Source organism: Cygnus olor, chromosome 3 (genome assembly GCF_009769625.2).
Source record: "Cygnus olor isolate bCygOlo1 chromosome 3, bCygOlo1.pri.v2, whole genome shotgun sequence".
In the NCBI taxonomy this organism is placed as follows: domain Eukaryota; kingdom Metazoa; phylum Chordata; class Aves; order Anseriformes; family Anatidae; genus Cygnus; species Cygnus olor.
This window is the reverse complement of record NC_049171.1, coordinates 61822468-61966646: the sequence shown is the minus strand read 5'-3', so window position 1 is coordinate 61966646 and position 144179 is coordinate 61822468. Positions and strand designations below refer to the sequence as shown.

The 144179-nt window shown below is 43.4% G+C and overlaps 2 protein-coding genes across 3 annotated transcripts; both read left to right on the top strand.

Annotated features, from left to right (window-relative positions):
* Positions 1-91766: 91766 nt before the first annotated feature.
* IFNGR1 (interferon gamma receptor 1) lies at positions 91767-114784 on the top strand. 2 transcript variants are annotated; one of them, XM_040550981.1, is made up of 7 exons: positions 91767-91935; positions 100315-100429; positions 100839-101011; positions 102535-102692; positions 103436-103613; positions 104697-104812; positions 110621-114784. In XM_040550981.1, exons 1-7 carry the CDS (start codon positions 91857-91859, stop codon positions 111113-111115), a joined length of 1314 nt encoding a protein of 437 aa, XP_040406915.1. In that variant the 5' UTR covers positions 91767-91856; the 3' UTR covers positions 111116-114784. The 2 variants fall into 2 exon arrangements, with proteins under 2 accessions (XP_040406915.1, XP_040406916.1); XM_040550982.1 differs by lacking the exon at positions 91767-91935 and adding an exon at positions 93815-93835.
* A 7444-nt stretch (positions 114785-122228) lies between these two features.
* On the top strand, positions 122229-127790 carry IL22RA2 (interleukin 22 receptor subunit alpha 2). The gene is made up of 6 exons (XM_040550980.1): positions 122229-122745; positions 123597-123747; positions 124410-124588; positions 125640-125809; positions 126274-126452; positions 127527-127790. The coding sequence occupies exons 1-5, from the start codon at positions 122649-122651 to the stop codon at positions 126427-126429; spliced, it is 753 nt and encodes a 250-aa protein (XP_040406914.1). The 5' UTR covers positions 122229-122648; the 3' UTR covers positions 126430-126452; positions 127527-127790.
* The last annotated feature ends 16389 nt before the right edge of the window (positions 127791-144179 follow it).

Sequence of the window (144179 nt, the reverse complement as noted above, 5' to 3'; positions counted from 1 at the left end):
GTTAAAACAGCAGCCTCTTGCACCCTAACTTGACGCTTTTGGACAGCATTAGAAAGCAACGATGGTTTGTTGCCTACCCATCCTGAAAATCCCTGAAGTTTGAGACTTTACAGCATGTATGGCCATGCCATAGAAGCATACATGTTTCAGTATTTACAACTTTGCTGGCTTGGGATGTTCTTGTTTCATTTACCAAATCAGCCAACAAAAGTTTTAGTCAGATACTTAAGCACAGAGCTCAAAACAAACCCATACTAAAGCCAGATAGCGATACGCAGCTTCAGTAGCCCAAGGTGTCACTTGATGTGATGATGGGTTAGGAGGTTGTAAGGAGGCGGTGTCATGCATTTGTATGGCATTGACAAAAAAGGATTATGACCTATGATTCAGGTTCCTCGGTGCTACTCTAAAATTACTACTATTGTGAATTGATGATGGAAAGGTGATTCTTGTGATAGTATTAATTCTTCAGGAAACTAAAAGTCTTGAATCAGATGTATGCACACAATAGGTCACAGTTAAGGGAATGAAACATCCATTTTCTTAAACTAAATCTCCTTACATTTCAAACTTCATTGCCTATCAATGTAAGAACATGTATCTCCTTTCCCTCTGTGAATATACTTTTTCTTTCTTCCTTCTTGGTGCCCAGTCTCCTTGAACATCCCTGCCCAGTCACTTTGCCTTAATTGGCTGTAGTTTTTCAGCTGACTGGTAGAATTTAGAGTGAAAATACACTTTCTTATACTCACCACCACTTTTAATTAATGCTCTGTCTATGCAGAATGACTCATTAGATTGGTATTAATTTTTATGTCAATGCCAGTGCGGGTAAGTCTTGGTACTTAATGGCATCACAGAACAGAAGTTAATGCGTATGGGGAAATTCTAACGTACAGTGGAAATAGTTGCTTCCTCAATTTATTGGTGTTGATGCTGGGAACTGGTTAGATTAAATATTAATTGAAAGGATAACTATGACCCCTTCACTACATCATTTCTTCACTTTCTGCCTAAGGGCCCATTTATTTACTCAGCTAAGTACTTGCTTATGTCATTGCAGTTCAGGACACTACTGACATCTGCACTTAACTTCAAGTACGTACTGAAGTATTCTTCCAAATATAGATGCTTTCTCAAACTGGGTCTTTAATTTATATATCATGCCATTTTTTTCTTCAGTTATTGCTCAACAGTTGTTTTACTTATTTAAAGATCCGTAGAAATGGGAATATTAAAAAAAAAAAAAATGTGAGCCTTTTTTCTTCCCAAATAATAATAAAAAAAATCTCGTTTTATTAACACCAAAAGCCAGATGTTCTTTGCTAGTTTTAAGTACCCTGAGTTGTATCTGCTCACTGAAGTTTAATGCTAGGAAGAGCAATCAAGTATTTCACAAGGTTTGATCTTGGTGTTAATTTTTTTGCATTAACCATAAAACAGTTTGTTCTCTTGAAAATAACAATTTGTGTGGTGGTTAGACTCAATAAAGTGAAAGACATTTTGCAAACCATTTAGAGGAATTTTTCACCTATAAACTACTCTCACAGAGGCATCTGGGGATTCCTAAAATAAACTTCTTTGAATTATACTATTAAATGAAACTCAATTAAATATAGTGGCACATTGCTTTTCAAATCTATGCTATTGTACAAATATTCATATTGCAATCTGCCATTTAAAATAGTTTTTTTCAAATGCAAATGCCAGTACAATGAGCCTTGGGAGTTCTGGGCAGCACAACTACAGCAGCAATGTTTGTCTACCTGTATTTTGTTTGACAGGGTTTACCACAGGGGCAGGGGCCAGATCAGGGGTTGCAAAATCCTTTTCCATACATTGCAGTGAGAAAACCAGATCCAAAGAAGAGTTCCACTGACTGTTCAATCACCAAACTTTTTTGCTCTTGCTGTGTACACAATATTAGTAACACAGAAAAATGAATCTGGGGAGAATAGACTTGCTGAAATAAGTACAAGCTGCATACCACACTTTTTTTAAAAATAGAGGTATGGGACATTGCAATTATGCTGGAAAATAGTAAAAGTCAAACTCTCCCACACTGGAACACAAAAACCTTGTGGTGGGTAAGACAGGGTTTGTATGCTGATCAGGTGCAAAAGTTGATTTTTGTTCAGGTAAAACTTGTCACAGAAAGGTTGTGATAGCTTTATTTTCATCAAAAGAGTGACCAGTAGTAATACAGCGAATAACAAGTTCTAACAGAAGCCAGCCACAACAAAATCTCAAATTCAGAAAGTTTATTTCTTTGCTGGAAATATTTTCTACCACACACTAATACACAAGTCTGTAGATGTGTGTAGTCAGGCATGTGCATGGGAATGCGCTCCGCTTCCACACAGATGGGCATCAAATTTTGTGAAACAACCCATCCGTTGAAGATGAGGCAATGCTTCTTCATCCCTAGCCATGGCGTGGTCCCCATCCAGGGCTATCGCCAGGGATTTGCCAGTAGTGCCTCAAGCTGAAGCACAAAAGAGACTGAGATGGATCTTTTTGGTCCATGTCTTTTAGGGTGAAACTTTCAACCCTTTGAAAAGGGCTGTATTCTCTGAACAGCACAATAGCCAGGACCTCGTGGACTTCACAGTCTTTGAATATCTGCTCTCCTTTTTCTCACTTAAATGACATTGGGTACAGGTCCTCCTGGCTAAAGCTCCTTCCCCTCTGTTACAAGCCCTCTGCCATGCTGCTGTGTGCTTTGGACACTTGTGTTTCCTCCTGTTAAAACCAGAGACCTGCAGAAGAACGTAGAGGTCACGTTGCAGGCAGCCTGGAGGAGCAGCAAGCAGCGTGCCAGTGCAGGACACATGTCACATCTTGCTGGAGTTGGCTGGCTGCAGCTGGAAAGCTTCTGAGATAAATATATATATATATATATATATATATATATATATATATATTGCAAGGTTGCCCAGGAAGAATAGCAAGCAAGAGCTACCTCCTCCTCTTTTCCTTTAACCGTACCAGCCCTCTGCCCCAGGGATGTGGTGCAGTTTTTGTTGGTCATGAAGCATCTTCCCCAGCAAAGATTTTGGGGAGTGGCACGTATGTGGGCAGAGCGTGCCGTGGGAGATTACGGCAGGCTGATATGAGAGATGATATCAGAGATTAGTTAACCGTATGGGCTGAGTCCCAGGGGAGGTGTGTGAAATGAATCAGATTAAACAAAATTGATAATGTGAATACTTAATCAAACAGACAAAGGTAGTCTGCACAGCTAATTAGGGGCAAATAGAGCGTCCCTCTTGTACCTCATTTAACTGACAAATTGTGCAGACAGTTTTAATGGGAGTCTGTTTAGCAAAGAGAAGGCTGTACAGTTGACAGCTTGGCAAAATGTGGTTTCTGTAACACCACATGATGCTTATGGAAATTAGCCTGGTGCAGCTGAGCTCTGAGTAGGTGAGAGCTGCCCAAACTCTAGTAAAATGGTAAAATGGACCTTTTGCAGGCCTCTGCTTCTGGCTTCTTAAAGGGGCCAAACCGCCTTTCTGCAAGTTGAAAGGAACGCTTGGAGAAATGTAAAGGGTTGTTGTGATAACAGAAAGGATCACTCTTGCAGCTAAGGCAGATAAAAAATTCAAACTTATTCAAGCTTATTACAATTTTCTGTTGTATTCTTTGTAAAAACAAAGCTATTTTCACAGCTTCATGGGAGGCAGGTAAACATGAGTTATTGTCAGTGTTTTACATGTGAAGAAAACCCCAGTGCAAAATGATCCAATGATCAGCTGAGTCCTACACTAGGAGCCAATGCTGGGGCCTGGTTCAGGACCGAGGAGTTGGCCAAACCTGGGGCCTCAGCCCATCTTCTGCTCCGGGAGGGTCTTCACTGTGCTATGGAAGAACTCGTCAAATACAGTAGGCGTCCAGTTTCCTAAGCCCTGAATAACATAAATGTCAAGGTTTTCTACATTTTCTGGAAAACCCTTCCTCTGTTTCTGCCCCCTGTCCTTCTCCAAAATAACTGTATCCCTTCATCCCCTTGCCTTGTGTGTCCTCAAGGCCCAAACGCCTAGCAAGTTTGGCTATGTTGCTGAGTCTGACAAGAGGCTTTATAAACATGAGTTGGAGAGTGGGCCCTTCAGAGAAGTGGCCAACCCTGACAAGCACTCGGTGGACTTCACCAGAACCTACATTAGAAGTTGTTGTTGCACTGACATAGGAAAGTAAAGTGCCAATAAGACAAGGGCCTTGCTGGTAAGGGGAGCACAGCTAAACATGTCTTAAATTTGTAAGATTGTATTTAGGCTTCTTCTCTAGTTTTGAATCTGCATCTGTTCGTAGGGTGTCATTTCTAGCATGGAAAATGAGACTTGCAAGAGGTTTAACAAGCAAAGCTCTTTGTGTTGGTTCTGCTCAAAAGGCTGCTCTGCTTTGCTCTGAATATGCCACCAGTAGCAACAGGAGGAGACCTGCTATCCTGATCAGACCAGATAAGGATGGACTAGGTTTTGCTGGGAGTCATTGTCAGGGACATGGCATTCCCTGTGACAAGACTGCAAGCTCTGCTACAGGCAAAAATGTGTTTTTGGTATGAAATGTTCTAAGAAATAGAAAGCCACTAGGCAGCACTGATGCAGCACTTCGACTCACCAAAAGCTGTGAAGCCTCTCTTTTAATTTCACTAACAGCTATCATCACAAGGATCTGATGATTGTGTGTGAGCATATCCGTGGGTGTGCACAAATGTGCTGCATTCACTCAGACAAGCTGTAAATTTTGATCATAAAATCAGTGTATTGTAATGCTTAGCAAGTGAGGAGTCTGAGGCAGTGATCTAAACACTGACTTTCCACAGGATGTTGGTCAGTTCACCTAACACTTCTATGCCTCAGTTTCTAAATCTACAAAACAGGATCATCATTGCTACCTCAGAGCATTATTATGAAAGAAATGCCATCCACAGCACAAACCCTGGTAGTGAAGCACAGGATCTGGTGTGGGTGAAATTCCTAGCTAATGAAAACTGGATAGCACAGTCAAAATTGTGTGTTGAAAGTGTCATGGAAGAAACAGAAAAGTTCAGAGAATTTGTTGCTTCTGCTTTTGTGATTATTTGGAAATCAGATTAACTTCCTTCCTTCCTGCTCAGTGGAGCTTATCACCTCAACACTACAAGGACGTCAGCAGAAAGAAAAATTGAGTGCCATCATCTTCACAGTAGCATGGAGTGTTGTCACATTTGACATCTGACTTATGCTTAAACATCATCCCCTGTTAAAGGGCATAAGTTTATGATGGAGCATAAAGATGGTTAACACATGCCCTGAACTGAGCATTTCAGGAGTCAAGTGCATTATAGATGTCATAAAGCTGCAAAGACAATGCACCACCTGAAGCTGCTGCTTTGGCTGAATTCACTCGTGGAGCTCTCCATATAGAGCTCTGTCCTTACAAGGAAATCCACAATATCAAATTTATAGAGAAACTAATTAAAAGGTGGGAAAGAATGGAAATCATTTAATCAAATCAATAGTACATGCCAGTTACAAAACACAAAATTGGATCCTTTTGTAGATGCAGATTATTTTGGCCTTCTTGTGCTATTTTTTTCTTTCACATATTCTCAAGGAACCTTCATAATATGTGAATCTATCTGATCCATTCATTTAATAGTTTCATGGTTTGCCGCTGGAGTCTGTGCAAACCTGTACCTGACAGCAATTCCTATCCTGTCTCCTTAGTGAGTTACTCTTTTTACCCTACCTTCACTAATGTGAAATGGGGAAATTTCCGACAGTCATGCAAGTGTTTGAGTGGGGGAGTTACCATCTGTAGAACAAAAGAAAGGAGAGGATGAACAAGAGAATGAAGGAATGAGCAAACAAAGGAACAGAAGAGAAAGAAATAAAAATTCTATGGGGAAGGTGAAGGCCCCGGATCCCCCTCCAATACCTCTGAGGAGCAGCCATTCTTTCAGGTGGACACAATCCGGTTTTCATGGTAGCTGGTATAGGACTGAAAAGGCCTTTGGGAAGCTGGAGGGTTCCTTTTTTTAACTTCTCCAGCTTGTTAAAGCCCGGGTAAATCCCACCAGCTCCCTCACGAAACGCTTGCCTGAGCAAAAGTTTTTCCAGAACATTTCATGAGTCTCACATAATTGAAATAGGAGGGGTTTTGGGCCTGCTTCAATAGAGCGGTTTGAGTTAATTGATAAACCTTCTCTTTTTATTATCAGTGTTACCCTTCTGTCTGAAAGACTGGGAGATTTCCTTATGGGATTTGAGCAAATATTGGATATTGCGGTGGCAAATTAGCAGGGGCCACAAACCAGAAGTGACAGCTCAAGGCGGCTGGTGGAGGCAGTGTAGCAATCCCTTCCCAGTAGCAAATGGCCAGACTTATCATATGGACTAATCACAACAGAGCCGGTGAAATAATGGGCACCAGATGTTAGCGCTTTGTAGACGTCGGCTCTCCGGAGAGTTGCTCTGCTCCATGAGATCCCCGGGAGCAGGAGCGTGGCTCGCTCAGCTATTAGCAGGACAGGGGGCTGCTGGACAGGACCCTTTCCACGTGTCTAATTGGTGACACAGTCCCTTTCCCCAGCTTAAGGAATATTTTTATTCGTGAGGAGCATTTCCATGGCTTGTAAGCCTCAGATTCATGGTACTTTTTTTTTTTTTTTTTAGGAGAGATCCTCATGAGTGAGTGAATGAGAAGTAGTCATGCAATAGATCAAATCACCAGTGTTTGCCTCTGCAGAGGTCTTTAATAGGGATGCTTCTTCACAAAGTGCTGAATACACCCCTGCAGGCCTCAGCAGTGCAGCAGCAAAGACTTTTCTGGCATGGTGGGTAGGAGGGAATGGGCTGGGAACGTGTTTTACCCCAGGAGCTTGCAGAGAGTCCAGGAGCTGCAAATCCAGATAGGGAGTGAAGTAGACTCCTCTCTTGCTCTTACATGCTGTGCTCCCACACTGGGTCTGGCCACCATCTAGCCTTCTAGGATTAGCGTACGCCTCTGATTATTTGCACTAAGCTTGCTCGACAAGACAGAGATTTGCAGCTAAGCCTCTGCTAAAAGTGCTGCCACCAGCACCGCGGGCAGCTGCAGCTCATCATGCCGTGCATGGCACAGAGGGACTGCATGGGCTGTGTGCAGGGGATAAACCCTGGCTAGGTGGCCAGGAGGGTCTTGATACAGCTATTTACAAACCCAGCTCTGCTTTTTCTTTCTTCGTTTCCCGTTTCCCCTGAGGAGGGCTGATGCTGACTGGCCATGGCTTTGGTCTGATGGAGGGGAACTGTATTTCCTATGTGGTCTGTCCATCTCCCAAGACCAGCTTTTCCAGGCTTTTCTGTGGGCAAAGACACATCTCTGCAGAGAGACAATAATGCAGATGGCCCTTCAGGATCCTGAGCAAACAATGGAAGATCTTTCCTGCAGTTTTGCAATCTCCTTTTCTGCCAAATCCACTGGCAGGTCCTGACCATTGTGTCAGGAAGCAGAAGCGCAGGCAGTCCTGTCTCTGCTTCTCAATGTCCTCCTTGGCTGAGAAGAAAGGTCCTCTGATGAGGAAGACCTATGATCATAACTTATAAAGAATATAGTAATCACAGAACTATAGGAACAACCTTAGCCTTAACAGAAAAGCATGCTCTGTAATCCAGCAGAAAGCTTATTGACACGTTTGTCATTTGGTTAGAACCAAATGGATTTGGATACCTAGCTCACTGTTCCTGGATAATGTCCTTACTTTTTACCATCACGGTCTACAAGAAGCTGCATTAACTTCCCTTCTTTTTCTGCATTAAGATTTCAGTGGTGGTATTTATTTATAAAAATATGAGATTTCCAGAGAAAGTTTTTTAGCAATTTGTGTGTGTGTGTGAGCATAGAAAAGCTGACGTGGTGGAGGCAGAACTGGCAGTTCCCATTTAAATGCCAAACGTCTCTTCTTAACTTTAATCTGCATCTAAAACAACAACAACAACAAAATCCCTGCAAGACACGGACATTCCTTGCAGTCATTAGAACCATTTCTGTGGTTCCCCAAGAGTTGTAGTTTTTTCTTTTGACATCTGAGATCAGACGATCAATCATCAATCACGTCCCCCTGTATCTAGATTAGCAATCAATTGCCACTCTCAGGCATATGCCAGGGACATCTTCCCCTCCCCTCTACAGGATGCATTTCAACTTGGAACAGCAGCATGGCCTTTGCAACAGAAACCACCAGCCTGAGGATGGCTGGCGGGTGTTTGCACGAATGCCTCCACCAGAGCGGCAAGAAGGGAAGAAGCCAGAGGGTTCGTGTCAGCTCCTGACAGTGGCAGGTCCCCCCTTTTCTTACATTTCCCGAAAAGCTGCTTTTCAAGCCCTGGCAGAGCCATTACCAATTCTATGGCTGCTTCTCCCCGTATTTGGGGCCATCTGTCTTTACTTCTTCCTTTCTGAAGTCAGAAAAGAAAATTATTTTCACATTAGCAACTCATTAAATGGCCCCAAATTTGTAGCAATATCACTGCTGGAGCCAAACCCATTGTTTTTACACTTCCAAATACCTACTTGGAGGCATTGTTAGGGGAGTGGGGGCTGGCTTGCAGGACCTTCTGTCATGCACATGGGCAAGTGGGTGGGGTGGAGCCCTGTCACCCCCATCCATCATTCTCCATCAATGTCACCACCACCTGCAGAGGCATTACCCCCAGTCAGTCACTCACTTGGCCATTTATTTCTGTCCATCATTGTGAGCAGAAGGAGAGGGTATGGGCACTCAGGATCAGAGCCGGTAAGATATTTAAGGGTTATTTACAGCAGCTGAGATATTGAAGAGCACCTTGATGACTTAGGGAAGTTGCACTTTGAGTTTGGTTTCCCAGCACAAAACCCCCTCGGGAGTTCAGGTACAGTGTGGATGCTCACTGTGCAAATGCCCAAGGCTGTTGCTGATTAATCTGTGCAAAAATGCAGTGCCTTTGGCTGTGGAAAGGCAGAAAAGCTGTTTCAACAGAATCTCATCACCCACTTTTGCATTTCTTTAGCTGTTTCTGAGCACAGAAACACGCAGGTTTCTGTTGGAGTTCTGTCTCAAACTCATCTCAAGCTCTCCTTCAGTAATCCCCAAAGGTTCCCCTCAAACACCTCGCTGGCAGGATCAGGTGGTGGATGAGGTTCCCTCTCTCTATGACTTTTCTTGTCCTGACGTGGTCCTTGGGAAATGAATCTGCATTTCAGGGGCTGAGCAAAACATTTCCTGTGCTGCATATGAAAAGCCTTCTGGAATTAGAAGATATTAATCAATTCTAAATGTATCATTCCTTACCCTTAAAAATCAGAGGTCCTTGCACATTTTCAAAGCTTCCCCGAGCCCTTCTGTTCCTGGAGTCAATCACTGTGAAATGAGGCCATGTCGCAGCATAGCTTATTAGGGGAACTGGTGTGTTTCCATTTGTTTGGATTTGTACTGAAAAGGGTTTATCATGGGGACTGCACGTTGACAGTCTTGTCCTCCCTGGGCTGGTTAGCATTTAGCAAGGAGTGTCTGACAAAGCTCCTGGGCCACGGAGATCCACAAGGTGCTTGCAGCTGGCACAGATACCTCATTAGAAATTCATTTTTTCCTGTCATAATAACAAAGTGCAGAGCAGCACTGGCAACATACTTTTGTGTGGGAAAGCACACAAAAGGGGACAGCTGAAAGAAGCTGTGCTTTTCTCCTGTATTTCCAGCCTGACAGAATCATCTTCAAAGGGAGCAGCCTTGCTTGTCCACGTGCCCTCCTTGCCTGCATTGCCTGAGTGGCACCCGATGCACCCACGGCCCACAGGGACGAGCTGGCCACCGGGAGAACCACTCTGGTGGCAGCACTCCCTCACTCACCTGTTTGTGCTTCAGAAGAAGTAGGTAAATAAAAACAGCACCCCTGGCCCATGAGCTCACCCACAAGCATTCCTGAGACCTCATTTCCAGGCCAGCAGAGCCCCGTCTCTTTATTTTGGCAGAAGGTGGGAAGGCGCTGAAAGCAGAGAGAAATTCCAGCCCAGGTCCCATCTCTAGTTGCTTGCACAGAGAAAGTGAAGTAGATTTGCAAGGGCAGAAGCCGGAGCAGAGCAGCTTTGCACCTGTATCTACTGCAACTGTACCTACACAAATACTGCATTGATGAATGCTTGCAAAGAGCCTAAATAGTCACTGTGGCGATGGACAGTGATGCTGAGTGAGCCTTGTTGTGTAACCAGGGGACATGCAAGCACCTTCGTCCACATTGCCAAAGCTAATGCAAAGCAAAAAAATAAAAAATAAAAAAAATAAAAAAATGCAAAGAACAGATTTCAAAATCTTGGGCTTATTTTTCTCCCCACTTTTTTCTTGCCAATCATCCTCCCATTTGTTTTTTCTGCTTGTATCACCATGTGGATTAGGAAAAGGAGGAGGATGGAGGGGAGAGAGAGACAGAAGGTAAACAAGCAATACGGGAATAGGAAAGGCCTGAGAGCCAAGAACTGGAAATACTCAAACTACGTGCTTATGTCTTGGAAGCTTCTGTCTCATATACAGACCAAAACTTTATGCGCTAATTTCCACTTTCAGATAAGTCTTTTGTTTGTTTGTTTGATTGATTAAAAAAGAAAAAAAAAAAGACAAAAAGTCATCCTGGTACAAAAATTTGGTCCAATCCTTGTCACGTATTAAAAACTGGCACTTCGTAGTCGTGTCATTCCTCAGTAACATGGCATCAAAACCTTTGGCAGAAGCACAGCAGATGAACTCATTTTAATCACTCAGCCTGGAAGGGGAGCTGCCAGAGAAGAGCGCCAGGCAGATGATCGCTGCAAACGCAGTGCTCGCAGTTTTCTGTCGGGAGGTCTGAATCCCCACTTTCCTGTATGTGCACCCAGCCATGCCAACACCAGAAGTCCTGGGTGGTAGGTGCATGAAGGGGACTGCAGACCATAAGACAAAGACCACCAGGGAAAGCTAACACGTTCCAGCAATACTGTCATCCATGCAAGGATAATCTATAAATGTCTTTTCTGTTGAAGAAACCAACTGCCAGATTAGACCAGGGGCCATTTTTGCTACAGACATTGACAATAAATTTATGTTCAGTAAATGCCGATTCACTGTAGCTTGGACAAATGTTCAGAAGCGCCCAAATACTAAGCCTAATTTTAGGCACTCTGAGAACCATTATTTAGCCCCCCAGAAAGCTCTGGCTTTCTCCTCTACCTATACCGATGGGCTATCTTAACTTCAGGCTACCACAAACTTAATTAGCCTCTTGTGGTGGTGAAACTCAAAAAGAGACACAGAGCAAAGGCCTCCTGCTTAAGAGACACGCACCTCACAACAAAGTGGAGCAGAAGAGGGTGCCTACCAGGCTGAAGAGGACACACATCAAAGGAGAGATGCTGACCGTAGCTAACTTGAGCCGTGCAGGCATTTTGGTTGTGCTCTAAGCTCATCACCACAGCCCCATTCAGTCTTTGTCTGTCCAGAGGGTCCTTCCTCTGTCAGGGTGGGCAGGTCTCAGGGCGGGGATGAATGGCTACCTGGGGAGTATCCTTATTTCCTACCATCTGCAGCAAGAAGGTACACCAGACACGAGGAAACAAGGCCAATCTGGTAAACTCTAGGCGGAATAATTTATCTGAGGCATTGAACATCTGGGTAATTTCTATGACTCCCCAGATCGAAACTGAATTCTTTTTTTTTTTTTTTTTTTTTTTTTTTTTAACATGCAGCAGACCTGGAATATATGAGGATTGCAGGTGACATCTGTACTATATAAAATAGACCATCACTGTGTTTTCTGGCTCCAGATTTAAGCCCATATGATTGAACTCTCTTCTCCTAAACCCACATGATCCAGTTCATACCACCTTCCAGGGACACTCCCTGCTTCATACTCTCCCCCAAACCAAGGTATTGCCTAAGAAAGCACTACCTGAATCAAACAAAGCCTTGAGACACCTATCACACAAATATATAACAATAAAGTGTACCTACATAGGGGCATGAATGGATAATGTCATATAGATGACCAAGAGAAGTCTTTCTCCAAGTAAAGAAATGTGTTGGATCCATAGATGAACCTGCTGCATTCAAGAAGACTCCTTTCAGAGACTGCTGGGCCAATACACCAACCATTAAGAGATGGCAAAAGATTCACATAAACAACACAAAGGTGAGCTCAGGATTAATATTGGGATCTGTAGCGTTAGCACGTGACAAACTTGTCATTAAGGGGTTACAGTGACCATGAAAATTCCTCTGTCAGACCGTCAGAAGTGGAGTTAGGGCATAATCCAGGCATGAGACCGCTTGGCTGCAATGGGCAATGCCTACTCAGAGCAGGGATTTAAGCCCCCGTTGGTCTTGGCAGGACGCTGCTCAGTGAGGGGCTGAATGCTTGAGAGGAGTGCTCACTTTTTCCAGGCAAGATCCAGAAGTATGCCTCCTGACCACAGCTGTGCTCCTGTACCTTGTCTCACCATTTAGGTGGATCAAGTGGTTCCAGGTGGGTTCAGAGACTCTCGTTCTGTGATGTCCAATAAGAGGCAATATAATCTCACTTGTCAGAAGGGTTAAATGGTTTGTCCTGCTCTCTGTCCTAGATGGCTCTATTTACATGGTTTGGTAGCTGCTAATATTCCTTTCTGCTGATTCTTTACTGCGCTGCATTAGGCTTGGGTGAGGAAAAGAGAAAAAACAGAGGTAAGAATTGTCACAGGCATCAGCAAACAATTTTTGCTGTGATCCGCCCTTACTCTTCCCTTGCAGCAAGCTGAGTTATGCAGCATGACAGGGGACAGGACACATAAGTTTTGGTAGCAGTCAAGAGCTTTACGCCTCATACAGCTAGAGATGTTGGAGTCAGGGAGGTGCTCCTCCTGCCCTCAGGCCAGAGGGATGAGTACTCAGCTCAGTTCCTTGGCATCTCCAGCAAATTTTGCAAAGGTAAACTTGTTCATGGATAAGGAGACCTACAGATGGAGGTCACTGGCCTGTGTAGCACACCCAAAGCAGAACACAAGGATTATAAAATACAGCCCCAAGGTAAAAATACATCTGTAACTTCACGGTCAATAAGTGCAAATCAGACATGCTGGCTAAAGCCTGCTGCACTCTCACATTGTTTTCCTCCCTCTCCCCCACTTCCCTCCTCGATGAAAACACCTGAGAGCAGAGGCAGCCCATTGCCTGGCACCCGATTTGTGGGGCATCCTTTGGGGAGGTGCTGTTTGCACAAAGTCCTACTCCGTGCTCCATTTCTGGCAGCCTGTGCACAAATAAAAGAACATCCAAAAGCAAGCTGGATTCTTGCCTAGCTGAAGTCTGGATTGGCTTGTCTCAGGAAGAAGGAGAGGCTCACAGAAATGCTCAAAGCTTTCTGAAGACTGCAGCAGACTCCAGCCCTGCTTCACAGTGTGGAGGCGGTGGGCTGGGAGATGAAATTTGCGGCCCGGTCTCCATGGTGTGTTTGTCCCCCCAACACATAAGGTGTATGGGTTTTGTCCCTAACTGACTCCTGGCCTGTTTAGTTTGTGGTCACGTCAAATGCAAAATTCCCCTTTAGAAAAAAAAAAAAAGAACAGGATCAGGCCCAGAAGGAGGCAGGAATCTGCTGCCTGAATTGCAGCACAGCCCCCCTCTGGGTCCGTTTCGGTGATGCTTTGGAAGTGATGCTTCCTGTCCTGCTGCTGTCAGCTGGGGGCGGGGGGTTGTCTGTTTGGTTCGGTATTTTATTTTTTGCGCGTTATTATTAATTAATTTTTTTGTGGCCTTGATTGTAACTGTTTTGAAAGTAGGAGGCCCCAGAATTCATTAAATGTGTGAAATGATGGGAGAAAAAGTGTGAAATTGTAACAGTCTGTTTGGGGTTGATTAATAGAAATTTCTCCTAACAATCCCTGGACCCTTCTGGGGGTCATTGGAACGGAGCAGCTGTAAAGACAGCAGGAGCAATTTAGAAGCTGCCCGATGGGGGCCAGGCAGATTTCGGAACAAGTGGGGAGAGTCCCATGCCCTTGTTCGGGCCAGTGGGAGATGATTGGCCACCACAGTGTCAAGTTAACATGCAGATGAGCCCGCGAGGAGTTCCCGCCTGGCCTGGAAAGGGTTACTTTGCTGTAAGGGGGGGTTATTGTCCGTGTCAGTGTTTCCAACCCTTGAGCAATGTCACCTTTGGAGCTGCATTGCCACGTCTTGCTAGCGGTGCTTCTACTAAACAGCGAAGTGCTATCAAGGAAAAAACACTGCTGTGGGAATAATATGTGGTTGAAGCAAGGCCGGGGGGAGATTTCTTTCCTTTCTTTCTTCCTTGATGACCAAAGAGTCACCAGCAAGGGCCTGCGCTGGGGCTGGAAGCTGGTGGAGCTGGCCAGCACCGAGGAGCAGGGCATTGGGACGGCTGCATCGGCGAGGAGGAATGTTTCCCTGGCTCCCACCAGGCACCCCAACCTGAACCGCTGACTTTTTTTTTTTTTTTTTTGAAGCAGCTCTACATAGCCAAATGCTTTCGCCCTAAGACAGATACAAAAGAAAACATCAAAGAAAATGTCCCCACACTGACATAAGGCTAGAATAATGGTGACCTAGTAGCTAAAGACTGGGACGAATACTGAAAGTAATTCACTCCCGTCCATAACAATGGGGCATGTGTGACAATGATATATACCAGGAGGCGAGGAGAGCCACTTTTGTTGGGCAGCGATACCCCACAAACCCAATTGTAGGGAGATCAATACTGTCATAGGACAATTATCAAAGACCATCAGCTCATCATATTTTCATACCATAAACAGCTCAAGGCGCCGGGGCTGCCTCTCCTGCCGAAAGCCCTGTGCGGAAATTTGAAGGGTGTGAAATCGACATGATTAATAATTATAGTTATTAGCACATGTACCAGCTGCTCATGTATGGCTTAGCCCATGATTTATGGGGCCATAAATGCCCATATCTGCTTCTGACACGGAAAGGAGAGGGCACGCAGTCATGGGCAGAAAGCATCGTCCCTGGTGCCAGGAGCTTCCCCCCACCCCGACAAAATTAAAACAACAGCAACGAAAATGGGCCAAAAAGTCACCCCTGCTCCACGGAAATGGAGGGAGCCCTTTTGTTTGCATGTCTGCCTTAACGGCTGCTGAAACCTGTCTGCTCAATGTCCCCAAAGCCTTTGAAGTTGGGATCCCAGCTAACAAGGGCTGTGGTTTTCCCTCCCCCCCACAACTTCATGCTGTTGCCAGGCTGCAAACAATCGCCATACATATTACAGATGAAACCACGAGGACCAACAACAGAAGAAGCAAAAACTAATTGTCTAGGTGCCAGAAGTTAAAGCTTTTGTTTCCAAATGTAATCCGATTCCCCTCTCTCCCACCTCCCCCCATCCACTTACAACGTGGCGCATCATGGAAAATGATTTTGCTTTGACACAATCTGAAAACATGGTTTGAAATGACCACACGTACAATATCACCCCCCTCCCTGTAAGAACGGCAGGGCACTAACTCCTTTGAGGTTACTGTTGACTTCTTTGGCTTTTTGTTTATTTTTTGACTTTTTTCACGATGGTTGACTGTTGTTGACTTTCTTCTGGCAGAACAAGAAAGCTGGGTTAGCGCTGCGGGGAAGCACCACGACCTGCCACTACACGTGGATGTGCAGAAGAGCTGCAGACCTATTTTTCCATCATGTCCCTAATGATGGACTAACCCCTTCTCTCTCACAAATGAAAGCTGAAGTCCGTGCCCCGGTGAGTTGGAGTCAGCGGACACAGTGTACCCCACTTCTTGGCGAGCCCCCACGCTGTATGGATGGCAAACAGATTGAATGCTTTTAAGGGGATTGCAATATACTTTTCCCACTCAGGGTGGAGAAAAACTTGTGCTAATAAAATAACTTTGCCTAAATAATTTATTAAGTAAATCTCATAGAACTGGTTTCTGTTTCTTTTCCTTTGGTGAACTGAGTATAATAGGCCAATAAAGCTAGCCTGTGTTCATGTAAAAGATTTTGATAAAAACCTGATATATTCTAGAGAAAGAAAACACTTTTCATAAAAAAGCATGTTTACTCAAAACCAATAGTTTTCCATTGAAAAGCTGTTTTAGTAGCAGTAACAATTGACTAGTCTTTAAATGATGTCAGTTGACATGTTCGTAGAGTGCTCACCTATTATATCACTTTCAGTACTGAAGTATGCCCTTCAAAGACCTTGTAGGCATTTTCCTTTATGCATTTCTGGCCATCATGCATGCTCAGAAAGGCCTGGTTTTGAAGTGCAAGGTATCTGTGGTAATTTAGATGTCTGGTGTTTCTCATTTGCCCGTGTCTTGCTGAATCTGTATCTTAATCAAGATTTTTGTCTCTGAAATTTTGAGCAGCTGTCCATGACATTGGCTGACAACCAAGCCAAACACGAGCTGTGCTCAGCTCAGACACCATCATTTGAATGAATGCAAGAATGACTGGGTGAAACATAGGGGCCAGGGGCGGGGGTCTCACTAAACTATCTAATGCTGCTTTTTCTGTATCACATTTCACAAACCTAGTGAGACCACAGATGTGGGTGGTGCACTGTGCGGAGATGCCAGGCTGGATTTGAACGGAGCACCTCCTGTGCCCTCAGTGGGCTGCCTTTCTTTGCCAAGCTCCCCAGTGAAACCAGTGTGTGTGCCTTAGGGGAGAAGCTGCATTTCCTCCGTGGGACCAAAATGCCCTCAGTCAGTTCTGATCTGATGGGATTTGTTGACAGTACTTTTTTACTAACCCTAGTCTCCTAAAATCTAGTCTCCTAAAACAACCCTAAAAGAACCATAGCCACAAAGTTGTTTTCTGTGTGTGTAAAACAGAAAGCTATGAAGACATGAGGCATATTCTCAACTGCTTCATGCAAACCATCTCACCAGGTCTTGGCAAAGAAATCAGCACCAGAGATTCCTTATGCTGTCCCTTTGGGCATCCATGGTAGATGGGAGTCGCAGCTTCTTCAATTACCATATTACATGAGTATGCAACATGAAACAATCAGGTTTTTTTTTTCCAAATATGTGTATATCTTCCCACAGATATGGGCTTATCTATATGTACCTTTAGAAATACTGTACATATAAACAAATATTAATTATCAATTTATAGTGGAATATTCCTTCCCATCATCCACAAGATAACAAAAGTCATCAGCAAGTTTGCTATCTTTTTTATGGAGAAGTCTATGGTAGAAGCCTATAAATAAATGTGTTTGAACATCTCTAGGCATCCACTTCTGCATTGTATGTGCATATATACAACATAAAATTTCTCCACCGAAAACGTGGGAGAAGAAGTAAATGTAGTGACAAAGAGATATCCTATTCAAGGATAGTAAGGTAAGCTAGACTACTTATTGACGCAGAAACTGTGAGCTGCAGGTGTTTTTGTTGTTCTATTCAAGATGTAACACAAAGGGAGTTGTTCAGAAATGGTTAGCTGTTGGTTATATTCAATCACTTACCTAGAATGATGCTTACAAATTTTTTAAGTGTTATAGTCATTCACATATAGCCTGTTTAGATTCAATTCTCAAGCAATATAATAATAGGTATTATTTCAGCTAAGTTATACTAATTTCCATAGCTGAGATTTGGACAGGTTGATTTTTTTTTCTTTTGCAAAGTAAGTGATTTTACAACGTGCTGGTAATATCTGTTACAGGGTCAAGAGAAGGGAATGTGCACGTGGACAGCACAGCTCAGAAGGCTCATCTCCTGCTACATAGCCTTCTCTTCCTCTCTAAGCATTTGCCTCTGTGCACATCTTTATTCCCAGCAACTCCAGTGACACCATTGCTGAAGCGCATTGGTAGCTGGAACTTGGAGAGAGGAGCACATAAAAAAGTGTCATCTGTAGTCCTCTCCACTGACGTTCCCTGAAATTCAGGTGGCATGAGCAGGTTTGGGGAGCAGTGACTGTTTGCCAGAGGGGAAAAAAAGCCAAACCCAGTCGTACAGGGACGAGAAGGAAGTCAGTGCTGACCTGGCAGTCGTGCTTCAGTATCTTTTTTTTTCTTTTTTTCTAAAAAGGTAAAAGAGTCAACTCTACCTAGACTGCAATGAGGTCCGGTGGCCTGTGGGGCTGAGACTAAGCTTGCTTAGACAAACCCTATCAAGAGATGGGAAGGCTTCTCTTCCTGAGATCAGCCACAGCAGTGATACTTGGATAGATTGACAGGTAGGTAGACAAACAGACAGGTATGATGTGTATATGTAAATAAAAAAATAATGTATATGTATAAAGGACATATATACATATGTCTTAAAGCCACTTCTAGACCTGTCATCGTCATTGCGTGTGTTTCACACATTGCACCGCAGAGTGGCTGGGAACCAAAAGGCTGAGCCAGAAAGCTGGGTTCAGGATGACTGATGGTGTGCAAGGATGAACCCTGAGGATTTCCTCTGGAGATTAGACTTTTTTGGAGACCTTGCTGTCCAAATCATGAAAGCAGGGACAAACAGGTGGGGACCTCATTGCAGGGAGGAAGAACAAAATTTCTTTCATTTAAAAAACAAAAACAAATTAAGCAAAATGGCATCCTCCCATCCTACAAGAAATGCAAATGAAAAAGGTACGTTCTTTTAGGGGAAATCAAGAGTAGAAGTCCTTTTCCAGGAGGCTGTTGAGATTGTTCAGCCTAGAGAAGAGAAGGCTCAAGAGTATGTATAGAATATATAGAGAGTAATGTATAGAAATACTTAGAGTGCAAAGAGGATGGAGCCAGGCTCTTTTCAGTGGTGCCCAGTGCCAGGACACAAGGCAATGGGCAGACACTAGAACACAGGAGGTTCCTTCTGAACACCAGGCAGCACTTCTTTACTGTGTGGGTGACTGAGCAGTGGCACAGGTTGCCCAGAGAGGCTGTGGAGCCTCCCTCCTGGAAGAGCTTCAAAAGCCTCATGGATGTGCTCCGGGGACAACAGCCGTAGGCAACCCTGCTTGAGCAGGGGGTTGGACCAGGTGACCTCCAGAGGTCCCTTCCATCTCCATTCTGTGATTTTGTGATACACAGCCAAAATGTATTATTTTGCCACAGCAGCATAGATGAGCAGAGAAAAAATGGTTTGGTACGCTTACTTCAGCATTAATATTCTGATTAGACACTATTGGAGACACTTTCCTATAGACAACTTCACTTTTCATAGAAATAATATAATGTAGTGTGCCCATAATAACAAGATTTCACAATAGGTCTGGTACCTTACTCATGGCAGGTGATGGAGCCACTGATGTAACAGGATAATGCATGGCAGTCTATGAAAACTTTGGCTTCTGGTTATTTCACCTGATTTTATAACTGTTGAATCAGACAAACTGGAAGATATAACATGATTACACATTTTGTGGGGGTATACTTTTTTGTAGTTTTTAGGGGAAAAAGAAAAGAAAAGAAAAAAAAGAGGAAGTATGTGACTACCTTAGGAATCCCAAATAAAAGGAAGAGGCAATGAGAAGACAGAATGGCCAAGGAAGCTCACAAGGTGATTGCCTAGTAGAAACACCACTGTGTTTATACATAAATATGTATGTGCTCTAGCACGTGGGTGTCTATGTACCTGTGTAAGCAAATTTTGGTATATGCTGATCCGTGTGAGTGTACATTAATGACCGGTCCTCATTGGTAATCTCTTAGGTTATATTTAAGATAAATGGATGATATGAGTCATCCGTACACGACTTTTTTTTTTTTTTCCTCCTTGAGGATCTTATCTTGAGCTTTTGCTCTTATACATCTGATGGCTGCATTGTGGAAGCAGTCCCATCATATCCCTCACTCCTACTGATCAGAGTTCTCAAATACTTGTGTTTTTGTTGCTGTTGCTTTTTGGTTGGTTCATTGTTTTTTTTTCTTCTGGATTCATTTGGAGTCCAAGAGAAGATCAGAAAATGAAGCACTTGGTTTAAGGGAGGTCATACTGGTTTCAGAATTTTAGTGGATGGGAGGTTTAATAACAGATTTTAAAGAAGTTTTTTATTATTAGAAGATAAATTTCAATACAAGTTTAAAAAAAAATGATTGCCAATGGTAACCTAGCAGCCTATGTGAAGGGATATTACAGAAAATTATTGGATTAAAGAAAGTGGGAGAGCCATTTCTTTCAGAGAAAGAGCTGGAGAGTTAAAGGTGCTGGCCTGATAGGAGGACATATTTAGAGGTAGCTGTAGGCAGAAAAAGGCTAGTTGTCACCTGGAAAACAGAACTCTACAAGGAGCATTTACAGCAATTCAATACCGATCATAACTATTTAACTAGTTCAGTAATGTGTTACCCAGCTAGTCTGCAATTTTCCTAAAGAACAGTTATACAGAAATGGGCATCTGCTCAGATCACCCAATTCAAAACAAACCATTTGCATAATAAATATTTGCAGAGGAGCAAGTGGGTGGGGTTTAGGCGAGTGCACAGATGAACATAAAAATCAAATATGGCTAGAAAGAAACTAGACTTAATTACCGGAGGCAAATAGGACAAAACTAAACAAAACAAAGCCCCCGTATTTCTTCAACTACTTAAAAAAATCATTGCAAATATCTCTAATATGTCAATTTGCCTCTTTCTATGGCCGTTTTCTTTCTGTTCCTCACTGAGTAACAAAAAGAAACTTGTGGGTATATTCCAGTGCCCTGCACTATCGCACTATTTGCAAGTGAATAGCATGAGAGCATGTATGTGTGCTTCTGTGGGTCTGTGGGGAGCTGAGGATGGATAGCCAGCAATGGAGAGCAAAATGCCAGGATCTGCAGCACTGTTCCCAAATAAAGTTTGCTTCCCAATGCTTAGGTTAAAAAATAGCTACGGCTTTTTTAATAGCAGAATTTTACCCAGATACTGCTCTTGCACTGAGTTTCAGCACAAGCCATGGGAAATTCAGCGGCACTTTTAACCTCCCATGGTCTCCTTCCAGCTGTAATTTGTCCATCACTAATGCGACCAGCAATGCATTATGTTTGATCCTCCAAAGGAAGTATCAGTTTCTACCCTGTTTCCATAGGGTTAGTGGTTGGGTGGCAATGGATACAAACGAGTTAAAAATGGTTTGACTAGGCTCACTTCTTGATTGTGGGCAGCTCAGAAAAGCCTGTGAAAGGGAACAAAATGAAAAAATGATAAAATGAGCAGAGATAGGGCTAGAAAAGGGAAAGAGCAAAATAAATAAATAAATAAACGCAAACAGACAACAACAACAAACAACAGCAATAACAACAAACCACCTTTCTTGGATCTCAGGACAAAGCAATTAAGTTGGAAGGATTCAAGCAAGAAAGGAGGACTGATGGCAGGACGGCATAGCCAGGAGGAATCAGCATAGCAAGATCTTTGGCATGTTACCAGCAAGAGAAAACTTGATGAACATTTAATCCAAGCACATTCTTTGTGGGGCCTCAGCCTCTCTTAGCAGCACAGAAGCTCATCCGTGGTGAGCAGGATATAAGGGCAAGGTCTCTCTGTGTGACCTCTGCATAGCAATATGTAATGGTGACATATTAAATATGACTAATATTTTCTTCAGAACTGAGTTTATAAAAATACATGATCATCTGTGGTCAGCAAACAAGACCATAATGTGGTGTCTATCACAGCACAAACAGAGTATTAATGGAGCCATTAATCACCATCAAAACTGTATTAGGAGTGAAGATAGCCAAAGAGAGCTTAACTGACAGCAAGTGGCCATAAACCTGTCCAAAAACTAATTTGATTACCATCATACCAGCATCTGTGCCACTTATGAGGGTTCATTTTTTTGATGAAATTAAGTAGACAAGTCATTCATGCGTATAATAGACATCTAAATCATGGTAAACATGTTGCTGGCAAGAGAAGTAGTTAAAGAAAGTGGGAGATTGCTTTGCAGGTGAAATTTCAGGCAAAACGCACTGCCGGTGTCAGAACAGTTGGTTAGAAAACCACTGTCAATCTTGTCTTGCCAAGCAGTGAGTGAGAAATGTTTTGGATCCACATTCAATGGAATAAACACTGCTGAAAGTCAGGGGATGTTGGGAGCCTCTAGCTATTTACAAGAAGGACGGCTTTTGCCAATATAAACTCTTGCTCTTTATCGGCAATAAATATTCCCTACAAACAATCTGTTTTATTCATAGACAGTTGGACCCATTATGTTTTGGTCTTGACAGACGGGACAGTAGGATGCTGCATTTAAATGACACAGACTGTATAGGAATGTATTTCCAGATGATAACTGAGCCTGGAGCTTCCGCATAAATCAGCAGAGGGAAATTATTCTGTAAGAAATATGCTCAGATTTCAGCCTCATAAATACAGAGAGAAACCAAATTTTCAGGGCTTCTTAACTTTTATGTGAGCAATTTAATAACAATTTTAGGCATTTACCAAGAAATTCACGCTTGCTGTTAGCAATGTTACACACAGGAGAAGTCTCTCAGGAGAATACAAGATAAAGCTCTCCTGCCTACATGTAACTAAGAGGCTCAGATCTGAAAAGGTCTCTGCTTTGGAGGTCAGGGATAATTGGATTTTGCTGGCAGAGCAAAACTGTCCAACTGCTGAAGCGAGCATAGGCTTAAAACCATAGTTTTCCCACGTGCTCCACCACAACAATGATATAGGTAGAGGTGGATGTACAGCAGTGCACAGAGCCACCACCTGAAGGAAGGTACAGGAGCTCACAGCTCAAACAAGAACATATTTGAGAGCCAGGAGGATGCATGAAAATGTGCCTGCTTTAACCTGCAACCTTTAAACAGACCTAGCAGGGCTGGCGATCTTAGGTCACTTCAGATGTGCCCCATGTAGGTGCTGTACATATGCTGCGTGCACATTATAATTGAATATGGAACAAGCAGGGGAGCGGTCCCCAGAGGGGGAGGTTGTTTCTTCACACTAGACGTTAATGATGGAGTGAGTGACATTTATCTCCGGTCCTTTTATGAATCACTGAGATGCAAACAGTGAACACCTTGCCTTTGCTGTGAGCTATGCCCCAAGCCATGGGAAGCTGCCTGCCATTCACAAGCCAGTGCCTTGTAGGCAGCTCCATCTTACCTGAGTTCGCAGATGGGCCATTCCCCAGGTGGGTCTGGCAAAACACGTCTCATTAATCATTGCTTAAAGCCCTCTCAGTGGGAAGACCTCAGGTTAGACATCATTTGGAAACAAATTGGGTGAAAAATAGCTCTGACAATAAGGAGCCCACACAGAATTCCCCTGTGAGAGCTTCAGCGGTGTGAAAACAGACTCTTCCAGGACACTAAATGATCTGTCAGTTAGCAAATGACATTATAATCCAGTTTTATGCCACAGACAGATCAAAGCCTTTGCTGCACTTCCTCATTTTTCCCTCTGTTTTTCCCCCTTTACCTCTTTTAAAGTGACTCAATAATAGTGGTGGGAAGAAAAAAAGGGACCTGAAACAGAATTTACAGAACGTACCTTTTTTTTTTTTTTTCAGTAGGGTGAAATATGATCAGACATAAGATATTAAGTGATTTCACCACATAGCAAGAAGCAAAATATCTCAGAAAGGAGGCAGAGTGGTTTTTAATGTGGTTCAGGAAACAGAGACTGAGACTTCTGTTTCTGATTTGCTCCCAGTCCCCTTTGACTATCCCTTTCACATCTGCAGGCAGAGATTCTGCACATACCTAACTTTTTGGAGGCGAGGGACTTAGTGGCACACTTAATAAAAGTTGTGCTCATATACCTGTTTGGACGAGGGCTGCAATAGCAATGATGCACTTGCTCATCTCATAGACAACAAAGTAGGATTCCTACCTGTATGGCACTGTGGAGACCTGAAGAACTATATGTGGTGAGACTAATCTTAGAGAAAAATTAAGGTGGAAGTTAAACAGTTAAAAGCAGTCACTTCACATTGTCTAGAACAACTTGCAAATATTCAGCAGGCATAATTGTCCTGAAAGAGGAATAACTGCACCCCAAAACCAGACCTACTTCCCAGACAGATAAACGAGGGGCAAACACTTCCAAGGGACAAAACTAAGTCTAGCAGTGTTGCCTTGTTGTCTCTCTTCCCATCCTGACATCATTAACACCATAAGCCCCCACACAGTACACCATGAAGTGTCACATCATGTATGACCAGCTGCTGCTTGAGCTCTCCAACTATTTCTGGCAGTGGCCAGAGGACCTGGTTGTTCCTGGCCCTTCCTGGCAGCAGGGTTCCCTCTTCTGCTCTGGCTTAAGTGCATTCACTGTCCTGTCAGAGCAACTTTTAAAATGAAGCTTTAAAATGAAGAATGGTTTCAAGAGTTTTTCTAAATGGAGGCCACAGTAATTACTTCGAAGAAAAATCCTTATACACTTAAACTCTGGTCCTGGGCAGCCTAGTTATTCCCTGTTGAATGACAGTATTCATTTTCAAGTGCTGACACTTCATATCAGTGGTAGTTTTGGGACCCCAGAGGCTTTAAGTGTTGACCTGCTCAAGTAGGCTTAAATACTACATTTCTTCTCTGACTCCTGCGTTGCTTCTCTTCTCAAGTATACCCAAAGGTTAAGTTGACCCAGGATAAAGACAACAAAAAAAGGGGAGATGGCAAGTGTGAAGCATAATTCACCCAATTTGAATAGAGGAGCCAACTAGATTGGGCAAGTCAGACATTCTTCAATGAAAGATATGGAGTATAGCCAACTACAACACATAAGCATGGACATTCTGACAAAAGGGGATGAAATATACACAGAAATTGTTAATACTCAGGCTTTGCTTCTTGATGGTGTCTATACCGGCCTATCTACATGAACATCAGCCTACATACTACACTAGAAATGGTTAAAGGTCTATTTTTTAATGGATTCCAGCTACAACACCCAGTGTCCTTGCATGATGTGAGAAGGTTTTTCTGAAGTCTCCCCATTGACAGCCATAACATAACAGGTCTTGGAATTTGGATAACAGGAGTAACCAGTCTGAATCCAGGCAGGCCATTATCAACTGAGAATCATCACCACATGGCAGACGTACCAAACACTGTAAGTCCCAAGGGCTGCGCAACAACCTGTTGAGGTTTGATCCCTTGCTTTTGCCTTCCTGCTGAAATGTCCCTAAGATATGTAAGACGCCTTGCTCTCATGCTTTCCCCCAGAGCCCATTCTGTCAGTTTTTTGCCTGGAGTTAATCAGTGGCATCTGCCATAGGTCTACGGATACCTACCATCCCTATAGGCTGCCTCAGCTTTCTCATCCAGGAGTTCAATGCAGAACTCAAAGGGTGGTTGGCCCCAAATACTGGGTTAATTTTTCTTTCAGTGTGGTTCATACAGAGCATGGTCCATGCAGTGAGAGCTATCTATCAGTACTCTCTGTCCAGAGCATACCAGAGTGTTCCCCAGCATGAACGTTTGGTAAAAAGTATGAACAATGTCAATTATTTAGCAAACACAGAGCCCAGCTGCACCATTACTTCCTTCCCTAGGCACCACCTTGCACCGTGAACAGCCTCGCTGAAATCAAGCTTAAAATTGACAGTGTTTCCATGGCATATTGCTGTCAGATTTCCAAGAATGGCCTCAAGGTGTTGAGGAAGGGAGACTGATCCAGCACTCGTCCCAACTCAATATGTTTGCACCTCTCTGCTGGCCTCTGGAAATGACGGGGTTGCAGCCAGCTTCACTCATCACACAGAATTAGCGAGCATGTGAGTGTCTTCGCATGGCAGCCCTGCACAGCAGTCAGCAAGTAAGAAGATTTATTGCTTTATTTGACACTCTGTTATTCACTAACTGAGCATGACACATCTGGGACTAGGAACCATCTATTTGACACCAACGAGCCTTTTTTGCATTAATTGAGTTTATCCAGTTCATGCCCAGAATGCAACCTGGGCAAGGAAAGACTCCCAGAATGGGCTGGGTTGGAAGCCACTGTTGGTTTTGTTGTTGTTGTTGATGTTGTTGTTATTGTTGTTGTTTGTTTTTTTGTTGTTGTTGTTTTGCTTTGTTTTGTTTTGTTTTCAGAAATTAATGTGATGCACAAATGACATCATATGTTACAGAGCAAGGAGACATGAAGTCCATCACTTCAACACCATCCTTCTTGCCACAGGGCACAAAACCCATTTATTTAATGCTGACAGACCAGTGTGGAAGCATGGATCAAAATCCCAGAAATAATAACAGCAATGTCTGGGATCTGAGTGAAATTAAATGACCTTGCTTGGCCGATAGATGAGACCGCACAAACTGTGTTCCTTGTTGCACTGCCCAGGACACGAGCTTCCATTTGTGCTCTGCAGAGCTGGGAACAACCATTGCCCATGGTTGCTTCCAACCTTTCCCTCTCCTGGTGGGACAGGCTGACCCACGTGCATGAGACCCAAACTTGCTATGAACTAGAGATATAATATGGAAAATCAGAGAAATGTTACATGGAGCTTATATGTAGCTTTAAGTGCATTTCAGTTGCTTATGCAGTTCAGGCTGTCACTGGAATAATGAAATAACTGACCATATATGTGACAATGAAACACTAACAGATGAACCCCTCACTGTCTGGGCATTAAATCAGAACCATTCCTAAACACTTTGAAGATGACGATGAACCCCAAGGGGAGAGCTCAAGCTTCCTAAACGGAACATTTTTTTTTTTCTTATTTGTAATTGCTCCCAAGTCTGTAATTACACTGCCCCCTATGCTGATGAGTTCCAAGACCTTTTTGTTGCTGTTATTTTGCAGATTATAAAGGGAATTTGCTCAGCAGGTGAATTTAACCCGGAGTTTTAGCTCTTTTTAGTCACCCAGTCATGAAGAAGAACATTTCCCTTCTTTTGTTTGTAGATGTTGATACGACAGTGCATAACCAGATGATTCTGCAGAGAAATTATAGTCAGGAAAGGGAGAGAGAGAAGCAAGCAGTTGACAGTAAAATACGTCAGTAAACAATCTCCCATTTTAATTCTAACAGTGCTTTTTTTCATTTTGGAGAGCCCTTAGCACTCATCATCAGGGCTACCAGGCTGGCAGCACAGAGTGGGCCTGTGACCATGCTTCAGGGACCACGGCAGCCAAAACATGTGGGATGGGGAGCAGAGCAGCAGCAGTGCCCAGCCAGTCCCAGGGACCCCTGTACAGGCAACAACTTGGCATCCAAAGAAGTCATCAATCTCTTTCTTTTGGTATGCTTTCCATTGGTAGCCATCCTCACCTCTTTGATATTTTTCCTCTAATATATACAATATTATTTTTTTTAATAAACTTTTTGAATACTGTCACCAAAGTTCTTTTGCCAATGTGCACTGTGTTGTCTTGCATGGGTCTTTAGTTTGGAATTATCAACAAAGGAAAAATATAGAAGAATTATCACTGGATTTATCTGAAATATTTTATCCACCCAAATGTGACCAATTATAAGGCATAATACAGCACAATATAGGATTTGAAGACAAATCTCTGTTTTTTGAAGGAAATTTAGTCAAGTGGAAGATGGATATTTTATTTCCCAATCATTCAAATGAAACTTTGCCAGAACTTTTCTTTTTCCAGATTTTTTCCAAATTGAATTGATCAGATTTTGTGAGACATTTTAGTTTGTGGGGAGCTATTTAGTCCCAGCATCGGTATTTCTCCAGCTAGCTTTACAACATGAAACATAATGTGTAACCTCGTGAGAGACCATCATTAGCTTGTGTCACAATGACAAAATGCCATTTGTTCTTTGTTTCCTGCCTCTCAGCAATATTTTTCATTCCTAATTCTCCAATTCTTTCATAACATTTTATGCGAGGCCATATGGAAAGTCTGACTATATTAGGTCAAGGAGCTCTCCATTACATTTTATGGTGTTGACACATTCAAATGATGATATGTGCTGGACCATTTTTGTAGTTGTGAATTGCCACTGCATAAAACCTGAAATTGTCTGTGAGTAGGTTTCAACAAAGTTCTTCCATAAGCAGTTAGGTTTCCGATGAGGCTTCTCACACTTACTACTTTGTGTCGTAGTAGATTTCATTCCAGTGGAACACATTGCCCTTTAGGCACGTTGAATATCTGTGCACTCCCAGTCTGGGGACCCCTAGTCCTTACACTTTGGGAAAGCCCCATTTTTTTTCTGTATCATCCCTAAAGACAATAGAAAAATTCTTATAAGCATGCAATCACCTTTATAAATATCAAAATCCTCTATATGGTTTCCATCAGTTTATCAGAAGCAAGTAAGGCAGATTACATATGTTTCCTTGGTCCAACATTTGCTGTTCTCTAGCTTTTGGATCAGTGACTTTATAGGTTCCTGGGCACAGCTCATTGCTTTACTTATTGACTGACCCATCTTCTAGAAAGAATTGCAGTAGCTGTGAAATCTATAACACCAAGTCAACATGCCACAGAAATTGGGAATCCCCCTGTTTATCAACCAAGTCTGGTCATTTATACTTGTTTTTTAATGGTGAGCTGTCTCCATTACTTATATCAAACTCACAGTCTCTGAGATTACTCATTTTTCTCACTAGAAAACAGCATACCCAGGAAAGACCTTGCTGTGTTAACTTTGTTGGAAAGACAGCTTTCCCACCAGTTTGGGTACTCACGGCAGTCAGTAAGGGCTGTACTCTTTCTGCATTGAGGTTATTTCCAGAACTTCAAGAAGCATCATAAACTAAATTCTAAATCACCTCAAAAAGAAAGCAGCAGAGTGTCTCTGAAGAGAAATGAGTTGCAGCCTGGAAAGACACAGATATTCCATGGTAGGGAGCCTGGACACCACAGGAGGTATGGGTAGCATGTGGAGGCTGTTTACAGATACATGAGCCTGAGCAAGACAGGCTCTGAGATTCCTGGGGAGCACAATGAGCTCTCACTGAAGCATTCAAAGTGATGAGAAAAACGTACTCGTAGTCCAGGGAGAAACGACTCCTTTGTGTTGAGAGAAACATGGTTTCTGGAGGTAATTTAAATGCTAGCAAACTGGTACGTATAAGCACATACAAAGTCACACATACAACAACTTATCCCCAATGCTTTTTTTTTTTTTTTTTTAAGCACAAAAGCAAAACAAGAAAGATCTATAGGGAGAAGAGAAACAGATCAGGAGATCAGGTGACCCTTCCCCATTTCCTAGTTAAACATGACTATTTACCCCTAATGTTTTTTTTTGGTTGCACTTGTGATGACAGAGGTTCTGTTTTGCTTTCATTAAGTGTGGAAAAGGTTGTTTTTTAAGGAATTATGGAAGAACTGTCACCTCTTTCATAGCTCACATCCAAATTCCAGTCACAAATGATACTCCCGTTGGTCTTCACTTCTGTAGCACTCTTTGTGGCCAGCAGAGCAAAAACTAAAGCAAGACTGGCACAGCCCTGGCACTGAGAAGAGGCACTCAGAGAGACAGCAGAAAAAACATAGCTTTGTGACCTCTGCTGCTTTCATGCTTCTGATTGCTGGTCGAGAAGACCAGTAAGACTGGAGCCTGGTACATCACCACAGAAATAAAGACCAGAGAGGATGGGTGTCTCAGGGAGATTATTTTTACACAGTACATTTTGCTGTAGTCAGTAGAAAGACAGGGCTCCCATGGGCTCTGGAGCAGGCATCAGGTTAGCAGAAGCTGTAAATCAGCAAAATCAGTGAAATACTGTGTTTGGAGTAAGTTGTTGTCCTACAGCACAGATCAAAAGGTGTTACATATACACCTATAGCCAAATAGTGATTTTATGATACTCCCAGTTAATCTTCAGTGCTTCAGGTTCAACTACAAGGCTCCCACCCTACAGAGCATTCCTACTAGTTGATTCTTAAGGAAAGAAAACAGCATTGCTAAGAACAAATACAACGGTTACCACCTCTTACAAATACAACGGTCACCACCTCTTACAAATCATATGAAGTTATTTATCTAGTTTCCCTTTTCCTAAGTGAACTTCCCTTTAACGAACTTGAGAAAAGCAATGCATTAAAAACTCATTTTTGCCCATGCAAACAAAAATAAAGAACTGAATAAATAAAAATACAATCTTTGCTGTCATTCAGCTTATTGCTTGAAGCAGGATAGAGTAAACTTGTTTGGAAAATTTGGTGAACATCCCTAGTCCTCTCCTACCTGTCACTTAGGACACTGGGGAAATTATTTCAATACAAGACTCATTTGATTGCTTAGTAAATTTCCTTAATTCAGTGGTTCCTTTTAGAAAGATTGTTAAAAAATGTTACAATCAAATTGCTAACCCCCCCAACTTTTAACGTACTTTTGTACTGGATGATGAAAGTAAGGCTCATAAAGAAACATTGTGTGTTCTTGACATCTAGTACAAATCGATACGGAGACTCCATGTCATCTCTGTGCAGGACCCCAATGCAAATCAGATAAAACATATTTCATGGAGCAGAACATACCCTTGGAACTTAAGGAAAGCCTGGTACAGACTAATGAAATACTAACAAAACTGCATCGCAAGTGTCTCAGTCCCACATGAGGAGATGCAGAAAGGGCTGTTGCCAGGAGTCAGAGTGTGTGAGTGCCACACAAAAAGTGTATTTATTTTTTTGAGGAGAATGCATCCATCTCTCTATAAATGTCTGAGCATTTGAGCCTTCTGTATTCACGCCTGAGACCTCTCTCTCTTACGGTACTCACTCAAATCGTACCATCAATCTGTCACAACAAAGCTAAGTAATCCATTTTTGAGTTCGGGGAGGGATTAAATCAAATTGTAGTTCACACTGATCAAAACCCTGGAGCTGCACTGCTGCTGTCGTTAGGGTGATCCTGGGGTATGTGTGGCCAGATAGACACACTCGTGTGCTAAGGGATTATAAATAGGAAGTCCACAAACACAACTTTATTTGGTAGAAGAGTCTTTCATAAAATCTCAGGAGAGTTTTTTTTTTCTCTTTGAGAAAAATCATATCTGTTAAAATAGTGATTTCTGTTGCCCTCTACATCTCTCTTTTCTTCTTGGACGTGGAAACAGCTTTCAGAATGTTTGTGAATAAGTTGCAGTCACCAGGAGTGGGGCCACCAGTCCTATATTAGTTACTGAGCAAAACCATTTTGGGTTATGACTTGTGTGAAGCAAGGCTCACAAAACTGCCAGTGGGAGACAAAAGACTCACAGCTGTCCGAGAAACAGATCCTTAAGGTTCCTGTGCTTTATGTACTCTCCTTTAATTCCCTTTAATTTGCATGTATTTATGCTAAAAGTCATCTACAGACTGTTTTCACCAAGGCAAATGTCTCTGACTCTGGACGTGCTACAAACAGACTAGAAGGGAGAGCTCATACTGTTAACACTCTTAGGAATTAACCTCTTTTTTTTTTTTTCCATGATGTTATGTGATTAAAACATCAAATTAACTTCAATGCCAGAAATGTTTTAACTGTGGCTTTGTGCCTTCAGCTGTGCTGAGCCCAAATGCAATATGTAGGGTGTTAAGCTGTAAGCTGTACTCTGAAAATAAAGGTTAAGGTATTTTTAAGGTGTTTTTTCTTTCTTTTTTTCTTTTTCTTTTTTTTCTTTTTTTCTTTCTTACAGCAGTGTGGAGAGCAAAAGGCAGCAAACAGGCAGAAGGGTTAACTGGCGGTGCTGCTGGGCAGGGAAGGGTGGAAGTATTTGCATAGAATAGCATCTGGAATCTATATGTCCTCACATACTTTGAGGGGGGAAGCAGTTTTCCACATTCATTACAGCCTGGTAAGGAAGAGGAGAAAAGAAACAAGGGGGGATAGAAAAGGAACAGGGGACTCCTTTTGTATCTGTGTCCAATATGGTTTCTTTTGATTTTTCATTCTCCATAGTCAAGAGCTCCCCATGGGTTCTCATCTGTTACCCAGGCTTTGCCATACCTGCCTGCCTGTGTGAAAATGGCTCAGCTGCCGGCGCTGGATGAGGCTAACAGATCACATCTATCTCTCTGGCGTCTACTGAGCATGCAGGGCTCCAAGGATCAAGCCCTGGACAAGAGCACAAAAGCAGGTCTGTATAGAAGCAGCCAACCTTCTGCATCGTCCGCGGCTCATTGTGTGGACACCAGAGGTCAAAACTCGCCTGCATTCCTGCTTTCCCAACACGGTTGTGTCTCTGTGTGTATGCCTGTGTGAGTGTGAGCAGGAAGCACTGCAAAGTTACACCACAGTATTGTTCTGTGGCATCACTCTGGGCAGTAATTAGTAGGATGAAAGGCATTTCAAACGAGATAGATAGATAGAGATAGAGATAGAGATAGAGATAGAGATAGAGGTAGAAATAATAGAAATAGTCTGGACAGCAGTTCTTTCTGAACTTGCATTCAGAAAGGTAAGGGGAAGAATGAAATAAAAAAAAATGTAAATAGAAATGTCTTCTGGGAGAACATAGGTCTGCTGTCAGGAAAGGGGACGGAATGAAATAACTATGAGAAGCTGGAGAAGATATTCAAAGCAAGAACAGAATCAAGATTATTAATGACAAGGATCAGGGAATGTGTATTTGAAAGGGGAAGGGAAAACTTTCGGTTCTGTGGAATAGTACTTGAAGGAGGGAAAACCTAGAGGATAACATGAGAATATCTATTTTGATGGTTCCCCCTTTTACATGAGTTTAAATGAATTCAGTAAAATAACGAGTTCCCAATTAAGAGTCTTTAATGCCACTGAGAATTCACAGGTCATTCATTTGCATTTTGGTCCAAGAATCTCACAATATTTTCCAAAAGTCAGCAAATCAGGTAATCTGGAAAAATCAGAGAGAATCTGCCTGGCATTTCAGAGGTTGAATTTGTACCTGTCAGTTTTTGTGCTACCGCACAGACACCAGGATTTCCCTCTTTGCTCTGGACAGCTCCTGCATTCATCCCGGGGATGTTCTGTGTTTCCTTTTCCATTTGCGTTCCTGACCAGAGGCTTCTCCTGAGTCTCTGTTTCTGCAAGAGATATCTCTCAAGTCAGCAGTGAGATTACCAGTAGTCCAAGGAGTTTGATTTCTCAGCCCAGTACATTTTTTAAAACTGTCTTTGATAATATTGTGTTAACAAAGACTTTCAGTGCTTGTGTTTTTTTCTTCCTTCCTCTTTCCATCCCACCTTCCTTCTCTTTCTCCCTCCCTCCCTCCCTCCCTCCCTTCCCTTCTCTTCTCTTCCCTTCTCTTCCTTTTTTCCTCTGTCTCTTTCTTTTTGTTGTTTCTTTCTTTCTTCCTCCCTCTATGCAACCCCTCCTTTTCCCTTCTTTTCCCACTGTCTCTATAGAGCTTTTCAGTCTCTGTAAACGAGCAACCGAAGAAAGATTTGCTGTCCCATTCGTTCCGCACTGCCCCCATAAAAAGCAAATATTTTCAGGTTGACTGAAAGTTTAACTTTGTTATTTTTTTTATTTTTAAAGAAAATCCAGCGTGACATGGCACGTGTTGGTGCCCTTGCCACTTAACAAATTACTTGTTTTTTTGACCTAAGTTAAATGCTGTGCAAATTTCCCTTGTCCGTGTTTTCATTGTGTGCAGACTTCACTGATAAAGAATAAAGAGCTAACTTGTTGGGACGTTTTAGTCGGAGCTTCCTTCATTCACAACAGATTTTTTTCTACTGTGTCTTTAACAACACAAAAGCCTGGATCCTCAGCTGATATAAATTGCCCATTGCAGGGTTGCCCACAGTGAAGCTGTGCTGTGTTACACCAGTTGTCGGTGGCCTGGGACTTTCGGGCAGTGCTGGGATGTGCAGTGGTGTCCTGCCTGGCACTGCTGACCCCACTGGGCTCCATCGTTTTGGAAGTCAGGGGAGAAATGTGTTTTACCAAGGGAAGTCACCACCAAGGGCTTCCTCTCAACCCACCAAAATGCCAGTATTGATGAAAATCTCAAGCCTTTCATCATCCTCACAAATAAAACCAGCTTCCTCTCCAGATCAGCATCTTACACCAAGGAGACCCAAGGGCTGGTCCCATGCAGACAGCAGGCAGCTGAGCCCAGTGAAGTTGCCCAGGGCTGCCAGCCCTGCCCGTGCTCCTCTGCGGGCACCGTACGGACAGGAGGCTCCCCAAGCCCCAGCGCACTGCTATGTAGCTGACTCTGGCTTTGGGACAGGAGCTGCACCGGAGCCCCGCCACAGCCCAGCGTGCCCTTCATGGTGCCGTGCTTCCCCTCCAGCACAATAACTCAATTGACGGACTGAAGTCATTCGTCCACTCCGTCCCGAAGCCTGAACTGGTCATGCATGGGCTCACCCCCTTCCGTGAACCCTCTTTTATTTTCTCTAACACGCCATTTAATTTTCAAAAGAGAGAGGTATTGTACAGTTATAAATCTCAGCCCTTTCTCCGCCGGCCCTCTCGCCCTCCGTGCGGCTCTCCCTTGGCCAGTGATTTAGGGCGGGGGTCAGCCCGCCCCACTGCCCCCGGCGGGAGGTGCAGCACGGGGAGCCAAGCTGGGCAGCCCAAGGTGAGCCAGCGTGCCCCTCCACCACGTAGCTCGGGCGTTGCCTTGCCGGCCCCTCGGGGGCTCGTATGACAGCCCTCCTGCATGACGGATTGCTGGCCCAACAATGAACCCTCTGTGCCCTCCCATTACTCCTTAAATCTCGTCTTCCACCAAGATCGCACCCTCCACACAATTTCCCTTCCCTGTGAGAAAGTAAAAAGTAAAATAAGCAAGCATTTCTCATTTATGTTATGAACCGTTTTCCTTCAAAAAGAAGAGTCTGAGGCTTTATTGAGATTTTTTTGTGCTGCTTACTACTGGAGGTGCATCACAGGAATGTGCCTGGGAAGATGTTTTGGAATATATAAATCATCTTGCTTCGCCTTTTTTTTCCCATCCTCATTTGACTTTCTGTCCAGAGACACAAAAAGTAGTTTTTGTTGTGCTTTTTTTTTTCCTTTTTTCGGAAAACAGTTCTCAAGGTTTGATGTCAGAACATGAGCAGGTGAAATGGTGTCTCATTTAGCAGCAGATCACTGCTTGTATTTGCCAAAAGAGACAAGGATTTTCTAAGGGACATAGTGTAATGGGAGTGATACAGCCTGGGAATAGAGGCAGTGATATTAGCCATATAACAAGATCTCTCACTGTTTAAATCAAAGACATTAAAAAGAATTCAAAGAATTTTAAAAGAAACTTTAAAAGAATTTAAAGAATTAAAATTGTTTTTGTAGATGTTGGGGAAGAAATTACATTTATAACATTTAATTTCTACAACCGCTAATAAGAGTTTAGGGCACCTTGTTTGTAAATAGTAGAGTGGCACAGACAGAGGAATTATATTTTTTAAATTTGTAGGCGTCTTTTACTTTCCTTCCAAATTCTCTTTTCCTATATGAGATTCAAACTGACAGCCCTTAGTCCTGCATTTTCTCCTAGTGAAGGACCAGCACTGCCACTCAGACAAGGTGCTATCACTGGCCACAGTTTGCAACACAGGGGGAATATTGGCGATGGCCAATGGTTTGTGATAGATTTGTGGAAGAGAAAAAAAGTCATTTAAGAATTTGACCTTAACACATGTTCACATAAATCATGACCTGCTCAAGAACATTTCTTAAAATTGCTAAAAAAAAAATTATACATTGAGGGGTATTTTGTTGGTATTGATCAATCATGATGACTGAAATCCTCAAGCATTTACTTCTGGGAATTACAGAATTAAACTTCCCTAATAACCAGCAGAGAAGAAGGAGGATGAGGAAGGAGTTTATAACATCCGATCCAAAAATATCTGGGCAGGGCACTGCAAGCAATGGTTAGGGCTGGATGGCAATTGAACCCCTGGGTAGGGAGGATGAAAAAAAATCTTGTGAATGGTTTTGCAAGTTTTTCACCCCTCTTCCTACCAACAGTAGTTGCTCTGGGCTCTGTTGTATGAAGACAGAGGCACTTTATTATCCCAAGTAATTGGATTATCACTTGGGGTAATAACCAGTGCTCTCTTTTCTGCACCAGTTAATGAGGTTCAAAGGGATGGGAAGTGGAGTTAACAAAGGACAAGACAGCAGACGGAGCACATCTGTGCCCTGGCTACTGAAGAGGCAACACAAGGAAGCTTGGTTTGCTCCTGCTTGTCTTTTTTCCTCTGGTTGGTGCTGCCTTTCTCTGTATGTTAGTCCACACTCCCTCTTATTGTGCTGCAGGAGAAAAGAAAGAGGAGCCTCAGGGAGCTGTGTGCACTCCCCTCTCTCTCTTTGGCTTACCCCTGCCTGATTTTTTGCTCATACAGGGAAGATCTGGCTCATATGTTGGGAGACGAGGGTGCTTCTCCCACTGGCTACAAGGATGTGCCTGTGCCAGCTCCTGCCCCATCCCCTCAGGCTCAGGCCAGCACTGTCAGTTTCAGATGACAACTGGGTTTTAGCACTGTCATCACTGGCTTTATGTTCATCTTTAATGGCCAAGGTACCAAACAGGTGCCTTCCCCTCTTCTCAGAAATGGCTTTTAGGTTCTGCCATATAAGCAGAATTACAGGGTGGGAGTGGAGCTACCAGTGAATAAATGAATGGCCATACCAGGGTGTCCTCAGCAGTATTTCAGGAGCTCTGCTATGAAATTACCTGCACCTGTGATATCCTTATGTGTGTACTTAGTTTCCCAGCGTTGCAAAAATAGCACATCCTCTCCCTGACCAGCCTTTACGTTTCATTATGATTCTGTAAGGTATGTTGATGAACAGCTCTGGAGACTTTTCTGACCTGTAACTTTTCAGAATAATCCATCTAATTTAAAGTAAATACTTACTTTATTCAGGTGATTGCTTTTATCCTAAAAGGTATTAAAACCCTTTTAAAATCTGTAATGACATTCAGTCTCTAGTTAGCTTTTATTGCTAGTAAGCACAGGAGATAAAGCATTAATATAGATAAACAAGGTAGGAAGTACCTTAATTGTGCTTGCTCAAGTCCTCTTACCTGTTGCTTTGTGAAATCCTTTATGGAATGACCACTGACCACCAGCCATGCCCAGGATCCAAATTTTTTGTCTTGTCCCAAAAGTGTCACACATGTTGACAGAATCTTTACGTGTGGAAAGGGTAGGCACACACCTAATTTCAGGAGAAGAGTGACAGTGACCAAGTCAGTCAGATCACAAATAGTAAAAAATATTAGATTTTCTCCCTGGAGGGGATATGCTGTACATTAGCAGAAGGAAAATCATGTGCAATGGTAAAAGCATGAAGGTGTCTGGGAAAGTTAGAGACTCCACAAGACACACTTCCTAGCCAGGCAGCATTTTGATACAATGTGCAGGGTGGTATTTCTGTAATACTTCAAGGAACATTAATAGCGGTACTTGATATTCTGTTTCCTTCAAATCCAAGGACAATGAAATAAAACACTTAAAACCAAAACAACAATGAACACACCAAGAAAAACAACCCTGGTGCCTGGCCTCTCCAGCACCTCATGCTCTGGAAGGTGGTGCATGAGGCCTTCGGCTGTGTTGTTCCCTTCCCTTTCCTGGGGCACACACATCTGCCCATTCACTGAAGCTCCTTGTTTGCGCTCACTGTCTTAGGGCTCTTCCAAAATGCTGCAGCCTGGCAAAGAGCAGGTTGTCACTTCTGAGAAAATATCCCTCCCTGATCAAATAGCTCAAGAGTTCGCCTCCGTGCCACAGCACCGCTGGCAGCTCGGCACTGCCACGCCAGCAGCCTGCCTCCGGAGCATGCCCCAAAAGATGGGGAATCCTTTGTTGGCCCCATCAGTTTCGTACTCTGCCCCACTCTTCTTAATCAAACCCACTTCAAAGACCCAAAACAGATTGATTCACATGTGAACACTACCCAAACTGTCTTCTGAGGGGGCAAATACTTGTCTTACGTTCCTTTGAACCCACTGTTGCCCGTTTACTTGTATTTACTTTGCGTGGCCTATGGCTGAACCATGGAAATTAGAAAACAAACTCCTATTCAGCCAGTCATGTCAAAGGTGACCGCTGTGCCGGAGAGTCGACTGTGGGACAAACACTTGGCAGATCGGCGGCCTCTTCTGCGGCGTTGCTGTCTCCACAGTTACATACCTGTCTGCAGAAGCCTTTAGTTTATCTTGTCTTTGCTGGAAGTCCTAGATGGTGCCATCAATCTGGGAGATGAGAGGGATGCTCGGTTGACACTCGCACAAAGGCTGCGGTGCAAGAGAAAGGGAGGCAGCTCCCTGCAGGCCGAGCCCCGTGGGGCGGCACGGGGCCGCCGCCATCTTCTTGTCCTGGTCCTGGCAGCCAAGGGGGGAAGAGGCAGAGGGCACCTCATGGGCCCACCAGGTCTGGGGGGTCACAAGGTGCCCTGAGAACACAAACCAGCTCCCACTTCTTCTCCAAACGAGCTGCAGCAGGGCTGACAATGTCCCACAGGCACAGCGAGATGGGTTTTGAAGTTCATATCTCTCAAACTGTGTGTTTTCAGAGGCTCTCTTTAGCTAGGCAAGCCATTTATGAGACCTGCTGGCAAGACCAAGAGAGTACAGCAGTATAGCTTGTCAGCAAAACATGATTTCCTGGGACTTTCTTATTGTTTTAAGGCCCTTGGAGGACCTCTAACAGTGTTATAGAGCCATAAAAGGGAAATGGATGATTTTCCAGCTAGCTGGCTACTGCTGAGTCAGTGGGTTGAAGGCAGTGGTGCTGCGTGGTGTAACACAACCCACAACCATATGTCTGAGCCGTTGCATCTCAGTGCACCTCCCACCAAGGTATGGCATTTGTGCCTCCTCACCACAGTGCTGGTGAAAGTTCTCCTCTGATCCTGCTTGCCAATCCTCCCAGCTCACTGTGGCTAGGCTACCGTGCGCCTTGGGAAGCTGAAATTCAATAAAATTCACCCAGATCAGCCAAACGGCATTCACTGGTGTGGTAACAACCATGACTGATGCAAAAATGAGGAGCCTGGTGACCAAATGTTCACACTTTGCTATCTTTCTCATGGTGTTTGGTGTGTTACCCAATGTCTCATCCCAGTGAAGTCAACAAGAGACTGTGGAATAAAATGCTAACCAGGAACCAAAATGTTATCACCAGCTACTGTTGATACAGTTCAAAGAGCAATATGAATAGCAGGAAAAAATTAAACTTGAAAATGCACAAAGCAGATTTGTAAGCCCAGTTTGCCTGCTATAGAGGAGTATATTTCACTCAGGATAATAGTTTCCCCACCTTTGGCTATAATATGTAGGGGAGTCCTAATGCCAGGAAACTACATATTGAATGCAAAAAGCTTGTAAGTACAGTGTCAAAAAATACATGCTTTAAATATGCTTACAATCAAACTCTTCTGTTTTAAAGCCAAACAGAAAGCATTCCTCTTGTAACAGAGGTGTTGGAGTGCAGGTACACTAAACTCATGTCATGTTCCCTAACGCTGACGGTTTTTATGCCCCAGACTCTAAAGCATATCAAAGACGATGGAAGAAATGATAGTGGGATACTGCATCTTTGCAGCTCTGCTCCTTTCTTGTGTTTAAATTGTTTCGTGCACGGGGAGGGAAAGAAAGAGAGAAAGAAAGAAAGGCAGAAGGCTCAAATGAAATGGTAAAATATGAGGAGAGCTTTCAGAAAGAGCAGATCTTTTTGACTATCTTCTCTTTTTCTTTTCTTTCTGGAATAGAAGAGAGTTGGTGCCACAATGGCTCTGCAGGCTTCCCTGTGCAGAGCACAGCTAGGCACCATGCTGCTGTTAGCAAGTGCTCCACAGTCCCCCCCATGCAGTCCCCAGGAGCACAGGCATGCTTTGCTTTGAGCAAAAGCTGATGGCCCCGCAATGGTCCCACAAGCTGCCTTTGTACTGACAGCCTGGGGATGTTAGAGGTTTGCGATGAAACTAGAAAGGGAGGAAATGTTACTGGGTCTCAAAGAGCCTCGTGTGCCCATTTACTGCTACACTGTGCTCCCTGGAGTCTCCTCAAGGTACAGAAGCCCAAGCCTAGGGTCGGCACACTAAGTGTGTGCATTTGGAATTACAGACGTGAATTCTGTAATTGGTGGATCTTTGAGATTTCTACATAAAACGAGGGTTGTTACAGTTTCCAGATGAGTTTGCTGTACGAATTAGGAGCCAACCCACGCAGAGCATAATATGCCACCCCTACTTGGATAGACGTTTTTGGATAGCGCTGCTGCTTTGGCCACCACCACACAGCTGATTTGAGCTGCTAAAAAATAATGAAGTGGTCAAAAAGGAAACAGGGTCCCAAGTGCATACCCTTGGAAGATCAGTGTAGAGTTTTTATCTTCTGAAGCAGGCTGATCTCTCAATTCAGAACCTATTAGTTACATCCATAAATGTATCATGAGAAAAGTAAGTACATATCAGATTGACAGTTTTGATTGATGTTTTTTACCTGACTGACGACAGGCACAGAGGCAAAAGGCTTATGTGAGACCAGCAGATCAGAGTTGGATTTGCAGCAGGCACTTGACCTCCAGCTTCTGGCTTGACACAGCAGCCAGCAGCAGAATTGATGCAACACAACCCTTCATTGCTCTGCTATGTTTTCCTTTGAAAATACAAAGCAAAGCAAAACAAAACAAACAAAAAAAAGACAATATTTTGAGCATTAAAGGAGGCAGTACTGTTGATTTCCTCCCTTCCACCCTGCTTCCCTGTTCCTGGCACATTAAGCCTCTTGCTCCTCTGCTGCCAGGAGAGTGGGGCTCTAGCCAAGACAAAAATTAAGCAGTAACTCTGGTGCCGGTGGGTACAGCCCCCTTCGTGCTATAGCAGCCTGCGGTGCGGCAGCCAGGTACCTCATACCTGAACCCCCTGGCATTTTCCTGAGCCTGAGCCTCGCAAAGCACCATTCAGCCACATGCAGCGACCCCTCGCACCCCCCTCCCCTCAGGGGTCCACGCAACTCTTCGGAAACATGTGAGGCTGCGCTGCAGTTGCCGGGAAGGATCAGCCCCTGGTACGTGCTTCAGCATTTTCGAAATGGTCGAGCTTCGTCACTGCGCTGTGCTTAGCTCAGGGAGCACAAATCAGCTCCTGGAGACCCATCGCACGGTTAGGGCGAGCCAATGAGCAGCCTCGCGGAGGGCACAAGTTGCCAAAAGAGCAGATGTGTCCGAAGTCTGTACCAGTTAATTTCGTGACCTACTGAAATCACGGAGAGATTTATACTGCTAATTACTGACTTTGTTTCTGGTTTAATCATCCTTCCCTTCACCTTTCTGTAAAGCTGAGAAGGGAAAAACCACTGGTAAACAGCTTGTCTTAAGCAGAATGTTGTTTCAAATAGAAGCACGTGATTGTGTGGGGTTTTTTGGAAAAAAAAATAATTACAAAGAAAATATTTTAACTAAAGCTTTTAATTCAGCACTAAGACATATTCTTATTTTCATTTGTGAGCCAGAATCCTTTATGAAGTGAAAGTGAAATGATTTAAAAATATTTCCTCTATTCTGGACATGAACAAACAAACTGTCATTTACTGAAATTTCTCATAAATGCCCAGAAAAATGAATAACAGGAATGAGAAGCTGTAGAAATGTTGCAAAATGTACTAAGACCTTGATTGTGTAAAGTTTACTCCCCTTTATAAATGCATTTAGCGCACAATTTCACTGAGGCTATACATATGCATAAAATCACCACATGTAGGTAGTTCAGGGAACATGTTAATGGAATCCTTTTTTCTGTTTAAATGGTTCTTTCTGTGATTTTTTCTGGCTTCCTGCATTTCTCATCCCCATGCACTTCTGATGCTGTGTTTACATATTTTACATCAATACTAGCCCTGTACACACCGTGCAAATACCCATGCAGAAAGGCCTGGGAAAGTACCACAGCTTGCTAGACTGAACAGAAAATCTGTATTTATTTTTTGCATAGCAAATCTGTCTTCAAAACTGATTCTTCCTAAGGTCCTGGGCAAACTATCCAAACCTCTCTCTACCTTTAAGGTGGGGTGGCAGCTCTTGCAGAGCCACCGAACATCCTGGTAACACTGACAAGTTGCAGTGACCATCACAGAGCAAAGACCCTAAATCTTTATGTTTTTTCCTTTAGGAGATATCTGATTGCTGCAAAGAATATGTAGCAGACCAAATAGTGTTTTCTCATCCCACTGCAGACATATAGCCAGCAGCTTAGAGAGCAAATGAGGAGAATGAAGGCAGTACAGTATGTCCCTCCGCATGTTTACTAGAGCAGCTGCATCAGTTGATGCGCTGGGTGTTTTAACTTACAAACCAAGGAAAGAGAGTCAGGTCTCACCTCAGGCACTGCTTTCTGTGGTTCAGCCTACGGCAGGCGAGACTGGCAGCTCCAGTTGCTGCGTCCTCCCAGCTGACATCAGGTGTATCACCTGCAATTCCTACAGGCTCTCTCCCCGCTGCTTTCAAGGTTTGCCTTGTGCATGGGGTTTGGGTAAACTCACGACTCTGTAGGAAAACTCGGGCATCAGCACTTCAGGGCCTCCACTTCTGCTTCCTGCATGTGCAAAACCAGGCTGCTGCCTGGCTGAAGAGCTGGACATCAGTACTCCAGTGTCACCACAGCACTGAGCGGGTTGGTGCTGGCAGCCTCTCCAACCAGGAAAAATATACTACTCCCATCAGCTCCTCCCGTGGTGCCCCCAGACCTGCCAGCACAGCCAGCACTGCCCGCACCTCCGTGTTGCACAAGCCCTTGTTGCCCCAATCCAGGAAAATTTGTTGTCAGGGACTTAATTCCGTATGAAAGGAATGTTGTTTCGTTTCAGAACCAGAGATTTCCGACAAGACAGAGCATGAGCTTTCTGAAAGGAGAGCGCTTTTTGTTTTTTTCTCACAAACATGCTCAGACATAGCTTTCCTTTCAGCTAATTAAGCTGTTTTAAAGCAAACTGGTCAAACAGTGACATCGTAGTGGGGAGCCTTGGAATCAATTGCCTGATGTAGAAGGCAGGACATTTAAAGGGTGACTTCTGCCATTGTTTCCCCTGGCTGAATCTTTTCTACTTGGTCAATGCTGCCAGAGTGACCCTATACAATCGGGAGAATTCAAAGCCACTGACCTCAAGAGATGCCATTAAGGAGGCAACTGCAGAATAAGATTTCATGGTTGGGAGCCAAATTTACCTTCTCCTTCCAAGTCTTGATGCTTACAATATTTTATATGTATGTTTTCTTCCTGTCATTAGCATATTGTTAAACCAGCTAAATGAAAAGGGAACGCAGACATGAGGCAGCATTCTAAATAACTGCATCTTGCACACGGGAGAGAGCACTGTGTAAAGTGAGAGCTAGAACTGAAAACAAATAATCTTAAGGAATGACAGTGGTTCCTTCAGCTTCATGACAGTGAGTGATTGGTAGGAGTAAGATTCACTCTGCTAGCACAGAAGATGGACTCTGCCTAGCATATATTTTGTTAAACAGAGTATGACATCCATTGTTTTTCCAAGCTGCTGGATATAAAATCAGTGAGTTTCAACATCTGCCAAATGACCATACAGTTTCCCATGTGCAAAGAATAGACAAATCTGAAACATTCTATTAATAACCAGGCACGCTAGCAAAAACAGGTTCCTCACTGCTTTCTTTCTGAGGACGCCAGGGAGGGCATTCAGCCAGGCAGCTGCCGCACAAAGAAACCTTGGGAAACCTGCAAACGTGGGAGCTGCCGCCCCACGCAGAGCCCCGCTGCAGGCAGTGGGTGCAGCCGGGGGACGTCTCCCATGCCACCGGGGGGATGCGCTGCCCTGCTGCTTTGAAAGCTTACGAGGCCACGCTGAGGTCCGCAAAGATGTCAGACGTCCTGGGCAAATAGTTGTTTGCTAGTGCAGGATTTCCAGTCCAGATTGGATCTTTGAAGGTCATGTCTTCAGGGGGGGACCTCTGAGGAGGAGAAGAACTGGGGGTAAAAGTGATTCCTCTGACTTGGTGCTTGTCCCCTGGCCCTTCTCATTTCAGCCAAGGCTGAGAAAGGCCGCACCGCTTTGCCTGACATCCCACGGGCAGCCCCTCAACTCTCCAGGTGCTGCCTGGGTCTGCCACACATGTGCAGGGTCCCCTGCCTCCGCACCAGGGCCTCGTGCTCCCCAGCCCTGCTGGACCCTGCAAGGAACAGGGCTGCGACCACGGGAGAGGAAGAGGAGGAGGGTGATGAAGGCCCTTGGTGCTCCGGGGCACCGCAGGCCGTGCGCTCCTCCTCCCGTGCGGTCGCATGTTCGATGCGACGACTTGCTCCACAGAAGCCATGTGTTGTCATAATGTAACATCGTTAAACAAAGTGTTTAGAGCAGTTTTAGCAGAGCCAGAACATGAACAACAAAACCCGCCAATTACAGTGTCATTTTGTGTAGTTGTTAAGGTTTCAAATGTCTCCAACTTTCTCTGGTAGGCCATATTGAGCATGTCACAGCGAACATCTGAGATAACGATTTGCTAGGCAATGTGCAATTCTCGCCTTTTTTTTTTTTTAATATCAGAGAAGAAAGAGTTCTTTATAATAATTTGGCTCAAATGTCTACACACATTGCTCCAGCGTCTGTAGCAGCATGTGTTTCTAGGATTGTTCTGGAAGAGAAAATGCAGAAACAGCAGGGAGCAGAAGATAAACAGGCAATTCGTGACTCATTAAAACAAGCATTGGTAGCCAACATTGTGGAGTGTGCGAAGGCCCCAGATCCAACTCGCCTATAAACTTTTTTTACCAGCTGGACTTAGCATCTGTCAGAGTTTGGAAGGAGAGATAATCTGGTACAAATGATTTCAGTGTGTCGCATTTATTAACCTGCCACCTTACATAACACCGCCGATTGGGAGCGCGGGAGACGGTTGGAGCAATGACACAGCTTACTGTCAAAACGTTACGACTTTGCTATTAAAGGTGCCTCCTTTTCTCCCTCTTTTTAAATTATAATGAAGACAACGAAGGGGCCACTAAAGAGATAATGAAGCAAACTTACAGAGCAGCACAGTTTTGAGAAAAGAACCTGCCAAGACAATAGTTTCTGCAGATCTTTTTTCCTTTTTTTTTTTTTTTTTTTTCCCCCACCGCCATTCAGCCCATGCTTTGCTCAACATACTCAGGGAGATTTTTATCCCACCTGCCCGAGGTGCTTGGATGTGCATCTCTGAGCAAAGCGAGTGCCCACCTCGCTGCCCCTGCTGCTGCCCGCCGAGCACAGGGCGATTTTACTGCCCGGGTGCCTGGGTCCAGGTGGGGAAAGCACTGCCAAGACCCAACGCCCCATGTAAAAACATTTCCCAAAGCATTCTAGAGAGTTTTAAACACATCATTCCCTTTTTAACGCAGTTGCCCTCAAGAATGATCTGATCCTTCCCTACGTAACGTAGATGGAAAATTTCCTTCTGCTTCCAAAAAGCAAATGCTGGCTTCTGACTCTCTGCAGGAGCTGCTGCCTTCGTAAAAAGGAAAAAAAAAAAAAAAAAAAAAGGAAAAAAAAGCATTTTTAAAGCATTTTTCTCCTATTTTGGGGTGAGGCTCCTTCCAGCTCGCTGCACACTGACAGGGGATTACTTGACAAACAGAAAATCGCAAAGTGGTGTTTTGCTTCATTTCCAGGTCGGATGCTAGGAATTTCAAATTAATAGAGATGTTTACTCTCTAATACAAAATTTAAGTGTATTAACTTATAAAATATGAATATGCCAGTTTTCAGTAGCAAAATACAGTTTTGCCATTTATAAAATGAAAACTGCAGAGACTTTGTGAGGAAAAAAATAACACTTAGGCTTAGGAATACCTCATGTTTCATTACGGTTAGCCTATTATTTGTAGTTTTGAAACTTTATTGGTCCCCAATCTAATCTTTTCTGAGTATGAAAACATTAACATATGGTTTAACACAGCACAGGGCTGGAAAGTCCATATCCCAAATGCACATTGTATGCAGGGTGACATTCACACTAAATATCATCCCACAGGGTCTGTACTCCATTTTACCTGGGATTGGAGAGCCATGAAATCTCTGGAAAAGTTGTTCATGAGTCTGAACCAAATGGTGCACAGTGTACTGAGATACTAGCAGCGTGTGCTGCTGCCAAAGGTTGTGGCTCAAATGTCTCTCTAAGTAACATTAAAAATCTGCTGCTTCATGCCTATGAATTTCAATATTTATAGCGTTCAATAAAATGGTCCACTGTCAGAGAGAGATGTGCCACTGTGCACTCTCTGAGCAGATGGGCTGCAATATGGCACATTTACATGGACCAGCTGTGGAGTGCAGAAATGAATGCTGGTCATAGGCAGGGTAGAGGCGCCACATCTGGAATGCAAACAGCCCGGCCTCCGCAGCCGCTGTAAAGTTTCCCGAGCAGGACGCGCGCTGATTTAGGGCCGCTCACCAGTGTCCCTTAAACTGCATCAAGAGTCCTCATTAACACAAGAGACTGCAGCGAGGGTTAGGGCCTGGAGCTGCTCTGCTGGGCATCTGTTGGAGCCCGGGGATGGCACTCTGCAGCCTGCCGTAGGGTGCCCCGGGGAGGCATTCGCGCCGGTGCTGTGTTATGGGCTGAATTCAACTTCTTTTTTTTTTTTTTAATTCTCTCCTGTACAGCATTATCTTCCACACTTGATGCCTTCCGATGCAAGCAGCAAACACGCTTCCCTCTTCTCCCACCCCTCGCCATGCCCCCCCACACAACTGGGTATTCAGATAATAGTGGGAAACTTAACTGATTTTTTTTTTTTTTTAACAAAAAGGAGTGAATGCTCGAGCACCTAATAAAAGAAATAGTGCACGTCTGCTTTGTTTATGCAGTAAAAGGAGCTTGTGGAACTTTTAGATTATGTTTTCTAGAAAAAACAGCCAGTGGCCACTTCAGTATAATCATTTTACACGGCACTTGAGCAAAATCCTAAAGCCTCTGAAGTCAGTGGCAGAACTCCCACTAATTTGCAGTAGAGTTAGGATTGTGCTCACATAGAATAAATAGATGGGTAATAATGGGTATAAAAAGAATTTACCCACATATTAAAGCCCCTCTGTGCTTTCAGAGTGGTCTAACATGTCCTTAGTGCAAACTAAAATCATACACTTAAATCAAAAGGACAGAGAGACTGTATATTCTTGATTCAGAATGGAAACCATCAAAGCCAAATGAATACATTTGATATTGCAAATCAGATTTTTCCAGATCAAGATATTTAATCACTACATTTTACTATCCTGGAAATGCTTAGTATGGGGGGGTGAAGGAATACAGGTGTGAGGGACAGGCCACTTTTTGAAACCGGGTATTCTCTGGCATTTCAGCCTCTCCAGAGCTCACACGGGCAGTACGGTGCCAGATGAAGTATAGTGCTGTCCTGTTACCAACCTGCAAAACATCAGCTCCCCCACTTACCTGTCTTTGGCTCTCAGAGGAAGGGGTCTGAATGAGAGTTTCACCTGCCCCTGAAGCTGAAAATTCAGAGCGACGCAGAAGAATTTGTGCTGGTCTGTGAGGGAGTTTTCTACCCCTCCTCTCCCCCTCCTTCTACCTCCCACCCTCTCACCCCTGCCATTCACATGTTTTTAGAGCATTTTTAAAGGGTTGGCTGGTTTTATTGAATAGGCGCACAAAGGGGGAAATAAACTGCCCGGTTTATGATTGCTTCTGTCATCTTGCTGGAGGAAGGCATGATGAGAGCTAACACGAACGTGGTTTAAAGAAGAGCACTGCTCTCTATCTGCCCCATTCTTTTTCACCATTCCTGGGAGTCTGTGGCATTGCGAAGCCCAAATATGCTGAGGAAATCTATCACCAATGCATGCACAGTAAAGACTCCGTAGTGTAGAGCATTGATACATATTTAAAATGCTGCTGAAAACAGATACATGCACTTGGGGCCCAATTCTGCTCTCAAAGAAGTTAATGGCAGAGCTCCCTCCGACTGTCAGGGGGCTGCAGCTTGGAGCCGTTCTTTGTTCTCCCATTAATAATTCAGAGTACAGCTGAAACCACACACCCAGGACACGCCGACGCTGCGCGGGGCACAGCACACCGTGTGCTGGCAATAGTGCACAAAGCCAGGGGAGAGCCTCGGCTGTCGCATCTGTAGCATCTGTTTTTCCTAGCGGACATGACTCTGATTTGGTATTTTGTGTGTGCTGTTGCTGGTCCGAGGGGCTCCCCCTCTGCCCATGGGGTACCCTTCAATGCCGCTGCTCTTTGCACGGACAAAACACAGATTGGGCTGGGGGGGCACTGTCTCAGAAGAAGGGGATGATGCTAACCCATCGAGGACATGTGGACAGGCACAGACATCAGGCAGAAGCCCTGGGCATCTCCTCCAGAGCCCCCCAGAACCCAAAGAGCTGCTCTTCCACGAGCACTGTGGGCACTAGGGGCGCCGGGAGCTGAGCCGTGCAGCCAGCTGGCAGTGTGGGCGTCCCCCTGGTTTCCCTGTAGGAACCAGAAATAAGTCCTGCTCCATCACAGGAGAGCTGTGAGGAGCTTCCAGCCACCGAGAAAGAAGCGAGAGTGCTTGGAGGCACTGCCCGCCTCTAGCTGCCTGGGATCAGAGGCGCCGGAGCAGCCGTTCCCATCACAAATCACCCGAGGCTGGATGTCCATCAGGCAAGCACTGTTCCAGCGCGGAGCTATCTGGCGCAACATGTGCTTGTCATGGGCAGCTGCACATGCAAGTTTTCCCATCTTGTGGAAGATATTTTGAGCACATCCTCCCTGACAAGGAACAAGTCTATTTACAGCTGGCTTCTTTTCATAAGTAACCCAGCCCCTCGCTACACTGCACACGTATACAAAGCTGGCTTCTAGTGTTATTTAATTTTTATTTTTTTTTTACTTTATTTTCTTTCTTTTCCTCTCACTGCAAAAGCAGCTCAAGGAGCTCTAAGTTTGTTATAATTGCTCTAAGGAGTTTCCCAAGTGCCGGGACCTCCAGGTCCCTGCTGGATTTCTTTCCTTCCCAGACTCTGCAGGTACAGCAGCACTCCTGACTGGTTCTGGCCATGCAGATGGGATGCCAATCTTTCCTAGGATCAGTAGCATTTCAGAAGAAAGCTCTTCTCTGCCAATAACAACATTTCATTACTCGAGAACGAAGAATGTAATCCTGGACAACTGAATGGTAAGGCAAGTTTCTCTGCTCTGATCAAGTTACACCCAGTGGAAAAAGGCAGGTGACGGGATCAGTGACAGATCTTGGAGTCTCTGCTGATCCCCAAGACTTCCTGACTCCCAGCTCTGGGATAAATTTAGAGCACTGTTCTGGCAGTGGTCACCAGAGGGGCTTCTACCAGCTGATGGTGGGCTGGATGCGATGAAATCATGGGCTACATCCAGCCACAGACTGTATACTCCCCACCTAATGGTAGCACATGATTATTAAGTCCCCCTTTTAAATAAGCCTTGATTATAGCCTTGACTGAACTGAGCAGAAAAATGTTGTGCTGCTTTATCCCCATTTGTGATGCAGAACTTGCACAGCCCCAGAACGAGAGGTGGGGTTTGGTTTTGGTCTGTGCATCCAGCAGAGCTGCCGAGCCCAGGGGGCTCTCAGGGGCGTTTTTGTGGTACTGGTGGAAACCTGCCCTCAGCTGTGAAGTCGGGCTGAATTTGACATTCCTTCATAGCTTGCACAGGAAAATGAGCATTTTTTTTTTTGTATAAACTGAGCATACTTTGCCCAGAAATTGATGCAAAACAAGTGCAGACCTCCCTTGGTGACAAGCCCTTTCCAACGGGAATGCAGGGATGTGCCATGGTGCGCTGCAGTGCCTGCTGCAGATGGGTGGACATCAGAAAAAAGTGCCTGCAGGTGATCAACACAGCCTGATATATGCAGCCCCATTTTTGACAGAAACATTAGGGATCAGGTTGCTGCATGACAATAGTTTGTGAAAAGCAAAAGCATCACAAAACATAGCTTGAAGCAAGATGCTGAGGAGGGTCATCGTTTGCCATCCAGCAGCAGGCCAGCATGACCAAGGAAGCAGCAGTGGAGCTTGGTCCATATGTTTGTCCTGCTTTCGCTGCTGAGCACAGTCCTGCCGCACCAGTTTCAGAGATTTGAGGGCCAGAAGGGACCATTATATCATGCCGTCACCAGCCTGGATGGGGCTGCCCGGGCAACAGATGGCTGAAATGTAAGCAAAGCTCATCAGGAGGAAGAATTTCTGCTTTATAATAATTTTCCACCACCAACAAAGCAACCTTAAAGCAGGGAATCCTGAAAGCTTTAACAGGAGGGGAAAAGGGAAAGCCAGCCCTACGATATTTTGTTCTGGAAGCATCAGAAGATGGTGTTTTTAAAACAAACCAGGCTCCCTTGGGCTCCGAGCAGCTGCCAGACGGTTTCTTCCCCCCCTTTTAACAGAGGGAAGCTTTTCAGCAATAGGCAAGTGTAGCACTGGCAGGGGGGTACCGCAGCGCGTCAGGGCTCTGCTGAAGGCTCAGCCCACGCTGCTGGAAAGCTGCAAAGCCGCCTGCTCTGGCACAGCCCTGGGACCCAGGGAAAGGTGCCTGCCACACCGTGGCTAGTGCCCACGTGCAGCTCTTGCAAGTAATGTCTCCGCAGCGCTCATGAGCCCTGCAGCCCTCAGAGGTGCTGCTAGCCTGGCCCATGGGACAGCAAGCCCAGCCTGCGTCCCCTGAACTGCTTGTGCAGCAGGGTGGCTGCAGACCCCACAGCACCCAGGGCATTGTCCCTGGCACCAGCCCTGTGCCCACGTCTCAGCGAGGCAGCGCTCACCACCTGCATTTCCCTGTGAAGGTCAGGGTGCTGCCTCCCCTGCAGCCAGGGGCCAGAGCCAGGCACCGGCAATGCTCCGACGCCGTTTCTATTTTGCAGTTGGCTGCGTCGTCTGAATAGAGCTGGGGAGCGCTGTGGGAACAATGAGATAAAATTCATTTCTAAAGAGCGATCGCAGCATTAGCACTGCAAGGTGGAAAATCTGCCCGGGCAGCAGCCTGCAGGCCGGGCTGGGGCACCTGGCCATCCCCATCACCCAAGACATCCAGTTACATGCCCTGAAGCCTGTGATAAGTGAGATGCATGACTTTAAAAACCGAAATAAAAGCCTGGCTAAAGGGCTTCTGGAGGGAAGCTGCCGCCTGTTTTCTGCAGAGGCTCTCCAGCTCTTCGCCCCGTCTGTGGTTCCTTGCTCCTGACCTCCAGGGCAGAGTTTCACCCGCTGCCTTACAGCATCCCCTCGCAGTGCTCAGCAGCGAGGTGCCTTCACAAGGAGCAGACTAGAGCTGCACGCACCGTCGGCAGGGCCCTCCGCGCTTATAAATTCGTACCAGCCTCTGGATTTATCTTAGGGCTGGAAATGAATAATATAATGCAGTAAATACTCACTGGGGAAAATCCAAGCAGGCCATCATTCACGTGCTAAATTTTTCCTATTATCTATCATGCTACTACGTACGGACCAAAAAGACTTTGCATAGCAGTAAAACTGTCTCCCTTTGCTGAAATGAGAAAGGGGGCAGAAGGCACAGAGAATATTTGCATTTAACTTCATCTCATAGAGACAGAGCATTAAAATGCTATTTGGTTACTTAGGCATAGATAAGAATAGTGAAGCCATAGGCCTTTTTCTTTTCTTTTTTTTTTCTCTTTTTTTCTTTTTTAAAGATGTAACTCTTTTAAGAGTTCCCTTAAGAGCGCTCAGTAGGGTGTGTCAATATTGCTCCCCATGGAAATCATATGGTTTGCCTATGCAGACAGTGAATTGTTTTGTGGCTGTGAAATATTGTGTGTTGCCCTGCGAGCAGTGGAGCCAGTGGCTCGAGGAACCGTTGTTGAGACTGACAGTTACATTGTGCCCCTGAATAGTGAAACGGCAGAATCAAAAACTCAAGTGGACCCAGACAGAATGTCCTGACCTTTAAGTAAAAGGCTGATTGGTTATGGTGTGGGCTCCCCTTCATCCTTCACCATAATCCATTACACCTTTCTTGGCAAACCCTCGTAATTCATGTGGGTGTGCAGATACATTTCCCATAGAATTTTTTTTAACATGCTTATTATTAAATTTATCTCTTATAACTTGCTTGCTTTTCTGTAGTCCAGTTGCGAATTTAAGTACCAGCTCCCTATGTTTAAGCATTCACAGCATTCTCCTGAGAAGCAGTGCTGTGCTCTACAGTGTGAAAGCCCAGCAATAATAAATTTGTTGGAGCCCAGTCAGAAGGAAAGTTCCTACCGCACAAAAATAAATATACACTAAGATACTGTGGAAACATAGCAGACTCAAGTCACGTAAAAGCCATGAACTTAATTATATTAGGTCTCCTATTTCATATTTGTCTTAAGGAAACTGTAAAATATTTGGGGCAGACACATTTTATGTGTCTGTTATGTGCCATGCACATTACCTTGTAAGAAAGAAAATAGTCAAGGCATTATTAATATTTGCTGCAAACTCTGCTTTAGAGACAACTGAAGTTACCTAAACAAAAGAGAACATTGTGTTATTTCAATCTTCATTTTTAATTTCAAAAATGATTTTTACCATTTAGAATTGTTTCCTTAAATAATAGTCAGGTGTGTATGAAATGAAATGTAGCAGCACAGAAAGACAACGACTAATTTTTAATAGAACATTGCTAGGATGTGTAGCAAGACAAGCTTCCTTCTTTAAATACATGGGCTTGATCCTAGAAGTCAGAACTGCTGTGGTTTGTACCCAGTGCTCTGGTAAAGGCAACACATGTAGGAGAAGCTGCTTTATGATCATCTTTATCTGTAATTCTCTGTACTTCCATCTGCTGAGAAAATGACACAGCCACTTGTAGCATGAGAACCATTCCTTCTCTGAGGTATCAGCACATGGAAGTACAGGTCCCAGCACAAGCAGCACCCTGCATCTTCTGTTTGGTGCCAGGGAAAGAGCAGAAGCAAAAGATAGACTCAGCGTTTGCTGCAGCTGGAGAAGAAAAGACACATAGAGGACTTGGCAGGATGGTCTTGGTATTTTGAAAACAAAACCCTGAAATGTCAACGTGATTATTTTATTATCAACACTTATTCTTTTTATAGACCTTTTTATAGAGTAAGATGTAGATGTTATACTCCCTTGTCCATCACATATTTTCATTAGAGACACATGCACTCATGGACATATCATTTCCCTTAAAAAGTCTTTTAGGGACTTACTACCCCTTTTTCATCCCTTACTCCCTAACATAAGTGAATGACCTTCACTTTCATGGGTTTGAGTACAAATCTTTCATGCAGTCCACCCCATGGGTTTGCAATACAGTATTGGTTTAATGTCCCTCACCAATGTTATATTATCATATCTACAAAGACTTAAACGTCCATAAGGCACTGTATATACAAAGACGTTATTTGTCTGGATGTTTTCTCCTCTGTGGATAGGCTATCCTGTTGTATGCACATTGCTCTTGCATGATGGTGTGCACTTTACCCACTTGCTCCAAAGGCGACTGTACGACAGCTTCTGACACATCTGAATGTGGCACTGGCATTTCTTGCATCCCTGTTCTGCGAGAGGCAAGAATCTTCAAACTCAATTAGCATTTTAAAGAATAGGTTCAGTTTTGTGGTCCATTAAAGTCAGCTAAATTGATGCACTGCATGTCTTTATTTCAAAAATAAAGCTGAACAATTAAAGCCCATGTCTCTTTGCTCAGCTTTTGATTCCTCACAAAGCTTTCCCACTTGCTGCCTTTGGATGTAATGTTAACAAAGTCAGTTAACATCAAGAGCAGCGCTAACAGGCATGGCAGAATTCCTTGTTTTTGCTCAATCAGTCTGTGTTCAAACTATCAGTTTGATTTATTTGTCCACACTGACCCTTATTCACCACTTAATTATCCTCGTATAATGTTTCAAGAGCCTCCTGACACAAGGAGAAAGACAATTGCCGATGTTCTGTGGAACAACTGTTGACCTGATGGCCAAAATGATGACTGGGGGTCGAAGGTTGTTCTCCTTTTGAAGGACCCTCTCCATTCTTGAGGGCTCTGGCTGGAGCCGCCCAGCCCGGGTGCTGCTGGCGCTGGGCAGCCGGCCGCTCCCGGCCTCCCCACGGCCCTCAGCTCGGCCTCCTGACAGCCAGGCCCCTGGAGGCAGCTCCTCCATCTGAGGAGTGGTGGTGTTGGCTGGGCAGTCATGTGGGTTCATTCTGATCCCTGTGCCATCCCTGAGGGCTGTGCTCAGCTGTAAAGGTCGAGCACCCCCACCATCACCATGTTAGGTCCAACTCCTCGGCCCTGTGATCCTCACTCCATGAGGACCCTTCGGTAGCATGGATGCAGTGGGTCAGGTCCTCTGCCATCCCTCATCCAGCTCTCACTGAGAGGCTGTGTGAACAAATTTATTTCTGGCTCACTGATCCCTGTCCACCTTGGCAGCCTCAACAGGAGCTGGGAGGTGACATGACTTGGAAGGAGCCCGCAGCCATGCTTAGGGTCTCCCCGCTCACTCACCGTTGCTTAAAGTCTTCAGCTACAACAAGCATCTGAGTCCCAGCAAAGATGAAACCACTGGGAATTAAAATGGCAGCCTGCATACCAGGCCACAGCAGTGGGTTCTCCATCTCATGGGAGTCTGGGGCATAATGCTGCTGCACTTGGCCTACCAGTTTCTTCTGAAACTCCTGTCTGAGACGAAATGTTCCTGCATTAGTATTATTGCTATCCAAAAGCTTTTATGCTTAGTTTTCAGGCAACAACATTTTTTGTTTTCATTTTTAATGAAAACTCGAAAGCTGTCAAAGAAATATTTTGGCCAAACTGAGAAAAATTGCTTTCATCGGTCTTTTCCAGGAGAGAAATAAATAAAGAATTCCCCAGCTGTCTTTATTAAATCACAGACATCTAATTGCGAAGGCAGGATGCCGCCAGCTCTTAGCTGGCTCTGCTCATGATGTCCCTGGGACATCAGCCCTCAGTAGTCCCTGGCACTGGTGTGCCCAAAGCTCCGGTGTAGTCAGCCCCTCTGCACCGCAGGGTAGGAAGCAGTTTATTATATCCCCCACCTCACAGGGATAAAACAGAGAGCAGAACTAAGCATCAGGACTGGCAGAGCTCACATTGGCACTTCCAAAGACCTGGGGAAGCATGAGTGTTGTCCTAGGGACTTGCTCAAAGCCAATTTCTTCGAAGTCCTGTGCATAGCTCAGGGTGCCTGGGACCACTGGGCATCCTCCACCTGCTTGCCATGGCAGCAAGAGCCAGCGTTGTGCAGATCCCTCCCTGGGATCACTTCAAACACCACCAAAACCCACACAGGGTGGCTGTTTGTCCAGATCTCTCCATCGGCTCCCCATGTGGGGTCTCACTGGGGAACGCCAGGCTTTGTGCTCCCCACGAGCGCGGGTCCATGCCCAGCACACCCCAGTTTTTGCCCTCTCAGCCCCGCTTGGCCGTGCCTCCGGGGTGGAGCTCGCCGCCCTCCGTGCCACAGCTGTGCTGGCGCCAGGCGCAGCACCAGCCCGCCTGCAGGTGATAAGTCTGCAACTTTTATCAGCGCTAGGAAAATCAAATTATGGCTATTTTATGGTACCTAGGAGAGGGCCAAGAGTTTCCATGAAAGCTCATCTTTCATTCTGAAAAGAGCATCTAATCGCTTAGGGGTAGAATAGCAGGACAGGGAAAGTCTCAAACCTTGTCTGAAAGATGGAAAATTTATGGCTGCAAAGGGCAGCGTATATCAAAGAGCTTTTGGCCAAGGCTCACCAATAAAGCAATTCACCTACTGGGTGATGTGAGGACAGAGCAAGATGAAAGTAAAGTTAGATCATTTCTTCCCATCGCAACAAAAAGGTTGATAAAGAATATACTTGATATCAAACAGAGCTTCCTGCTGTCTCTAGTTACCTGGGAGTTTGGAGCCTGCAGTTTGAATAATGTTTCCCCTATAATAGGGTTGACAGCAGAAGTGTGGAGAGACTGATGGGCCTTCATGCAGGCTCAGCTTTTGTAGTTCAGGCTCATTCTTTATTCTCGGAGCGGAGCAGATAATAAATGTGTAAATAAATAGTTACCAATCTTCTGGCACGATAAAATAACTAGTTGCTTTCTTGTGCTGCAAAGAATTCAATCATACCCCTAGTAAAACCGCACACAGATAACGCTGCATCGCTTGCAATGTTTCACGTGCTTTGCAAATAGCTCTGGAAAGTCATTTGCATCATTTGAGGCAGAGCGTGGGTAACGTTAAATGTGTCTGCCAAAGGGACCAAAGCACAGCAACCACACATGCCATTCAGGAAAGTTGGGTTCTTACAGAAATACAAATTCACGGCTTCTTCTGTCCATTTATAAAAACAAGTCCGTGCTAAATTCTGACTCAGTCTAATGCTATTAGTGCATTTATTTGTTTAGTATGATCTCTGAGGAAATTTTAACAGAACTGGATTTATATCAAAAGCTGTGTTTCTTTTTACAAAAATAATGGGATTCCTACTCGACAGCAATGGCTGTTAAGCTCTGGGTTTATCACATCAAGCTCTGTCATGTTGTTTGTACACCTAGGAGATACTTTTGTCCCTTAGCTCCACAGCAAAGCAGAGTTACAGGGTGTATTTTAAACATAGTTCTAACTGGGTCCTTTTCAATGAGACATACAACATTTAAGACAATTATTTTAATGACAGATGCAAGAGAAAATAATAAAGTGCTTGTGTACATCTTGGTAAATTAAGTGTATCATCAAGTTTTTTCCATTAGAACATGAGCAGAAAATGTGCTGCTGATAATTTTCTGACTGCTTGCTTCAGCCCGGACACAACACTCACTGTCTTTATGCAGCCTGCATGCACTGTGCTCCTACACTGCTACAGGTCAGGGCTGCGCTTAGGAAAAGATGCCCTCATCGACTACCTTACAATTTTCAGAGAGCAGTAGATGAGATGAGTGTTAAAAATCCATTGTTAAAATCTGGGTGTTTTTAAGGAGACGGCCTGGGAGATGAGAGGGAATACACCCTGCGAAGCTCTCCTAAATTAAAGCATAATCTCTGGGGCAGACCTTTAGAGATGACTCGAAGTACCATTATTCCCCTCAGCTTGGGGCTTCAAAGGCACTTTTTTTCTTTTTTCCCTTCTGCAAAGAACTTTTTCTCAGGCATCTGGAAATGAGAACTCTATGAATTTTTGCTTTTCCAAAAAGTAATTCAAGTGAGAAGTGAGTAATTCAAGTGAGAAGTGAGTAATTCAAGTGAGAACTGATTCATAAATGTAAAGTTACTACAGAATAATCTCTTTTTCAGTGAATGTTTACCTTTTCTTTGATAGAATAAAATGCTAACAGTGAAAGGTGAAATAACTTCTTAAGATTTTCCTTTTTTTTTTGTCAACCAATTTTTTTAACCACATTCAAAAAGTTTACCTGAAACTTCTTTTTTGAAAACTGAGCTATTTACTGCTTCAGTTTTAGTCTTGTACAAAAATATAAGCATAAAGCCCTGCAAATTTTGAGAGAAATGACTCCCAAAAAAAGGAGGAAAATTGACATTTTCAACTCAAGTTGTGCAGAACAATATCTATTTTAACTAATCTGTAAAATACAGTTGAAAATGGTATGGGTCCAATTTTATTTTATTTTTACATCCTAATGTTACTGGAAATGCCTCTCAGTCTCTCAAGGGCAGTAGCATGTGCGAAGCCAGTACTCTGAGAAAGCACTGCAGAATTGCTTCTACAATTTTATGTGGTGATTCAGCATAGTATTAGCAGTGTCCTTGACATGAAACAGCTTAAGCCCGTGCTTAAAGTTGAACGCAGCTTAAATAGTAATAAGTATTAGCATAGTAATGCTAAATAGGTGCCCTACCATGTCATTAATTAGTAAATCTCTGCCGTTAGTTAACAGCCTGTCTGCACACTCTGTGTCCGTTTCTGTCCACAGATATCTCCAAGCAACATTAATAACAAATGGCATAAACACAATTAAAATGTGTGCAGATTTGGCTGCTTATGTCAGCAGCAGTTTAGGAGATGACGTCGAAATCTTCCATAGGTGTCACTTCTATCCTCGTGTGCAGTAGTGTCATAAACTGCATTATAGCAGTCTCCTTACAAACAGCTTGCACTGAATATGCTGCTTTTATTTACACACATCTCTCCAAGGGGTGAATCGACGCATCCCTGACTTCAAGGCAGAGGCTGACACCAGGTCTTTGTCCCTGCGAGTGCACCCAAGCGCAGCAGCACTGCGCGCCTCGCTCCTTGCCACACAGTGACAACTGCAGCAAGCAACCGTCCCGGCACTGAGCGCATCTTTTTGCAAGTAGGAATTTCACCAGGGGGTTATAATGTTCATGTTCTAAGCTGGATTTTAAGACATTACTCTAGCAAAGTGAAAGTGTGAAAGACTGTTTTACTGCACTGACTGCTTTTTCTGTTCTTTGGAGCAGAAGAGAGGGAAGGAACTCACTGCCATTGAAAAGAGCCCCCGGCAGACTCAAAGCTGTGAAGCCTGATGAGAGCTGGAGCGAGAAGCTGGGAGGTACTGGGAAATCTGCTTGTCAGGAAAGAGCCTACGATCATTATGGACCTAGGATTGCTCTCTGTCTCCTGAGGGACTCCTTGTCTCAGATAACATACGTGTATATGCTTATTCTGTTTCCCTCTTCTTCAAACACTGCCCCAAACCAGAGGTGAGCACTTTGGTTACGTTAGACTCTTACCATTAGTTTCCTACATATCCACGTCCAAGCAGCCTGAGAGGTATCAGATTTTGGGCTGTTTGAAGCCTGAGGCTCAGATCCAGGACTTCTCCCCATTGTCATGGGAGGTTGTTTTCCCTGCAGCAAGACTCTTTCTAGCAAAGTTTCTCCCAGGCTTCAGCTGGTTTCAAAAATAGACCTTTGTCCATAAACAATGAAAGTTTCACACAAAAATCATTGCTATACTCCCTCCAGCTAAGCACTTGGGAGCCCAAAGGCACACAGGCACAATGACCTTACAAGGAGGAAGAGCTATTTAGGGTTTTGTTCCAATTTCCATTTAATATAGATGTGCTGGCATAACCTTGTGCTGACAGGTGATTGCCAGTGGAAGGGTCTGCAGCCTCTGCTTCCCCTGGTAGAGCCATGCAGCCTGTGCAGCTCCAGCAGAGACCTGGGCAGGATCCAGCAGCCTTTTCTTGTTCTGCTCTGTGCCAGAAAACCCACCAAGCATGAGCTACTCTCTCAGGGTCTGCTTCCTAAATCTGTCAGACAAGTAAATACCTCATTCTTTGATTCCTCAGGACAACACAATCTTTCACTGAGCTGGCCATTCAGGTGGACAAACTTAATCTTCTTTCTTGTAAAACAGAAATATTTACCTTCATTACACAGCCATTTAAGATCTGGTGATGAGAAGTACTAGCCTCACTTATTACAAAGTCTCATATTTCCTGATTGTTGACAATACTGGAAGGATATTTACGCAGTTTAATCATTTGATAAGAAATGAATGCCTTAGAACAAAGATGGCAAATGGTTTCCAAGCCATAACTAATACTTTAATATATTTTAACTGGAAGTAACAGGATAAAAATTATTATTTAACAACCCTAACTCCATCACATATCCTAAAGCATATGTTTTATATATACTTTTTGAACGTATTATTGTCACGCTCAATACAGCATGAATATTCTGTAAAAATCATATTCTTGTAATTAGAGGACATCATGACGACTCGAGAGATATGAAAGATGAGCTGCCTTCTATAGCCTATGAAAGATATTTTCCTGTATAGTCTTTTAGAGGAGCTAAGCAGTTAAAACATGTGAGATGCTGTCTGCCTTTCCAAAAGTGCAAAAAATCAGTTTATTGTCAACACATGTCAATATATTTACTTGCACTGAGGAAATGGCTTCTGTTGATTGTTTTCGACTGGGCTGATGCCTGTATGCCAGATTTGCAAATCAAATGTTACCACTACTGTGTTTCTGGCAGAAGAAATCTGAGCTGTAACTGGAGTACCAAAAAATGTCTGTCTTTCACTGTCACCTGACAGCATTTACAGACATGGGTATGAGATTGTAGCTTTTTTTTTTTTTTTTCTCCCAAAGAATCAATACTGCAACTCAGGCTGAGGGGTAGGCCCAGCTGACTGAGCCTTTTGGATATAAATTGTCCTGGGATGCTTTCAGCAATAAGAAAATAGTAAGAGAGTACCAAATCCAACAGAACTTTCAAGCTATGTACAAGTTTAGGGGAGTTGTACTTTATTGTAAATGTAAGCAGAACATACCAGGTTGAGTATCATGGACTTGTGGATTGGAGCAGTGCTGGTTGGAAGGGATTCCCAAATGTCGTTTTGTCCAGCCTCCCACTCAAAGCAGGACCATCACCAACTTTCAGCCATGGCAGTCATGCACTCATCAGAGGACTAGACATAATTTTCAATTCACCTCATCCATAAATGTCCAGCTCCCCCTGTGTCTTTATGCATGTTTCCATTTGCCTTGCTCTGTGACATGCAATCCACCCACTTGTGACTTGGAAGAAGAGAGACGACAGCAGCAGGAAGCAATGACATTGATGCTTAGCTACCTGGAAGCACTGGGATCCAGTATCAAATCTGGGATAAACAAGGTCTCTCTGTTAATTGCCTTTGCCCGTTAGCAAATTCCAGAATAATTAGCCTCTAATCCTTCCAGAGAAAATATGGAAAATGAAAAAAAAAAAATCACACTTCAAGTTCAATGGAAGCTCCAGAGGATTTTTCAGTATTGCCACCTGATCCAAATTTGTCCATGAGTGAGGAGAAGGCTCATCTTTCCTCTGCCATTATCACTCCCATCTCAAACACTCTCTAAAATGTAATTAGCTCACCTTCACACATGGTGCAGCACAGCAGTTTTCCCTTTAAATGCGTACAGATCCATGCAAGTTGCATTTAAGTACTGGGAGGAGGGTGTACAAAGCAGAATGAATTAAATACAAATAATTTTGTACATGTTATATGAAACTTTACACAAATATTTTGTTACTTTACGTCTACAGCATTATACCTAATGCTCAAAGGCAATCAGCTTTTAACGGTCCAAGTGGTTTTGGCTCCTTTGGATCCTCTGGGCCTTTTCCACAGGAGGACGATGGTCCACGTTCAGGGCTCTAGCTTGTTACAGCAACCGAGTCTGGAAAACAGCATGTGGAATCAGTCAGTACCAGTGTCTAGAAGAAGAATAGGCTCAGCCTTGAATGTTCATGTTGGATATTGTCTGAAAAGTTGCCCATCATGTTACCGCTTGGAAGCTGTGGCAGTCGGGGATGACACGCTCCGGCTTCCCTATTAGCCCCCCTGCGCCGCGAGGACAAAGGCAGCGGCAGGCTCCCAGCCAAGCACATACATTTGCAAACTGCCGCCAGTCAGTTCCCAAGGCCAGGGGCTGGATGCCATTGACAAAGAGATGTGAACCGCAGGCTCAGCCTGCTCCGCTCTCCCTGCCGAGCGAGTGGCGCTTCTCATGGAGATCTGTAGGGCCTGCTCCCTCCCACTCGGTCCGCGACGGGCCGCCCGGGACCTGCTGCTTATTCTTCAGGTTTTCGACCAGTCCACGCCACCCAGCACCGCAGCATTGTATACCCCTCAGCAGCATCCCTTACACTGCAGATCAGCGTGTAGGCATTTATCTGCCAGCGCACACAACATTTCCTTCTTTAATCTGCAGTGTGGAAGAGCAGACCCGGATAAGCCCCGCACGAGGTTTGGTTGGATGTAGTGGGTAGACATGGAGGACCATGGCACAGCAAGGACTGACCTGCAGAAATGATCACAGGTCTGTGTGAAACACAGGCACCCAGGCCTGGCTGGCTTTTACTTCTTTGCCTTTCACCGTCGTAAAGAGGTCACACCCAAAGACCAGTGCACAGACCTTTTCTTTTCTTATGGAAAATCTCTGCATTAGCCACAGGACTCCAGCAAGCCGTACACCTCCTCAAAGTTGCTGGCAGAGCTGCTCCTCATGTGGGCCCGACGGTGTGGACAACACCTTTCCCTCAGGCAAAGTCAGACCCTCCTTCGGGAGCACTCCAGGGTCTGTCCCAGGCCTGCGCCCCCCCTGTTTTTCACAGGGACATGGTGGTGCATGCTTCACCCCAGATGACTGGGTTAATGAATTTGCTGCTCTTCTCTAGTACTGGCCAGCAGAGCTGAAGGGAAACAGAGAGGAAATCCTCCATGAACAACAGCTTCCACCTAGAAATTACCAGTGTCTGAGCCCATGCTTCCGTCATGCTGCCATCCCAAACCATCACAAATCCAAACAGGCCAGATCCCTACCCCTCACTAAATCATCTTCGTGTTACTCCCAAGATCCAACAGGAGTTTGAGTGGTCTCAGTCCACACTTCCAAAGGCAACCTATACTAGTGCTCACAGCAGGGAAAAAAAAAAAAAACAACAAAAAAAAAAACACAAACAGGGTGATACCTGAGACGGTGAGTCTGGAGCACACCACACTTTGGGGATCCCCACTAGCCAGTGTGAGAATGCCACACCATTTTTTGCCAGTGAAATTAGCCCTGAAACTACACTGAGCTGATGCAGGCCAGATTTCACTCATGAGATGAATTACCTCAGCACAGCCTGTGTGGAAGACAGCCCTGCCTTTCCTGGAGAGGCGTCCCAGGGGGGCAGATACCTGCTCCTTTGGAGAGAAGCTGATGAGTCTCCAGCACACAGCAGCAGCCCCACAAAGTACAGCCACAACCTCGCTGCACCTCCTGCTCTAGGTTTAGCTGCACACTGCAAGCATGGAAAGTGACCTGGCAAATGTGTCTGCTGAGCCAGGTGAGAGCAAGATCCAGGGAAAAGAACTTCCTTCAAATGCCCTGTGAGATGACACACGCAAATCCTGCCAGTGCTCTCCTCAGAGGGGGACAGGGCACAGGGGAAGGCAACGCCTGTTGTTTAGAGAGTGACCAGGGCACAGGAAACTCTTTGCTCTGGCACCTTGCCACTCTGCTCCTTTCCTTCTCAATCCAGCACCAACACTACACCCCGGGAGGCTTTCCACTAGCAATTCACCAGTCATCTGGGATGCGAGTTCTGGGACCTGCCATGCGTGCTCGGCCTTCCCATGCAGAGCTGCCACTGGAGCAGAGGAGCTGTGACACTACACCTGGCATTGGCTGGAGACAGGAAGGTTCTCCTTATTTGAAGGCTGAAAATACTAACCCTGCTTGGAGGTTTCATTACTCAGAGCAGGGTTTCCCTCCTGACCTTGTGACCTTTGGATGACAGGGCCAATGCATGACTTTTGTACAGATAATTGTAACCATACATATCTGAAAATGTGGGGAAAAAAACTATCCCAGACTGCAGCTATTCATGAGCCAAGAACTCTTCCAGACTGTGGTTGCTGCCATAAACACCTCCAGGGCACTCACAGCTCCCTTGTGTTTCTGTATCTGGTTACGAAATGGAGGTCTGCAGTGCTCTTCTTTGGTCAGCAGTTGGGCAATCCCCAGCACAGGCAGCCCACTCTCAGCACTCACAAATGATGCTGTCTGGCACAGAAGCAGGGGATTTCTCCTTTTTTGCTAAGAGGTAGAGTGTGTGGCCAAAGCCTTCAAACCTCACAAACACAAGGTTTGAGGACTCTGCCAGCTTTGTGACATTACATGTATCTACAAGAGGAAGCAATGTCAGGAATTAAATCCTATGAGGGAAAAACCTGCCAGTTCATTATTGCAGGGTTACCTAAGAGAATAATACATATCGAACAGACTGATTTTTTTTCCAACAGAATTCCATTCTTTCATGATTCATCAGTCTGAGGACTTGAGCAAGCTTTGGAAAGCACACTGGATCCCAGGAAGCCACTGGGCTGAAAAATCACTGCATTTCTGTGCCCCCTCACATTTACCACCACCCTCAAAGACTGCACAGATGCAGACCATCATTACCACACTCTGCTTACTCTCACAGTCTTCAGGAATCACATCCTTGGGAATCATGTCTTTAGAGTACTGTTAGAAATGGAGCAGTTTTCCCTTCACTTTTAGGCCCCACTCCCAGCTCTCTGTATTCAGTTTACCTGTGGACACATAGCAAACTTTACATCTTTGAGCATCCTCCTCCTTGTTTTTCCCTCTGCATAACCTTTTTGCCTCTTCAGTGGTAACATAAAGTGTTTCTGGCTACAGTAACTGTCACTAGTCCAAAAGCATTTTTCCTATTTCTCTAGCTTTTGGCCAAGGAGACCACAATCCTTTCTCCCAGTCTAACACCAAAACTTAACTCAAAGCAGCGGCAATGATTTTACTTTTGAGCTGGACCTACAACAACCAGAAAAAGCAGCAAAAATATTTGTTGCATCAGGCATTGCGTTCAGAGCCCAGAAGAATTAATATAGTTGTCATAACTGGGAGAAAAAATCCCACAAGGCTGAATGTGGACACACACAGGCGAACGCAGCACACAAACACAGATTTTTATGAGCAGTGCCGTCAGCAAGGAGATTGTTTATAGCTGCTGGTAATTTATAGCTTTTAAATGTAATGTTGGAATGCAAATAACTTTCCCCAGGCCCTTCCCTCAGTGATCTGCTCATGAATAAGGCTGAAAGGAGCCCGAGCAGGAGACACAACCGGGGAGGAAGAGGAGACAGAGAATGAATCAGCCTGCCCCCGCTTTCTCCCAGCCCCTGGAAATGTCACCGGCTGACCATGGGATCAGTTCCCAGCCCAGCGTGAGGACGCAGTGCACAGCTATGTGTGACATGACACTTAACAGCTCCCGTCTCAGGCAACCAAGCAGGAATACTGCTCAGCCTACCGTGAGCAAAAACGTATGAAATGGCATTAGGCAAAAACAAGATTTCTGGGGCTTACAACAGGAAGACAAGGTTTTCCTTTCCCTGTAGGGTAAATGACCATCCTAACGCTCCCCTCTTTTTTCTCCTACCTTTTCACATCAGTAACCAAGGATGAGATATTTTAAATTGTCTTTTCATGCCTTCAGTGCCATTCAACATCAGAACTGCTGAAGTCACTTCTATCACTCTTTGGTGATGCTACAGTTCATTGGTAATATTGGGAAATGTGCTTGCTCTTCACACAATTAGTCTGATTAAAAAACTTTTCAAGTGGGCTTTGATGGACAGCAGTCTTTGACCAGCCTGCAGAACAGAGCAAAATGAAAACAATTGCTTTGGGTGCTAATCTCTGCCAGAGTTTGATTTTGAAGGCTTAGAGGAAGATCTATAAAATAATATGAAGTTCAGCAAGTTACTGTAGTGTCTGTATTCACAGTGCAAACACACAAACAAAAAAGCTTACATTCAGAGCTTTTTACCTCCCTTCTCTTGTGTTTTCACTTTTTTTTTTCTTCTCCTCCCAATGGCAAAGTTTCCATTTATTAACATCTATGGTAAGTTATGGTTTGGGCTTCAGAAAATGTTTTGGGGATCTGCAGGTGAAAAGGCAGGAGCTAGCTTGTCAGATATTTATGAATAAACATTGAAAAAGTGTCTGCCTCACCTCTCACACTGTTGAATAACAAAAGGAAATGAAAGAGTTTATGGTCCCAGGCAGATGTGAACAAAGCTATCAGATTGATCCCAGGCAAAGACAGCTCACTTGGCAAACACTTGAGTCCTCAGCATCCTAGAGAAATAATAAAGAAGAATCCTGGGCCGCTAATTGTAGGGAACACAAACCAAGCAAACAAAAAAAGATAGCATGTGTTTCCAAATGCTTAAAAATGAACTATATTATGATCTTCATTTAAAAGCCATGAAAACCCTGAGAGGTGTTTTGATGGGCAGAACTTAGGGATCGACTTTTTCAGCTTCCTCTCACCACCTCTGCAGACAAGAAAACCCCACTGTATTTTGAAGGGGACGCTGAGGCTTTGATGTGCTCACACCATCGTGGAGTAGGAGTTTTGAAGAAAAGCATTAATATCTCAGCAACTGGAAGCACTGGGAAAGAGATCTGCAAGGCAAGCAAGCAGCAGCTGGGTGGTGAAGGGCATGGGGAAGGCTGTCAGAGTCTGAAGTGGGACACTTCAGGATCGTCATGTGAGTCTGTGAATCTGCAGGGCAGCACAGTATTTGTAATGTGTCTCAATACACATGCATACTGGCTAGAAGAAGCAATCTCATGCTAGAGCTGGCAAAAGCGAGCCTCGGTCTGAAGAGCCCTGGTTTTGTTACATGTCAATATAAATAATTTTTTTGTCCCTTAAATTACTTTATGTAGACATAATAAGTGTGGGGGTTTTAGCCATTTTAATGATCTGAGCTACCAAAGTTAAACTCAATTACTTAAAACCAATTAGTAGAAAATTAATTTTGCTGGGTTTGGTTAACTGAAAATCTCTGCAGGAGACATCTTTTCCAGATAAGATTATCAAGATCATTATCATTGTTATCATTTTAAAAACCTGGAAAACAAATAAATAAACTGATATCTGACAGATTAGTTTTCATCTGAAAACTGTAAATACTTTCCTACCAGTTGAAATTTTACTTTGTCCATTTGATGTAATTCTCATTTTTCTCTTTTTTCGAATTTTCTTTCTTTTTTTTTTTTTTTTACACTTTTTTTTTTTTACAAGAGCCCGACAATAGGTGAGGGAATGTTTTTAAAGTCAAGGCAATCAAAGCAAACCGTGTCTCTTGTGAGAAGATTTCCCTGACGTTGCTCTGTCAGAAGTGTGGCTTTGCCCACCACCACCAAGGCTGTCCTCTCTGCAGTCATGGATTATATCAGTTGCTTTGTGCCTGGGAGACCAATCTCAAAATCTTCCCTTGGAGAGGGAATCCAGTCTTATTGGACTGAGTGGGATTTTTGTTGCTGGCACTGGTGGGAGCAGGATTACAGCCTTAGACCCAGCCTTCATCCTACACAAGTCTCAGGAAGAGGTGTCTGTCGCCTTTGGCAGGTCAGACTGCTTTGTGAGGGGGTTTTGGGAAAATGTAGTCCTGTTCCTAGACAGTGTAAAACCGGGCTCTCAGCCTAACACAAGTACAGTAACAATAACTCTGAGGGATGAAGGCACAAGGACACATTCCCCAGCAAAACATGGGTTTCCTCTGTGCCTTCATAGGCTCAGGCAGCTTTCATTACACTGTCAGCACAGCCCGACCTTTCAAAGCAGCTCAAGATGAAGAAGCACCATGAGATTTTGCGTGCAAATGAGCCTATCCACAACATTTTACAAACCACGGTGGAGAGGAACAACGAAATTCCTGTTTCGTGTAACACATACCATGAAACAACAGCCAGAGCAGGTTGTTTCCATGTTGTAATGCCATCGCTTAGTATTGGCCCCCTCAGCACACAACCATCCTCTGCCAAATTCAAGGCACACTTGCCCATCTGAGTGCCATGGAGGTGCCCTGGGCTGCAATTTTCTGGTGGCACATTCCTAAGAGCACCATGGATCTGTACTTTCCCAAGGCCTCCTGGGCTGCTTTTGCCTCCCCTCCACCCTCATAGAGCCATGAAAAGCCAAAAGCAGGTCTTCACCCTTTTGGGACACGTCACAATTTTTAATTCATTAATCCTCCTTTTGCATTCAGGGAGCAGTCACCTGAGGCTGCTGTCCCCATGGGAGAGAGGAGGGAGCTGCTCAGTGATCAGCACAGGTTTGCCCCAGGGGACATCCCAGGCAGCTGTTTGCATGTTTAGGTTTACAGAGCTGCTCCTCAAAGCTTGTGCTAGGGAGTGTAACACAAGGAATCACTTGCCCTTCGTTCAGTTATTAAAACCTTAAAATTTAAAATGTTTTCAGTTATTAATCACTTAAAATTTAGTAAATGTTTTCTGCTCAGATTAGTGTAAGTATCACAGAAATACAAGCAAAACATAACCACCTGGGATCTGTAACAGCTTCATTGTCTGCTACTGGATGCCAGGTTTTGCGCTGAAGGCTGCTTCACTGTGCAGTGGGTATCTGCAACATGCAGTGACCCAGCTCTTTGCCTTTCACATCAGAGAGTGCCCCTGATGGAATTGAAGAGAACTTTTTATATATTTACGGTACCCACCAATTCATTAATTCTTTAAAGTTGCATTTTATTGAACATCAAGTACATTCTATCTTGCAAATAAAAAAATTAGTGCAACAATTATCTTGAAAAATGCTGTGATACAGTTCATTTGGATAATTTAAAGCTGTCACCATTTGCTAAAAAGAGCCAAATGACCACATTTATAGTAGAAACAATCCTGAATTACAGTTAATATAGTTTCTGCAACAGCAGTTCTCTGAAAAGTGACTGCATGTTTATGGAAGTTTATTAAAGGGTTTATCTCCATTTTAAAAATGTTCAAATTGAAAGTGTCCTTATTTGTTTGGACCTGTTTTTCTTGGCAATATTTCACAGTCTTCAACTACTTTGCTTTCAGGGTCTTTATGAAATCAGCAGCGTCCAAAGCAAGGCACAAATACTGCACCACCTCCACATGCATCATATATCAGAAGACAGTTTCCTGTAGAAATAGAGAGCGTGCAGACGGGGGCTGGACTGAGCAGACGGAATGAAGCTAAATAAACCAAATGAAATGTGTCATTTGCCACAGTGGAAATTTTAAGTATGCATTTGTTCATTTTAATTACAGAGACAGTAGAAACCATGCCATTCAGCAGAGACAAATTAGGCTTCAGATGGAAAGCATAATTCAGGCCAAGTGAGTAGCTGAAGAAAAAACTAGTATAATTAAATATTGCTAATTGCATTCTTAAGACTCAGGTTGATGGGAGCTGGACTGAGATCCTACCCAGGAAGGAGTAAAACTTAGCATTTTTCCTGAATATTGTGTGTGAAAGGTTTTCAGATCCCCATACAATCTGTTGCAGTCTCCATTTTGATGTCCTCCTGCACAGCACCGCAAGCTGTTTTACGCAAAAAAGACTGCAAAACACCATGGTCCTGGTTTGTGGCAAACAAGCACATTTGTAGAAATATTAAAGGTAGGATCCTCCGGTTTCTTTCTTCATTTCTTTTCTTGTCAGTGCATTCTGCTAACAATTAACACTGAAGCTGCTGTCAGCAGAATATGCTGACAATCATTACAGCTTCGGCATTGAAAGCAATTTCAAATTTCCTGAGAAAAATACATAAATCACTCCTAAACAGAAAGCAATATTCATCTGAAAAGTAAATATGTCAGGATATAATTGTGCAACAATTAGTATTAAAAAAAAAAAAAAAAAAAAGTTCTCCAGTGAGCAAAATGATTTTGTTATTGTATATTTATTAGCAATCTTGAACAGAAATGCAGTATATTGTATATTCGCAATGACAAGGGTTGAAGTTAGTTTTAAAATACCCCTTGCCACTAATAGAGGAATGGAAGTAGCTTAGTTTCTGCTCAGCGTTTTACAACATGTTCAACAGTACGACAAATCCTATTGAACAACAACTGCCACGAACTTCGGGATTGCCCAGAGAACTGCAGACCGCAGTTGCAGCCTGCTTGACGTCAGTTTGGCGTTGTTTGAGTCCTTTGCAAAATAAACTGAATATGCATTTTTTCTGCTGGCTTAGAACATTGTTTGGATGAAAATACGTCACTGTTTAGGAGTTCTTGAGACAAAAAGGGATGTGGCAACTGGGGCGACAGACATCTCGTTTGAATACGGGGAAATGTTTATGTGGGGAAGGGAATGGCAAAATGTTTGATGACAGAAATGGCTGTGCTGGGCAAAACCGCCCCGTCCCTCAACACACACAGAACTTCGCCTCCAATCCGAAAGGGACTCGCGTCCGTTCAGCTCCGGTCTCTGCAATCCGCCAAATGCAGACCCCTCGGCGGGCCGCGGGCCCTTCCCCAGCCCCTTCTCCTCCCTCGGGCCCGGCCCGGCCCAGCCGGCGGTGTCGCAGCGCCGCCATGCGGCCCCCAGCCTCACCGGCCCCTGCTATGACGCCAAATGGCGCCGCGCTGGGCCGTGACGTCATCCAGCCGCTGCGTGACGTCACGGCCCCTGCTCGTTCCGCAAGGGGTGTGCAGAACCCTGCCGCCGCCGTGCATCGCGTGCCCCTCGCCTGGTGCCACGCCGGCTTTCGTCAGGACGAGTTTCAGGCGCACCCGACGCGCTCCAACAGCTCCGCGAGGCGTCCCCCGTTAACTCCCCGGCACCTTCCAGCACGGCCCGACCACCCCGCGGGGCCCAGTCTGGGCCATTTTGCAAAGACACCGAGCCGCAGAGCCACCACCGCTCCGTCGCGCGGAGCCATCAGTCGAGGAATCCCCGTGGGCCAGCTCGGTCGCGGTTGGCCGGTCATCGGCGTGTTCCTGTTCGGCTGCCTCCGTGCTGCCCAGGACATGAAGCAAATGAAGCCTGGCTGTCACCCAGATGATCCACGATGTTGTGACCAGATGGAACTTGGCTTACAACATGTGTAGATGCCTGCTGGACAATAAACAGGCTTTTGCTGTCTTTTGCTCCGGTGAACTCGAGGGGGTTACTGGCGGGTTAAAACAATCATGGCCCTCAAAAGATTTATTTATATATATATTTTTTAACTTACACCAGATGAGCAGAACAACAGGGGAAAATAAATAAACAAAGAAATAAATAAATAAAGGTTAAATAGATGTATCTTTTTTGCACTAGTGCTGATCCCTGTTTTTTTTTTGTTTTTGTTTTTTTTGGTTTTTTTTCCCCCCACTTAACTCAGGATGAACAAAGAAAAACAGGCGCATTTTTGCCTGTAAGCTTGTGTTTATTTATCTTTTTCTCTTTAAATTGTTGCAATAGCTTCAATGAGTTTACAGACTGAGAAGAAATTATAGCTCCGTTTCTGCTCTGGGGGGGGTGAGACAAGTATGTGCATGCATGGTTGAGTGGCCCCTCCACACATAATTCTGCACCACTGGCCATCCTGCCTTCCAAAATCTTTCTAATGAATTGGACAATTTCAATTAAATATCATCTGAGTTCTTATGAATAAAGAAAAAATAAAAAGCTAGATATAGAAGAAAGAGCATCTTCCAAGCTGCTCCCAACACAGCCGCCTCTGGCTATGCATGGGCCACTCCATCACAGAGATTTGCTGAGGTCACAGTGGCCACCACTTCCCCGCCTTTACTGCGGGCCTATAAAACAGGACCCCTGCAGCTGGCCAACCACTCGCTCAGTGACTAGGTCCTCTGATGGCCAGTGCACGTGGCAGGAAGGAGACTAGAAGGAGCAAGGTGAGAAGCAGCCCTCCTTGGTGTGCAAGGACAGCGATGCCGTCCAAAGAAGCACCAAGAAGGAATGCAGCTCACAAGAAGGAGATGTGTCATGGGTGGAGGGATAGCGCCGGCAGCACAAGAGACACCAGTGCTTGAGGGACCTCTGGCGTGCAGCCCATAGACACATATAAGCAGTACCACTGGTACCGCAACGACACGGGAACAGGCCGCCCCCTCAGCCACACAGTGCCAGGTGGCGTGGGGCAAAGTGAGGAGCATCAGGCAGACAGCCGTGGGGAGCAGAGGCATGCCCGTAGTTTGGAACAGAGCATGGGACCCAGCCATGGTCATAAAACAGACGGCAGCATTGAACTCATCCATGAAAATCAATCTGACAGTGGCATGGGACCTAGGGGTGGAACTGGACAACCCTCTGGTTCGGCACCCTGGCCTGAAAACATTCCAGACGGAAGGCATCCCGTGTGGGCAGTCCCGGGCAAAGACTGGCTTGTCCTTCTGCCAAACACTGTGGAGCCCATGGAGATGAATCCACCAGAAGATGTGGAGGATCAAATGGAAGTGAATCCACCTCCACCAGAACAGACCTGGGACTACCGCAGCATGTCGTTGCTCTCTTCCGTCCGAGAGCACCAACAGCATCGCAGGAGTGCCCGGTCAGCTCCCTACTCGTTGCTCAGGCTCTATCCCAAGCATTAGCTTGGAGCCACCAAATACCACGGACATCCCGCAGGCTTACCTGCAAGATATCTCGGCAATAAACAACTCTTGCCAATTCTCAGGGGTTGTGAGAGTGCTTCTTTCCCATCCCCCAGCCCTTGTGCGAGAGGTGGCATCCCTTCTGTGCAGGGCCTCAAGGAAGAGCACAAGAGAGGAGCCAGCTTCCTTCAGGCTGCTGCACTGGGGTGACAGGAGGAGTCCCCAGGGGCCACCATGCACCTTTAACATTTGTGAACATAGACTGAGGGGTGAAAATAGTAGCGTGTAAGCGATTATAGGTGGCTAATTTCTTATATTAGGAATGAGTTTATATATCTGAGTAATTGGCAACAACAGACATGGAGAAGGCTGAGGTACTCAGCAACTTCTTTGCCTCCATCTGCACTGGTAGATGGGCTTCGCAAGTCTTTAATTTCCCTGAACCTATGGATGGAGGCTGGGGGATCAAAGTCCCACCCACTGTCAGTGAAGAGCAGGTTCCACACCACCTGATGAATCTAAACAGGTACAAGTCTATGGGACCCGAAGACATGAATCCCAGGGTCCTGAGGGAACTGGCAAGCCTCTCTCTATCAGAGCTGAGAAGTCCTGGCATTCGGGCAATGTCCCTAGTGAGTGGAAAAATGGAAAAGTCATGCCTCTACTCTTCAACAATTAAAACAAAGAATTGAACAAAGAGCACTATTCTTCAACAATTAAAACAATTAGGAGACATTTCTTCTCAGAAAGAGTGGTCAGGCATTGGAACGGGCTGCCCAGGGAAGTTGTTGAGTCACCGTCCCTGGGGGCGTTCAAGAAAAGGTTGGACCTGGTGCCTAGGGACACGGTTTAGTGGGTGACATTGGTAGTAGGGTGATGGTTGGACCAGATGATCTTGGAGGTCTTTTCCAACCTTAATTTTTCTATGATTCTATGATTATAGCTCCTGCTGAAAGGAAAGCTGCAATGCAGGCTCCACCCTTGCTACCCATCAGAAATGTAAGGAAAGGAAGAGGAGGGAGAGAAAAATATGCATGTGCACACTCTCTCTAGCTCTCTCTCTGTTCCACCTGCAGGAAAAGCCTAATGAGACACCAGAGAAGATGCTGATCCAGATACCACCAGGCTTCAATGGCCTTACTCCTCTGTTTCTCAGAACTTGGGTGTAGCATCAAACAAGAGCTGGGCAGAGGTCAAAGCTTTTGCAGAAATCTCAGTTCTTTGCACCCTCAGCTTTTGTGCTGTTAATGAAATCTCTAGCTTTTCTCAACATGAAACAAGCACAGTTCCCTAGAAAGAGCCAAAAACAAACAGCTTTCAAATAAAATTTCTCCATTCATGTCAGAGAGTGCAAAAGCTGATCCCAACACCCACACTTTAAATGAAACTGCTGAAAGTTGTTTGATTGCCCATCACTCAGACGTAATCCCCAACTCTAGAAGCTAAACCTCGATGGGTTGCATGAGCGGTTCCAATCTGCTCCTGGAGAAATAGAGCGTACTTAGCTGAAATCACAGTTGCAGCTTGCACTAATGTGTCCAGTTTTATGACGTAGGGAACACCCATCAGATCTGTTCCAGCAGCTCAGCTGTGGGGTTAGCAACATCCAGATGAGAAGTCATAATGAACAGCTGGTGTTTTTTTCAATTGCTTCAGCTGTCTCTCAGATGATCCTGTAATCTCAAATGATCCCTGCAAGAACAGAAATCTCTGCTTCTTTCACAGGAGAGAAGATGGAAAACAGACACCATCAGGTGTTAATCATATTATTTCCCATAGTTCTACACAAAGGTTGTATCGCTTTCTTGTAATGCCACATTTGTGCTGGGACAATAAAAAACAAATCACAGTAAACAACACAGGAACTTGGCAGCCTATGCGTTTTAGTGAAGCTACTCTGATGTTAAATTTGTTGGGTGCCTATATCAATTTCAGTTCCATATTTTTTCTGCAAACTGTACTTATTCTGCTAATCTTAATTTTCTGTCCTTCCTCAAATAAATAAATAAGTTTTTTTGTTGTTGTTGTTTTTGTTTTGTTTTGTTTTGTTTTGTTTTTTCCCAAGAGCTATCATGTTTGTGAGGTTGAGGAAGAACAAGATTCAAAGACTGACCTGTGCATTTATATTTTCATTTCCTACAGCCCGAAGGAGAACTATAGGTCACATAACAGCTTAAGCACGGTCAACCATAGGGAAAAAGACAGAGGGTAAATACATATAGAGAAAAGCAGTACGCAGAGATAAGTTACCAATCTCATGGCTGTGCTGCCATTCCCTCTAGGGGCCATAGTTCTGCAGCACCAAAAACCTGAGTTAGTTGAGGTGAAGCTTGGGCAGTGAGAGGTGAAGCCATTGTGCATGGCTGTGGTGAGCAGAGTATCTACAGCCCATCCAAGTCAGACCCGCTTTCCAAAGCAGCTTCTGACAGGACTCCAGCACCAGCTGACACCCTCCTGGTCTCGAATGGGCAGAAGTCCACCTTCAGTTCTGTGGGGTAGGAGCTGGTGGTAAAGAAAGGCGATGGGAGGTGTCAGGCGGGCTTTGGGAAGCTGGTGGGATCCAGTATGAACACTGGAGGATGGGGCTTGTAGGCCAGGAGTAGACAGTTTTCAGTGGGTATGAATAACGGTACCTTGTCCCTCACAAACCCCTTATTCTCCTGGTCTGATTCCTTGTGTATTATCCAGGGATTACTCCTCCCCCAGTATTTTCCAACTTTCCTTTGAATCATGCTTGGGTCTTCTATTTAAACCGTGTACTTAAAACACATAACGCTGACTGAAGTGTTTTAAGACAGAATAAGGAACTAACTGAACAAATTCGTGAATCTAGCTGAAAATTTTTAATGCTAGCAAGACTATAAGTCACTGTGCATTCATTACACAGAAGAATTAGGCAACAGTAATCACTTTTGAAACCTTTTCGGTGTAGATACAGTAGTATGTACATTGTATAAACAAGTGTATTGCAGAGTGTGGTTAGTGTCAGGAAAATAAGAGACCACGAGTCAGTGTTACTTCTCAATAACACAATATCAGAAAATACTACCTATAATAGTCTCATGAAATGAGGTACTAGAAAATGACAACTGGCTGAGCAGTTGAACAGTAAATTACTTTTTGCAGTTAGAATACAGGCAAAGTTCATTTTTCTGGACTGCAAGGATTGTGTCGCTCTTAAGCTCTAGATGCTGATGTACATAATTTCAAAGCTTTCATATTTATAAATCAACATTCAAACACTACAAAAAAAAAAAAAAAAACAAAAACAAAAACAAAAAACAAAACCTGTGGGTTGAATTATACCTTACTGACTTTGCCTGCACTGCCTTTGGTAGCAACACTGGAAGGCAGGTTAAGTTTCACGAGCCAGATGCTGCAAACCAAATGTAAATACTTCTGCACTTCAGCAAGAGTATGCTCAGGCTGTGCAGCTACCTATGCTGCTTGGCACCTCATTTCATCAGATAGTTCTTAAACAGCCCTTCTTAGCACCATAGCCAGCTGCAACTGCCTGTCCATGCCCCAGAGTGCTCTGTATCAGAGGCCACATTCTACTCAAAGTCTGCACTGGACTTGCAGGGAGCCTGGCCAGCAGCTGACTCCTCCATGCCCTTGAGCAGAGACCTGGGCCCTTGAGGAGGTAGGGAGGCAACCCTTGGTTCTTCACCCGCCCTTAATGGCATCAAGGACACACTCCAGTCTCTGGTCCTTTGCCCTCTAGATGGTTACCACCACCTGGTTTTGGATAAGGGTGTAACCATGTAGCCTGTAATAGAGTATTGCCAATACCAGTTAAAGGCCATTTTCCTCATTTTCTAGTTCACTATGTGTCTATAGCTATTTTTTGTTTTTATTTTCATTTATCTTTTATGGTACTCTTGCAGTTTTACAACTCTAGCATAATGTGTAGTGTAGAAAAAAAAAACAGGCTTGTTATGGTAACAGAAGCTTTGAGAAGTGGAGACACAGGAGGTAGTATAGAGGAGTACAGCAGTGGGATCGTGGGAGATAGGAGATGGGGCACAGGCTTGGTGCTGGGGACACCACAGATATAAACAATTCCCCAACAGTCAGCTAAAGAAATGCAGACCTGGAGCTGGACAAACTAGTTTTAGGTCAACAAAGAGAATAATAATAATAATAATAAAATAGTACCTAATATAAATAAATGGCACCAGATACAGTACATTCAGATGTAACAAGGATTTGCAGACCAAGAAAAAGCAAGGTTTAGAAGCATGTTAGCAAGCATACAAAAAGGACCCAAAGTGGATCCTAGCATGGGGAAGAAGAAACTATCATCATGAACATCATGTTCCTCCAGTGAAGGACTCCAGATGCCAGCAACGCCTCACCACCCACCACCACCACCAGAGTCAAGCCAGAGGAGCAGGGGAAGGGCATAACATTGGGAAAAGGGATAGAAACTAAGAAGTGTGTGTATAATGATTTTAACTGTATTACCATTATCGATACTTTTTCTGCAAGAACATATTTGTCTTTTTCCATAATAGTTACTAATAGTTCTTGGATTAGACAGCTGAGATTTTGTTTATACTACCAACAGACTCTTAGCTTTATATACAAGGTGAGTTTTCCCTTTGCCATAACCAAGATTTTGACTGTAACAAGGGAGCCCAGTGCACTTTGGTGGGACCAGGACATTTTGTCACATATGAGAGATCAACAGCCTGTACAGGAGATAACTTTTGGCACCCTGCAGCATCAGCAAGTGCCAACCTGCAGTGATACAACACTCCCTTTTGAGCAGCGCCCCAGCGGGCAATCACCCCCTCCAGATGCTGATCACGCCCAGCTCCCCCCACGCAGTGGGAAGAGATTCAGAGCGCAGCACCCCCAGCAGGGCAGCTGTGTCAGGAGAGGGCATGGCCACCAGGCAACGTCATCTGCCAGTGCACAACCAGCATCCCTCCGGCGCCGTTCCTCCAGCTGTGCAAGGGCTGCAAATGGCATTCCTATCCCCATTTAGTATTCACCCAGAACACGCTGTGCTAGCAGGAAAAGGGCTCTCCAGACAGCCTTCACTGAACACCATGTCCAATTCATGGACTTACTGATGATGGCAGTGGGCAAGCACACAGTGCCTGCTTGTGCTGTGATTCAGGGGCACCTGAGCAGGGAGAAGGCTGGTGTCATCTTCTGCAGACAGGCATGGCAGCAGCCTCAGGGTACCAATCTCTGTCACAATCAAAAAACCCCACAGTCTGCTCCCAAGCCATTCAGACCTGCTGAAGCAACTACTGGCCACAAAGCCAAGCTAATCAAGTGTCGAACTTCTGCTTGGCAGCAATGGACCACAAGTTTGGTCTGCTAACAGCAGAATGGCACCCTAAGGGACCTGCATGATACTAGCATTTCAAATGGCACCAGTGTTCTCCACCATTTCTGCAGAGCTAGTAGAGAGCTGCTGCAGGAGGACGTGGTTTCTCAAGCTATCTTCCTGCAGTTCTGGGCAATGAGGCACAGCTTCCACTGCAGAAAAAGAGCACAAAAGTTACGCTTGCGTGGCATGAAATCAAGTTGCATCATGGGAGTGATCTAAGCAGCCTGGGACTGTGTCTAGCCTCATCAAGTAACTCTCCCTTAGTCACATCCTTTCTTGTCTGAAGAAGCAAATGCCATTTCTCTGAGAAAAATATCTCCCCTCCCTTTCACTGACTTGAGCTCCTCCTTTCCCAAAAGGGAATTTTTCCACTCACATCTCCCACACATCCTTCGCAGTCAAAACAGCTCCAATTGCTCAATTCCATCTGTATGGAAAATACGTAAAAATGGACACACACAAAAACACAAATGGTGATTATCTCCAGATGTTTAAATCCCAAATTAAAAATAAATAAAAAATAATAATTAAAAAAGACAAGTAATGATACATTATGGCAAATAAAGATGATTTTTTCTGGAAAATAACCGACTCTTAGGAAAAAAAAAATTTAATTCCCACAAGAAGCCATCAGCATTGGAAGTTCAGGAGCTTAAGTCAAGAAGAGGCAGCACAACATCACCAGCACTACCTGAGGCAAGAAATTGATTTTATTAAGTCCCCGAGGGTTCTTTTGCGTTTCCCTCAGGCCAGAAGTGTGTAATGTCAGCTTATTGAGGAGCAGAAGTTCTCTTCTATTTTTAGAGTTCCGCAGATAATATAAAAAGGATTTCAAAACTCCTTCAGGGAAGTGGTAGTTGAAACATTCTGTATCGTTTAGCACTCTTGCACAACTGTGCGTTCTGCATTTTCTTACCAGACACAGTTGGTAACTTTTGCAAATCCTTATGTACTCACGCACAACTGAATATCCAAAGAGGCTGTCATGATCACCTGGACTGTCTTTGCGCACACCGGAGGCACTTCTTCATTTGTGCATTACACTTCTTAGTTTATGCATTAACCCAAGATCTTCTGTTGAGCTATGGTATATTTTCTAGCAAAATGGTGTCTCTTCATTTAATATCAAATGCTACCGATCATTTCTGTATCAATTCTCTGCATAATTTGTTCTGATGGATAATTGCTCATATTTTTCAAAAATACATTGTTTTTTTTTCTTGCATTGCACCTGTTTACATTTTTCCCCTAGACTGAAGACCTATCTTCTATAAGAAATCTCTTCCACATCTATAGATCCCAATTTGCCTTCTGTCAGATAAACTCTACTAACTGACGTGGTTTCATTTGTCTTTGCCAGGAAGAATTTCCAAATTTCAAATTATTCTTTTCTGGATGCTCTGCAGTTTTTAAGCAATCTAGGCACCATCAACAATCACTCCATTTAAGTATCAATCCCAATTATTCTATCTATACTTATAGCACAGTATCCCTTCTATGCTTATCTGATGTTCTCCTGCTCATACATTGCAGAGTTATATTAGCTCTCTGACATACAGCTTCATATTGGGAGCTCATAAGAAGTAGCATCCTAAGTAAAAGTAAATGTTTATCCAGCCCTTATCCTTATCTGGGGTATGCAGATGCTCAGAATGTATTTACATTTATTTAGATAAAGGGCACATACAGAGAGATCCTCTCCTGGTGAACACATCCTAGTATCTGGCAAAGTACCTCACCAGCAAAATCCATAAAGTTTTCCACATTGATCCATCACTGGAACCATATGATGTTGAACAAGTAGAATGTGCTGCATCAGCACTTTTTCACCCCACAAATAACCCAATATACTTGTTTCCAACTGTACTTGATTTAAAAAAAAAAAAAAAAGCAAGACAATATTTGATAGTGTTACTTAATCAGTATGCTGGATGCTTTCCTTGTAAACGTGCTGTCCTTCTGAAGTCATGGCTTGACAGAGAAGAAGTGTTTTGTTGTTGTTGTTGTTGTTTTTCCCTGTAAAGTAAAGCTATAATGACTTCCAGGTACAGTCTTGCGAGAAGTGGCGTAAAGACCTCAGTTACGTTAAAATCCTTACCACAAGCATATGCCCCAATCAATAAGTTCAATGACATTTCTGAATTTTCCTAAATGCAAACTGCATCCAGCTTATGGCTTCAGTCTGTTCCTGTACAAAGTTTCATTTTGACTTTGGGTGTAATATATATAACTAAATTTAAAGAGAAGCTAACTAGGCAAAAATTCAGACCTGCAAAGCTAATTTTGGTCTATGAACACTCACTTGTGGGATGGAAGAACTATGAATTTAGCCACTGACTGTTTACTGGTCTCCCATAAAATGATCCTTAAGTATGTTAATAATATTCCGATTTATGCAAAACAGACAGTAAGTGATATGAAATAAAAATAATATAGTCCACAATCTCAGCCAAATGTACACTTGCCTTCAGAAAACCATGTAGATGGGATCTTAGTGATCTTCTAGTCCCTGTTCTGAGAATCGAAACTGTTTCTTGAAAATGTTTATATGCCATTAAAGTAGTTATTATACTCAGTCAATTTATATGTGATGTAAAGCCTTTGAGTTAGATTTAGGAGCCCTTCAATGCTTAACTTTCATTTTTACAGTGTTAGAAAATGAAGATTAGTTAAGTAGCTACATCCATGCACATGTGTTTTTAATGAAAACTTTCAGGGCAGATAGCAGTATACTTAAATGTAATTCAATTTTTTTTTCCCTGCCTTACAAGCACAGATGTATTTTTTTCTGTAGTTATTGTATGGCATATGTACTAACAATAGTACATATTAGTTCTTTTCATTTTAAAGAAGGAAAACTGAGGAAGTTTTTGTTTTTGTTTTTGTGGTTTTTGTTTTTGTTTTTGTTTTTGTTTTTTTTTAAGTCGTATGACAAGGCCAGCAGCAGGACCTGAAATGGATCACTGGCTTCTAACTCTTAGGCCAGAATTTGTTCTATTTTCATGTCTTTTTGCTACCTCCATTAGTCTCTAAATCAGGTTGTTTCTTTCATACTTAGATAAATCATCAATGCTACAACATTACAACTCCAGCTTTTAATACTCCCTCAGTCCCACATGCCACATCATGTCTAATACCAACAGCTCTCCAGTACGCTCTGACAGATGCCTTGGGGGCAGAGGATAATTATGTGGAAAAGCACATTAAAAAAAAAAAAAAAAAGCTCAGTGAGCAGTCACTCCCAGCAGCTGGTGGCTGCTCTCACAATAGGGCCTCCCCTCCGTTCCTATGGCCAAATGGAGCAAGGGGTCCCAACACTGACAGCCTGTGTTTGCAATGCAAGAGGACGGGGTCTTTCAACACCTCTGCATGCTTTTATCCAGTCCTCACACCTTGCCTCTGGCCAGTTAGCAGGACAACCGTACGAGAACAACTCATAGGTGAGGAAAGTTACTTCAGCTGTACTCTCCCCCACCAGCTATGTTTCCCCACCTGTGACATACCTTAGCACAGGAACATCTAAATGACTATAACAAGAGATTAAAACCAAACGTGTGCCAGATCACAAAATCACTGAATCACAGAATGGCTGAGGCTGGAAGGGCCCACTGAAGGCCACCTGGTCCAACCTCCTGCTCAAGCCGGGACACCCTGAGCAGGTTGCCCAGGACCATGTCCAAGCCGCTTTCCGGAGATCTCCAAGGAGGCTCCACAGCCTCTCTGGGCAACCTGTGCCAGTGCTCTGTCACTTGCACAGTAAAGAAGTGCTGCCTGGTGTTCATACGGAATCTCCTGTGCTCCAGTTTGTGCCCATGGCCTCTTGTCCTGCCACTGGCACCACAGAAAAGAGCCTGGCTCCTCCTCTTTGCAACCGTCCTTCAGGTATTATAAACATTGATAAGATCCCTCCTGAGCCTCCTCTTCTCCAGGCTGAAAATGTCACCGTACAAGCCCTTGGATATGAGGAATGAAAAAGGGAGCACTGTGTTGTGCGCTTCTCATGACTACCGGGCTAGCAGCTCCAGTTTCTCCCCTGAAGGCCTTCCCAAGGGCACCTTCATTGGAGTCAGGCCCTGGGCACCTCCCACAGGCTTACACATAGCCTCTAATGAATAATAAAGAGGGGGCTCAAACTCACCTTTTCCCCTCCATAAGACCCACCTCCTCAAAGCTTTAGGAGCAAGAAGGGGAAAAACACACAGACTGGCTGTGGCAGGAAGCTGCTGTGCAGGCTGGTAGCCTTGGAGGAGCCGGGGGAAGCAGAGGATCCACAGAGCAGCGCATATGATTTGTCCATACCACAGCTGAGAGGAGGACATCAAGTCAGATGAGATGGTAACTAAGGAACAAAGACTACGGCCGTTTTAAATCCTTGCTAAATATGTGCCCATCCTGGGGTGTGATCACAAAGTCTCTGACTCTGAAGGTCCTGGACTCACCAGTCACCCTTTCCCTTTGCGGTCAGACTCACTGACAGATTGCCACATAAATCTTTGGCATAGCTATCTAGAGGGACTTGATATCCATTTTTCCAGATTAATGCATTAAATAAAGATTTATTCTTCTACCTAAAGTTAGAAAGCATGCAAGACTATAGCAACAAATCTACAGGTCCGTTCCATTATATTTTTTTTACCACACCATGGCTGACATTCCTCATCTTTAGTTGGAAAACAAAAACAACAACAACAACAACAACAAAACATCTTTACTGCTATTTCACAAGTCACATAAGCAAGTTAGCTTTTTCACTGATACACTGGGCAGCACTTGAAATCCCATAAAAGTTTCCATTTTGCACTCTTTACTCTAAAGGTGAAGTGCTTTATTCAATACACCACCAGCTGTTTTTATCTTAATTCTTCTAAAACAGTGCACCTGAGACTGACTTGTGCAATATTGTTTTAGTACTCCTTGTTGGTTCTCTAGCAGTCTCTTTACAGCTTCCTTTGATTTAATCCTTTTCGTCCTGAAGATTGTGTATAAACCTGGCAGTCAGTGGTTTAAAAAATGAACATGAAAACTGACTCAGTCATTAAGCTATTATAAGAAAAGAATGCAGATATTTTACCCAGTTATCACAACAGCCACGCATAGAGACAAATGCTGAAACACAGAGGCCCCCCTCCTCCCCAGCTGCTCAGCTCTATTTATAAAACGTTTTGGTTTGTCCAGGTTGTGAGTAGCATTTTGGCTGCAGAGCAGATCCCTCACTCATGTGTTCTCACAGAAAAGAAGGGAGTTTACTATGTTTATGTTCATTTTGCTCTACACGTATATGCTAGTCTGTATGCTGATTTTAATCATACATTCTACCCGCTGGTGTCCCTTTTAGAACAATTCTTTTCATCCTGCAAACTGTCAAGACCACAGATTCTGGGCATCAATCAGAGCCACCAGTTAAATACAAGAGCCATTTAAGCATCTACCATGAAGTAGGTCATCTACCTTTTATACTATTAAACATAACAACAGATTTTTTTGGTTGTTTTTTTTTTTTTTTTAGTAATTGTTTCCATCAGAAAGTTACACATCATAAAGTATCAGCACAAAGAATAACACTGAGCTTCCTGGCTCCATTTTGCCAGCCAAGTCACTGATCTTTCAGAATAGCAGCAAACTGAATAGACAAGTGCTTGTCTATTGTTTTTGTCTCTTAGAAGAAATTACTCCCTTCCTTTTTGGTCAAAATCATTCAAAGACTTGGCACTGAACAGTATTCTGGGACTACAGCCCTTCCTTTAAAAATTAAGTGATTATTTCTGGCTCCCTTTCAGGCCCACTTCACTTTTCTGTAACATATAGCTTTACATACACTATATACCAACCAAAGCCAGTTCCCTCCCACAGCCACAGCAGGCATAAAAAACATGCCTCGTGTTCACCTCTTTAAAACTTGGGTGTACACTGTGCATTGACAGTAGATTGAGGCTAGGCTTGCAGCACATGGTGAAACATCTCAGCATATGGTAGGCTGCCAAAAAAAAATCAAAAAAAGCAGATGCATTTTTGGCCTACATCCAGAAGCTTAAAAAGCTGAAGTATAACATACAGGAACCTCATCATTCAGCCCAGAATTGCTGACAAACTTCAGTCTGAATATATCTGAACTGACAAGGAAGATCCTTTGAAAGAGAGTCCGTTCTTGAGCACTTTTATGTCATAGTTTAACATAGGAGAGGTTTTTCATTACATGTCTTAACAGTTACTAAGTTTTGCTCAAATGCTTATCATTAGGAGAAAAAGAATGAAAATGGAAAACAACATTTTTTTCTTCTTACTATATTATTGGTGTTTTGGTACCAAAATGAAAATAAAGATTTCCTCTTTGATCTGTAAAGTAAAAGCAAAGTTCATGTTTACTTTATATTAACAAGATCCAGTGTGTTTGAAGAGCTATCTCAGGTCTTCATTGTTTATCTGATACCTGTTGTTATTTGCTGAACGTGCTGTTACTCCTTTTGATTTTAGCTTACAGAAACTTGTAGTGATATTTCTTTCCTTTATGAGGAAAAATTTAGATTGAATTTTAGTTTCTTTTGTTTCTTTTCTAACAGATCCTGAACATTGTAAGAAACAAGAAAGAATGGTGTTTTTTATGGAATCACCATGCTTTTCCAAAACGGTGTTGCCTAAAATGTTCCCATTCTTTATTTTTTTCCCTAATGATTCTTTTTTTCCATTCATAGTACTTCTTTTTCCTGCTTTTCCTTCCTGTTCTCCATGTGCTTCTGAGTACTGTTTTTCCATGGCTATCTGCTCACAGCCACTTGTCCCTCACAACCGTGTTCACCAAGCTCAGCTTGTGACTTGCGTGGTAGCCTGTGTTTGGGCTGTGGCTTCTGCTTGTTTGAATTGTAAGTGGAATGCATGCCCTGAATGCAGGACTGCAGTCATGTCCACTGGCTGCAGAGAGGTTTTGCAATCTCAGTAATTAAAAATTCTTCTCCCTCAGCTCTGCCTGTCTTCCCACAGAAGTACAAAGTAATGTCATTGTGTATGACCCAGAAATGTGAAAGGATAAGAAAAAAACACAGATTGCAATAGCCCAAACACACCTATGTAGAGAGGCCAAGACCTCCCCAAGCATTCAAAGCATGGATATACTGCCATGCTAACTTTTTAACTATACATTTTCCTGAGTGGACCAAAGAGGGAATACCCACAGAAACGGGTGTCTGGCTGAGCCCAGCACCTGGTCACCTCAGTCTGTGGTGTCTTCTTCTACCTTCCTATCAAATCTGTTCTTTACCCCCTCTCTGCTCCAACTCACTCCCTATCCCGGGTCTCTGTGTGCTGCAATGATACTTACATGTGCTGCAAGTATGGGTGCCCATGGGACAGGCATTTGGGTGCTGCCTCAGTGCAGCCACGCTGAGCAGGACCTTGGGATTGAAAAAATAGCTATCCCTGGTTGGGATCATCAGGGCAAGAATGATTACTTTTCTCCATCCCGTTTTGTAAGCTCGAGGACCTGCATGTGTCTTTTCAGATGCGCACACCAGTATGCTGGATACCTGTACTTGAAACAAGCTTGAAGTCGTATTTCTTATTGAATGTACCGGGAGGATTTTCTTTCCTGTTTGAACTCCATAAAAGCAAATGTCTTGTATAGGAACAAAGAGAGGTCCATGATTTTCTGATGTGATGATGGGTTGTTTTGTCTCACACACGTTCACAGTGAGGGTTCAAAGACATGCCCAAATGACAACATTTGGTTTTGCACTAGGAATGGGATGGTTAGGCAGCCAAACTGTGAAATAGTCTGTGTATGCGGTCAGCTGCTCTCCAGCATGGTTTTGAATACTATTGTGCTATCTATAGAAGTTTGTTCTACCAAATAAAATGTCATGGTATGCAAATGTCTCCGTTTTGCCTAATACACCCTAGTGTTGTTAAAAGTACATACAGCCCTCACGTCACCTCTGTCTTCCACTTCCTGGAGAACTGATTATTCGCTCTGCAACTGCAGATCAGTAGTTTAGAGAAGAAGTGCTAAAAAAATATACCTGTATATTCTGGACAAACTGTACTTGCATGTTCCTGGCAGCTTTACACTTTTGAGTGGAGTTATTTAATCTGATTTTATCTGCACATATTATTCCTGAGATCCTCCCCGTGTCCTGACACATGGGTGATTTTGAACTTGTTGGTTTTATATGGCCCTCCTCCCAGTAATGGAAAAACACAGGATGTTACGTACTGTTTTACAGGGAAAACATAGACAACAGTAGAAAAATGTTTCCAGCAAACATTCAGGAAAATAGAATCACACAAAGTACCGATGGGTTCATTAGCTGCCTGTTTGTTGCATATCATTATGTATTATGTTATATTCCACAGTATAATACATAAGTTTGTTATTGATCAGTCTGATGCATTATGAATGCAATTATTTTTGTCTTACAAAATCTAAAATGTTCTAGACTTTTTTATGTTTGTTTTTGCAACACCTAACTTATTAGACTGAAGCTGATGGAGTGTATGCACGCATTCATTTATTAATGGTCAGAATTGGGCCAGATCTCTGAACTGCCCAGTTTGTGTGCAGCTCTGCTGAGCATTTTGTTTCCATACAATTACAAATCAAGCCCATGCCCACTAGAAATCAGAAAAATTCCCTATGAAATCAAGTGTTATTTTTCTCCTTTCACCAAATTTTACTTCCATTTTGGCAGTACTATTTCAAAGTAGTCTCTGAAGATTTTTTTCTCTTATGGATGTACTGCTTGATTTTTGTTCTACAAATTTTAAAAAAATATGATTGAGAGGATATCAGTAATATACTTTACAAAGAAAAATATGCTCTAAAATAAAATATTCTTAGTAGATAGTATTTTTAAACATTCTTTAGTTTGCCAGTAATCAAAATAGATTATCAAAATACTCTTCACTGCTACAGCAGGCCAACTTGCTGAGTAATTTGTTTCTCAAATGATGACTCACTTTATTAAAACTAACCAAATTTTTATTCCCATTATTCTTACCAGGAAAAACAAACTCTAACCTTTGTGAAAATTAGAAACCTTCTAATTTGCAGCCTTAGCTTAGGCATGAATGTTTCCTACTTCCTGATTTTATGTAAACTTTGCCTTTTAGTTTAAAAAGCAGAGAGTGTCTCCATGCTTAAACCCTGAACATACTTACAGAGAGGGGAAGTTCCCCTCCCAGCCTTTTCTTTTACCTGACTAGACAAGACAAGCTTCTTTAGCCTCCTCTCCAAAGGGAGGTTATCCACTTTTGGCTCTTGATCCAAACAGCTCCTTTCAGCACCAGTTCCCAGCTCTATTTGTCGTCTTGGGACAGTGGTGAGTGCCCTAGTGCAGTGCTACAAAAGGCATCCTACTCTGCTCCCTCAAACGATGGAACTGGTATTTCCATCTCCCCTCTAGATTCACCACACAATTAATTAGCATGACTACTGATTAAAAACATCTGACAACATTGTCCACAGTATTGTTTATTAGCACACAGCTCAATAGCAGCAGTTTCCTAACACAAGAATTTATTGTATAGAATAAAGACCAAGTGTTTTATCTGTCTTCAGCAATGTGACAGTTTCCTTTCTTCTATTACATACGTCCTTCACACTTCCGAAAAAATTGGAATATAAAGCCATTTGCCTCTCTTTCAGCAGCAGATACTGTAATGAACAACGCAGATGATGTTGAATACTTTGATTAAAATATGTCAGTTCAGAGTCTCCTCATTATTATAAGCTATGTGATTCATTGGCTGCCCTTTCTACAGAGGAGCTGAAAATGTCCTGATGTATCTCTTCTTCTTCCTGGCACAGAGCATGGGTGGACTCACTACCCTCACAACCTGGAAAAAAATCTATTTCATGTCTGGGATTCCCAGCTGTATCTTGGGTTACAGGATTTACACTTTCCTTGTAGGACCCTGAACTGAGCCCAACCCCATCTCGGCTGTACCAGGGGACAACACCATAACATTGTGTACAACTGAATATCTGGAAATTCTCAGCTTCCTTTTCCCGTTGCTAATCAGCCCTAGGAGACCTATTGCAATGACTGTTTATTTCTCTTTGGATGTTTGTGGAAAAGAAATGAAAGCCTGTGCGGTATCAGTACACACATAGGCTTTGTAATACACTGATTTTTGTATTTGCCTCTACCTCCTTTTTCTGGTACTTATTTAAATTACAATTTCTTTGGCCTCCTCCCTTTCCAGATAATAGAACTTGCTTCAAAAAACACAGTCACATAAAATTTTCCATGAGCAGCAGAATTAATGAAGCCTGCTTTCCTATGGCTGCTGATGAGATCAATATATTCAGAAATCCCCAAAAGTATTATGAGCACATGCAACTTTCAGTTAGAATCCATCCAGTCATGAGGACTAAAAAATACCTTGCAGTTGTTTTCTTAAAGCATGTTTCATAAAACATTTTTTCTGTATTACATGTGCTGTTGAAAATACTTGTGCCCATTCTCAGACTTCCTTATCATTCTGTTCTGTTTTTGAATAGTCACTAAATAGATTTGCAAGAAACAATATATAATTAGGATTGAATGGATTAATGCTTATCCTGACTATACATGACGGTTTTGCTATGAAATTTTAATCATCAGGTACCATGCAGAATTTCAGTATCTTCTATTGTGATACTTTGTTCATGCTGTGAAAATGCTTTTTAGAAATTCATAAAATTCAGCACAAGAGGCAATTTCCTTTCTTCAGTTTGTCCCCAGTGGTCTAGCAAACAACAGCACGGTCTATATAAGATTGATTTGCACAATGAAATAATCACAGGTCTTTAAAAGCACTACATACAGTATCTCTAAAACTTAGCTAATGTTTGGCAATGACTTTACATGGGACTTCCCCTAATGGACGGAGACATTGGATCATGGAAAGAGAACAAAGGATCCAACATACTTTTTTTCCTGAGACTGCCTATTGTGTTAGCTTGTTTCATGAGGTGGAACTCTTTATCAGAAGACATTTTTGCACCTAGATTAATGGCACCCTTTTCTAGCACATGATGGAAGATAATGATCTTCCCAGTCTATCCTTTAACTCTTACAAGGTGTGGGTCAGATGTAAATATGCAGAAGTTCACAAAGGCACCGTACAGAGCTTCTGACTGCACAGTTTTATCATGCTTGTCCTTCCCATGCTCAGACATGCCTTCCTCACCTCTTACCAGAACAGTAGATTAGTGTTATTTCTACAGCAATGCTATTTTTGCCGAGCAAGGTGGTTGGCCTTTTACTCAGACCTGTATCTGGGGATGGGACCAGCAACCACACTAGACACAGTAAGGTTTGTACTATACGTTCATTTACAAAGCACAAAAGAATACAGAGGGAAAGAATACAGATGGCAAAACAACTCCCAAATACTGACTCTAGCTTCCTCTTTTCTTAGGGGTCTCAGTGTGCTCAAATATATGTAAGAAAGTGAGAATCTTTGATTTCTTTTATCTTCCTATTTATGCAGGTGCCTTCCTCAACCTCCAATGTAGTTTTACCTTGACATGGTAGTTGATTTCTAAGCAGTGCTCATTGCTGCTGCTCTGTTGGAGAGGTCACCAACTCAGCGGCTGCTTCACCGCTACCACCATTTGTGAAATCACAATTGTGATTCAATTCATTGGTGATTTGTGAAATCACCAATTGTGAAATCACAATTTTCATGGTTCACTATTTATCTACCTCCTTCGGGATTCAGCGCCAGGACAATTATAGGATATGCCGCATGGACATTTAAATGAACTTTAATCATAGGATACAGATAATTTCCTGGGTAGGCAGGCATTTTCTTTCTTTTCTGGAGTGAGTGATGGAAGTCTCTAATAGCATACCACATCTTAGACTGCTTCAGGTTTAGTTTCTTTAGTGATTTTTCAAAGAATGGGTGGCTGAGGAGAATCAAAATGGGCAGAAATTTGTAATGACTGCTAGAGAATTAGTAAAGACACTGTAAGATGGAGGTGTCTATTTTTAATTAAGTCTGCCTGAGAAGATCACTGAACTTCCTGACAGATTTTATGGGATGTATAGAAACAAAGTGATCACTAAGGAGTTGTTTGCTGTTTTGGGGGTTGTTTGTTGCTGTTGTTGTTGTTGTTGTTGTTGTTGTTTGGGGGGGGGGTCGGTTGTCTGTACATTTTGAAGTTGAACACGGCTACTGCTCTAGCTACTGAGGAAAAGTTTTGGTTAGAGACAAGTCACTCATGGCTGTGATTTCTCTGTGTGACAGCATTTAAAGAAGAGGTAGCACTACCTTTCAAACACACCTTTCCTAAGAATGTTCCCATACAGTCTACAAACTTGCTCCCATATTGACAGTGCCCTCTAGCTTAGTTTTTCAAAGGGCCTTGAGCGGTATTTCAAAGCCAAAACCCTGAAGGTCCAACATGTAGCCTCATTTGTGAGAAAGCACATAATTGCTTTCATTAAGAATGAAATTAAGAATCAGAGCTGTCATTAAGAATCAGAGCAAGCATTTCAGACCAGGTGAGGTGAAGATCCTGTACCTATTTCTGCAAGACAGCAAAACCCCAAGGAACGCTGCTGCACATGGATATGGCAGCACAAGAACTCTGTGACACAATCAAGTGACAGCTAAAAAAAATCTAAGAAACAAGACTGGGGAAACTTGTCCCATGATGTGAGAAGTTGTTTATCCTTGCAAGACCTTTTTCTCAGAGACAGGCATGTGACTGCCACTTGGCCTGAGGACAGAAAGGCAAGTAAAGGGGGAAGTTATAAGACATGACAATGGACTGACTTTTGTTTGTTACTTTTTTAATTGTTTTTCTTTCTTTTTTTTTTTCTCTTTTCCAGTTCATAACAATTCAAGACAAGGAAAAATTTTAGCCAGTTTGTAATGTTTTGGTGGGGATGGACTCCACTGGCCCCAAAGGACAAGCAGCCCCTGCTAGGGGCTGTCTGGAAAGTATCTGGAGGCACAGACAGAAAGCGGGCCAGGGATCTTTTGTATCTGGAATTTCCTTAATTTCTCTGCAGAGAACAGGCTTAATTTTTATTCATTGTTCTAACCATTCATAAGATTCCCTCGAGTCTGTGTAGTATTGTCATACAAAAACAAAACAAAACAAAACAAAAAACAATCTTCTTAAGCTCTTTTCATGTGGCTCCTCTACACTGCCAGGCTGAGCTATGACTGTCAGAATACCTAACCTGCATCAAGGGCTGTTGACTTCTTGCTTATTTTTGTGCAAAATACCATTTTAATCTGTTGGAAAACACTGTGTAGGCATGCCACCATTCAAGCAGTTAAAATCTGCATGCCCGTGAGCAGACACTACTTCCACCCAAACAGTTAAGGAGCTGTTGGCTATGGAGTTCATGGCTGTAACTGTGCTCACACGGACAGTGTGAGAGCACAGCTTGGCTGGTGAGCGTGGCGTTGCTACGTGGTGCAGGCAGGGTTTCACAATCCATTCTCTTCAGCGTCAGTGCATCCAGGAGGAGATGCTGGCTCTCTAACCAGTGCTGATCCTACTTGCCGCAGCACCACCTTACCAGCCATATGGCCACCAGCATTTCTGAGCCCCTACCAGTGAGGCATTTTCTTCAGCATCAATGCCGGCTTGCGATCTCCCCCCTCCTTCTATCCAGCCTCCCCCCTCAGCTTTGCAAATGCAGACAGCAGTGTGGCAGACAGCAGGCAAAGCTGTTCCTTCACCCTCTTCTCTAGTGGGACAAAGTCTGGGATAGGGAATAAAGATGAGGGAGCAGCTGAGGTAACCCTTGTCCAAGGAAGGCCTGAGAAAGAGGAAGCACGATGACTCTGACAATTAGCTCAGTTTCCTCTTTTGTCTCTTTGACAGTCTGGGAAGAAGCGTGGGTGCTGTCCCTCAGAGAGCCTCCATCTTAAGTCTGGGGGAAGACTTCTTTGCAGAATCTGTGGCAGGAGCTTCGAAACACGGCTGCACCCCCCGCAGCTGGGGCGGTGTGTGGCAGAAGGGGTTTCTTCCGCACCCTTCTCCTGGTGGCCGGGCTCCTTCTGGGGCCAAGGGACCTGCGGGGAGCACAGCAGCATCCCGCTGGGCCAGGCCGGGCGGTCAAGGCACAAACCTACCAGGCACCGGGGCGTTGAGCAGGGGCATGGGAACAGGATGGGAAGGGCTGCCGTCGCCGTCTCGCTTGGCAGCACTTCATGTAATTTTTGGAAGCGAATGTGAACACGTTTTGATAAGAAAGACTAAAATCTCTCAGTGTAATTTGGGATTCCTCTACATAGATGGCTTCAGACTGCTGTTTCCAAAGGTCTCTGGACAATGAGTACCATCCTTCCAGTTCAATTTGCTATTCTTGCCCTCGCTGCGTCGGCCAGTATTGTCTTCCCGACCAGCTGAAATAAGCTCCTGCTACAAACTTGAAAGAGCTTTTAGGTGCTTTTAGGTGCTTATAGCTTTTAAGGTGCTTTCAGTGTTCACATACAAACATGAGAGCCAAGGGAAAAAAACAGCGTACAGAAGCAGAAGGCAGGCTAGAAAAGGTCATTTGCGTTCGAATTTTCTTCTTCTTTTTTTGTTTTTTTAAGCGAAATCGGGATACAGAGAGCAGAAGTCCCAGCAAGCCCCGAGGAGGAGGGAGCTCTTTCAGCGGTTGGGGCTGCCAGATACGAATCTGTATCAGCATTTAAAATGAAAAAAAAAAAAAAAAAATTAAAAAAAAAAAAGGACGAAAAAAGCCCCGAGGCCGCCGCCCATCAGGCGCCCTCCAGGGGCCCCTCCGCCTGCCGACCCTCCCGGCCGCCCCCGCCTCGTCAGCGCCCGCCCGCGCGCCGCTTCCCGGCCCTGCCCGCCCGCCCGCCGCAGCCAGGGCGCAGGCGCCGCGCTCAGCGGGAGGGGAACGGAGCGGAGCGGCCCCGAGAGCCGTGCCCGGTGCCATGCGGCTGCTGCTGGCGCTGCTGGCGCTGCTGGCGCCCGGCCGGAGCGCGGCGGACAGCGGGGAGCAGCCGCCCGCAGGTAACGAGCCGGGACGGGGGCCAGCGGGGCGCAGGGACCGCCGGGGCAGCGGCCGTGCCGCGGCAGCGAGAAAATGGAGGCGGCCGGGGCTGGGTCCGGGGGGAAGCGGCGCCCTCGGGGCTGCCTCTGCCCTCTGGGTGCTCGTTGCTTGGAGCGCCGCGGTCCTTCAGGGGTGCGTTAGGGGCGGGTGGCAGGCTTTATTTCGGGTATCTGCGCGTTTGGGGTGTGTAATGTGAGGGGAGTGTGCGCAGAGCGCCAGTCCGCTGTGTCTTGTAAACGGATGCGTACAAAAGAAGCAGGGAAACCGGGGATTTGAATCAGAGGCGTGGGGGTCGGGGCACCTGTGCCTGGGGCACCTTCCAGCCGGGCACAGACTGGGAAGAGAGCTGGACTGCTGCCAGGAACATCTGGTTCCGGCAGAGCTGTTGCAAATAAAATTTGGAAGAAATAGTCAATCTGGTTTGCGACTTTCTCCTCGAGCCAGGACAGCTTAATAAAACAAAAGATTGCGTCTAATGTAATAGCTCGGGTCTAAACAGAACGTGCACTTGGGTTATCGAAAGGTGTCTTTGGCTCTGTTCTTTGGGAAAGGGCTTAAAAATAGAAAGCATGTCCGCACATTAGGCGAAAACAGCAGTGCTCTTTCAAGCTCTAACCACAGAAAGAGCCGTATACCTAAAATGTTAGCAGTTGATCGCAGAAATGTTGATTATGTGTCCATGCTCTTTGGATCCTGCAAACATGTAATGTGGATCTACAGGGGCTTCATATCACATAGGTCCGTGCCCAACTGCAGTGCTTGAGCTTGGTTGGCCATGGTGACGGACCACACCTTGCAGGACTTTGGAAAGTTGCTGGGGTTTACCTGCCCCGTGCTTGGGGCAGGGAGGGTTGTCATCTTCCTGCTGGTGCGTCACAGGGTGGTTTACATCCAGCTCATTCATTGCGGCAACAGGTTGTTAAACCTTGCCCAGAACGCCTTTCCTTCAAGGTTTCAGCAGTAAGGAGGCCTGATATGGATGGTGAATAGTGGCCTTGGGGATCTGACTTCACATCTTCTGAGGATATGCTTTTATTGCTAATAAAACATGATGTTTTAACTTTGCAGTAAGTGATTTTGAGGTTAAAAAGCACAGTACAGTAAATCACTACTGTGAATTGGACCTGCCATAATCCAGCCTAGTCCAGCACACTAATTGCCTCACTGTAAGGCTCTGGAAAAGTGCTGTGGGATAGTTGAGATATGTCAAGCTGCCTAGAAGAAAAATGCTCATTTTTTTGTGCGTGAGTGCAGCAAAGCCTCAAAGGAGCAGCACGCACTTTTGAGTTGTGTTCTGAAAACACAAGTAGAGTTTTTCCTGGTGACTAGTGCGCAGGTTGGCCACAGCCTCTGTAACCATACCCTTCAGAGACTTCATCCTTTAAGCAAAAACTTAGTTTTTTAGACAATAAAAATGTGATGGAGGGAGTTCTAGTAGATACTGCTGTGTATTAGATGGATGAAAAAGCTGGTTATGTCTGTGAAGACAGACCATTACTGTAACTTTATTTCATTTTTATTATTATGTAGTTGCAAGCAGATGTGTTGGCTTACAGTGGAAAGATGAGAGTAGGAGACGGGGAATTCTGAAATGTATTTATGATGCTTTCCTTTGTTATGATAGAGTGCTTATTTTCTGAAGTCTTAATAGGGCTTTCAGTGTTTTGGTAGTATAAAGTGTCTCGGGCTGAGTGTGCAATGAGGAAATGCTCTTCTGCCGGTCATCATCTCCCAGGCAGCAGTCGTCCAAATAGCTGAACGCTCGCTGTGTTTTCTGCAGCTGGGCACTTAGCACGTCTGCATAGATGTGCCTGTGACTCACCGCGGAGTTGGGTGTTCGCTGGTGGGAGCTGTTGGCGTGTAAGTATCCAGAAAGGGAGGCCCCCCCCCGGTCAAGATTGCAGTTGTAGTGGAAGCAGATTTGGAGACTGCGATAGCAGTTTGAGGTGCTTCTCGCTCATTGAAAGCCAGATTTCCAAGGAGGTGTGTGAACTTCCTTTTTGTGGCTGGCTTCCAGTTGTGTTGTGGTGATCTTGGTCTTTTGGGTTTGTTGTTTTGATTGTGATTACTGGCAGTCATAGCAGTTCTTCTGTCCAGCTGCAGACAAAATTTTGATAGTAGAGAGTGCTGTACCATGACGTATCAGCTATAATAAAAGGGTAAAAAAATTCATACAGAATATTACCTGGCTGAGATTTTTATCATAAACAAAAACTTTTAAAGCAAACTCCATGAGGAAATAAACTTTGTAAATAGCAGCTGTTTTCAAAGGCACTAAATACTGCCCCTAGTGTTTGATTTCACACAACCAAGAATATTTATTTCACTCATCAAGTATTTTTAAAAGCATAACAGCTTTAATTTTCACCCCTAGTTTTTGTACTCTCTTCGTTTGTAAGTTGAATGCTGGTTCCTAGAAAGGAATTGAAGATCTTTGGAGAACTTTGAGTGGAACCTTCTGCACCGAATTGCTGTTGCATGCACTAACTCAAGCTCTCTTTTAATGACTCTGTTAAGGAAGTGCCACCCAGGGATAGGAGCGGCATTACAGGAGAAGTATACGCCCAGGATTTCTTTTTGGAGGGACAACAAAGCAGGCGAGGGCGAGTGCCTGCAAACCTCCCATGGATGCAACCCAGAAGGCAGCCAAGCGGGCAGCAGGGACAGGGATCTCCAGCACCTTGCTGTCCTGCAGTAGTGAAGATTTTTCTGATCTTTTTACTGCTGTCTTTTCTCTTTCAGTGGTGGTGACAGCTGAGGAGAATCGCGGCTTTTACATTCGTAAAGGCACCAAAGCCGCTGCCCTTCCTGGGTGCACTTAAAGGGGGTGTATGAGCTCAGATGGAGCGCAGGGCTGGCCTGAGGAAGGCACGCTGTTTTCCTTGCCAGTAGCACAGGATGACAGTTTTGTAGCATTGTGTCTGGCTGTCTTTTAACAGGCTAAATGGTGAGATAACCACTTGGCAGGAATCCACAGCAAAATTAGAACTGTTGTGTCTCTTAACTTACAGAAATGGCTTAAAACTTTTCCTGTGATGCATCTCTTGAGGTCTATAAGGACTTATTTGTTTTTCATGAAAATCCAAAAAAGGAGCACTTTCAAACAATGCGTCTTCACATGTTTTCTGACAGTTTCTTTTTAAGCTTTCGATTCAAGCTTTCAATTTGTATTTCAGTACCCGAGTGAAGTTTGTTCAGTGTGTGGAGCTTCAAAGAGCTTTGTGGGTCTTTGTCAGCGTTGTTTCAGATGGCTGTGCCATAGGGTCTGCATTGTGGGCTCACTGGCACCTACTCAGTTACATGTATTATGAGGCTTTCAGTCAAGCTCTGCTTGTGTGAACAGTAGTAACAAAGCCTCTGTGTGTATGCTAATGCCTCGTGGCATCTGCTAGGAGGAAAGAAGGAACTTTGGTGTTAGGCAAGAAAGAAACATCAGTATAGAGGCTGTCTGTCTCATTTTTATATCTCTGAAACGTCCCCTTCTCTGGTTCATTGATTTACTTTTTTCGCTGTTGGATCACTGAGGCTCAATGAGTAAGTGGGACATCTACACTTACGAAATATTAAGTCCTTCTGTACGTACTTTAAAATAGATTTGACTGAATACGTGGCTGCTATAAACTTTATTTCGCAAGTACTTTCCGTAGGTAGTATTGTTCAGGAACATTTATTTAGTGAACAGGACAGATTAGTTTCAAGCAGGCACAGAAACCTTTCTCAGTTTACATATTTTAACCTGCTCGGATTTTCAGAAGCAAAAGTCTTTCAGTGGCATTTGGCTTTTAATCCCCTCCTACATGCATTTCCTTCCTGTCCGCTGTGCAGGTTAGCTGAAGACATGAATGTCTCCAAAATGCTAATACTTAAGTGAAGATAATAAACAAATATCTTCCCAATATGTGCAGTGTATGTGTAATATGTTGTGCATGTGTGTATATATGCATATATATAAACATACAACAGTATCTGTCGTATCAGTGGAGGTCTTTGTCACTGATATGGGAGCATTAGTTAGTTTGGGCTGTTTGTATATGAACAAATAAATATCCACATTTCTTTTTGAGTTGTGTGTGTTGGTTATAAATGGATGCTAGTGTGAGTTGGCCAAGATCAACTATGTGGTTGCATTCTGTTCTTTCTGTTAGGTGCTCTGCTTCTAGGTTGCCCTGCATGGTGGTTTTACTCAAGTGGGCAGCTGAGCTCCACCACAACCACTCTCTCACTCCTCCTCCTCAAAGGGAAAGGGGGAGAAAATACGATGGAAGGGGCTCAAGGGTTGAGATAAGGACAGGGAGATCACTCGACAATTATCATCACAGGCAAAATGGACTCAGCACAGGGAGATTAATCTAATTTATTACCTGTTACTAACAAGTTACAGCAGTGAGAAACTTAAAAAAAAAAACTACCAACACCTTCCCCCCATCCGCCCTCTTCCACTTCCTCCCCCCGAGCAGGATGGGTCCCCCACGGGTGGGCGGCAGCTCCCCCCAGACCCCCTGCTCCTGCGTGGGCTCCTCTCCACGGGCTGCAGCTCCGGCCCGGGGCCTGCTCCTGCGGGGGCTCTCCATGGGCCGCAGCCTCCTCCAGGCCACGTCCACCTGCTCCACCAGGGGCTCCTCCACGGGGGGGCTGCAGCGTGGAGATCTGCTCCGTGTGGGACCCATGGGCTGCAGGGGGACAGCCTGCTCCACCAGGGGCCTCTCCCTGCACAGGCCGCAGGGGAACTGCTGCTGCCTGCCTGGAGCACCTCCTGCCCTCCTCTGCACTGACCCTGGGGTCTGCAGGGCTGCTTCTCACTCCTCGCTCCCCTAGCTGTTGCTGTGCGGCAGTTTGTTTTTGTTTTTTCCCTTTCTTAAATCTGCTCTCACAAAGGCACAGACAACATTGCTTATTGCCTTGGCTCTGTCTTGGTTCTCATTCCTCACTCTCCCAGCTGTCGTTGTGAAGCATTTTTCCCCCCTCTTTCTTAAATATCCTCTCAGAGGCACAAACAACATCTCTTATTAGCTCAGCTCTGGGCAGCGGTGGGTCCCTTTGGAGCCGTCTGAAACTGGCCCTTATCTAACATGGGGCAGCTGCTGGATTCCTCTCACAGAGGCCACCCCTGTAGCCACCAGCTACCAAAACCTTGCCACGTAAATCCACCACATTCTGTGATCATGCTTGTACTTGCTCTTAGCCCTCCTCACTCCAAACTTTACTTTCTGACATTCTGGTTCTTTATCCTCAAAATTCAAGCATACTTACTTTCTTTTAGTGATGTTAAAAAACAAAAAACAAAACAAAACAAAAAAAAAAAACAGATATTACTGGCCTACCTTCTTTTATTCCTCTATTCTATGAGCATAGGGCTGCTGAAGTTCCTCAGATGTTCTTCCATAATGCATGTACCTAATTCAAATTCTGCGCAAAATCATGGTTGCTGAAGTCTCTGTTGCCTTTCTGTTGGCCTGTAGTGCTGTCTTACAGAACAAGGTGAGCAGGGCTCACTGCGGGTAGACATCACCACATTTGAACTGGGAGCAAACTAGAACTTGTTGAATCATTAGAAGTCTGAGAGACAGCCTGTGAGCTAGACGATTATGATGCTTTAAAAAAAAAAAAGAAGAAAAAAAGGATAGCTAATAAGCCTGAAGAAAGGGACTAGAATCCCTTAGAAAGTAGAAGTAGACTAGATTGTCTACTTCCATGCCCATTTTGAGGTCCCATGGTCTAAACTGCTGTAGTGCTGAGCACTCACTTGTGTATCGTGTATCTTTAAGCTGCTGTGACTTAAGCTCAGCCTCTGAGTTCTGCTAAATGAGCTGATGAGTGAAGTCCTTGGTGACTCGAACTGATCAGGCAACCTTCACAGGTAGAGATAGTTTCTTCCATGGAAATAACTAGTGTAATTAGGGAAAGGAGATGAGCACCCAGGCCTTCTTTGGCTTTCAAGTGGAGCCAGCAAATCTCATAGATAAATGCAAGTTGAGAACAGTTTACATTGAATTTACTACATATCCATTAGACAGCCTGAGAGACAAGATGGACAGTGCCTGTGGAGAGTAAGGGAAAAGGAGTAAAAGGTGTCATCTCATAGAAAAATTCTTTTAATGGGTAAAATAGGTAATTCTTGGCTTGTGAAACATGGAGAGGTTAATGAGGTGAGAGGAAGTGTGCTATAAACCTGTTTCTCTGCTGGCGTTTGTTCATAGAGTTAAAAATTTTAGCTTCTCAGCTCATGCTGAAGAGTATCCTTTAGGTCTTAAGGATATGGAGTGAAAGGTAAGAGAGGGATATGCTGCTTGACTGACTTATCACTGGAGACAAAGTTGTTAACAGTACAGATGAAAAGGATGAGTTGATGGTCTGTGTAAATTCTTGTTCCTGTATGTGATCGTGGCCAACTTGTAGTGCCATTGTGGTGTGGGGTGGTGACCTCCCTAGTGGCTGGGAATGGGGTATGACTTGTGAAGAAAGTTGGCTTTCCATGAGGAAGGTTTGTTTTCTTCTAGTTCCTTTGTAGTCTCACAGCTGGAGGATGTTAAAATCATCTCTGGGTGGCAGAGCAGAGTGCTAGGTTGAGTGGTCTTTCTTGGAGCAAGAGAAGGGGAGAAGTGACTTGGCAGGCTCTTGTTCGTTCTCACTGGTCGCTCAGCGTTCACAAGTACTTGTGCATGTTTCATTCCTGTGCCTTAGATCCCCCAGCGTGAAGTGAGAATAAAGCTCGCTTCTCGTACAGAGCTGTTGGGAAAATACTTAAGTAGATCTAAATGCATTTGCTGACATAATGTGGTAATAAGCACCAGAGAAATGCTTAGCTGGCATAATAAACCTTATTTAAGAACCATTTTGGAATAGCTAAGACGTGGAAATGCTTAATGATTTCAATTAAAGAAAATACGATTGTTCATTAACTGGAGGTAATACCTATATACAAAATAAAATAAAAACCAGGGATCACATTCTTATTTCTATTCAAGTGTTTATTTTTATGGCACAGTGTGACATCTGTGTGCTTTGACACCTCTTCTGTCAGCTTGTCACCTTTTTTTTCTTGCGGTTGAGAATTTGATGATTAGGTTCCTTTATTCCAATAACTGAAATACCACTCTTGTACATATTATCAGACGTGTGATTCTGTGAAATAACTAAACCACAGCACCATTTGTGGAGTGATGTATATTATGTGTATCAGATCTTCGAGGTTAATGGCATATCTCAGCCTCTGGATATTGCTTTCTGTAAAGTGTTATCTTTGTGGTCTTGTTTTCAAGACATGAAAACTGTTTACTTTCCCTCAACATATCACGAAGTGAAGTAGAAGCATTTGTGTTGTGAACAAGCAGCAGCCTGGAGCAGGTCAAATACAAGTTACCTTTCAATGATTCACACAGAATATTAATGATGCCAAATCAGACACTGAGAAGCTAAGAAGTGGCAATTAAAATGGTTGGGTGACCTTCATTTTTCCCCTTCTGAATGCCATGTGACAGCCTTAAATAGTTAAAGAATTAAGTAATTTTCATTCCTGTGCAGTTGCTCCCTCAGGCTCCCTGCTGCTGTTGGTGCTCAGAAGTTTGCTGTGTGAGGAAACTGTTGGTGCTACTTTTTATTTGTGTGTCGCTACCTCACCTCTGGTGTTGTTAATAAAACATACTTCAGATAATCTCATGAGTGTGGGCCTACATGGTAGTTTCAGTGTTAAAATTCCTTACAACTGGTAGGTTTTTATTATCACAGCCTTCCAGAAGTACTGCTGGGAATGTAAAAATGTCATCGTCAGAAATTCACGTTGAATCCAAGCTTTCCCCGGCAGGCCTGTTGTCTTTTGGCAAGGCTGAGACATTAGGAGACAGGAGGCATTAGGAGTCCCTGGAGCACACAGCCTGGATTCTGCAGGTTTGGTAACAGGCTTCCCCATCTCCTCTTTCTGGTTCAGTTCTGAAGAGCCAGAGAAATCTGCAGGTTTTTGGGTTAATCTCTAATTTCAGTAAATTCATACTATTGGCCCTGCTGGCTTATCTGTGTAATACTGACATAGGGATGTAATCATCCTGATGAACCTGATAGGGGCTGTCTGACAGACTTGTTTTCAGTGGACAAAGGTTATCTGAGGTTCAGGGTTGCAAGCAGGAAGAAAGCTCTCTCTGTAGGAGAAAAGAATAGTAAATCAGCATGCAGGGCTCAGGTGTGTTTGTACTCAGGGCAAACTGGGTCCATTGGGGGGGAACAATTTGCAGTTTTTGTGTCTAATTTTTCCAGTCATATCTGGCACGTTGCCTTTTCCAAAGTATTTAGGAATATATTTGACTATTCTCATATTTGACTAAGTGCAGTTGTTCTGCTTCTTCCAGTGCCTTCACCAACAAACCTTGTAGTAACATCCCAAAATTTCAAAACCGTCTTGAGTTGGCAGTACCAGCCTACGTCTGAAACTCCTTATTTTGTTGTGGAAATGAAACCTTACAGGTAAGTTCATACTTTTTTGTCATTTCCTGTACCTCATATTCTCTAGAAGCACAAAAACAGTCAGTCCATGGTAATAAGTTTTGTTTTTTTTTTTATGTGCTGACGTCCTGTAAAGGTTGCCGAAGTGTAAATTAAGGTAAAATTTGCCAAAAAAACAGAATGGCTGAGGCTGGAAGGGCCCTCTGGAGGCTGTCTGGTCCAACCTGCTGCTCAGTCAGCGACACCCAGAGCAGGGTGCTCAGGACCATGTCCAGGTGGCTTGTGAAGACCGCCCAGGAAGAAGCCTCCACAGCCTCTCTGGGCAACCTGTGTCAGTGCTCTGTCACCTGCAGTGTTGTTTTATCGCAGGCAGTGTGTTGTACAGTATTGTTCCATTGAAATAACAGCTATTGCTTGTTCTGTTTTACAGCCCAGGTACCTATATGACTGTTTCAACTTGTGTGAACATCTCAACTAATTCTTGTGATCTCTCACGGGAAGTAAAGGAAACTTTTTCTCCTTACTGGTTTCGAGTTAAAGCTGTTGTTGGATCAGAACAGTCTGAGTATGTTGAAACAAATGAGTTTATTTTGCAAAAGCATGGTAAGTTCTATCATAGATCTTGTAATTCCGTTCCCAGAATGGTTTTTTTTTTCTTTTTAATGATCATCGTATCCTTGTTGCTGTATTATTCTGTCTCATAAAGTCAGGAGTCCAGGACAAAGCAAAGCATGATGGTTGTTCAGTAGGAACTTCCGTAGTTCTGTCTCTCTAGGGACTTGTCACTAAGGTATTTGAGTTTTTTGTTTTTTTAAAACTTTTCAAGGCAGGGAAATGATGCTGACAATGCATTCTGTGCATCCTTCTCATATTCTTGCTTGGTGGCCCAGATACTAGAGTAGGGTAGGAAATTGCCACTGAAAGCTGTGGACCTTTAGGCATCGTACAAGTTGGATTCAAGTGGTTGGTCATACCTTGACATACGAAGTTGAGTCTTTCCTCTGAAGGTATGACCAACCCCTTGAATCTTTGACACTGTGATCCCACTTACTGTCAGCTTTCCATGTCTAAAGAAGCAATAGGAGTCCACTGCAGCTGAATAAGTAAGAGTCATTCTTCATGTAAATCCTTTGGGCTGCTACAGGAGAAATCACACTTTTCACATGGTAATGTAATAGTAAATTGTGTGTCTAGACATTAGGCCACCCTTGCCAAAACAGTGGGGTTCCAGCATTGCATGGGGGACACAAAGTAGCCATGACAGATTGAGGAAAGTCTAAGATATCTCCTTTGTATATGCTACATTCACAAAGTACCTCACAGGACATTGCCCAGGAGATTCTCCCTGACTTGGGCAGTGCTTCTGATAGAACTGGATTTATGCACTGATGGAGAAATAGAGAGTCTCCTTGTTTCCCCACTATGCTTTCCTTTTTCTTTACTCCATTCCCTTACTCAGTGCTCTCGTGACTTAAAATCAGTGTCGGGTTTCAAGCGTTTGACAGAGGGATAGAAGTCATGGTAATAATGCTGAGTTTGAATGTTGGCAGTAAATTGGCAGCCATGGATGGAGAAGAGAGATAAAATCATGTTCCTATTGGACAAGGCTCAAATATTCAATTAGATCATTAGATATTAAAAATGTACATAGGCTATTGCCACCAGAAATCAGATTTCCTGACTATTATTCTTAAAGATAAGATTTGTTTAGGTTTTCAAATAGCCTTTGTTTCAGCACGGTATTGTTTTTAGCTCAGCATAATTCATGGTGGCATATAGTCAGCAGTACTTTGTTTTGTTCTCATTCACATCTGCATAATTGCTTTGTTAGATTTTCTGTTAGTGATTTTTTTTATGGTCTTATATGCATAGGAAAGTTTGATTTCTTAACAGTAATCTCTATTATTTCCATTTTAGAAGCAGATTCACTAATGTATCGAAATGCGTCCATTATTTCCCAATGTTGCAGCTATATAATATTAACAACATTCAAGTAAACATATCAGTCTTCTTGAATCTAATGAATTTTGGAAAGTTAACTACAAGTAGCCTGTTTTGTTAGATTTCTTTATCTCAATACTGTGTTAAAAACCTTGGACTAATAGTAAAGGTAAAATGTGTTGCAGGAAAAATAGGACCTCCAAAACTGGATCTCTCAAGGCATGCTGATAAAATCATAGTTGATATTTACCATCCTGTATTTCCATCTATGGAGTTTCAGTCTTGGATCACAGACAGCTTAGATTTCATGTACAAGGTGACTTGTTGGGATAATGAAACTCAGGTATGTTTCAAAATAAAAACTTAAAAAACACTTATTTGTGTGTTTTAAATACATAACAAGGGATTCTCTCCTCTGACACACAGAGCCCACAGATATCAGGAAAACAAAAAGCAGTCAAATGTAACATAGGACTGCTGAAACCCTAAAACCTGGGTTACAGTGAGAGAGAGGACTTGAAGGTCTGAAAGTTTGTCCAAATGCACTTCTTCCAACAAGAATCAGATAATTGCATTAGCTGTACATGAAAGAGAGGATTACTGGATCACATGCTGTTATTTCTGCATACCTGCTAAAACATGAATAACTGCTTATACTCCTTTCACTTACCTAGATAGACCTTTCATATCAGAATATTAAAGATATTGATACCACTTTATGTAGCAATCATAGAGGGTGAATTTTAGGAAAATGGTAGTACATGTGGTTATTTACAGTTAACCTTTGTATGCATCTAGGTACAGGTGAATTAGGAATGAAAGTATGGAATATGGACAGAGTGTGTTTTCTCTGCATCCGAAAATTTTAGATGAAAGCACTGTGGTCTCATCAAACAAACCATCATAAGGTAGCTCATAAATTGATAGTTGAAGTTCACAGCTTTTGCAAGCATGTAGATGTAGCAGCCACACCTAATGGTGTTGCAACATTTAAGAAGTGTTGGAAGGTACTAAAACATCTATCATGTATTGAGTCAAATGATATAAATATAACATGTATGTCTGTCCTTTTTTTTTTTTTTTAAGCTTAAAGAAGAGTATTTTGTATATGACTGTCAGACGGATAAATGTAGCCTAGACATCCCAGTTACTCCTAATGGTTCTACTTACTGTGTTTCGGCAAAGGGAAGTTTGTTTGAAAATCTGATAGTTGGTGCCCCATCCGAAGAAAGCTGCATTCAGGTTCCTCTTGAGCAAACTACGAGTAAGAGAATTCTAAAATTTTACTACGAACTTAATGAGTCTAACTAGAGATACGTTACAGCAAAGTGTTTGAGCTCTGATACAGTCATGAGATCACTTGGATATCTATGAGAGAATATGAAAAAAGAAAAAGCATGGTCATTCTTTTCCAAATGCACTCTCCCAAAAGTCTTCCAAAAACTTTCAAAAATCATGTATTATTTTCAAGTAACCCTGATTTCTCTGAGTGCTTTTTCCTGCTTCATTGGTATTACAAAACTGGTTTCATTACACCTGATCATTGGTATAATTAACAACTGACAAATTGATTGTATATTGGGTTATATGGCTTTTGGAAGCACTATACCTATCTTCTAATAAATGGCTTTGTGAGTCACATCACTGTAAAAAATGCATTTAGTTATTCTGGAACTTGAAGTAACTCTGAACTTGTAATAAAGTTGAGGTATCATCTGCTTTTTCTTAATTAAAGGGAACAATGGTAGCTAGTTGGTAGCCCATCTTTGTATCTCTGGTAATCTATTACAAACATTTTAATGTTACTTCATTATGGTCCGAAACTTCACTAGGGAAAAGAGAGAGAACACAACTGCTTCTATCAATTTTTCCTTTTATGCACAGGAAGAGCAGTGTGGTTGAGGGGGAAGGCTTAAAGGCAAATTGGACTAATGGAGTCCTCTATTAATATTAGATAAAAGTTCTGTTTTGGATTTCACATTTTAATTTTATTGTACAGAGATGCACAGTAATTCTTACATTGCTTAATATGCTCTCACATAGAAAATGTGTTTTTAAAAAAAATTCATACCCATATATCATCTCTAAGGAACAAAAAATAAATTATAAAATTCTTTACCTCTATAAAAACGACTGTTATAGGAATTGGAAATCTTATGTTGTAATTTTTATTTACTTTGTATGCTGCTTTAAAAATTAAGTTCTCTTCAGTGAAAAAACGTGTTAAATTGATAAATTTGCATACTGCATCCTGAGCTATAGCAGTTTCTATGTTTTTTCTAAGTGGCACAGCACAGCAGTGGTTTATTTTCCAAACTTCTTAACAGAATTTGCTATAACTTCCTAGGTACACAAAACATTGTCATTGTGTGTGTGGCTGTGGTGATCATGGGCATCATTTTGACATTATGTTGTGGCTTCAAGAAGCTAAGGGAGAGGAACATAAAGCTGCCTAAATCCTTGGTAAGTTCAGACTTGTTATCTATATCAGATTTTTAATATCCAACTCAGTAACTTTTTTTATAACGGTAACACCTTTATGGACGGACATTCTGATTGTTTTTACCATAATCTCATAAAAAATTTAGCATTGATACCAGTTTTTACATTCTGATAGCCTCTGCAGTCAGATGCCCTGTATTTGTTGTAGGTTGTATTTGCTGTATTTGTGAGGCTTTGGTCTCTGTTTAACTGAAGTAATGTTATTTGGTCTATTTTGAGAACTTAGTTTCCAAAAACCCATTGTGTATGTACATAGACAGGTTTGTATTCATTCTAGTAGCAGAGAGACAGAATTACTGAGGTTAGAAGAGACTTCTTGAGATTGTCTTGTCTAACTTCTTTGCTTAGGCAGGGTTAACTGGAACAGGTTACCCTGGACTCTGTCCAGTTGAGTTTTGAACATCTCCAAGGAAGTAGACTCTACAACCTGTCTGGGCAACCTATTATAGTTTTTAACCAACCTTACAATTTAAAAAAAACTGCTTTCTTGTATTCAGGTAGGATTTCTTGCTTGATTTTGTGCCCATTGTCTCTTGTCCTGTCACTGGACATGCATGAGTCATTATTTGGTAATACTGTGATACTGGTGTTACAATGTTCTTAGTGATGTGCAGAGTGAGGAGGGGGGGAAAAAAAAACAACATAATAGCACTGTAGGAAGAGTGAAGAAAAACTGCTAGGGGAAATCTGTTCTTACATTGAGCAATCACAGAGAAGACAGTCAGATCTACCTTAAAAGGTTCCTGCAAATGTATGTAGAAAATGGAGTGGATGCTGCTTAAAGAACGGTAGAAGCCTCCATGCATCCATATCAGGGAAGAGTGGAATAGCTGACAGTACCGTTATACTGTCCTTCTGGTATCTTGTTAGTCACAACAGCTGAATAAACAACAGTAGCTGAAAAAATCTTCAAGAACTGCCATGTGAGGTAGTAGTAATTCTTAAATGGTAATCATATCAAGAGAGTATATTCTTGGCAGATACAGGAAGTCTCATAAGACTTCTGGAGAGAAGAGGCAGTGATCTTCAATTCCATGTTCTTCAACTTAAGATTCTTAAAGAGACTCCTTAGTGCAGGGTAGCTCAACACCTAATATCCCCCTGGAGCGTGCTTTCTTTGGAGTGGAGGTGAGATTGCTCTGACTGAGTGAAGATGTCCAAGCCAGTGATGCTAGGTCCCTTTATAGTAAGCAGCAATCTAGTCCATCAATTTATGCAGCTCAGGCATCTCATTCTGCAATAATATGTAAGTCTGGTCAGACAAAGCACTCTCTAAAGTACCTTTTTCTCTCCATGGACTTGGACAGGAGCCATGGGACCAGCTCAGAGAGAGCCATCCACACTGTAGACTTAGTAGAAAATCAAATGAGATAAATCTGTCTGAGGGACTCTGCAGCTAGACTCTGACATCAGGCAGACCTTTAGAAAACAGTGAGATACTGGAGATTTTTTTTCATCTTCACACCCGTATGTAACTGTCTGAATATATACCATTGTCCTACGTGCACGGAACAATTTTTTTGAAGACCATTTGCTTTAGCAAAAGTCTTCACATCTAGATGACTGTGCTATGCATTGAGCATATTGCTCTTCAGGCTTCCCAAAACCACTGTGGTACACCACATCTAAGGGAACAGAAGAAAGGAAATCACAAGCAGAGCATGTGCTACTTAACTCCTGTGAGCTTACTGGTGTGTGGTCCAAGTCCACACTTTAACTTTCTTGTGGAAACTTTTCTGTGTGTCCATATTCTCAATTTACTGGGCTATATGTTTTCTGGTGATTCATAGGTTCCAGCGTACCGCAGTCTGCTTCACATTCCACGTTGTGCCTTGCTGTTAAGGAGCTGAATACAATACACCTATTTGTAAAGACTGTTACCTTCTGTCCATTTCAATTGAAGTCTCTGGTGACAGTATAAATTGCAGAGCTCATATAGATGGTTTTAATACAGCTGATATAAATAATATGGGAATGTAAAATGAATGATTAATAACCTGTGATTCGTTTTTATATAATTAAAATTATATTTTAAACGATTACATTAATGAATACATTAATGCAAACAATAATTTATATGAATAATAAGTTTAATGATATGAAGAGTTATCTGTCCAGGCATCTGAGATCTGAGACCCTATCACAGACCTTTTGTGCTGTACCTGAGCTTGTCTGAAAGTGAAACATCTCAAGAGTTTTTCCATACGCCAGAAGACTAGGCAAGATGTCCCACCTTAAGACTGCTGCCTTACACTGATCTGCTTCCTGATGGCTTCAAGTAGATACTACAAGATCAGATCATTTGAGTCGCTTTCAGAAAGTTGAAATTCTGAAAGAAAAATAAGAAATAGCAATCATCAAGCACCTGCCTAGCTGAGAGTCAGACAAACAAACAAAAAAATACATTTCCATTTAGATTGCAGGAGCTTTTATAATGTCATCTTTATGCTGTTTAGGACCTCCCAAGAGTGCTGTTGCAGTCATATTCAGGTCTTACTTCTACAGTGTCTTTTCAGTATGGGCATTGAATGGTTACCGTCATTAGAGAAGGTGTAAGGCTAAATGTTTGAGACACCCTTATTCCTAGCAAGACCCTACCAGGAATATACTTCTAGTGAAATGGGATAGATTATTTACTTCATTGTGCTAGTCTTCTGCTTGATTACAGCAATCCAGCATTTCAGCAGTTTAGCTGTAGAGAGAGACATTTGTTTTCCTTCAGTTATCTCACAAAAAGTATTTCAGAAGACTGTTTCCTTCCACCCATCATCTTGAGTCATTTCAGTTTCTCCTGTGTGTGATACCAGATTTTTGTTCTAAGATGCGTGATACAGATTTATCCACTTTAAAAGGAGACAGTCCATAACTTAACCGGTAAGTTGTGGGCATCTCCATCTACTTAAACTTTGCTGTCTTTTATTCATGCCTCTTGTCTTTAAATGGTGGACAGTGTTTTAGTAGGTAGAAAATACACTTGCTCTGTAAGACAAAACCTCACTTAAAAGCATCAGCTTGCATTTTTAGCTTACACTGAAGTCAACTTTTCTGCTGTTGATGCTTTTTCTGAGCCTGACAGGGGTGACAAGGTTGTTTTCTCTCACTGAATTTCCAGATCCCTTACAGATATGCACAGAACACTTACGAATTTGCTCTGTGACTCTGGATTTTTTGGGTCATTTTGATCATGCAACACATTTTTCATTTAGAGAAATAGTAATTGCATGTCCCTGCAAATGTCATTGAATAATATTTACCACAAAGAATTACCATCTTAGAAGGAAGAAGCTACTTCATTAGTGCTTGTGATAAAGAAAGAATAATGGTAACATTCTATACATTATCAGTAACAGCTAAAGGAAAAATATTAACTTACTTATGGTAACACTTGTTTTAAAATAGTAACACATATCTTAATTGCACTTGTTATTAGAGATGCTTTAAATGTTATTACAGTTAGTGTAGTAAGGTTTATTGATTATTTTCTTTGAAGCTAGAAATGAATGCGTGAACTGCTAAATTATCTTGTAAATCATGACTAAGCGACTCTTAAAGAACCTTTGCCAGGAACCCAGGAACCAGGAAACCCACAAGGGTTTTTTCTTCTGATGGCTTCCTTCTTTTGTGGAATAGGAGTGTCTTGTAACATCTTGCTTGTACCACCTTGTGTCACAGACAGGAAAACTAGTTTCCTTTTTGAGAATAGAAGTCTTTGGATGTCTTTCTTGCATAGAAGCACTGATTTTATCCTAGGGTCTTTCTCTAAGCATTACTAGTCAGCAGTGTGAGATGCAGAAACTTTGTAAAGTATGAGACATTCCCTTAGTGTCTTTTAGGACTATTGTTTTAGAACCACGTGGCAATATTAAAAGGACAGAAATAAGAGCTCATTTGGTTCAGGGTTTTTATTTTTGCTGTGGTACAGCATATACAGGTATTGGGGTAGGGGTGAAGTTGTAAATGCAGCTTTTAGCCATAGTTTCTATAGCATTTCATTTTAATTAACGTTCTGCAAGTATGGCAGCTTAAATAATGGATTGTCTTCTCTTGTCACATATTGTGTGACTATTGGAGTCTGATTTTTGCTACCCTCAAAAAAGCTACAGATGCTAGTCTCTTCAATATCAGCTTAAGTATGGCATAAGTAACTAATATTTTATTTTTATATCTGTATAAATACGTTTTGGAAATGGGTAACGTGAATACCAACTGTTCATAACGTTTTCAGCATCTATGCATTCTTTATTGCATTCTGGTTTCTGCAACTATATTACCCATCCGCTTCTTATGAATGGGTGATTTTTATACGACTCATGCAGAATTACCCCAGACATTCTCTACGTGGTATTCTGACTATTTCTGCACAACAGAAAATGAAAGTCCAGAGAGGATGATGGCTGAAGAGCAGCTAGATTCTTAGTGTTACAATTCACCTTAAATGTCTTTTTTTTTAATAATAATAATTTTAAAAAAGTTTCCTGGTGGGAATCTTTAATTCCCAAGGTGACCATCTCACCTTAGTTGTGTTAACACACCTATCAGATAAGATTGCAGATCATTTAAATTGCTCGCTAAGATTACAGATAACTTCTCTCCAAGGAGCATTTGCTTGTGTGTGGTTGTTTTTTTTGTTTTTTAACTCCAGTAATCTCATTGATCCAGCATACACAGTACCATAAACAGGTATCAGGGCAACTGAAGGGAAGGTTTTGGGGTTGAATTGAGAGGTGAAGGGAAGTAATCAGTTCTGATGAAGTCAGCACGCTGTGCAGGTACGAATGTAAAGATAAGGCCCCATAACCTTCTGATCAAGGAAGGTGCTTGTAAAGCACAGTCAGATTTGATCATCTGGTTTTGAATGCACTCTGCTCTTACACGAATATGGACTGGGAGATTCTTTTTGCCTATTTGGAGCTTTTCTTAACACTATTTTTCTCTTCCTTTTCTCCTCCTTACCTACATCCCTTTCTTCCAAATTTGCCTCAACCAATATTTTCAGTCAAATTATTTTACAGAGTATCCCAAAAACACTTTGCAAAACTGTTTATATCTCATTAAGAACGTAGCTCATATAAAGTAGCTGGTAGTCTGTGATACACGTATATAACAAATTACGAAGTTTGGAAAGGACTCTTGAATTGAATAGCGCTTTCTCCCTGTGCTTTCTAGTAGCTTTAGAAGGCAACATCATACAGCTCAAAGTTTACCCTTCCTCGTTTTTTGTATATATTCTTTAAAATACCTTAGAAAGAAAAAACAAAATCAGAAGAGTCTAAACATCCTGAAGGCATGTCTTAATGTTTCAAAACAAGCTGGAGCCAGGCCATTGAATGACTTAATATATTCTTCCTGTGGTAGAGTTTTCAAAGCAAAACATTACAGTTTCTTGCAGAATTGAGGGAGTGCTTAGTGATATAAAAGAAATAACTAGGAAGACTTCAGCTTAAATCTTCAGATGACTAAAAATATAGTGGGCAGAGATTGTACCCATGAAACAGATTTGATCCTTGCAAATGTATTTTCATGTAGAAGGTATTTTTGAGAGCTTGGATAGAAGTATGAATGAAACAGTTGGAGTCATAGATGCAGGCTGATGACCTTACCAGATTCTCATTTTGCTAATTCTGCAGGAATTGGCTGTAAAAACATTACATTTGTATTATGAACTTGTATCTTTTTTTAACCTCTAAACTTCAACAGAAGGTAAAGCAGATAAATTAGTGAATTATGCGGAACTAAAAGTGTTTTTGTTTTTTTTCCCCCCCATTTAAGGTCACTGTGATAAGAAACCTGAACATGGATAACGCTTTAGAACCAAAATCAGAGGGAAAATACATCTCTATAGTAAGCGTCATGCCAGTCCAGTCAGCGTTGCCTTTGAATAGCAGAGAAGCCTTGCTGAATATAGAGCCAGAAGAAGAAGCTGTCAGTCCTGAGAATTTCAGTGAAGGAGCATCTTCTTGTCCTCCGCCAGAGGCACCAGACAAAGTGGAAGAGTCCTCTGTGCAGAAGATTACAGAGGAGGTCCCTTCTGATGATGAACAGAATTGTAAAGTAAAAGAGAGTTACTTTATTTCTAACAGTAACCAAACAGATGTAAGTAGTAACTCTTCAGGTCCGGAGGTTTCTGCCACAGAAATACAACAAACAGTCGTTCCAAGAAGCTGTCCCAAATTTTCCGGCTATGACAAACCCCACGTGCCATTAGATATGTTGATAGATGTTGGTGAAGAACAACCTGTGATTGCTTACAGGCCTACTGACTAACCAGGATAGATGAAATGTTTAATAAAAGCTCATGAAGAACAGCATTACTGAAGATTATGGAGAGCCAGGCTTATATCATGAATACCTACAGGTTGTACATACACTGACGGAAACAGAATAACAAGTATACAGCTTAGTACAGTGGAATCCTGAAGTGGGACTGAGTGTAGCGCCTGAGAACAGTATGAAAACTGTGGTGGGGGGGGGGGGTTCATAATAACCTGTCACTTTCAGAAATACCTGTGTATAGGACGTAACTTACTATTTCCTGTTTGAACAAAATAGTTCTCTGTTATTTGAACAGTACTCTGTGAAGAGCAGAGATGTTACGAAGGAGTGTAAAACAGCTGCTGTATCACTTACGGGAGGTATTGGAGGTATTCTTTTCCTTGTCATTGTTTTCTCTGAAAATTTTTGAAGAATGTTTTGTATTCAAGGAAATCCTACTGTTTAAGTAAGAATATACCTGTAACTTTTTCTTGTGTCACTTAGGAATTTGATTCCATCGCCAAGAACCAGTTATTTATGTTCTTTTCTGCAACTAGAGGTCTGTACTTCCAGGGCCATTACTTTGCACATTTCAGTGAGTACATGTTAAACTTTTTTTTTAAAACTTCAAAGCAGAAGTCCTGTGATGTAAACAGCTGTTCTTTAAAACGCTGTTACATCTGTACAGCTGCATCCAGATGGATTGTCTAGATATACTGTGTAATCTTGTCGCATTTTGGATAACACCTGTATAAGCGTGCTGGCTGATCCTCCGGAGGTGCAGGGGGAAGGTGTGTGTAACCGGCAATAGTTAGACAGACTCTTCAGGAAGTGTTATTAAAAATTAATCAGCCTGCTTTCCTCCACAGTATTTCTGGTGCAATTCTTAGAACAATGTGATGTTTTCTCATAGAAACCAACAGGGCTTCTGCCAACCAGTCACATTTTCTAGATGGTTGAAAATGACTGCCATTTTTTGTTGTTATGACCTAACTCAGAAACTGTACCAAATTGTCTTCAGATGTATTTTAGAGGGAGGCAACAGAAAAGTAATGTGATAATTTGAAGTTCCTAAAACACTGTCATCTGAAAGTGCTCTGGATATTGTCATGTAAGATTATAATTTTGAAAAACGAAGGATGAGAATTTTATATTTAAAAAGCTTTGCAAGTCTAATGCCTTCAGTCCAGGTACTTTGTCTTTAGTCCAGATTCGGTGGTGTTTTTTTCTGTTTGTAGGAAACGTTTATGATAGTGCTTAGTTCAGGAAAAAGGGATATTTTTGCAGACACGAGGTAGGTAGTTTATACAAAATTGTCTTTGTTCTAAAAGATAATTTTTATATGCATATCAGAAATGTTGCTTGTTACAGCAAGTGATTTTAAAGGGAAACCAGTGTTGTGCTTTTGTCCTTAAATTTCTCAGTGGCATGAGTATTCCTAAGATAAAGTTTGTACAGCAACTACTGTACAAGTAGTACAACTACTGTAGTACTACAAGAAGGCTTTGGAAATCAGAATTAACTTGCAGTTAAATCTTCAACAAAACTGACTTTTCAGTTAATAATATGGTTCACCACTGAAATGTGCTTCTTGCAGTCTGTTTTACCAAGGAGATGAGCAGCTGTGTCTTGTGCAGAGCTTGAAAATGGTGCCGTTTCTTTCAGGTTTTGTAGGCTGTTGATAAATAGGAGCTGCATAGGGTGCTAGGGTGTAGTTAAGGATAGGGAGGTTAAGGTCAGAAACAACACAAATATATCATGTGCATATGGGAAAAATTTGGCATGGTGGGTAGTTATGTGTAATGGAAAAGCACTGTTATTTTCTAAGCTGAAAGTCAAGCACAGGAGTACGGGTATTTTGTGCTACACAACATACATATGTATGCAACTGGCCTGTTCTTGTTACTATCATGAAGTTTATTTATTTTTTATTTTTGAGAAGATTTTGGAACTATAGTTACAAAAGCCACTGAATTATCACCCTCCCTGGACCACCTCCCTTCTATGTGCTGTGTGCTTAACACTCAAAGGAATGGAAGCAGTTTCAACATTTTAGTTGTTCGGGACACCTGGCAGGTTTTATAATTGTGAAATACAGGGTGCACAGAGCACCAGATTTGTTTATTTACTCTCTGTGACTGAAAACGTAAGGCCACAGTGAGACAAGAATGTGTTCATGGGTCTTGTCTCCAGCTGTTGCTGGTGGCAGTAGTAGTAAGAGACAGCCTAAGAACAGGGGAAGTGTGTGACGATATTTCCACTAGGAGACAATCTAGCTACCAGTAACCTGCAGTGTGGTGGCTTTTTGGAACAGGTAACACAGAAATGCTTTCCCAGTTCTGTAGTACTGAGTAATTGAGCCATGTCTTTTTGAAGCTCTTGGGTGGTATTTACCTATGCATTTTCACTTAACTATGAACTGTGTTTAAATTAATAAGCTCATATTCTTGTGATGGAATAGTAGTTTGCTTAAGCTCCCAAGTATTTGGGAATAGCACCTTGGCACTGGGTGTCAAAAAGCCTAACGTTTGCAGGTTCAAAATTGCTTAATATTCATGCCTTTTACTGACATAAAATACCAGCTATTCAGTATGACACACACAGAAGGTTTCATCAGTTCAAGCTGCTTCAGGTGATTTTTTACTCTTGTCACGGCTGTTCAGCATTCTTCTCATCCTTTCTCCTAAAGGTGATTTGGGAGGTTATGGAATATGAGACATCAGAACATTATATCCTTTGTAAAACAACCTGTATCGCAAACCCTTGGCCCAACATTTCTAAGAACTTCTTTGGCTGTCCTTTTTGCACTGATATTGTAAGTTCTTATTGTTAGCTCTACAATTAACAATGAAGTACTGTGGTAATACTCTGTGCTGACACGGAGGCATCAGATGTTCTGTTTTTATGATTTTTCTATGTAAATAAATAATGTAGTTTTAAATAGAAATAATCGTTCTTTTTAAATCTACTGGCATCTGTGAAAACAGGGTATGTTAGTGTCCCAGTTGCTCAGAACAGACATACAAGTTTGTATGTAGTCAGTCCTTCACTAGTGAAGATTCCAGGAAACGAAAGTTGCATGCAAAAGGCTGTTTTTCTCAACTAAGACTAGAAATAAGTGATTGCTCTGAAATGGTGCCATGTAAACAGTTCAGTATTAGTAAATAGAACTATTGCACTTAATTCATCTTAATAGTTTCAGCATGTCTAAAAAAAAAATAACCTTTGATCTTCCAAGTTACTGAAGCCAAAACACAGATTTCCTATCATGACCTGCATAGGTTTCTTTAGCGTGATTTTTGAGAGTTGTCCTTTAAATATGAAGTCCATGTTTACTCATATGCTTTCCATGTTTTCTAAATGGATGCAATCGCTGGGTGAAGTGAGACCCCCAGAGGTCCATGGTTCATTCTTCTCCCCAGGTCAGTATCATTCCTCTTCCGTGTTTGCCTAAAGACTCCATGAGCCCATCAGGCGATCTACTGTAGCAGCTCATCACTCTTAGGAAGTATTTTCTAATGTCTAACTCAAGTCTTCCCGTCTCCAGAAAATTCATTATTCATTATTGGCCCATTTACCATACTTCGGTTCTCTTTTCAAATCTATAACTAAAATACTTGTAAATACTGTAAATTAATTTTTTGTTTATGTGAAATTAAAAAAAAAATCTCAAAAGGCAAATGTGTGTGTGCTCTTTTTCCTTCTGTCAGCTTTTGAGCTGAATACACTCCTGCTTTTGAAACCTCACTCAATTAATTCCTATCGCCATGTATGTGGTGTATGCCTGAGCATTACTGAAAATGAATAGAAAACAGTGGGATGTGTCTGTACATAGCACGTGTGTGTGATGGTAGGTAGGCGGTCATTGTTGTCATCCAACAATTGTGTTCGTGCTCCTGATGCAGCAGGCAGTAACTTCAGTCCAGTTTGATGCCTGAGCCTGGGGACTGTCATTAGGTTCTCTGTAAGAATTACATTAAATGGTCACATCATTCGAATGGATCGGTTGCTACAGAGAAGGGAAAGCTAGGCTTCCTTGAAGCTCTTACTGATTACTGTGTTGCGGTTTAGCCCCGTCAGGCAGCTCAGCACGACCCAGCCGCTCACTCGCTCTGCCCAGGTGGGATGGGAGAGAGAACTGGAAAGGTAACAGTGCGAGAACTCGTGGGATGAGATGAGGACAGTTCACCAGTTAAGCAAAAGCTGGGTGTGCAAGCACAGCAAAGCAAGGAATCCCCTCGCTACTTCCCATCGGCAGGCAGGTGTCAGCCACCTCCAGGACAGCAGGGCTCGTCACAGGTAATGGCTTCTTGGGAGGACAAACACCATCACCCCAACACCCCCCTTCCTCCTCCTTTCCCCCAGCTGTTACTGCTGAGCACGGCGCCACGCGGTGTGGGACATCCCTTTGGGCAGCCTGGGCCAGCTGTCCTGGCCGTGTCCCCCCCAGCTCCTGGGCACCCCCAGCCCCTTCCCTGGCCAGGCAGCACCAGGAGCAGGAGAGGCCTCGGCTCTGCGCGAGCACTGCTCTGCAGCGACTGAACAGCCCTCTGGTATCACTGCTGTCATCAAAAATCCAAACCATGGCATCGTGTGAGCCTCCGAAGAAAATTATCCCAGCCAAAGCCATGACAACTTTACGTTTAAATTATCAGAGAAATCTTATATGTTTCTTACTTTTTAATTATGAACAAGTGCATTTTAATATGTCTTGGAAATCAACTATTTCTGTCAGTTTACCCAACAGGATTTAAACTACTGTTAGAAGAATTTTGATTTTGTCTATGTTCTACTCCTCATGAACGTGTTTAGTCCAAATTCCTCGTTTCAAGTAATTTCTGAAGATTACAAGCAGTGCTGTCTTTGGACTGGTTCCAGTAAGAGCGGTCATACCTTAGCAATTCAGATTCTCTGAGAAATGGCTGTGCAGATTGCAGAGGCCGAACAAATGGAGAAACCTGAATTTATAAAATGTCTGAATTAGTTACTGCAATTAAATTAATTACATGTTCCGTGAGTGAGTTTTAGTAATGGATTATGTATTTTTTTCTGACTAACCCAATATGAATTACTTAGAATAGTTTTTCCTCCTGAGGTTCTTGTTTTGTTTTGTGTTGTCTTTAATCTCATTTGAACACAGCTTTCATCTATATGCTTTCTAACTTTCCCATTTGTGTAACTGGATGGTGAACTGCCCGGGTAACTGATCGGGCTGAGAACTAATTTTTCATTTGTTTTGAAGCAAAGAAAATTTATTTTCTAGTGTTCAGGCATATCTTAAAAGAGAAATTGTACTGCAGACAGAACAAACAAGCCAGACAGTTCCCCCAGCCAGCTTGCTACGTTCTGCAAAATTAATCCTGCAGTTGTCAAATAATGTCTATGCAGTTGAGCAGCAAGCAGTAACACCAGATCTGACACAGCTTTTTCCTGTGCCGACATCTCTTGAGCAGCACAGACTCAGAAAGGTTATGCCCCTTCAAAAATACCCTTCTACCAAAAGTGTGGATCGTCCTTTTAGGTTTAAAACAGGGTGAAAAGAATAAAAATTTAATACACTGTATCATCTCCCTGGGTATGACACTTTTTGACTGTTTTGTGCCATGTTTGTTTTTTTTTTTTTTTTAATATTTATTTTATTTTATTATTTTTTGTTGTTGTTTATGCGTTGGGGGGGGGACAAATGCACAGCAGTTTCACCGGTAAGGAAGGGTTGCAAAAGCTGAGTGTCTGGGAGGTGCTGGTGGCTGGGTAGCGAGAGGCAAAGAGGCAGAGATCACCTTTGCCGTTCCTCCCATGGGTGTATGAGAGCGACCAGCAGGTGCAGCAGAGGCCCTTCTTCTGCCTGGGCTCATCCCAGGAGTCAGCCCTTGTTCCCACTACCGGCTACTTAGGTAACGTTTTTTCTCTGTTCACTATCTCAGAATGACTAGAGGAAACCTAGCCTTCTATCAGGCCCTAGGATAATAGCTAGGGTTTTTTTCCCCCTTCCTAAAAGCCTATTTGACTACAATCGGAACAAAACACAGGGGGTTGGGTGATTGATTACTGAGAATGACTTTATCAGCTGCTTCTGGGATGTGCAGCAAAACTAGCAATTTTTTTGAGATGCACCAAATTTAATTTTCTGTAAGAAAAAGAATAGGGAACAAAGATTCTTTTCGCAAATAGGTAAGCGTGTGATGCTTTGTTTTCTGGTTAAATGGTCACAGTTCAGTAAGCTCGAAACTAACACCCCTGAGAAGTGTGAAAACCAGTTCTGCTGAGCATGAGAGATTCTGTCCCCAAAGCTCATCACACTGATTCCTGCATGCTAGCAGGCTTGTACGCACATCAGGTATTGTTAATAAAATAAAATAAAAATAAGGGAAAAGCAGAAAGAAAGAAAGAGAAAGAGAAAAGAAAGAAAGGAAGAAAGAAAGAAATAAAAAAATGAAAAAAATAAAGGAAAAAGAAAGAAATAAAGGAAAAAAAGAAAGAAAAGAAAGAAAGAAGAAAAATGCTTGTGAAACTAGAGTTTTCTTAAAAATTTCAGTAATGCTTTGGGGGTTTTGAAGATAGTTATTAGAAAACAGTTCAGTTCTAGTTTGCACTCCCCAGACAGTAGGGAGCCTCTAGCAAGAAGCCAGACGACAAGCACAGAACTGAGCTGCAGGCTGCACGCTGAGGTGCTTACAAACCTCACATTGCAGAGGAGATGAGTGAAAGGTGGTTTGATTTTTTATTTTTTTATTATTTGTCTAAATTTTCGTAGGTATGTGGACGTGGTGAAGAAAGCAGGGTAGGAGGAGGGGAGAAGGCTTTCTGCAAAGATGTACCATGGCCTAGCTTCCTTCCTGGCTTCAAAAACTTCAGAAACTTAAGCACACCTGAACTTCAGCATTAAGACACTTTGTGATTATGAGCAGTTACTAGGGCAGTGTATGGAGGCAGGCACTGGCCTGGAAATCACTTGGTGCGGGTGCTTTCTGGAGGGTGGGTTTTCACCTGGCAGTGAGGAGGGTGCTGGGAAGGTGCTCCCGGGGCACACCAGGCGCTTGGGCAGCTTTCTGCCACTCGTCCAGCACAAAGCCCCATCCCCTGCCACTGGATGCCACATCACCGCTGTGGCATCCGCGGCTGGCATGGCCAGGGAAGTCCCTGGAGCTCACACCTTTCCCAGCTTCGTTGCCCAAAACAGCTGCCAGAAGCATCTGCTCCTTCTGCGGCCCAAGTCCCGACCACAGCTGCGGAGGCAGACATCCCTTTTCCGTCAGCCTCTTCCCACAGCGTGTGTCTGCCAGCCCCTGGTCCTGTCTGCACCGCGTGGTGAGTCGGCCTGCACCTCCGTGGCCAGGGCAGGGCCAGGGGACCCGTGACAGGGGGTTCTCAAGCCAGCTTACAAAAAAATGAGCCTGCGAGTCGTATGCTGTCTGCACCGCTGATGTTTCAGGCGCTGCCCCAGCTGCTGCTGGTGGCAGGCTGAAGGAGAGAAAGAGCAGGCTCTGGTCGGCGCTGCCCGGCTTGGAGCCTGCCTTTCTTTGCCTTAGTAGGCGGGCCAAGAAAGCATGAGCAATGTTTGTGTTGAACTTCTCCAGCTTATCTGTGGTTTCGGCTGGACAAGTGATCACCTGGCATCTTTCCTATATTGCTAACATTACTTCAACCAAAGCAAACAAAGAGAAAAAAAAAAAAAAAAACCTACGGAATATTATCTCCACCTGTCGTAAATGGGTGGGTTTAGCCCATGGCTGATTTGGTGAGGGACCCACAAGCTAAAGGAGAACAAGTCTTCTCTCAGTGTGCTTAAACCAGCTCTAGCACTGTAGAAGTAGGGGAAAAAAAAAAAAAAAAAAAAAGTGAGGTTTTGCAAATGAGAAAAAATGGTCAGCTAAAGAAAACTGTCGTTTAAATAACAGCCTCTGAGCCATTTTTTGTATCTGTATTTCCTACAGATCCTAATGAACTGCACCATTGGTTACTGATGTTCTGGCACAACTCAGCATCTCACACATTGTTAAATAAATATTTTAAGTGCAGATAAGGACTTGCTACAGAGTGAGCCTTCGCCAGATCTTCATCTTCAACGCATTTACATTTCTCATTATCAAGGTGCAGATATGGCACCGGGAATTTCTCACCGTAATCTTCCAGATGTTGACCCAAGCCCTCTGACAGCAAGAGTTGAACAGTTCATGCCGTTTGTACCTGCGGGAAGGAAGCAATGAATGCCCACAGCATGCAGTGAAAGTCAGTCTCACTTCCTTAGAGTATTTTCTGTAATAACTCTTGTGATGCAATGCCTCTTCCCTGAATGGCTGAGAAAAAGTCCCTATTGCTCGACTGTGGGGGTTTTCCTCTCCCCTCCTCACCTCTCCTTGTCTCTCCTCGCCTCTCCTCGCCTCTCCTCTCTTCCCACACTGAAGGTGGTTAAGCTGAGATGACACCACCATCAGCCCTGCTTGGGAGCAGCAGGCTGGACTAACTGACCTCCAGAACCCCCTTCCAAGACAAGTTTTTCCATGGGGTTGAGCTGGTTCCTTAGATGGGTTAAAAACTGAAAACTACAGCAAAAAAAAATTGAGAATATTCCTTGGGTCCAGGCTAACCTGAGCTGCTCATTTTTTTGTTGTCCATTTGCTCTGGTGCCAAATGCCTCACATGGGACAGATTCACCTGGCCTCTGCCATTTACTAGAGGCACTCCCTGTAGAGCAGGGCTTCCAGAGTTTCTTCCTTCCTTCACCTTTCCTAACCCTGGCCCAGGCACACAAGTGAAACCCACCCACACACCTGCTCCCGATAGCTGAGAGCCATGTTCTGGACAGCCAGGGGTGGTGCCCCAGGAGCCCTGCCGGGGTTAAATTTTCTCCACTTACGGATGGGAAACAACTTGCTCCAGGGGAAAAAAATATATATGACTAGGTGGTGCTATCAAATTGGATGAGTCAGACAACTTCCAGCAAGAACGCACTTGACTTTTACCTCTGTGTGGCAATAGTCAATCTTTGAGAGAAAGAAGTCTGTTTACCCAGTGTCCAGGTTTTTATTTCAGGAATCGAAAAAAGTCCTTGTGCCTGCGGCTCTGTCTCTGTTCACAGAAACATCAGGACTGCTATTTCAGAAAGATTGGGATACCAGAAAAATGCCAGCATAAATAATCAGGAGCTAATAGCGGGACTAATGTGGACACTGGTGGGGAAAGCAAAATGTTTTCCTTTTCCATCTCTTTATGAGTACCATCCAGAGTATTCTTAAACAACACTGTTTCTTAGAAGTTCTCTTTTATTTAAAATGTAGTGTTGCAGTGTACATCCTATAATGTTCCTCTATTATTTTTTTTTTTACATTTTTAAATTTGCTACAGATGTATTGTACTAAACTTAAGACGTGTATGTATACATTTGCCTATATGAATGTGTGCAGCTGCCACTTGCTTTAATACAGTTGCTTTTACCACACAGGGCACTGAAGCAACGTGATTGAAGTTCCTGAGTAGAAAAAAGCTACAGATGCTAACAACGTGGGGATTATCAGCAGATGTTTCAATAAGCACAAAATCATATGAAGAGGTAGAGATTACTTTAGACTGCAATTACAGATAAAGCGCTATCAGAGTGCAGCTCACGGGAAGCCCTGACTTTTTCCGTGGCCCTGGCATTTCTTTCCCGTTTCACCATAGCACACGGCAGCCTTTTCTGAGATTCTGGCATCCTCAGGGATGTGGCCAGCCATGCTTCTAAGCCCGGCTTTCAGGAGGTTTTGTGTTCATGGGAGGAGCTCCCGTCAGCAGCAGCTTTGGCACAGTTCCACCGCTGGGATCCTGGCAATTTGCTGTTGTGCGGCGTACGGTAAGGTGTGTTGGCACAATTCAAGTGAACAAATACACAACCTGTGACAAGAATGACTAAACTTTGATGGCATTTCAGCCCAGTGATTGGTTTATAAAAGTTCCCTATTCCCGCACTTGAGCTCATATAACATGATGAAATACTAATTGCATTTGGTGTGGGGAACTTCTTAAAGGTCATCGAATTTTGAAAATGTGTTTGGGAAACGGATAGATAAAAAATTCCCAGATTGTGATGGCAGGGTTGCCTTTCCACCTTCTACCTTGCTTTTTGGATTTTTGTTTGGTCTTTTTCTGTATTCCTTTTCAGCTAACCATATATTGGGTTAACTAGCTAATTATTCAGAGTTTTACGTCTACAGTTCTAAGGTGCCTGCTGCAGGTTCAGTGCTCGCATGATGATGTACATGTGTTCAGCTGAACTGAGAGCCGCTGCCCACGGATCTGACCAAAGCCAGCTTCTTGATTATGTTTTGCCTAGCTTGCTTACTGTAACTGAATGCCTTTTGATCAAAAAGCACCTTAATTTGAACCAGAACTCGTACTTTTTCTCAACTTGGCAGGCATTTTGCTTCTGCCTTTTCCCAAAGGGAAGGTGACAGCTAGGCAAATTTTTGTTTCTGCAAACAGAGGCCACCTGTTTCTGCAGGCAGCTCATTTCCACATGAATTACGTTGTCGGAGGGCACCGCTGCATCACGCTGCTCTGCATGGTGCCAGTTCGGGTCTTCCCTTCTCGCTCGCTGAGGTGAGCATGCAGAAGGTGAGGTGAGTGCGCTGGGATATTACTGGTGTGCGAGCATCAGCTCCCGCCTTGGCCACACTCTCCCTCCCGCCCGACAGGCGACATCGGGCTGCCTGCAGGCTGGCATGTGCAGCAATAAAGTGACTGCAAACACAGGGCGACATCGCTTTCTTCGGCAAGCCCCGGCATCCCCGGGGTCACGGTCACAGGGATGAGCATGCTGGCAGCATGAAACTTGGAGATCAGCAGCAGTAGCAGCAAACGCAGGTACTGGAGCACGCGGCACACCCGCGTGTGACTGCTGTGGTCTGAAAGTCCAACGCGGAGTGGCACTTTGGCCCGGCAGGCTGGGCTCGCCTCCGCTTTGCCTGCCCCGAGGCTAACAGCCCTGCAGCTCCCCAGCTGCTAAGCATCTCTCCAGCAGCCCATGTGCTCCAGCGTCCAACCATTTCACGTCCCCTCGTCCCTCTGATGGCACGTCCCTAGATGCTGTCCTGCCACGAACCCTCCTACAAACTGCTCTCTTACGTCCGACCCCCAAGGCAGGCCACTCAGACAGATGACATCCCATCGGTAGGTGTTTTACGTTATTGCAACAAGATTTCTTGTATTCTTCATCTCTGAGTGACTAGCAAGCTGAAAAAAATTAGCATAGAAAAGAAGCAAACTTGTGTGACAAATTTATAGGATAAAACAATAGTGCCAGACATTTGGGAATTAATGCCTGAAAAAAAAAAAAAAAAGGATGTTATTCATGTTGGTTTGCTTCATAATTAGTTCCAAATTTCAGAGTCATCACAGCAGCCAAGTAAGAACAATTGCTTATGTTTAATTTAGAACAGCTCATATGTTTTTCGCTTAGAATAAATAAAAGCCAAACGAGGGATTTTTTGAAACCTCCAAACGTAGGGGAAGTTTTGTGTGGCAAGTTTAATAATTACTTCCTCATAAGACATGCCCAAGAGGAAGGGAGATGCTCTTCAGTCATGGAGCTGCTCTCCTAAGCATGAGGGGGATCATGCTTTCCTCCCTCTGCTTACTGATGCACCTGCTTCAGGATGAAATAAGCAGTAAGTAAAGACTTTCAATTTCTCTTCCTACACAGGGAGGGGGGTGCTGGGTCTGTGAGTGAAGCTGGAGGAGTCACAAAGTCTCTGGATATGCTGGTTGGTTTCAAAAGTCCTGTCATTTCCAGATCAGTCTTATTTTGCCTTACAAAGTGCAGCTGAAAGAAGCATGATGCCTCTTGCATGTATTTATAGCTGTGTTACCAGCTTCGGTTCAACTAGTACAAGTCTTCTCTGGCTCTGTGATATACCAGGGGTAGAGCTGCAAAAATATAAGTCATCCGGGTCACAAATTCCAGAAAACTGTTAGTACTGGGATGCTTCTGAGGGGGTGTTAACTGATTCTGTCACCTGCAACTGCCTCAGTGTGGGAGCAGATTATCTTGAAAAGTGTCAGGCAGCTTTTTCCAGTACCTCAGATGGGAAAAGCAGTGAACGTCATATTTTTTATTAGGCAGGAGCCAACGCAGCTGTGGTAACTATTAAACCAGCTATAACCCCTGCAGGTTATGTGAAGGAAAGAGCACTCAACTTTAACTACTGATAGGGCTACTTAGCGCAGGCTTTGTGAACTGATCCGCAGGGTTTGTGTGCTGGGCATCTTCCACAGCAGTAAACTCAATAAGAAAACCAAAATGAAAATACCTACATAAATTGTTCCTTTCACAATACTGGATGTGGTCTGTAACTGCTCGATCTGGTCACTGCGACGTGGAAAGTTTTGAACATGAGACCCAGGAGATTTAATTTCCCTGCCATCTGCTAGTCTGAAACCGCATGAGCCACATGTGCTCAAATACGGAGCAGCACGTCTGTGACAAACACACTGTGTCACCATTCCTTGTTATTTGCAGCGATTTTAGTCCTGGAAAATGAAGACCTGCAAGACTCCATTAAGCCGCAGAAGGTAGAATTTCATTCACTGAACTTCAACAACACCTTGCACTGGCAGCCTGGGAGGGCCGAAGAGGCAAAAGCCGCGGTCTACTTTGTGCAGTATAAAGTGTAAGTGCCGGGGGAACTCCAGCTTCCCACAGCCCGTCCCTGTTTGGCAAGTCAGAGGCATTTCCCAGGTGCCGAAGGATATTCTCCATGTCCTGCCCTGCTGCCAGCTCCCGGTTGTTTCTGCGCTTATCAATAGTCCATAAAGTGCAGCTGAGCAGCCCGAGGCAGGCAGAGCACGAGCACCTTCAGCAACGTGCTGTGTGCCCTCATGGCACCGCCGTGCTGCAGCTCTGCTCCAAGCAGCTCAGGGACCTCTGCGGGAGGACTTTGAGGGCACGTTGGCCCCAGAGGCAGCGTGCCAGGGGCTGCTCCTCAGACCTTGAGCGCCTCAAACAGTGCCTACTTTGGGGAAATGGGCTGGTGGAAACCAACGCTCCGTGCATCATTGAACACGCTTGTGAAGCAAAAGCTCACCTGCAAGTGTGGCTTCCTACGGGGCAGGCGACCTGCGTCTCCGCTTTAGGTTTCTTTCTGAAGAGACAGAAACCTGCAGTTACCAGACACCCATGAAATCCATCTTCCCCGTCACCGCATTGCAGAAGAGTCAGTTTCCAGAGCAGAACTCATGCCAGCACAGCCAAGCTAAAATGGGATGTTAGAAATCCATACAGATCTGGTCGGCGATAGCAGAGTCCACACCATTCCTCCTCCTGTCCCCGCAGGTATGGGCAGAGCACATGGCAAAACAAAGAAGAGTGTTGGGGGGTTCAGAACCATTTCTGCGACCTAACGGATGAGACTGCTGACATCCAGGAGCCTTACTACGGCAGGGTGCGAGCCGCTTCAGGTGGTGTCTACTCCGACTGGAGCCTCAGCTGCAGATTCACGCCCTGGCAAGAAAGTAAGTACAAACACATGGGGCTCTCGGAGAAAGGGGCTGGGTTCTCCACGGCATGGGGTGCTGCATTTGTGCTCACAATTTGCAATCACAGGTGATCCTCCTCTAACTATAAAACTGCTCCAAAAGAAATTGTGAGTCCATGGCTCTCAGGTGAGGTGTTGTGATAACATAATTTTGCCCACACTTGAATGCCAACCAATTCCAGACAAGCAGCTCCTCATCTATGATTAGGGGATCTGAAATACCTGGCTCTTTAACTCAACCTCTTCCCCAGGGCGTGGAGCTCCACAAAATATTCTTCGCAGTTTTGGGAGCTGCTGGAAGGATTGGGCACAGTGTGGAAAAGAAGGAAACGTTCTCTGCTCGAGGGGAAAAGGGAGAAGAGAGCCAGCAGCTGCATAGCCAACAGCCTTCTCATATGTATGTGTCTTCCTGACTGCAGTGTATTTAGAAAGGACATGTGCAAAGCTTTTAGCTAGCAGTCATTGTAATCCCACAGTGCGCGATGAAACTGGAGGTCTGTGAAAACACTGAGCGGTACCCGTGTGCCTACCTTTAATCTCCCTGTGAATTAACCAGTCTTAGCCCACTTCTCACTGCAAAATTGAACCATAGACATCAGTATTGAACCATAGACACCAATACAAGTAGCTCCACAGCCCTGATGAACTAACTAACCTGAGCATCCTGTACAGACAAAACCACTTTGACCTAAAGCAGTACCTTGCAGCAGCAGCAGCCTGTCTTGCCCTGCGCCACATCCTCCTGCAGAGACACGTGGGGCAGCCACTGCTTCCCCACACCTCGCAGGCTGCATGCAGAAGCATGCAGGCATGGTTTGAAACCCTAGCCATGTCTAACCAAGCAGACTGCAAAAATTCTGAAGGGAAAGATTGAAACTGCGTCCTTGACATATCTGAAATGGTTCAAGTATCTGCTTTATGCAGTCCAAGATAACAGAAAAATGCGAAGGAAAAAAAAATCAGGGCAAAGAATCCAAAATGTTATTAATAACCCATAATCACGCTCATTGTTTTGTTTATTCCCTTAGCTATGATAGGACCTCCAACAGTAAATGTGGTTCACAGCAACAAATCCATCACAGTAAAGCTCCAGGCTCCACGTTCTCCTTATAGAAGGAAGAGAGGCAGCACAATACCAATGACAAATTATTATGATCTGCTGTACCAAGTCTTCATAATTAACAATTTGCTAGATGAGGTAAGTGCATATTCAAATACAAAACTTTTATGATTGAAAAGCCAGGAAAGTATGGGCACATCATGTTCGTTTACAGTCGAAACAGTCCTCTGTAATTGCGAGGGCATAAATAACTGTGTAAGTATCTGAAAACAAAGTAGGCTTTTTTTTTCAAGAATTGAATTTGGTGGAATCAAGTTTTAATTCTTCTCCTCTTTCTTCTTTCCCGTCACCTTAGTATTTCAGATTGTAAGGTCTTGTTGAAACAGAGGGGAAATGAGGGTGGTTTTGGGGAGTGAGTTTCTTAAAATAAATAAATAAATAGATAGAGAAATAAATAAATAAATAAGGAGTGCTGTTGACTTCATGCAACTCCACGTGCTGCTCTGCATGCTCTGGCCTTCCCAGCCTTATTCATAGACATGTTCGCTAGGACAATGCACATGACCAGCTGTTTTTCCTCCCCTCTCTCCCCCCATCTGAAGCAACACAGAGTCCTGGTGTATGAAGGAAAAGACAAAGTGGTTAAAATAGAAGATTTGAAGCGTGGAGTCAGCTACTGCGTCGTGGCTAAAACTTACGTGCCGACACTGGACCGCAGCAGTGCCTACAGCAGCAGGCAGTGCACCATGCTGCTGTGACGGGGCAGCCGCCGCTGAGGCAGGTAGGTCGCCAGCTGGAGATGGAGGGGGTGCTGGAAGGTGGGGACAACCCCCTCATCAGAGGTAGATGCTCTCCAAAAGGAGAAAATGACGTGTGACAGGAAAACTGCCGTTCCCATATGAGACTGGGACAGCGTTAGCCAGGGCTCTTGCAGCATCTCAGCGAGTTTCATATCCATTGATACGGCCAAGAAGATTAGAAGGATGGTGTGGCTAATTATTGGCAAGCTGGCACGGTGCTCAGAAAGTCTTCCCTTTCTTCGAGCATTTATATGTAATATTGTTTTTGTCAGTTTTTATTGCTGTCAAGTAATAATTAACCAGGAAATGAGTGACCTCCAACTTTGTTAACATGCAATTCTGCTGCAACCTCTGCAATTCTGGTCAGGGATTTATCTGACATGTTTAATCCAAATGTGCTCATCCAGTCTTTATGGCCGTCCTTTAGGAATAAAATGTTTATAAATAAACCATTTATCATATTCCATGAGTTTTCATGGGCCAGAATGCAAGAGTTATTTCCATTAGCTGGTCTGAAAAGTCTGTTTGTTTACTTACCTTGATTACTACAGTATCTTCATGTATCATATGCCCAGCAGAGAGATTTATTATTAATCCTGCCTTGCAAGTGCCAAGGCACAGAACGTAAAAGGACCTAAGTCAAAGCTGATATCAGTGGCATTGACTGCAACAAGCTTAGGTTTATGTCCTTCCTTGGGGTAACAGAAGAAAACCAAGAAAGCATTGGTTTGAACCTGTGCTTCTGGTTGGAGTTTAGTGCCCTAACTATAAGAGATTTTCTGTCTTCTGCTTTATAATGTGATGCATAATGTTGGTCTTTCTTGAGACTTGGTCATTGGGTTTAGACTAAGGAGGGAGCTTGTTTCGAGGTGATTTCCCCACACTGTGGTAGAGCTTTTCCATTCCTTTACAAGGCTGAAAGCTCAGGTAAGAGCAGAGCAACCTGCAGAGGTACAGGTGGGATGCAGCAAAGGTCACGCATTGCATTTTTGGTTGAATTCAATACCATGCAGCTCAAATGCACACTGTGGCAGCAATTCTCTTTCTTTTCCCAGTTACAGGGATAAAGGTGGAAGACGCCTCCCATTACGGATCCAGCTGTAAATTGACATCTGTGGTCTAGAACACGGCTGGACTACATTCGTGGATGCTTTTTAAATTAACCCTTGCTGCATTAAATTATCAAATTCACCACAATCAGTTTATGTTACACAAAGTCCAAGGATTCTTTGTATATCTTATAGAACAATTTAAGATAGCACATATTTGTACTTACAAGGTAAATAGCCTTGTATTGTAATAAAAAATTGCAAAAAGTACTTGTGAAAATATCCTTAAGATTGTTTCTATTGTTTTCTATTTTAGGCCTTGGAGTTAAAATATGATTTATAAAACAGAAGTTCCAAATACTTTATTTCTTCTATAATAAAGATTGCAGCAGAAGATTTTAAAACGTCCTTCCTTTAAAATATGCATGCCCCATGCTCACAATGTCTTCACAGTGTCCTCAACATAATATTTCAGATAGTGAAACCTGTGATTAGGCAGGTTCTCATTTAAACTGGAAAAAAAAAAAAAAAAAAAAAGAAAGAAAGAAAAAAAAAGATCCTTGCACTAAATGACAGACAGTTAAAGGGAAGAGACCTCTATTTTAACCAGTAAATGATGAATGAACGCTAACCATTGTCTGTGATTTCTAATGATTTGACTCCTCCTAGTCTTCATCACACAAGATTTGCTGCACAAGGTGAGCCACAACTGATGGAGAGGTGACGTGGCTTTTGCCAGTTCTGCAAGGTCTGTAATTAAAGATAATCTTAACACTTAACCACACTCTGCTATTGTGAATTAAATGAGAGGCAATGAGTGTGGGCCAAGCACAAGAGGGCAAAGAAAGCCCTAGAGAAAATAGAGCTCCCTGCTACATAACTGCTCTCCACTCTTCCTTTAACTCACATACACACAAAGGTGGATCAGTTCAGTCTAAACAACAGACCTTGAGTTCACTTACATCTCATCGAAATTACTTTTCATGTTCCATCTCTAGCACCTCACCTACAGGCAGCACCGCTGAAAGCAGCTCCAGGATGCTGGCTGCAGGCGTCTGGGAGAGGCTGTGCTTAAGCAGGTGAATGCTGGTCACTCGTGCCTTTACCAGACGTTGGAAAAGGGCATTATGTATGAAATATTCCCACCCTCTGATTCTAACACATAATATATTTCAATGACCACTTTTGCAGGCAAACAAAGTGGCGAAGCATTTGTTTGTGGGGTGGATGTCTGAGCGCTCTATCTGTGTCCACATACCTGGTCCATAAAAACAGATTTCCTTCTCCACACTTCCCTATTTCCTCCCCTCCCACTTCTTCCAGTTGTTTTACCCTGCCTGTATCACACCATTTCTTAATTTAGGTAAGTTTCAATGGGAAATGAGACTTATCAATCCTCTGTACAGGACGTAGCACCATGACAAGTCTCAGATCCCAGTGGATGGTGATAAACTGCAAGAACTGCACGCAGCACGTAAGACCCAGCGCTGCCCTGCCACCCCCTTTGCAGAACCTCAATAAAACAGCTCAGAAAAGGTGTTAAGAAATAGCCTGCCATGCATTGCAGCAGCGATGACTTCATCCACTTGTGGGTTATCACAGCCTGAAGACAATATCTGTAGTAATTCAAGTTCTTTCTCAAATTCACTTCTTTCCTTAGGGCAGCTCATGTTTCCCTTGTTAAACTAAGATAAAGTTTTATTGTGGTAACATCTACTTACCCTAGTCAGGGAACAGTCTACAGCAATGCTGGATACTGTACCATTAGCAGATGCAGAGCATGAGACTGTTTAGGGTTTTAAAATCTTTAAATATATATGTATTTAAAAAAGAAGAAGAGCCATAGGGGTGCCTGAAGCATTCAGACCCGGCTAGAAATATAGCAGGTGCCATGCTATGGACCCAGAGAAGCTGGAAATCTGAAAGTTCTTCAATTTGATAAAATTACATGAAATGTGCAGCACTTACACTGGGAAAAAAAGAATAAAAGATCTGAAGAAGCCTTGTGTTATCGTGTTTGCTAACCAGACTTCACTTCCTTAGCAACAATGCAGGCTTACAGAAAGCAGCACAAGAGTTGCAGGAACCACTTCCATTCTGACAGCGCCATGACTTACTATTACCAGCTTCATGAAGTTCTGCAAAAAAAAAGTTTTCACTTTCCGTTTGGATTGCAAATATCCTTTCAACTCTGCTCAGCCATGTAGTTTTACTGGGGAAGGGTTTAGTAAAATGGCCAGTGCCATATTTTTCTCCACAATCAGCAATAGTGCCATGTTTCTACAACTTGCTCCACTGGGTTTGCCAGACAGGGGGCTTATGCAGGGAGAAGTACTTTCCTGTAGCACGTACCAGCTGGGAGATCTGCACCCACAACACCTAGATAGTGCTGGTAATGTTGTAGAGTTTAAAAACAACTTATTTGGTGCCTTAGCCCCTATGGCACACTGCTGTTAATGTCCTCGTGTGGATGGAAAGGAAGAAGAGCTCTATCCCAGGCTCTGAACTACAACAGGGCTTTTCTGCAGGTGAGGCAGTTTGGAAATACCTGGAAAAGTGAGCTCTGGCCTTCTTCCCCCTTCCTCCTCATGGGCACAAGGAGGTTGCCTACTGTGGGTTCACCTCTCCAGAGCTGTCCCGCGCTGGCACGTGGGTCCATGGTGGTAAGCACATCCAAGCAGGATGCCTTCACATCATCGGCTCGACTCCAAGAATTGAGCTGTCCAAGCAGTGCATATTCTGGACTGTTGCCAGGCTTCTGCAATGAAACCTGAGTGGACTTGAGGGCACAGGGACTAGCGTCCAGGCTGTTCCTCTACAGGCCAGTCTCTTTTTGGAGAGAGAGAATCAAGCTCACCAGCCAACCCTTTGGAGACTTTGCTTGTAGAGAGCGCCCAGCAAGATCGATCTTCTAATATAGGCCATGCCAAAGGCTCATGAGATTACGTTTGTTGACATTTCCAGCTAGCTTGTACTTCTGACAAGCAGTTTGCAGGGCCCAGATGAAAGCACCCTTCTCTTAGTGTAGTGCCACTTGCAGAGCATGCACTTTCTAGCAAAGTGCCTAACCCCAGCTTCTGGTTCAGGAAACAGAAACAAATGCTGCTAAGACCATGGTGTAGGTTCAGAAAGACTAAGCAGAAGAAAAAAAGTCAGCACTTGTGCAACCTATTCTCTAAGCCCCCGCCTGCTGCGTCACCGGGGATGTCCGCAGTCATGGCCTGTCGCAATGGCCAGGTCCTTGTGTCACAGCTGGGGAACCTGCCAATGAGAAATAAGTATTACAGCTTTCAGAGTTTGCCGTTATTGATCTTCGTGTGATGTGGAGCCCATCCCACAAGGTCTACCACTTCTTTCCTGACCACACTCAATATTATCTTATCTGTGGGATGGAGTAACAGCTTATCTCCTGCTGTAACTGGTTTCAACTTCCTGTTCCACCAGCACAGACAGCTGCAATATTCAATGACCAGGAATTCAAGAACAGGGCTCTGGAAAAGCTGATGGCGCAACAGCAATGGAGCAGATGCTCCAGCCTTATAAATTAGGAGAATATTATGCGTAGCCAGCTGTACCATATAAATGCCCAGTTTTATGTGATGCCATGATCCTCAGTGTTTATGACATGGTCTAGCACTGGGCCATCCTTGATCATACCTCCCATATATCTGCACTAATCAGAGGTGGACTTGGGGGTTATTTATTTGCATGACTTCATGTCAGGTTAGCACAGTTCTTGTGGTGGGGTACATTTGTGAAATGACGTTGGCTTTTGCATCAGATCTATCAGATTTTATCAAGTATTTCAACCGCAGTGAATTACTCACAATTAGTTGCTTTTTGGTGGATTTCCTATGGATTTTGATGTTTGCTACAATGATCAGAGGTATTAATCTGTAAAATCTGTTCTCCAATAAAAAATAAAAAAGTAAGAAGAAATCAAAGCCCCAAGTTCTGAGAGTTGGTTTGCCAGAAAAGATGCAGGACACAAAACCAGAGTACTTCTACAGAGAAACAGAGGGAAATAAATGACACTGGTGTTCACCATCAGGAAATGTACAGTATCCTTTGCACTTGTCTTCAGGATCTTTTATAAAGTGTTTCTGAGAAGAAAAAAAGCTTGAAAATTTAATTCTCTAAATGATGAAATCACTTGGAAATCTTATGTGTCATTTTTGCTGAAGGCCCAGGTCAAACAGTCCTTGTCTTACGATGGGGAAAAAATGGGAAGATTGAGCCCAGATGCTTACAAGGAAAGTACAAAAAGGGAATTCCTGAAATGCCTCTATCATCTGAGGAGAATACCGAAGACCCACTAGCAACTTTTACTTTTTTTTTTTTTTTTAATTATTGTGCTCCTTTCTAAGGCAGTGGGGACCTGACACTGATTTGCATAAATACCCTCAGTAGTAACAGAGTGCAGCCCAACGGTATCACACTGTAGGGACTTCAGAGATGTCCTTACTTTAAACACAGGAACAGGATCATAATGAACAGCCCTGATGTTAATTGTTGTACCTACAAGAAGAACAACTGGAAAATTGTCATTACATTACTGTCTTTCGGGCAATGTCATTCTGACACAGCGATTTTTTGTTTGTTTGCTCTTTTTTTTATTATTTCTTTATAAGAAATCATATAAATCATATTGGTTCCAAGAAACAGCCATAAACACTTGTTTTTCATTTTGTAACAGATGGGCAAGTATTTTTAACATTGTTTATTATGGGACATTGGGTTTCTTTAAAAACTGGCAAGTGACAAGCACATGATTGTCACAGGACTGGGTTGAACTCTGATTTCTGGGCTAAATTCTTATTCTTAATTTTTATATTGGAAAAAATAAAGGTCCTAAAATACATCAGTGAGAAGAAAAACAACAGAGTTGACTCAAACTTACACTTTCAGAGGGTCTGTGAAACCACTAATTGTGCCCCCAAGTGCAATGAGAATCAGAGAGACAAACCTGGGGAAGAAAACAGCTGTAAAATGTTGATTTAAGCTCTGAAGAATTAGAAATGTTCTGGAGAGCAGCAGAGTGACTACTACAGGGTAAGCGTGCACAGAGTAGCTGGGGAGCAAAGAGCCTGCAGCATCAGGGCAGAAACGTGTATTTCAACAAGGTTACAAAATACAAGCAAAGTGATTTGGCCAGCTACATGGTACAGCTGCTGGCACAGACACTAAACAGTTTTTGCCTTTGAAAAGGACTGCTTTATTAGTATGGAGCAAGACTATTTTTATGAGCATCCATAACCAAGGAGATACCTTATACCTATAGGGACACGATGTTTGTGTATTCTGCTCAGAGAGGATAATTCAGCTATTTCAACAGCAATCTTTAAGGCCAAAGAGACATTATCAAGAGGATTTAAAAAGTCAGACACCTCAGCATAGGTGTCTAGTGCCATTTAAAATATCCCTAAGTTTCCAGAACATTCACACAGCTTTGGCAGATACAAGGGCTCTGAAGGAGACCCTCACCTCCTTGGCATGTCAGCTGAAGTCACAAGGGACACCACGCAGAGATGCACAGACATCTATGCTTGGGTGACCAAAGCTCTACTGTAGTGTCTGAAGTGCTCCTGTAGAATACTAATGGGCTAGTTAGTGGGTATAAACTGAACCCTGAAATTACATGTATATGATTTTGTAGTGGTTTCACATCAGCGGGCAGCTGAGCACCACCACACTGCTCTCTCATTCCCCCTTCCTCAAAAGAACAAGGGGAGAAAATATGATAAAAAAGACTCATGGGTTGAGATAATGACAGGGAGATCCCTCACCAATTACCAACACAGGCAAAACAGGCTCAGCCCAAGACATTAATGTAATTTATTGCCTACTAATAACACACTAGAACAGTGAGAACTAATAGCAAATTAAAAATGCCTTCCTCACATCCACCTTCTTCTACCTACTCCCCCCGAGCAGAGCAGGGGAATGGGCCTCCTCCAGGCCACGTCCACCTGCTCCACCGGGGGCTCCTCCACGGGGGGGCTGCAGCGTGGAGATCTGCTCCATGTGGGACCCATGGGCTGCAGGGGGACAGCCTGCTCCACCAGGGGCCTCTCCACAGGCCGCAGGGGAACTGCTGCTGCCTGCCTGGAGCACCTCCTGCCCTCCTTCTTCTGCCTTCTCCTGCCCTTCTTCACTGAGTTTGATGTCTGCAGGCTTGTTTCTCTCAACATTTTCTCACTCCTCTCTCCCAGTTGCTGTTGCTCACCATTTTTTCCCTTCTTTCAATCTGCTCTCCCAGAGGCCCACCTGGCATTGCTCCCTGGCTCCTGTCTGGCCGGCAGCAGGTCCCTTTGAAGCCAGCTGGAGCTGGCTCTGATCTGACATGGGGCAGCTGCTGGGCTCTGCTCACAGAGGCCACCCCTGCAGAGCCCCCACTACCTTGCCACATAAACCCAATACATACTTCAAAGGTTACATTAAGAAATCTGAAGAGAAAACATGGTTATGGCAATGGAACACAACTGAGAAAACCTTGGTGTGCAAATGGGTGTTGCAGGGTGCCTTGGTTCCCTTAGTCCTAATGCCAAGGCCCAAGAACCTGTGGTGATAAACATGACCTCTCAGGGTCCAATGATAGCCACTCACTGTATGGGATAAAGTGGAGTGATGAGATAAACAGGGGAGGGCAAACTGAGTAGCAGACAAGCTTCCATTGATTTTCCACAAGCCCCAGCATTGCATGTGAATAGGATCAATGAAAACACTTCCAGACAAATATTTCTAATAAAAAAATGTAATTTTACTGAAAGAAAAACAGTAAGAAATGTGTTTCAGAACATTATGTTTTTTCAAGTGAAAAGCCAAAACAAATTTATTTTCTCTGTGGCCAAATACTCTTTTCCTTCATTTTCCAGACTGCAAGTTTTCCAAATGCCAAATCTGAATTTCCTGGAGCAGGACAGCTCTGATCAGTCTTCATCTAACACATCTAGTCAGAGATCTTACTAAAAACAGTAACCTTTAAGCATGCTTTCAGCGAGGTACCATTTCTCTGAAAGAGGAACAATTCAATAGCCATTCCTGGACTGCAGAATACAACCATGGATTCAGGAAGCAAGAAGGAGGATGTCGCGCTGCACTGACTACAGTTCTAAGAGGGATGCTCACATTAGATGTTGAGGTAGTTCTGATCAATACCTGCTTATTTTTAGTGACATCCCTGTGATTTCAACAACACAGACTGACATGTCAGCATTATGTGGACATGAAACCAAAGAATCTCTCCTCCCGTGGGTCTGGCCTCTTCTCTGCTGCAGGAATTCTGCTCACCTCTTGCAAGTTTCACAAATTACACCCTGCAGTACCTCATTTCCTGGACTCCTGCTATACTGGCCAGAAAAGAAGAAAACCAAAACAAAGCCCAAGAATCTTCTGCTATGCAATGACAGGGGTCCAGACATCTTACTGAAGTTTACATGTAGGAAACTGAGGATTAACTCCCCACTCTGTTTCATTTTAGCTGGCAAATAATGTAGAACATGATGTATCTCCATAAACAATCACAATTAAAGCGATCTGTTTAATGTTTACAATCCAATTGTCACTGCTAGTATTTTTAATGAATTTCTAGACTTGAGCAAGCTGTAGATTGACCAGCCAGTAGGATGAAAGTAGGGACTGGAGGTGCCTCAATCCCCAGGGCATCCTGCAGGCAGGCACAAAAAATCACAGAAACTAGCTGTTTGTATTAATGAATATAATGTATTAATAGTAACAATTTTTATGTAGAAACTGTTTCTGAGGTACCTATCAAGGCCTGTGGGTCGTGTCCCTTCAGTTAATTGGAGAGCAACATGGACTCGCTTGCTGAGGGAAGGACAGTCGTTCCTGTGAGTTCAAGTCCTAGGATATACTTGTGATATGGGACAAACAGAATTTCCCAGAGCTATTTACACTTTCTTAGGGACCAAGGATGACAAAAGAGTAAGACATTCACTCTTCCCTTTTCACCATCTTGCGTTGGCCACCATTAGTAAAGGGGCTGCTTACTTAACCCCCATGCAGAATTTACTCATGTGGCAAAAACAGCTTCTAGGTAAGGACTGAGCAGGCACCAGTCAGTGTTACGGTACATAATGAGTGTGTAAGACAAGTCTGGGGTGTAATCACAGCTACTGCAGAGAGCCTGTGTAGCACAAGAAGGAAAGACTGTTCCCTTGCTCTAGGCTGTACCAAAATCTGAAGCAGCTTTCACAATCTGACAGCTAAATTCATGCCATGAAGCAGACCATCTGCATTCATTTGCTTAGAGGCAGCATCTTATCCATGGTCTGCAAAAAATTACCAGATGTGAATGTTTCATTGCCATAGAAAAATCCTAATTGCTTGGAAAAGACGATCTCATTTTCTAAAATACAAGAGAAAAAGAAATCAAACCATAGATATATGTATAGTTTCTTTGTATTTTATAAGTTTTTATGCTTTGACATGAACTGTGCATGGAAAAGTGCATTTTAGAACTCAGACTTTAATGAATGCTTGCAATCCTTCCTGTATTTGTTTAAAGAAAAGCATTAAGAAAGCTGAGAATGAATCAAATTCAAATAGATTTTTTTTTATTCCTGAAACAAGTCTGGTACTTATTTTCTTAAGAGAGGGGTACATTTCCACTTAGTGCACACGACTGTTTCTCCACAGATGAAAAAAGCAAAGCTGACAAGAGCAACAGCAAAATCTCAAATCCCAAGGGGACACTTTTAAACCAGGAGGCTGTAAAGAGAAGTCTAGCTGAACCATATACGGGACTATACTGACATGTTGTGGCAAGACAGTAGTAATGCAATGCTTTAACCATGTCTATGACCACAAGCTATGCTGCTACTTTTGTTACGGCTATTGTTCATGTTTCCAACCTAAACAAAAACAAAGGTGAGATGTCAGATTTGGAAACTACATTGACTAAGCAAATACTATACATTGTCCTTGTACAATTTGCTTTCGGTCATGATCATCACTGTAGAGTTTTGCTTTTGCTTTAGCCTCCTTCTGATTGAAGGACAGAGAAATCAGGGGTCAGGAACAAAACAAGGAACCTAAGAAAATATATAAGCAAGAACTCATGACCGGATCCTTCCAATGTTTCCAGTGATGGTATCTGAAGCAACTGAGGTATTTCCACATCTTAGCATAGTGGAAAGTCTCATCTAGTTACAGAGAGGCAGACCAGATTGTCTTTGAACCCAGAACTGAAAATACTACACCCCACACAGCTGCAGCTGTGTGTTTGAAGGCCTCCAAATTCTCAACTTTCAGCCAGCAAGAATCCTCTTTGTTTTCAAAATAAATAAATAAATAAATTTATCCCTGAATGACTCAGTTGAATAATCCTTCCCATACCTCTGATGACTAGGGGAAAAGGTCCAGGCACAAACTGTGCCGTGAGATGAGGCATTTTCAGAAGACAAAGAACATGCCAGTGGATTTCCCAGAACTGGGTAATGACTAAGCTGTCTGAACTTTATGTCCCTCAATCATCGTGACAGACAGTCAGCCAGCACCTCCACAGCCAGCAGGACTCAGAATCCCTGTTTCAACAGTTTCAGCCTTTTCAAGCAAGATAGCTAGAAAACATATCATAAATGTGAGTGCTGTATGCCTGTCTTTCCCAGCGTCATCTGGTCATGAGGTGGACACCCACACACACTTTGTCTTCCCAAAGTATTCCCCAGGCCATTCAGAACAACATATCATTATCTCCCTTTAATGAGTTCTGGTACTAATTTTTCCTGTAACAGGGACTTAGAAAACCTTCCAGTCCATGGAATCCCAAGAATCAGACAGTGCCAGAGAGCTTCATCATTTGTCCTAACCAGAGAACAGTTGTGGTAGGGGGGACAAAGGGTGAACCTTCTGTCTGTAACATAGACAGCCCTACCACACCGTCAGCTATACAAACTGGAAAACTTTTGCAGAGTTACTTGCTGCACAGCAAAAGCTGTAAACTTCTTCCTGGGCTGTGGGAAGAGTATCAACTATGGAGCCTCTTTGTGTGACCACAAAGACCACAGTCATTTGAACGGCAAGTTAGCTGATAGACTTCATCTTTCTTAGGTAAGAGGAAAAGTGTTCAGCGAGGAACACAGTGTTCAGAGACCATTGACTTCAATGGGAATTAGGCATACGAATACCCCTAAGCTTCGGAGTGCCTTAACAATGCATTTATTTTTGTATTATCTCCCTGTGAAATACGAAAAGGCTCCAATCCAGTCTATAAAGACATTCAGAGGTATCTGGAAAGATATATGGACTCCCCAAATATCTTTGAATGAAGTGATTTGCAATGGTTACATGGCAATATTTTGACAGAATTGGGCAATGAACCTTGTTTCTCTGGTCTGAGGACCTCAGATATGAGATTGCTGTGGCAGTGCCCATTGTTCTATCACCAGAGGCTACTCAGTCTCCCTTTAAATGATAACCTCCCCAAGTAATACATGAATGCTAAATTTGAAATCATCTTCCTTTGCAGTAAAGATAATGATGGTGTTTGTATCACCACCAACAGGCTCAGCAGGTTAAAGATCAGCCCAAATCAGAAGTTTCAAGCCGTTTTAAAGAAAAATATCCATTCTGACATGTTGGATTACAAAAGACGCAGAGAGTTACAGAAGGCCTGGTTCCAGAGCAGAAATGACAGTCTGTTCTCTGAGACCACCCTGAATGATTAAACACATGTCCTTTTTTATTGAGTGGAAGAAAATACTAAACAAGCAGCAAAATATTTTCATGGAACAAAAAGTGTGCTCTCTGCTGCAGCAGAAAATACCCTCTCATTTACTCCTCAGGCCAGCAAAAATGTGGATCCTCAGTCTACATCCCAGGACATTTTAACCAGTTACATGCTGACATTTTAGCCTCTGTTGTAATTAAAACCAGATTCCTATCAATGGCACTGTTGTATAGGAAGTGAGTTGCACGAAGCAGCAGCAGCTCTGACTTTGTTGAACTTTATCTTGAAGTGAATTCCATTTTGTTATTCACTGTTATCTTGGACAGTACTTTGCTCCTCAGGCACAGAGGAGCTGTGACAAATTCTGCAAGAATCCTGCAGAAATGAGCAGGCAATTCCCATTCTGCTTGCTGAGGAAACATTTTATGGAAGTGATCACATGTGCACACTCTGATGAAATGACTTTTTTTCCCTCTTCCTCTCTTCTCCTAGAATAAGTCCATTGAGACTGATTTGTTACTCTGTACAGGCAGAAGTGTTATGCGCCCTGTTACATGCATCCAAGACAGATTTTCAGACTTGCATGACTGAACTCCTCCAGTTACCTCCCTTCCTTCACAGGTGAGAAAGCTGATCCTCTGCAAGTTTTGCATAGGAAAATTAAAAAAAAAAAAAAAAAAAAAAAAGTGACTAAACCCCTGATATTACAATATGATTCTTTTTCTATTATTTTAGACAATTATTTTAGGTCAATATAATTCAAACATTAATCTAAAAAGAAGAAACAAAAATCTAGCAATGTAACAATGTGAAAGAACCTTTCCTAGCAGATAAAGAAATATAACTGCAATATTATTACCTACAGTGAAAGAAATAGTTTTTCAATGGCTGCTGGCACCTGACAGAGTTGTTTCACATCTGTGCCACTGCCTGGTGTATGTCTCCTTTCTGTCCTGACATAAATATCAGTTGTCAAAACAAGTACAGATACAAATACCAATTGCCTTGAAGTTTACATGGGGTCCCTGGTTAGCACAGCCTAATTTCCCCTCCTGCTCCCTAGGAGTCACTTGCCACATCCCAGAGGAGCGCCCCAGCTGCTGGGACAGCCCTCCCAGCACACACTGCAGCACCAGGAGCCTGATTTCAGTGACACCCATTTTTACCTCCCAACGTAGCAAGAGAGGCAAGAATCCAGCATGGGAGTATGGAAAGACGAAGGAGAAGGTAACAGCAGGGAAACTGCTCACCAGTGAGTTGGCCACTTAACCTGAGACAGTACTGCACTAGGCATGATGCCTAGAAATTAAGTATTACAAAGCTGAATGTTGCAATGCTGAATGTTGTAATGCATGAATCCTACTTGCCACCCTACACCTTTGAGCCCTGGCAAAACTGCAATAAATTTGTTTAGTCAAAAGCTTGTAAGAGCTTTGTGCTGACTAGCAACCCTGTGAAAAGAGAGCAGGCAAGAGGAGAGCAAGTATATCCAGATGGTATACCCACCCCTCCACTGGCATGCTTGAGCTATAGAGCAGACCATATCATAGGAGTATCTTGTAAATTGCTATTTGGATACACGTGTTAGCTTGAAAAACATATCACTTGAGTGTTTGAGAATAAGAACCTACTTTGAAAACCCTATAAGCATTATCCAATCTGGATGTTAGTTGCAGTATCTTTCCAAAGAAACCTGGAAAGGCAAAAAGCTGAGCTTTCACCCTGCACTTCTGCATCTAGGTGGAAGGAGAGCGCGGCAGACGGCCCTGCCGCCTGCAGACTGCAAGGAGTGAGAAAGCATCTGGTTTCCTCACTTTCACACCTTGTCCGTGCAAGAAAGTTTCAGTGGGCGACCTGTGAACTTAAAACCTGCCAAGTTTCCCATACAACTCAATCTACACTGTAGCTGTGTTTCAGTCTGATTTATGTGACTAACAGGTCCTCAACAATTCCCCTGCGACACTGAAATCAACAGTGTACAAAGCAGGAGCAGAGGCCAAAATTCTGGTTCCTGGGGTGATGCCTGTTACACTTCTGCCAGTGACAGAAGACAACCAATAGAAACTCGGATGCTTATGATGCCATTAAAGCGATTTGGTTTAACAATGTTAGTAAAACTGATAGAAACTTTTCCACAACAGCAATACCAGACCTGCAATGATATGACCTGAGCATAGCACAGAAATAGAGCCTATCACAGAAGATATCTTGAGGTAAGATTTCTCAGGCAACGGGCCAGCGATAGTACGCCTGCTGTTTGATGATAACAATTCTCAGGAAATTCTTATGAAGGCAGTAATAGTAAAACACTGGGAATGCAGGTATAGATATCATATTGGGTTTGCATGTCAAGGGTTATTCATTACTATCATCCATACCCCACTGCTAGGTGAGAATTTCATAATGGAGTCACTGTATTGGGTTTGCACGGCAAGGTTTCGGTAGCAGGGGGGCTGCAGGGGTGGCCTCAGTGAGAAGAATCCAGCAGCTGCCCCATGTCAGATAAGGGCCAGTTTCAGATGGCTCCAAAAGGGACCCGCTGCTGCCCAGAGTCAAGGCAATAAGCCATGCTGTTTGTGCCTCTGGGAGAGCAGATTTAAGAAAGGGAAAAGAAAACTGCTGCACAACAGCAGTTGCGAGAGCAAAAATGTGAGAGAACCAGCCCTGCAGACCCCAGGGTCAGCACAGAGGAGGGCAGGAGGTGCTCCAGGCAGGAAGCAGCAGTTCCCCTGCGGCCTGTGGAGAGGCCCCTGGTGGAGCAGGCTGTCCCCCTGCAGCCCATGGGTCCCACATGGAGCAGATCTCCACGCTGCAGCCCCCCCGTGGAGGAGCCCCCGGTGGAGCAGGTGGATGTGGCCTGGAGGAGGCTGCGGCCCATGGAGAGCCCCCGCAGGAGCAGGCCCCGGGCCGGAGCTGCAGCCCGTGGAGAGGAGCCCACGCAGGAGCAGGGGGGCTGTGGGGAGCTGCCGCCCACCCGTGGGGGACCCGTGCTGGAGCAGTTTGCTCCTGGGGGATGGACCCCGTGGTACGGAGCCGTGTGGGAGCAGTGCTTGGAGAGCTGCTGCCTGTGGGAAGCCCCCTCTGGCTCATTTCGGGAAGGACGGCATCCCGTGGGAGGGACCCCGCGTGGAGCAGGGGCAGAGAGGGACCGTGAGGGAGCGGCGGAGACAAAGCGTTAGGGACTGACCAGAGCCCCCATTCCCTGTTCCCCTGTGCTGCTTGGGGGGAGGAGGTGGAAGAAGGTGGATGGGAGGAAGGCATTTTTAATTTGCTTTTAGTTCTCACTGCTCTAGTGTGTTATTAGTAGGCAATAAATTACATTAATCTCCCTTGGGCTGAGCCTGTTTTGCCTGTGTTGGTAATTGGTGAGGGATCTCCCTGTCTTTATCTCAACCCACGAGTCTTTTTTTTATCATATTTTCTCCCCTTGTTCTTTTGAGGAAGGGGGAATGAGAGAGCAGTGTGGTGGTGCTCAGCTGCCCATCAGTGTGAAACCACCATATGAATGAAAAGCCTAACTTTTAATAGAGGAACTTATACATAATGTACGCCCACCATTTTTTTGTTTTGTTTTGTTTTGGTTTTTTTTTACACAGTTTTGTGAACCTTCACACAATCTAGGCAGCCAAATTGCTGACTAAGATACTTGATCACCTCTGAAGTATGCAGTCTCAGCAGTCCATCCAGTCTCCAGCTTTGGTCCTTCTGTAAATCTGCCACTTTGTTGCACGATTTGCTGAAAAGCAATGTTGCCATAACTGCAGACAAGTTTATGTCTGTTCTTGGTTCCATTAAAGTCAGCCTGTCTCTCCCGTCTGTTGTGCTACTTGCTGCTTGTCAGCAATGCACTGTAAGAAAGGAGGAAGAGCAAACTATCAAAGTGATGAGATTTCTACTGTGAATGTGAGATGTAAGTCAGCTCAAACTGATGCACTTGCTGCCTTTATTGTTATTTGAAAAGCCGTCAGAGCACCAACCAAGCAGAAAACTCCTCAGGTACTGTCTTATGTCTTACAATGATGCAGGGACCCAACAGTATGATTCAATGGGACTGTAATTTCTCTCAGTAGGCAGATGGCAAGACAATGCACAAAGCATTATAATAGTCAGTGTGGGTGTTGCTGAGACATAATTTAAAGTTTACAGGCCATAAAGTCTAGGATTTTATAGAGAGGAACTACATTATGGACACATGCTTTCAGTGTAGGCTCATCAAAATTACCAAAATGAAGTTCATGGGTATTTCTGTGGCTGATCTGATTATGTGTCACCAGCCCGGCTTTGCCTACATCTAGCTGTTTCCTTTTGTGGGAAGCCCTGTCAAGCTGAGTCCTCCAGCATAAGTTTTCAAGGATTGAAACACATCAAGTAAGTTCAAATCAAATGGATTTGAAGTTGTGCTGCTGAGCAACCTCTGTCAGAACAAACATCACACAGGAGACTAAAAGTTTCATTTAATTCCAACATTTAATTCCAATTTTAATAGGGCTCCACTGAAAACATAAATGTGGGGTAGGAGCTGGTCACCTAAATCGAGGCAGGAAATACATTTTAGGTGCTGAGGGTATCCTGCCTGGCCTCTAGCTGCTACTGCAAAAGAGACTTCAGGTCTCTCTATGAGAAGTGTTGTACCTACCTGTTCTTGCAGATGTCCTAGATACCGAAGGGCTTGTCTAATACTTATACATGCCTGGACTTAGGCAACCTCAACCTTCCTCATTCAGCTAGTCAGTTGAATTACTGTTGAAGATCCAGTGCCTGTGGTGTCAGTTCAGATACCCAGTGCATACACAGACAGTTCTTGTCCTCGTGCCAGTTCCTACAGGACAAGAGGCAGCAGCATTGAAATGATGATGCACTGACAGATGCCATTGGCAGCAATCTGAGACAGAAAGCAGAAGTCTGACAACAGAGATGGCAACACCAGTTGGTGGAGTTGCACAGTTGGTGGGAGACTTCTGCTGCATGACAAGATCTCCATCCCTTCAAGGGATAAAGTGAGCATTTAAACATCAGCCCAACATTTATAGGAGGTTGTGGGCACCTACAAGCATCTCAGCACTGACTGTCACTGAATAGAAGGCAATAGACATGGGGCTATATAGGAACTGCAGAGGGACACCTTTGGAGCACTACCTTTAATATCTCACCTGTTCCCTAGCTGCATAGTGTTATTAGCAAAACGCATGCTGCACCTCAGTGAAGGGCTTTGAGAGCTTGCCATGGACAGCATACATTGTACAGCACAAAGGCAGTGGTGACAGGAAGAATGGGGTAGGTCTTACACATGCACAGAAGAGTGAAATCATTTCTTCTCCAAAGAGTCTACAATTTGGACAGAAGCATAAATGTAGCTATGGTACAATACAAAACTGAAGTACCTCTACTCTCTCAGATCCTGATAGAAGATGTTACAGAAAAAAAAATCTAGACTACTGGGAGTTCAGCAGCAATAGCTTATGTCTAGCACAACAGATTTAAAGACTAATATGTTCTCTTGTGCTCATGAGAAATAACAAACGTCATGGTATCAAATAGCTTTGTTTTCAAAATGCTTGTCCTACCTGCTGAAACATTTACTGTACATATAGACACCTACATTTAACTGCAGTCATATGCCTTACAGCAAGAAGAAAATCCAAAATGAAATAATTTGTGATCCTTCCTTCACCATCCTTCCAGGATTATGCACTGACACTATAGAAGGAAAGCTGAAAAATCCTTTCTCTGGTAGGATGCATGGCTAAGAGGAGCTCCATTGATTTCAGAATGGTGGGGAAATCACTTTATCTCTGATCCACATGGTTTACTGGTGAGCAGCTCTGGAAAAAAAGGGTATGATTTCTGAAGACAACAAGATGCCATAGTACCTTCCTTCACCTCTGCTGCAGCATTGAGCTTTGCCTTCTTTCCATGTAATATTAAACCTTCCATATTAGTTATGGTAATGCATGCTATATTCACAGGTA

Excerpts from the sequence above, each read along its gene's own strand:
- IFNGR1 (XM_040550981.1), top strand. The coding sequence starts at position 91,857 with ATGCGGCTGCTGCTGGCGCTGCTGGCGCTGCTGGCGCCCGGCCGGAGC. Across the intron at positions 101,012-102,534 it reads GTTTATTTTGCAAAAGCATG|GAAAAATAGGACCTCCAAAA; the intron begins GTAAGTTCTATC and ends AATGTGTTGCAG. Across the intron at positions 104,813-110,620 it reads TAAAGCTGCCTAAATCCTTG|GTCACTGTGATAAGAAACCT; the intron begins GTAAGTTCAGAC and ends CCCCCATTTAAG.
- IL22RA2 (XM_040550980.1), top strand. The coding sequence starts at position 122,649 with ATGCTCTTCAGTCATGGAGCTGCTCTCCTAAGCATGAGGGGGATCATG. Across the intron at positions 123,748-124,409 it reads TACTTTGTGCAGTATAAAGT|GTATGGGCAGAGCACATGGC; the intron begins GTAAGTGCCGGG and ends CTGTCCCCGCAG. Across the intron at positions 124,589-125,639 it reads ATTCACGCCCTGGCAAGAAA|CTATGATAGGACCTCCAACA; the intron begins GTAAGTACAAAC and ends TTATTCCCTTAG.